Source organism: Schistocerca americana, chromosome X, assembly GCF_021461395.2.
Source record: "Schistocerca americana isolate TAMUIC-IGC-003095 chromosome X, iqSchAmer2.1, whole genome shotgun sequence".
In the NCBI taxonomy this organism is placed as follows: domain Eukaryota; kingdom Metazoa; phylum Arthropoda; class Insecta; order Orthoptera; family Acrididae; genus Schistocerca; species Schistocerca americana.
Genome location: NC_060130.1, coordinates 909,625,480 through 909,769,658, shown reverse-complemented (window position 1 = coordinate 909,769,658; position 144,179 = coordinate 909,625,480). Strand labels below are relative to the sequence as shown.

Here is a 144,179-nt window from a genome sequence, read left to right as displayed (position 1 = left end):
ATTAAAGTAGGAAGGGAAACAAATAATACTGATATAAGCTGTAAAGTACCCTTCACATAGAAGTAGAAACTATACAACTTTATCTACATGATCTGCTCTTCCTACATTACAATGAACCCAGTCTCAGCACTGCTATAAATTGAATTATATTAGACATACCCTAAGACTGCACTAGTCCCTTTGGAGTGCTGCAGATGGTATATAACATGTAGCAGGTGGTCATGTGACCCACCACGGTTGATGCACATCGTGGCAGAAATGTGGTGTTTATGCAATAGGATTTTATGTTTGTTGTTGTTGTGGTCTTCAGTCCTGAGACTGGTTTGATGCAGCTCTCTATGCTACTCTATCCTGTGCAAGCTTCTTCATCTCCCAGTACCTACTGCAAGCTACATCCTTCTGAATCTGCTTAGTGTATTCATCTCTTGGTCTCCCTCTACAATTTTTACCCTCCACACTGCCCTCCAATACTAAATTGGTGATCCCTTTATGCCTCAGAAAAATGTCCTACCACCCGATACCTTCTTCTAGTCAAGTTGTGCCACAAACTTCTCTTCTCCCCAATCCTATTCAATACCTCCTCATTAGTTATATGATCTACCCATCTAATCTTCAGCATTCTTCTGTAGCACCACATTTTGAAAGCTTCTATTCTCTTCTTGTCCAAACTAGTTATCATCCATGTTTCACTTCCATACATGGCTACACTCCATACAAATACTTTCAGAAACGACTTCCTGACACTTAACTCTATACTCGATGGTAACAAATTTCTCTTCTTCAGAAACGCTTTCCTTGCCATTGCCAGTCTACATTTTATATCCTCTCTACTTTGACCATCATCAGTTATTTTCTTCCCTCTAGTACCTTCCGCCACGGAAGTCGAACACGTGGCAGAACAAATGGACGTCGTCAACCCATAGAGGGCTCCGCCTCTGCAGCGCCCATTCATGCAGCAGCTCTCGCGCAGCGAGGGCGCCACCGCTAAGCCACGTGCAGACAGCGGCCAATAGCCGCACCCTCCGGTTTCGTATATAGGGACCCGCTCTGCCCTAGTCCAGTCAGTCTGGTACTCGCTCTGGATTTCGTTTCTATCTCGGCGGTACTGCATTCTGGTCGTTGCTCTTTGTTGACATTTGCCTGGCTCTGGTTCCGAGTGGATTTACGTTTGGTGTTTGGTGTTGTGGTTTCCACAAGCCTCCGTTGTTTATGTCTTCCTTGTTGTGTTGCTCATAGTCGGTCGTGGTCGGTTGTTGTCAGTTGTCGTTGGTCTGTCGTCCAACTCATCCTGTGTTTACCCGGTGTTGCGTGCTCCACCACTGGTGGCTTCCCCGTCTGGCGGCTCCGATCCGCAGCCCAAGGCGTTCCCGCTGTTTGTTGTGGTTACTACACTCCCCAAATAGCAAAACTCCTTTACTACTTTAAGTGTCTCATTTCCTAATCTGATTCCCTCAGCATCACCTGAATTAATTCGACTACATTCCATTATCCTCACTTTGCTTTTGTTGATGTTCATCTTATATCCTCCTTTCAAGACACTATCCATTCTGTTCAACTGCTCTTCTAAGTCCTTTGCTGTCTCTGACAGAATTACAATGTCATCAGCGAACCTCAAATTTTTATTTCTTCTCCATGGATTTTAATACCTACTCCGAATTTTTCTTTTGTTTCCTTTGCAGTTTCTTCAGTTTTAATCTACAGTTCATAACCAATAGATTGTGGTCAGAGTCCAGATCTGCCCCTGGAAATGTCTTACAATTTAAACCTGGTTCCTAAATCTCTGTCTTACCATTATATAATGTACCTGAAACCTGTCAGTATCTCCAGGCTTCTTCCATGTATACAACCTTCTTTTATGATTCTTGAACCAAATGTTAGCTATGATTAAGTTATGCTCTGTGCAAAATCCTACCAGGCGGCTTCCTCTTTTATTTCTTAGCCCCAATCCATATTCACCTACTACGTTTCCTTCTCTCCCTTTTCCTACTACCGAATTCCAGTCACCCATGACTATTAAATTTTCATCTCCCTTTACTATCTGAATAATTTCTTTTATTTCATCATACATTTCTTCAATTTCTTCGTCGTCTGCAGAGCTGATTGGCATATAAACTTGTACTAATGTAGTAGGTGTGGGCTTCGTGTCTATCTTGGCCACAATAATGCGTTCACTATGCTGTTTGTAGTAGCTCACCCGCACTCCTATTTTTTTAATTCATTATTAAACCGACTTCTGCATTACCCCTTTTTGATTTTGTATTTATAACCCTGTATTCGCCTGACCAAAAGTCTTGTTCCTCCTGCCAGCGAACTTCACTAATTCCTACTATATCTAACGTTAACCTATCCATTTCCCTTTTTAAATTTTCTAACCTACCTGCTTGATGATGGATCTGACATTCCACGCTCCGATCCGTAGAATGCCAGTTTTCTTTCTCCTGGTATAACAACGTCCTCCTGAGTAGTCCCCGGCCAGAGATCTGAATGGGGGACTATTTTACCTCCAGTAAAATATTATGGTATCACCACAATAAGATGGGCAGACATGGAGATGAGACAGAATGGCAAGAAGGAGCTTTCATGTTTGGACTATTGTTTTGTCCTGCATGCTTATTAAAAACAAGAACATTTTTGACCAAGAGTGTGGGGGAGGATAGGGGAATGGATGGGGGGGGGGAGTAGTTGATTTTTGCTTGCCATTTTTTTTAGTCGATATCTGTTTTTAAAATATCACTGTTAAGAAAGGTTACCTTAGGGGCAGATATCTGTTCAATGGAATAGGTAGAAAAAAAGCCTCTGTGAGCATGTTTCATCCAAATATGAGATAGAGTCAAAGATAATGAACTGCTGACAGATATCACACACACACACACACACACACACACACACACACAGACACACACACACACACACACACACACACACACACACACACAGGTGGGGGGTGGGGGGTGGGGGGTGGGGGGGGGATGAGACAGAGAGAGAGAGAGAGAAAGAGAGAGAGAGAGAGATTTGTGATTGGGGGAAAAAAAGAAAAATCATTAATGGAGTTCCATCTGGCTTAATATTGGTTCCTCTGTTGTTTGTCATATATGTTAATGATCTTCCATTTAATGCATATAAAGCAGAAATATTTCTGTTTTTAGGTGAAATAAGTATTATAATCAATCAAAATACATGTAAAGCAGTGCAGGAAATGGTAAATAATGTGTTTAAAGAATCATTGATCAGTTTTCTGCAAAACGGCTCGTCTTGTTTTAAGAAAGTGTAGCATATTCAGTAATGCACATCAAAGTGTACTAGTACACCTGTGATAAAGTTATAGCATGAGCAGTACTCAATCTACATGACAGAATGTTTAAAAATTTTGATTGTAAATATTGATGAGAATTAAAAAAAACGAATCCACACACAATAACATTTTAGAGGGATGCGTGGTTGATTTGTGGGAGAATACCAAACAGTGAGGTCATGACAGAATGTTTAAAAATTTTGGTTGTAAATATTGATGAGAATTTAAAAAAACGAATCCACACACAACAACATTTTAGAGTGATGTGTGGGTGATTTGGGGGAGAGTACCAAACAGTGAGGTCATCAGTCTGATTGGATTAGAGAAGGATGGGGTAGGTAATCGGTCGTGCCCTTTCAAAGGAGCCATCCCAGGAGGACAAAATTCTCAAGCAATAAACTTACCCAAGAGGACAGTGCAAAAGTTTGAAGAAGCCGCAAATGAGGTGGCAGGAAAGAAGAGAGATCTACTTGCAAAAAGAAGAACAGCAAATCAAGCTCAAGGGATGAGAATACCAACACGTGGAGTACGGCAGTCAACCCGAAAAAAGAAACCACAACCGAGGGACCAGGATTTTTGGTGGGATCAGCAGTGGTTTCACAGATGAAAGCAGTTAACAAAGTGAGTCATCAAGTGGATGAACAGGTATGTGACTATCATAACTCATATGATCACAGTGCATCAAGATTAAAGACATTAACGGAACCTACAACCTCAAATATAAAGTCAAATTGCTCTCAGAGGAATACAGACAGAGACAAACTACTTACTTTTCTACAAGTTAACATATGTTGCATTAGAAATAAAATTTTAGAATTCGAACATTTATGTAACACTGAGCGTGTAGATGTTATATGTGTATCTGAGCACTGGTTAACACAAGAACAAGTAAATATGTTCATTCCCCAAGGGTATGTTGTGGGAGACATGATATGTAGAAAACAGAGAAAGAATGGTGGGGTGGGAATTTTTGTCAAAGAAGGAATAGTGTTTTCCAGAATTGATGTATCTACATACTCCTCAGAGCTAGATGGGGAGTTCAGTTGTGTAAAACTAATGAATGAAAATATAGTGGTAGTTAGTCTATATAGGTCGCCAGATGGTGATGTAAATTTGTTTATTGAAAAATGTGAATTAATAATTTAAAAAATATTGAAGAGTAAAACGAGAATTGCTATATGTGGTGATTTCAACATAGAAATGGTAAACACACAGAGACCAGTTGCTAGGACATTTTTGAATATGCTAAGATCATTAGACCTCTATTGTACAAATAACTGTGCCACACGTAAGAATGCCTGTATAGAAAATATTATTGTGAATTTCCGTAGGGAGGATTTTACAGTTAGACTTGCAGGAAGTGGACTTGCAGATCATGAGCCACTACTCCTTACACTCTGTAAGAGGCAGCCAGTTAAAACTGAAGAATCTAAAGTAGTAGTGGTACGAAGACAGAAGGAAGAGTACATAAATATGTTTGTTGATAGACTAGGAAGTGCAGATTGGGAGTTTATGTATAATTGTCAATCCGGAAAAAGGGAAGCTGAAATTAGCTTTGGTAACTTCTTTAAAAAGTACACAGATTTATGGTATTCTTGCTCACCAGTAAAAAAAATTAGATATCCAAATGAAATGAAAAAGAAAAGTCTGAACTGGTTCGCACAAGAGCTAGTAGAAATTAGAGGAAACTTGCATATGCGGTACCAGATGCATAAACAAGCCTCTGACCAAGGGGCAGAACAGAGTGTGAACATTCATAGGTCATATCTGAAATGCAAAAAATACTATAAAGCTAAACTTCTTCTGGCAAAAAAGTAAGCAGTGGAGAACTATATAGAAAGAGCTCCCAATAAATGCAAGGCAGCCTGGCAAATAATAAAACAAGAGAATACACCGAAATGCACAAAAACAGCTCTGCTTGATCCTGAAGAATTAAATGAGTACTTTTTAAACTCAGTTAAAGAAATAAGTAACAGTATCAAAGCAACAAATTCATCTGCAATGAACCTTGTTGGAACACCACTGCCTGTTAACCTGGCATTTCAATGGAGGGCTGTCACACTTGCTGATGTTATAAAAGCTGTATCCAAATTTTCAGGTTCTACAAGTATGGACTGTTATTGGTTATCAAATAACATAATTAAAAAGACAATACACTCAATCGCCAAACCATTAGCTTATATTTTTAATAAATGTGTAGAATTTGGAGTTTTTCCGGATGCACTCAAGGTATCAAAAGTTGTCCCAGTTTTTAAAAAAGGAGACAAACATCTCCCCCAAAGCTACAGACCAGTCTCCATTGTTCCAATATTCTCAAAGGTATTTGAGGTGCTAATACACACACAAATAAGCAACTTCTTTGAAAAACACAATATCCTATGTAACAATCAGTTTGGCTTTCGAAAGGGGAAGAACACAACAGGGGCCATCTTGGAAATCATTGACCAAACCTTAACAGCTTTTGAATATAATAACATGGTATCACTGGTATTATGTGACCTAAGCAAAGCTTTTGATTGCATTCCTGTTGACATACTACTGAGGAAACTAGAGTTTTATGGGGTGAGAGGGAGCACTTTATCTGTGATAAATTCTTATTTAAGTAACCGAAAACAATTCGTTTCAGCCAGAAATTTAAATTCTTCCATCATGGAAATCAGCACAGGTGTACCACAAGGGTCTATCCTTGGACCCTTCTTCTTCATTGTCGCTATTAATGATTTACCTAAAAATATAGCTCACCCTGTTGTGTGTTATGCTGACAATACAACACTACTTACCACACATCAGAACATTTCAGATCTGAATAACCTAACAAAAGAAACACAAGATAAGGCCCTGGACTGGTTTGCAGCCAAAAAGCTCCTATGCAACCCTGACAAAACACAACTACTTCTAATGGGAACATCAAATGAAGTAGGCAATAAGTCGGTAAAACTCTTAGGTATTCACATTGACTCAAAACTATATTGGGAGGAACATGTCAATCATGTATGCGAGAAAATATCTCGGGTGGCATACCTTCTCTTGAAACTAAGGGAGGTAGTGAGCTTGGAGTACCTCAGGGTGACATACTTTGGGCTACTCCAGTCACATATTTCATATGGTCTGATTATATGGGGGCACTCCCCTCACATCAAAAATGTATTGAAATTACAAAAAAAAAGTCATACGTATAATATGTAAAAGAGGTCATAGGGAGCACTGTCGTCCTCTTTTTTCCAGACTCAGAATACTTACAATTATATATCTATACATCTATGTGTCTGTACTCTATATTAAAAATAATATTTCAGAATTTATTGCCAGAAGGGAAATACACGAACACAACACCAGGACTAACGGTAATTTAGACATACTGCGCCACAGATTAGCGAGAACAGGAAATTCCCACAAAGTTAACCCACTCAAAATGTTCAATAAACTGCCAGTTCATGTTCAGTCTATGGATACAAATTCTTTTAAAATTAAGTGGTACAGCTGACTATCAGATCATCCATTCTATGACATTAAAGAATTCTTTGAGATGCCTGAGGAGAATATAAGCATTTAAAAGTTGTCTGTAGTTAAACATATTATTTTGTGCTGTGGTTAATCATGTGTAATTACAAAGTTTATACTATAAACAGTAAAATACCATATTATATTAGATTATAAGATAGCTTGTTGCGTTAACTTTTAAAAGCTATCCTTTGTAATTTGGTACACTGCCATGCTTCAATTGTATTCTATAATGTATTGACAGAAGTTTATTTTATTATTCTGTATGTACTAGTACATCTTGTATGACGAAGCCAATATCATTGTAAAATGATCTACAGTGAATAAAATTCTTGATTCTTGAGTCTTGATTTGCCTGAACCAATTTAGGGAACTCACGGAAAACTTAAATCATGATGGCTGGATGTGGGTTTCAACCGTTATCCTCCCAAACGCGAGTCCAATGTGCTAACTACTGTATGACCTTGCCCAATAAACCATTGTAGAGCTTCTCAAATAACACATTTCAACTATTTTTGCACTTCTTGTTATTGTGAGCCTTAGACAGAGAGAAATCATTAAGTAATGTCATATGGACTTGTATTCTGGAGAAACTCTTAAAGTTTTCATTGCATAAGCCATGTTGGTGTTCACTCTGAATCACCTTGTAGACAAATGTTTAAAGGAGTTAGATATTTTAACTACAGTATCACAGAACGTATTTGCTCCCATGAAATTTGTTGTTAATTATCCATTAGAGTTTAGAAGAAATAATAACACCTGGAATTACAATCCTAGAACGAAAAATGATCTTACTTAAAATTGACATTAGCTCAGAACAGCTATTACAATTTTTGATCATTCAGTCACTGATATTAAATACCTGACAGATAACAAAGTTGCATTTTAAAGTAAGCTGAGAAAGTTTGTTCTGGGAGAATCTTCCTGTTCCATACAAATTTTTAATCCAGAAATTGGTAGGTTATTTAGTAAAAAAGTGGTACAAACTTACTTGCATTATTAAAGTAAATATTGTTCCATGTTATGTGAGCTCATCTGAAAATAGTATACAGTCGTAATTAAATACCAATTAAGTTAAACTGGCTCATTCCATGTCACCGCAATACATCAGAATGACCCATGGGACATGTTGCTAACTTACTGACACAATCAAATAATCAGTGAAATTGAAAATTTTAAATTTTTGAGATTGAAAACAGATTGGAAAGCTTTCTTTTTAAGTTTTAAAATTAAAACCATATGCAGAAATTAAGTGCTACTGTCTTCATTGTTATCATACTCACCACTGTCACTGATTGGAAGAACTTGTTTACTTTACTCACTAGCACCCAATTACACTATGTGATCAAAAGTATCCAGACACCCCCAAAAACATACGTTTTTCATGTTAGGTGCATTATGCTGCCACCTGTTGTAACCAAAACCAACAACGGGAACGCCTTGGGCTGCGGATCGGAGCCGCCAGGCGGGGAAGCCACCGGCAGTGGATCACGCAGCACTGGGTAAACACAGGATGAGTCGGACGACAGACCAACAACAACTGACAACAACCAACCACGACCAACACAACAAGGAAGAGATAAACAACGGAGTCGTGTGGAAACCACAACACCAAACACCAACAGTAAATCCACTCGGAACCAGAGCCAGGCAAATGTCAACAAAGAGCAACGACCAGAACGCAGTACCGCCGAGATAGAAATGAAATCCAGAGTGAGTACCAGACTGACTGGACTACGACAGAGCGGGTCCCTATATACAAAACCGGAGAGAGCGGCTATTGGTCACTGTCCGCACGTGGCGTAGCGGTGGCACCCTCGCTGCGCGAGAGCCGCTGCACGGAATAGCCGCCACGGAGGCGGAGCCCTCTATGGGCTGACCATGTCCATTTGTTCTGGCGCGTGTTCAACTTCCGTGGCGGAAGGTACTAGATCCCTCCCCCTCGAAATTGGTGCATAGGGGCGGAAATGCCCCAGACGATGCCGAGGCGGGTGGAACGAGGGCACGTGTTGTGAGACGCACAGAGGGACCAATGGGGAAGGGGAGGGCAGACTGTCTGTGGCATCCATCAAAGTGTCACCAGAGGGCAGGGGGTCAGAGGGCGTCTCTATGCCCTGGCGAGGCGGAAGGGGTGTCTGCACAGCCAGCGAGGAGATGGAGGTTGAAGGGAAGGACTCCACCTCGAGGGACGTGTCCGCACCAGGAAGCAGGGAAGGCAGTGTGGGAGGACTCGAGGCAGGGGCCCGAGGGCGGAGTTGGTAATGGTGGCGACGCTCGAGCCCCCTGTGTGTCGGTACGGTCGTCACTCGCCGCCCATGAGCTGCCGTCACCGTAGCGGGCGTCCATGCAGGTGTGCTGCCATAGGAGTGGGCCCACACGGCCATGCTCGGGGCGTAGCCGCCACCACCAAGGGATTATCCGGAGAGAAAGGCGTAAGGCAAGGGGCAGATTTTAGCATCATCTTCAGGCGGGTGAAAGCCTGATCGCAGGCAGAAGTCCACGTGTAAGGTACCCCTTTGTGACGCAAGCAATTTAGGGGATGCGCGACGTGGGCGGCTTGGGGTAAGAACTTTAAGTAATAATTGACTTTCCCCAAAAATACCTGGAGTTCGGATAAGTTTTGTGGACGGGGAAGGGCATTGATGCCTGCAATATTGCGGTCCGAAGGGCGAATGCCATCTTTACTGAGCCAATGTCCTAAGTACTCCACTTCCGGTTGAAAAAAACTGCACTCCTCCAGCCGACAACGTAAACCCGCAGCCTGCAGGGCGTGAAATAAGGTACTGAGGTTGCCCAGATGTTCCTGGAGCGTGCGCCCCGTGACTAAGATATCATTGAGGTAATTGACACAAGCCGGTATTGGTTGCGTAAGTTGCTCGAGATACCGCTGGAAAATTGCAGGGGCAGAGGAAATGCCAAACAGAAGACGCTTGTATTTATAGAGACTGAAAGGTGTGTTGATGACGACGATGGCCTGCGATTCCTCATCCAACAGCAATTGGTGATAGGCTTCTGCCAGATAAATCTTAGAAAAGTACTCACCACCTGCCGGTTTAGCGAGAAGTTCTTCCTGTCGAGGAATGGGATAAGTTTCGACCAAAGACTGAACGTTGACCGTAGCCCCAAAATCCCCACAAAGATGAAGCGATCCACTGGGTTTCTTGATGACCACTAAGGGCGTTGCCCAGGCACATGATTATACTGGCTCGATAACCCCCGCAGCCTGGAACCGATCGAGTTCCTGCTTGATGGCCGTACGCAAAGCTACCGGAATAGGCCAAGCCTGACGAAAGCAAGGCCGTGCGTTCGGCAGTAAAGTGATGTGTGCCTGGAAATCGGAAGCGCAGCCCAGGTCTGCCGAAAACAGGGAGGAAAAGGACGCACACAGATCGTCTAGGTCCTGAAATGGAACCGTAGTTGAAACGAACTGCACTTCGTCTTGAATGGAAAAGCCAAACCATGTAAACGCACCTAGTCCAAAAATGTCCGAAGCCAACGGGTGGTCCACCACAAATAGGGTAAGGGGCCGGGGAACGTTTTTGTAGATGGCCATAACACAAAACTGCCCACGGAGAGGGATGGAACCGTCGCCGTAGGCGACCAACCTCCGAGAGGGTGGGGACAATTCTGGAGACCCGAGACGTGCATACGTCGTCAGATTGACCAAAGAAACTGTGGCCCCAGTATCGACCTGGAAACGGACGTCCTCGTTAAAGATGCGTAGGGTGAGGAATAACTTTTGGGCCAATGTGTCGGTCCAAGGGGAAACTGCGTGTAAAGCATGGACGGCTTCCTGTTAGCCCACAGGGGCAGGACGGGGGCGGGTCGAGCGGCTACGACAGACTGATCGAAGGTGGCCTTCTTTCTCACAGAGCGAACAGGTCTTCCAGCGATGGGGACAGTCAGCTCGAGTGTGGGCCGAGAAGCACTGGGGGCACGACGGGAGGGGGCCACGCGGCCGAAGTCGAGGGGCGACCAGCGGTTCCTACGCCATAGAGACGTCAGACAGCGAGGAATCTCGACGGCGGTGCCCTCTGGAGACCGCACCCCGTCGACGGCGGGAAGGAGTGGATCGGGAAGTGGACTCGACCACTGCCACCTGGGGCCGCGCCATGAGACGTTCGTTCGCCGCCTGAGCAATTTCGAAGGAATGGGCAATACGCAGAATGTCTGCCAATGAGAGGTTGTCCAACTTTAACGCCGCAGTGTGGACCTCTGGATCGGGCGCCAGTTGAACGACCACATCCCGAATTAACGAATCTGCATATAACGCCTTGCACTGCTGATTGGTGCACGTGAAGTTGCATTTGCGGCTGAGGCCTTGCAAATCAGTCACCCAGGAAACGTAGGACTGACCCAGCTGCTTGTGGTATTGATGGAATTCCAAGCGAGACGCAACCACGTGGTATCGCTGGGAATAATAGTTAGTTAGCAACACACAGATCTTGTGAAAGGAGAGAGCCACGGGGTCGGCCAACGGTGCCAACTTACGGAGCAAGAAAAACGTGTCCGGTGAGGCCCACGACAAGAATAACGACCGCTGGAGAGAGCCATCTGACACCTAAAAGGCCGTGAAGTGTTGCTTCAGACGATGCAGGTACGTTTCCCAATCCTCTTTTGCGTCGTTGAACGGTGGGAACGACGGCGGACATGGGAACGTGTCTGATAGTGGGGCACCTGGTAGAAGAGGTGGGTGGGAATCCCGCTTATTGACCCTGTCCGAGAGCAACTACAGTGACGTCTGTAAGACCTCCAACTGCTGCTGCTGCTGTCGCATGAGCTGTTGCTGTTGCTCTAAGAGAGTGAGCAATTTCTCTTCCATACTCCTATGTTCCGTTTAGCTCGTCGCCAATGTTGAAACCAAAACCAACAACGGGAATGCCTTGGGCTGCGGATCAGAGCCGCCAGGCGAGGAAGCCGCCGGCGGTTGTGCACGCACCACCGGGTAGACACAGGACGAATCGGATGACAGACTAATGACAACTGACAACAACCGACCACGAACGACTAGGACTGACACAACAAGAAAGAGATAAACAACGGAGTCTTGGGGAAACCACAACAGCAAACACCAACAGTAAATCCACTCACAACCAGAGCCAGGCAAATGTTAACAACGAACAACGACCAGAATGCAGTACCACCGAGATAGAAATGAAATCCAGAGTGAGTACCAGACTGACTGGACTAGGGCAGAGTGGGTCCCTATATACGAAACCGGAGGGAGCGGCTATTGGCCGCTATCCACATATGGCGTAGCGGTGGCGCCCACGCTGCGCGAGAGCCGCTGCGCGAATAGCCGCCACGGAGGCGGAGCCCTCTATGGGCTGACCACATCCATTCGTTCAGGCGCGTGTTCGGCTTCTGCAGCGGAAGGTACTAAACCACCTACTGCCAGGTACTCCATATCAGCAACTTCAGCAGTCATTACATATTGTGAGACTGGAATGGGGTGCTCCACAGAACTCATGGACTTTGAATGTTGTCAGGTGATTACGTGTCACTTGTGTCATACGTCTGTACATGAGATTTCCACACTCATAAACATCCCTAGGTCCACTGTTTCTGATGTGATAGTGAAGTGGAAACATGAAGAAACATGTAAAGCATGAAAGTGTACAGTCTGGCCTTGTCTCTTGACTGACAGAGACTGCTGACAGTTGAAGAGGGTCATAATGTATAATAAGCAGACATCTATCCAGACCATCACACAGGAATTCCAAACTACATCAGGATCCACTGCAGGTACTATGAAAATTAGATGGGAGGTGAGAAAACTTGGATTTCATGATCGAGCGGCTGCTCAAAAGCCACTCATCATGCCGGTAACTGCAAACAATGCCTAGCTTGGTGTAAGGAGCATATTGACAATTGAACACTGGAAAAATGTTATGTGGAGTGACAAATCATGATACACAATGTGGTGATCTGATGGCAGGGTGTGGGTCTGGTGAATGCCTGGTGAACGTCATCTGCCAACATGTGTAGTGCCAACAGTAAAATTCGGAAGAGGTGGTTTTATGGTTTGGTCATGTTTTTCATGGAGGGGGCTTGCATCCCTTGTTGTTTTGTATGGCACTATCACAGCACAGGCTTACATTGATGTTTTAACTGCCTTCTTGTTTCTCACTGTTGAAGAGCATTTCAGGGATGGCAATTGCATCTTTCAACACGATCGAGCACCTGTTCATAATGCGCAGCCTGTGGTGGAGTGGTTACATGACAATAATATCCCTGTAATGGACTTTCCTGCACAGAGTCCTGATCTCAATCCTATAGAACACCTTTGGGATGTTTTGGAACACTGACTTCATGCCAGCCCTCACCGACCAAAATCCAGGCCTCACCGACCAACATCGATACCTGTCCTCAGTGCAGCACTCCATGAAGAATGGACTGCCATTCCCCAAGAAACCTTCCAGCACCTGATTGAAGGTATGCCTGCAAGAGTGGAAGCTGTCATCAAGGCTATGTGTGGGTCAATACCGTACTGAATTCCAGCATTATCGATGGAGGTTGCCATGAACTTTTAAGTCACTTCCAGCCAGGTGTCTGGATACTTTTGATCACATAGTGTATGTTTAATACAGGATGTCCAAAATTAAAGCTCCAGTTCCAAAATGCTATAGAAAAAGAATCACTCTTCAGAATGATGTCAAATTTGAACAGAATATTACTGACATAGGGGGAAATGTCAGGGAACAAAAAAGAAAATAAATAAAAAAAATTTAGCCACAGATGGCACTGAAAGCATATTAATGTAAATAGGTTGGGTACAAATGACAGATGAATCGCATTATGATGGCTATGGTTTGAGTTGCACTTTACACCATCTGTACTGTTAAGTGTGCATGATTGCACAAGTTTGGCAGTTGGTAGTTGTGGGACTGTTCATTAGGAAAGCTCATCCATCAAGGGAAGGTCATACCACATCAGATGGGAAAAATCAGATTTTAACTCTCCTGAGTTTAAAAACTGCATAAAAAAATGACATTGGTCTCTAATCATCATGAGACTGCCCAAGACTTGTTCAATATGCTGTCCACCATTATCAACCCCACATTGAAATCAAGGATCAGCATGTTCCACAACAGATCAGAGTGTCTCATGTGTCATGTTCAAAATGAGTTGACAAGGCATGCCTTCAGTTTAGCTACATTCATAATTGGATCACTAAACACATCTTTCAGATAACCCCACAGCCAGAAATCACACAAATTAACATCAGGCGATGCAGACAATGAGGCTGTGGGGAAATTATAGCTGATACTTCTAGCATTTCCAAAACTTTTCTAAAGTAACCACTTCACTGGCTCTGAAATGCATGGAGGAGCGCCATCTTGCATAAAAATGATCCCACCCACACCTCCATGCTGTGTAGGGTTGGAGTGATGTTGCTGCGCAAAAGGCTCTCATAGCATTTACCAGTGACAGAACAGGTAGCAGGACCCATATGACTCATCTCCTTGAAAAATATGGCCCTATAATAAACAATGCTGTGAACCCACACCAAACAGTCACCTCTGCAGAATGAAGTGCTACCAGTTGACTTGCATGTGGATTATCCATTATCCATATTCTGCAATTCCACATATTGATGTGTCTTTGGAGATGAGAATGTACTTAATCTATCCACAGAATGTTCTGTGGCCATTCATTGTCCACTTCCATGTGAGGAACAAATTCCAGAGTGAACATTTGCCTTGCTGGCAGCTGAGAAGAAAGCAGCTCCTGAACATGGGTGATTCTTTATGGATAGCACTGCAGGATGTTTCATAGGATTGTATATGCCATACTCGTAGGCATATCCAGAATTTGGGAGTTCCCCATACACTGCATGTTTTCACAACTCTGCTCAGACCTTCCTGCAATACTGTAGCCACATCTCTGACAGACGTTGAATCAACTACCTTACTCTCTCTGCCACAGTGCAATTCTAAAGAACCAATCTGCTCATTTTTGCTAATGATTTTCTCCAGACCCTTAGCAGACATTGGACCAATGTCTTTTTTCATACCCTTCAGTGTCCGGGATTTCTGAAAAGGTTCAAATTTGACACTGTTCTGAGGAGGGTTCTCTTCCTACAGTATTTCGAATCTAGGATATTAATTATGGACACCCTGTAGTATGATAATCTGAGTTAACTTGGAGCTTTTCTAAGAGATTTGCTCAGCTCATAACATGCTGTTGAAATGATTTCTGATAACAACTTGCAAACTTCGTGTAGGTAACAATCAAGATCTATGAATTCTAGTATTATCATTTGAGTACATAAATTACTTAACAGGTTGTTTAGCTCATAATCAAGTCATTTTTAAGGAAAAGTAACTTACTCACTGACCATAAAGATAGAAAAAACAATTTAAAGTCGGGGAACACTTTTTAATCACTGTAGAAAAATGCATGCATTATGTAGCACTTTCCCTGCCAACAGAAATGAAAAAGTTACAAACCTGACATTTTAAAATCTAAGTGGAAAGGCTTCCTGAAGAGACTTTCCCCCTAATTTGTGTATAACATTCTTGCTGTGGTTTAGAAAAAACAGCCTTTCGGGAATTCTGTATATATGTAATGACTCATTCCATGATCAAATAGCTTTGGCACCTACAGTTCTGAGTCATGCATGGACAAATCATATTTCCTCACACTTACATTATTAATGGCATTGTTATTCAGCCAGAGTTATGTATTTGCAAAATTTCATCCAAAGACAATCTTGGCAGGAATGTTAAGAGGCATATTCAATTTATAAGCTGGCTATCATTAAAAGGGGGCAAGTCCCTACCTTTAACCAGTTTTCACAACCAATGGAAGAAAAGGCAATAACTTGCTGTAAAATCAGGGCAAATACAGATTGGCATGCTTTATGTATGCTAAACTTAATGGAGGGAATTTTCACACAAACTATAAAGACCTTTAGCACTACAGATTGCTTCTAATGTCTTAAAAAGGTGTACTTTTCAATGTACCCATCACAAAAACTTTCACAGGTCCAATATAAGCTCTAAGACATGCAAGGAAAACATTTGCTTCCCATATTGGCTTGCATTGACTGCTCTGGGCTTTATATAACTCAGATAACACTACAAAACAACAAATTTGTTGTGACTGCAATAATTAACATCCAAAACTTTACATATTTATTATATCACACAAACCACCATGCAAACCCAGAACGATGCATAACTTTAATTCCATTCAAACTTCTATTGCCAAAGCACTTGTCAACAGCAAACAGAAGAGGCTGAAGGAAAAATTGTACTAATACACTAAATATCCTCTGCCACACACAGTGACTCTTAGACTACATGGAAGCCATATGCATGCTGAAATATTGTGGAATTGTGGTGTACTCATCTCAATCCATTTGTCAAAAATGTCAAAAATTTATAATACAGTTACAGTCATTTTTAAACTAATAAATGATAACATTGAAATAAATAATAACACCATAATGATATTTCTTAGGTGATGTAACACATTGCATTCAGCTCAAATTTCCAGTTTGCCCTGCCTGAATTCATCTTGTGAGTAATAATGTTTCAGTGTCAGTGCCTTATATAGCTTTTAACGAACCTAAATTCGTCTGCATTACCTTGTTCCCTTTTAATTTATTATTAATTTTCATTTCCTGTTTACTGAGGTCCCTGGGCATGCAGATTGAGAAAGTGGGTGGGGAGCATAAAATTTTCATTTCTTGTATCATGTGAATGAACAAAATGGTTTCCGTCAAGTAATTCATGCCTGGTGTACAAAAATATAATAATCTAAGTTTTATAAATAATAGACAACATGGTTCTTTATGATTTACTGTGCACATATTTCAAACAATTTTTTTCAAATGATTCCACTTGCTAAATTGGGTATGTGAAAATGGCATTAAGAAAAGTCAAGGAATGTGTAAATGATGGTAAGAGGTACTTATGAATTTGTCTTCACTTGGAATCATTTTTTTTTTTTTTTCCATTTCCAAAGTAAAAATATTATTCTGCTGGGTTACCTGATCATTTTGGGGACACATGAACTAAAACTAAAGAAACTAAACTCCGCCCGCACAGGTCATCAAGGCCCAGTGGTACTGACTGGCCTTGCCAGCCTTTGTAGACTCACTGCTACAGGGTGCGAGGCAGGAAGATCCTGTTCCACAAAATCTACAGAGGCATTGGCATTCTCCCTGAGTCAGCCTGCAAACTCCAGGGCACAAAAAGGCAATATGCACTGGCGAAATGGGAGTCAACCGGTTGAGGGCATCATGCGACAACACCGTTGAAGAGGATCTCCAAGTCAGGGAGGGAGAAGACCATTTGCATTTGTTTGATTTCTTCACACTTTTACGATTGGGAGATGAAGATTCAGATGTTTGCTGGCTGGAGGGACATAAAACGTTGTCACAGGAGTTTTCCTTTTGTACTTTCCGGTCTGATAGTTGTGTAGCAGGTGATTTCACCACCAGGAGTGAAGATTTGGTGGCTTGTTGGGCAGCTGTAGGAGAAGGAGACAGGGATGCTACTGAGATACTGGGCCATTTCACAACTGCAATAATGAACCGGAGGTTGCAAGTCTGTATGGTATTGTTCTTTGTGGAGTGAGGCATAGCAAGAATAGTACTATAAGTGACGGATGGTAAAATGAATGGCTTCCGACTTGCCAACAACATGCAAGCGATGGAGTAGGGTACTTTTTCCTTCACCTGGATCTTATAAATGGCTCACTCATTGAGATACTTGGGACCGCAATGTCTCAAAGAAGAACTTGTCACTTTTCTGCAGGTCTGCAGCTAGTTGGCTTGACCACCACTTAGTGCTGGGCAAGGAATGTTTCAGTATATGTCCTAGTTGGATCTCAAGCAATTTTAAATTGCTGTATTTGATTAGATTAAGACAAGATACATGAACTATGCCTTCTGCGTTGAAAATGTAAAATGTTGACATGCTTTAAGGCAATTATGAAACATTGGTTCATGTATAACAAGCAGATAAAATATATAGTATACACAATAAGGGCATATATAACATATATTCTCCAATAGAATATAATGGGTGTCCTTCCAAGTCCTGTGCAATTGTCCTTTTGAACAGTCCTAGTGGCAGAGACTGCTGTACAGTGGAGACGGATACTGAATGGATTTAATTGTATAAAATTTGATTTTTATTTTTCACTTGATGTCCGTCAGTGCCTTCTGCCTGGCGGCTAGTTTCAGCAGATCAGTCTCGTTGCAAAACTGGACAGAACCACTTTGAAACTCACGTGTTGAACTATCAGCAGCTAAACTCACATGTTGCTGATGAGGTAATGCTACCAAACTGTGCGTCTACAATTTGGTCGAGCAATAGGGAGGTTTGGAGGTAGTCACGTGGGGGTGGAACCACAGCCAGCCGCCCGGAGCGGACTCGCCGTCCGCTCTCTTCTGCTGGCAGCTTCCCTCTCCTCTCCTGCTCTCTTGGGCAGCAGCCCATTCAGTTTCAGTGGCTGCTCTAGGCCTGCCTTTTCTTTTTACAGTATTAAACATCCATGCATTTAAAATATGTTTGATATTTCACCTTAACGGGTGCCCACTGCTTTCCGTTCCTCGCCAATCCTGACATGTTAACATCTGGTGTCAGAAGTGGGATAGCTCACCGTTAGGCCTGCCTTATTGATATAACTGGCGTACCCAATGAAGCTGCCAGTAGTACTTCACGCTTGATGCACAAGTTGCGATGCACATTGTGATTCACCATGCAGCCTTCCGCTGTTTTGGCATTCTTTCCAAACAGATGCCACGGTGAATGCCAGGTTGCTTGCGTGGCCAAGCACTTCACTGCACCACACAGCCAGCCATATCGATGCCGCTTCCAGGCAGTCTAGTGCTACGCCGTGCTGTTGGTAGTCGTCCTCCACGCCGCTCCGATGTAGCGTGGAGGCATGTTCCGGCCGTGTGCCGCCATCAAGGAAACGCACATGTTCCAGCTGACTAGCTAAGGTACATCGCACAGCCATCAGCACCCCTGACATCATCTTCACCACCATTTCCAACCGCCATCGTCCAATAAGATGCAGCTGTCAACAACTTACCAGAGGCATGTTCCGGCCGTGTGCCGCCATCAAGGAAATGCACATGTTCCAGCCGACCAGCTGAGGTACATCGCACAGCCATCGACACCCCCGACATCATCTTCACCACCATTTCCCACCGCCATCATCCAACAAGATGCAGCCATCAACAACTTACCACTGCTGCAACTACGGCTCGTGTAAGTTCGTTGCTCAGGTTTTCTTCGCTGCCGTCTCCTTGCTGTCGAGTATAGGCCTGTTTCTTTGTGCTCTCATTGTGAAGTTTTCGGCAAGTACTAGGTGTCCCAAAATTGTAACCATGCCTCAAACCCATAGTACCGCCACTAGCAAAGGGAACTCCCCAGCGATGGAAAAACCAGACCCAGTAGCTACCCTCCAAGCAGAAATTGATAGGTTAATGTTAAGGAAGATAGGCTTGAAAGAAGAATGCCAAAAATTGTCTCAAATCCAGTCTGCCAATCCATGTGCATCAGAAATACACCCTGCTGCACCGCAAATGATGGCTGCAAGCACCTTAAGTAGCACAGTACCTCAAGAACCATTGCAACTTTGGCTAACAGTTTCCCTTCAATCGATTTCATTCCAACATTTTCTGGAAAACCTAGTGAGCAAATAAATTCCTTTCTACAAACTGTCTGAGATATAGGTTGCACTTGTGCTTGGCCAAAAGATTTCCTATTAACTGTACTCTGCTTTAAACTGTCAGGTGATGCCTGTACCTATATCGAATCAGTTCACACCCTTAGGGACACCAACTCTTTTGCCAGGTTAGAAGCTGGGTTGAAAGAGAGATATTCAGACAGACATGATGCCCACTATTACAGGGACAAGTTATCCACCCTGCACCAGAAGCAAGGGGAGGATATAGAGGCATCTGCTGACTGAATCTGCACTGTGACTTGCCGCACTTACACGCTGGGTTCGGACCCCGTCAATAACGAGGTGTTAATTGAGCAGGCAGAAGCCCATTCGATTGATGTATTTATACGTAGAATCGACCTGTATGTTGGAAGAGAGGTAAAAATAGCATTTCTCACCTTGTTGCATGATGCCACATGACACACGATGTTGTGAGAGGAGGTGGCACATTTTATTGCCAGTTCCGTGTGTCCGAATGAACAATGATGTTCAATTTTTAAATATGAGCCAGCATGCCAATGCTACCTAAAGGCAGGCCATGCTGCTGTGCACCTTATTGCTCTCCACATCCCCTATGAAATTCATGCACCCAGTCCATGACGGTGTTGTAAATGAGGCAGTGAATATCCTCCTCAACAGCAAAGTTCTAGAAAAGAACGTAAGAGTGCTTGTCGACACGGGAGCGCAAACCAGCATATTAGTCGTAGGATGTGGGAATAGACAAGTGTTAAAACCATCCCATCACCACATTAATGGTCTGAGTGATGAGATATCATACCCGCTGGGTGTTTCCAATTTAAGTTGAAAATCAGAGCCAGCCACTACCTTTTCGACATGGACATAATTCAAAAACAAAGGCGAGATTTTGACATCATCCTGGGGAGTGATTTCCTCCACCACTATCAGAATGTAGTATATTACAGAACGCGACTGTCTGTCTCGGTGAAGAAACCCACCATTTCGGCGGCCCCCACGTCGTTCTGTCGCAAGGTACTTGTGAAACGTGGCTGCTTCCACAGGTTCCTTCCGTGCAAACGTGGGCATTATGCACAACTACCTCTGTTAGAATCAGCATTCTCTGGCTTGGGGTCAAACCCTGTGAACTGCCAAGAACAGCCATATTGGTCGACCCTCTCTGTCAAAATGATGTTCTTGATAGATTATGGGTCCATATGAAACGTGGCTTAACGACAGCAGAAGTGCAGGGGAAGAAATTTTATGTTCCCGTCTGTTTGGACAATTTTGGAACAAAAGAGGTAGAGATTCCTAGTGGCACCATTATAGCGAGCAGCCACAAGATTGAAGAAAACCACCGTATACAAGAGAAGCCAAAACCTAACCGAAAACAATGGCTTCCGGAATGCAGCAAATGTTATATTGCTCCCATTCTCAGAGACAAATTCAAAGATAAGTTAGCTCATGTGCCTGTGACTGACCAAAACAAATTGTACTCCTTCTTGGAAGAACACTCCTGGTTATTCGAGGAAAGGCATTATTTGCCAACTACTGGCCTTGTTTACTATGAAATTCCCACCAGAGATGCGAGGCCCATTCCGCAGAAACCATATAGAATACCATATCACCTCCAGCCTGTTGTGGAGGAAACTATACAACAGCAGCTAAAGGCAGGGAGGCAGGGATAATACAACCCTCTGCCAGTCCCTGGTTGCCCCCAGTCATCATGGTCCCAAAGAAATCAATCAATGGAGAGAGGACCTACCATCTTTGATTCGATATGAGAGCAGTAAATAAGGTAACCTCCCTGATACTTACCATCTCCCCCATATCAATGAAACATTGGACAGGTTAGGAAATTGAAAATACTTCACTACCCTTGATATGAAGAGTGGGCAACACCAAATACTCATTGCACCACAGGACAGGCCAAAAACAGCATTTGTAGTTCCCTCCGGTCTATATGAATTTCTGAGAATGCCATTCGGGCTGCGCAACATGCTAGCCACTTTCCAACGCTTTGTTGACTTACTGCTACAAGGACTGAAACCCACAATGTGTTTAGTTTATCTAGATGATATCATTTTCTTTTCCAGAACCATAGGTGAGCATGTTACTAGGTTAAGAAATGCCATGTCTAGATTAAAAAGTGCCAATTTAAGATTGAAAATAGAAAAATGTTCCTTTGCTGAGAGTCAAGTACAGTATCTGGCGCATATTATTAGTGCTGATGGAGTGAAGTCAGACCCCCATCTAATTGAAGCAGTTATAACATTTTCTTCCCCTAACAATATAAAGGAATTGCAAAGCTTTATGGGACTCAGCAATTATTATTTGTCTTGTAAAGGACTATGCCACAATAGCTAAACCCCTTACCCACCTGCTGAAAAAAAATGTACCCTATCAATGGACCCGCGAGTGTGAAGCTGCTGTGCAGCATGTCAGAGGTGCTGTGACTATTTCCCCCTTATTGATCTATCTCAATTTTGAAAAACCATTCATTCCCTCCTGTATCGCTCCCACTTGGATTTTGTTACAGGGGATGAAATTCTATACCGCAAGACCCCCCCTAGCTAAACATATAGTAATACCTAAAGACACAATCCAGAATTATTGCCCAGTGCCATAACAGCATCCAAGCTTGCCATAGTGGACGAAGAGCCACAAACACCCGCATTGACAAGAAGTATTGGTGGGACAAAATATGGTGAAATGTTGCCAAGTATACAAAAAATTGCCTACCATGTGCCCAAAGAGCACCATCCCCATGAATCAAAATTCCCTTACCATCTCTTCCCAATGTGTCAAAACCCTTTCAGTTTGTAGCATTGGACGTAGACGGGCCTCTTCCCATAAGTACACAAGGAAGTAAATATATCCTACCCATTATTGATTACCTTTCCCGATACCTTATTTTGGTACCCATCGCTGACATGTCAGCTGAAAGAGTAGAATGAGCTTTTGTAGATCATCTTGTCCTTCCTTTCAGAAGCCCTGAAGCCATTATAACCAATCAAGGAACCAATTTTATGTCCGTCTTATTTTTCCAAGTTTGCAAATTGCTGAGAATTAAAAATGGAGAACCACCCCTTTTCACCTTCAGGCAAATGGCTGCATTGGACGTGTCCATCACACTGTGAAATGAATGATTTCCTATTACATCAATTCGGCCCATAGTGATTGGCAAAGATACATTCCGTATGTGGCAAGTGCATACAATAGCCATTTCCCCGAAGCCACTGAACATACCCCTTATGAGATAGGGTTTGGCCGCCCTATGGAATCTCCCTTTGAGATCAATTAATTACCTCCAAGAATCAATCACACAGCCATTAAGGGGCTAGCCCACTGCCTGAAGGCCATTTGGAAGAAGGTACAAGGGAAAAACTGCAAGGCAACCAGGAAGCAGATGGGAAGAAGAAATAAAAATGCCATCCTCCACCCCTATAAACCTGGTGATTTGGTCTTCCTAAAAAATCCTAGTGTAAAGAAAGAAAGAGTGAAGAAACTAACCCCCTTTTTGATGGATCATATTCAATCATTCAGCTCACTTCTCCTGTTAATGCAGAATTACAACGGCCCGACCGCAAACTGATCCTATTCAGGAACTATGCCTCTCCCACTGCCTTCTGAGACGATCGCCAGACCTTCAGCAGGTTTTGCTCCCCCTGTGAAGCAGAGAAAATGGAAAGTTCCACCACCCCCAGCTTGCCCTAGATATGCTCTGAGATCAACACCCATATGCCCTTAGATCCGGAATTAAACACTAAGAGATTCCCAGTTATATCAACCAAAAGAAAAAGTAACAAGGCTTAAGCAACCACCTTATTACTTTCCTTTGCAAATGAACGTTCTACCCATACAATATGTGTTTTATGCTCCCATGCTATGATAACTAAGACGTCGCCCTAGCCTCCCTCTCTGAAGAAGTTATCAGAGCTTTACCCGGCCACCCTGTTCTGTAATGCCGGCCTAGCCTAATTAATCCCTAGTTTAACCAGTATTTTATTTATGTTATTTACATGTCATGACACGCCTAGTGGTCAGACAGTAGCTCTATTTTCAGTACCAATACAGTTAATTCTACATAAGATTATTGTCTGAAGAAGTGATTGCATTACATCTCTACCTTTTTATTCTAAGGATTTTTTCCCTGAAATGCCACCATGTTTCACTAAGTAATTTTCCCGTTTGAACACCTAGAGTGCTACTTAATAACACGCAGTACTAGCTGAGAAATTTCCTTCCAATGAAGATACATAATCTGTCACTTTGGCACCAAAAGAATTGTTAGATAACTCAATGATTATTCCTGTACCGCGGATGCATGGCCTGCACACCCAACAGTGACCCTCTAAACTTCCTCTACCGTTCCTCACATATGCCCATTCTTTTTCAGGGTATCTCAAGTACGTTTATCCACTCGGCAGTACTACGAAGTTGTTAACACGTGTGCTCCACCTGTCAGAATCAGATGGACCTGTCAATGAGGAGCCGCACGTGCGTCAGCCATAATGCGAGGGGTGGAGTCACTTCAAACACCTGACACTACTACTACTTCCGTGCCCTTCCCCAACCCGTGACGTCCCACTACTCGTGCCGGCTGTCCCTACCTGATCGCCCCCCCCTCCCCCCCCCCCCCCCCCCCGCTTCCACTCTTTCTGCGCACCGACCGTGCATCTCCCTGCCACTGTTACAGGGACCTTATGCATATTTAAACATACTATCTTCGCTATCAACCAATGAATAGCAACTTATCACAGAATGGTACCATCTTCTTACGTAATAGCTATTGCAAACATGATTTCTCCCATCCTTCCTTCTCAAAAATCAAGTAACTTCAACAACTTGAGATCCCAACCATAAATTTATTTGCACACCTAAGCCCTTAACATGTCCGCTGACCAGACTATAACTCCAAGAGGACTTTGTAAGCAAGTGACCTCCAACTGATGGAACATGAAGCGGAAACGCATCACAATAACGTAGCCGGCCATTATGGGGTGTCTTCCCATGTACCGCTATTTAGTTTGGTGGCGCTTTGCATTTCCGAGCCTCCTCCGAAGTATAGTACCGCCGTATCACCTTCTGCCTAGCCTGATGCATCTTAAGTACCAACTACCTACTTCTTTTCCAAATTCTCAAATGGTTTCACCATTACGTCCCCGACACAGCCAATTCAACCCATATATACTCATTCATTCGAGAAAGGAGTTAGAATACTATTTGCAACAATCACTAATTCCACTCTAATATTACTAATTTACATGAACTGCATTCTGTAAATGGTTAATTCAAACGCTCCAAGGAGTCGTTCACTCAGGACACGCCGGGGCTGTTACCATGGCGCACTACATGCACAGCTGTTCCACAATCTCAGCACTAATCTGCAACCTACCTCCGCCGCAGCATGCCTGCCTCTTGCCAGTTTTATAACGCTACCTGCTTCACCAAGTACCAAGTTTGATAAATTGTCTTACCACTCAGTATTAGGTGCACTTTGTATGATTAGAGGTGTTGAGCAATGTCCAACCCACTATGCGCGCCAGCTGCTAGCTGATTAATGATTGATACCCACTAACTTGTATTTTTTCCCCCCTTATGATTTTGTGTTACATTTAAGCATTTCACAATCATTTCACTGTGCAGCAAAGCCCTTGCTATACCTTGTATGTTATATCATGGATGTATTCTTATAATTTATGCCTTTGTTTTGTTCAATATGCACTTGTATTTTATATTTATGACCCCTGTATATAAAGGCCCACCACAGCCCTGAATTCTGTATATGTTGCACTATAGCAACACTCCCATTACGTAAGATTCCCCTTCAGTTGTGATACACGATTTTGTGAGTTAGCGATTCCGGAATCCCATTATGTGCCATGTTCATGCCCAGAGCCAGACTGGTATGTTTAGAAGAAAGTGAAGCACCCTAGTTATCTAAGATACTCAACAGAGGAGAGTTGAATACGCCCCTGAAGTTGAGAAGACGTGCGCTACCCTCTATCTGCAGAGCAGTAAGGGAAATAGATTTTATGGTAGGATAAAAGTAATTAAGTTTCACCCAAGTAAGTGAAGAATAGTAGTTCACACCCCATGTGCGTTTTGCACATTTAACAGTTCACCCAGATGAACAGAAGTTTCGTTATTGTTCACCCTACTTCTTACAAAGTAATTTAATAAGAGGTTACTAGCGAGCACGGAAATCGGCACTGCTACCATTTGCCAACAGTGCTCTGCCGTGTGAGTGAGAGACACCCAGTTGTTTATTCCAACAATCACACCCATGACATAATGTGATTGAAGCACCCACTGAAATAAGCACTAGATTGCTGATGATTAGCACCCATGATGTGACGTCATCACCCAAGTGCAGTAATGCGTTATCTTGTTGGATATATAGTTAGCAAGAGACTTCCACCTAAATGAGTAAAAGTTTTCATTGTACAATATCACAGTAGTTTGCCGCCCCCCCCCCCCCTTTTCGTAGCTCACCCTGTTACTCCATGGATTATGGGAATTTTGTAGTAGTTAACCCCCACGAGACATAACCGCCCCTATGGAGACAGCACAGTTCCTCCCTTCCTCACGCATTGCACTGGGTTACTAAGATTACTCTGAGTTGCTCCTCTATTCATTCCAATCTCAACCATTACTTTGTGTCTCTCTCCTCCAGGGCCGTGTGCCTTACATGATGCAGTTAGCGCCCACAGAGAGCCCAACTGATTGGTTTAATCTTTCAGTTTCAGTTTCCGTTTTCATAAATTGGTCGCCTACCTATCTCTTTCATCTATACTTCATTGACACATCACGATGAGGCTCACCTTTGTCTGCACCCTGGTCGGTAGCCAGTGCTACTAAGACACATTCCCTCTCCCCAGAGGGAGGGGGAAGAAAAACCCTGCGACTAGTGGATATATCACAACTGAATCATTCTTATTCTGAAACCCGTTACCTGAACTTATTCCCAATTATACCCAATTCCTTATTCTTTAACGTGAGCACCCTTACGGTTCGCCACGAGTGGGCCGCTCGGCATAGATGGCCAAAATGTCGAGCTACCCTGGCGTTGTGATCGTGGACGGCTGTCCATGAATATACCCAGAAAAAAACCTGCATTAACCGCAACATAATTTTCTCATTGGTCAATCTCTTTTCCTCCTAAGCCTCAACATCCATTATTTAAGCTTCCGGTTCAGCAAATCACTTACGAAACCACTAAATACTGCGAACTTTGCCAACGCATCAATTGCAGGCATGGATTAATGCTACCCCATATTTTTGCACTCGTGCTCATCAGGATGACGAGCAAGCCTTTTTTTCAGCACGACCATGCCGGGAGGGTGGGGTGGTATGTACACTTATCTTATGCACAAAACGTGCAACTTCCCACTCTCATGTGGTATTTACCAAAGCAACCGATGGTACTACCATCACCTAACAATTGAACAATTGGCTATCTATCCCCAATCACTCACATTCCCAGCTGGTATAATCTTTAACCGATCTGGTGAACAAAGAGTCAGGGTAGATTATGCTAGACCGTGCCACTGCGCATATCACAGACTGGCACCACCACCAGTATCTCAGTCGTATAGTTATTCCTAGTTCAGTATGTACCCCTTTAATAATTATCCTAATTGTTTTATACCTATGGGTGGCCTTTTAGAAAAGGACTTTTTGCATGACTTTGTTTGCCACTCCTGCTGTCCCTGAACAGCAGTCCCCTGGGGAATATCATGCTTAAGTTTTGAAATAGGAGCAAGAATGTTCCCTGTTGCCCCATACTGTAGCAGTCCAGTGGAAAACAGTAGTGAATAGAAAGGAGTAGTAAATAAGTAAAATACCCCCAAAAGAAAAGGCATGGCCCTCCTTTAGGTGTAAGTAACAAAGTATGCGTGTGAAGTGAGTCAAAAGTGTCAACCCCCTTTTGTGACCCGTGCATCGCCTCATCCAAAAACCCCCACTTATGCACGCCGGTGAAAGTTGTAGTGCACCACAGCGCGCCGCTACCCACCGTGGCCAGCGACCTCCGCCACTACCAGCACCAACAGCTGATTGCAGTGCCTTGCGCCACCATTTGCAGTGCCTCACACCACTGCCGCACCATCCGCCATCGTCCAGATTTTGTCACGCAAGATTTCATTACCACATTATTTTCATTTTTTCAATGAAAATTAAAAAAAATCCAAAATGTATGGTTAATATTATGTAAGGCCATTCTTTCAGAGTATGCAGACACAACAGCACCTTTCTTATCAATCATATACCACTGCTCGCTTGACGAAAGGTCTGTTCCTAAGGACTGGAATGTAGCACAGGTCACACCAATATTCAAGAAAGGAAATAGGAGTAACCCACTGAATTACAGACCCATATCACTGACCTCAATTTGCAGTAGGATTTTGGAGCATATACTGTACTCGAACATTATGAATCACTTCGAAGAAAATGAATTATTGATACATAACCAACACGGATTCAGAAAATATCATTCTTGTGCAACACAGCTAGCTCTTTATTTCCATGAAGCAATGAGTGCTGTCGACAAGGGATCTCACATCAATTCCGTATTCCCAGATTCCCAGAAGGCTTTTGATACTGTTCCTCACAAGCAACTATTAATCAAATTGCATGCATATGGAGTATCGTCTCAGTCGTGTGACTGGATTCATGATTTTCTCTCAGAGAGGTCACAGTTCGTAGTGATAGATGGTAAATCATTGAGTAGAACAGAAGTGATATCTGGTGTTCCACAAGGTAGTGTCATAGGCCCTCTGCTGTTCCTGATTTATATAAACAATGTAGGTGATAATCTGAGCAGCCCCCTTAGATTCTTTGCAGATCATGCTGCAATTTACCGTCTAGTAAAATCATCAGATGATCAATTCCAATTACAAAATGATCTCAACAGAATTTCTATATGGTACGAAAAGTGGCAATTAACACTAAACAATGAAATGTGCGGGGTCATCCACATGGGTACTAAAAGAAAACCGATAAATTTTGGGTATACGATAAATCGCACAAATCTAAGGGCTGTCAATTTGACTAAATACCTAGGAATTACAATTACGAGCAACTTAAACTGGAAAGACCACATAGATAATATTGTGGGGAAGGCGAAACAAAGACTGCACTTTGTTGGCAGAACACTTAGAAGATGCGACAAACCCACTAAAGAGACAGCCTATTTTACACTTGTCCCTCCTCTGCTGGAATATTGCTGCGTGGTATGGGATCCTTACCAGGTAGGACTGACAGAGGACATCAAAAAAGTGCAAAGAAGGGCAGCTCATTACGTGTTATCGCGCAATAGGGGTGAGAGTGTCACTGAGATGATATGCGAGTTGGGGTGGCAGTCACTGAAACAAAGGCGGTTTTCTTTGCGGCGATATCTATTTATGAAATTTCAATCACCAACTTTCTCTTCCGAATGTGAAAATATTTTGTTGACACCCACCTATGTAGGGAGGAATGATCATCATCATAAAATAAGAGAAATCAGAGCTCGAACAGAAAGATTTAGATGTCCCTTTTTCCCATGCGCCATTCGAGATTGGAATGGTAGAGAAGTAGTATGAAAATGGTTCGATGAACCCTCTGCCAGGCACTTAAGGGTGAATTGCAGAGTAACCCTGTAGATGTAGACGGAGCCCCATAGTAACTGTCAATTCTCCCCCCCCTCCCCCCCCCCCCCCCCTGCTTCTCTCCTGCAGAGGGGAGAAGGGTGTACAGTAGAGGCCGATACTGAATGGATTCAGTAGTATAAAATTAGATTTTTATTTTTCACTTGATGTCCGTCAGTGCCTTCTGCCTGGCAGCTAGTTGCAGCAGATCAGTCTTGTTGCAAAACCGAACAGAACCACTTTGAAACTCACATGGTGAACCATCAGCAGCTAAACTCACGTGTTGCTGACGAGGTAACGCTACCAAACTGTGCGTCTGCGATTTGGCCAACCAATAGCGGGGGTATGGAAGTAGTCAGGTGGGGGTGGAACCATGGCCAGCCACCGGGAGCAGACATGTCGTTCACTCCCTTCTTCTGGCACCTTCTGACCTGACCAGACGCTCTTTCCTCCTGCTCTCTTGGGCAGCAGCCCATTCAGTTTTGGCGGCTTCTCTAGGTCTGCCTTTCCTTTTACAGCATTAAACATGCATGCATTTAAAATATGTTTGATTTTTCATCTCAACAGGTGCCCACTGCTTTCCCTTCCTCGCCAATCCTGACACATTAACACTGCACTTCTCGGTCCAGTGTATTGAACATTTTTAGGGCTACCGCTGGAAAATTGTCTTGCGTTTCAGTCACTCGACAACTTGGTACTTCAATTTTCCTCTTGTTGCGGGTGTCATGATTGTAAATGTCTTGCCTCAGGCTGAAATCACCTTGGTTTTCTTTTACACTAGTGAGGCATAGAAACACATATTGGCTGAATACTGTCGTTATCGTTAACCTGGTAAATATATGTTTGCAATGCACCTGTTTTTTACATGATGTAATGATCCTGACAGTTTTTTTTAGCATTAACACCTCCTTACAACCTACACTGTCTTCCCATAACAGCAGACCATAATTAATATGGCTATGAAAGAGTGCACAATAAATTGTTAATTGGTACTGGTCAATACTGTGGAGTGGTACTTAAGATAAGTAAATAAATTAGTGAAATCAAAGTGAAGTAGAAATTAGAAAATAAATGAAAAACTTGGTTTAGTTTAGAGAGTTACATACTGGCAAACAGCAGGCAGAGCAGAAGAGACAATGACCATGAAGTCAGCAAGTTCCACATAAGCGGACGCTGTCGATTCAGCCGTCAGGGCATCGCCTGACCGGCTCACGTGTTTCTCAGTTGTCACATGTGAGCAAAGGCCCAATGACCGGCGTTAAGAAGATTCTTTGAGAAGCTTTTCAACGTGACAGAAGAGGCAATGTCCGTGAAGTCGTTCACCTCCAATGAACTGAAGTGAATAAATACGCGAGACGCAGTGGGCCCAAAATGAAGAGTAGCAGTAGTTTTCAGTCAGTTTCGGTGCCGAAGACCGTCATGCAAGAAGAGACTACATCATACACAGACGCACCAAGCCCACTGCTGTAATGGAATAGCAAGCAGCAGCCTCGGCACCAGAAGACAGAAGTTAAAAGGTATTTGAAGACTGATTTTTACATACCCGGGTGACTTGTGAGGACGGGAAGGAGACGGCCTCACATCAGCAGTCATCTGTGAGCTAGGATGAAGATCAGACAGCCCAAGGCTGGCAAGCTGGAGTCCGTTGTTTGAGTCCGGGACACTGGCCTTCCCCTGCCGCGCCGCTCCACTGGCCGACGCACAACACTGACACACGAGGCCGCTTAGAGAAGAGAAACACTGGGACGCCACATCCAAGGTATCACCATCCGATGCATGAGTTCGCTCTCAGTAATTAAATGAGCCACCGCACGAGGCGCCTCTCCAGTCAACTGGGCGAGACGGCGACACAAGATACACACTGCCAGGTGTAATCAGACGCCGACGCCGACGCTGCCGCAGCAGGCTTCGCAAGAGACATACCTGCCGCTCTCCGAGCCAGAACAGCCAGTAAGAAACAGTTGTACAAAACTTTGAATAAAAGTTATCTTATGTAAAAATGCTGTTTTATTCTACCTCACACCCGAGCCAAGGAAGAACCCACCCTGCCCACATGCTGTTAAGAGAGAAAAATTAATTTATTTAGGATTTTCACCCTGACATAATGCTTTAGAATTAAATGCCCATTGCAGTAATGCTCATCCTGACAACTGACTAGCATCAAAAGAGAAAACTCAGTTACATTTAGTGACAGAAGTGTTACATTTAGTGTCAGAACCGTTACATTTGGTGTAAGAGAAAAAACCCTTGGCTCAATATGAGCAGCGGCGTCTGATTACGCCTGGTGGTGTGTATCTTGTGTCGCCGTCTCACCCAGTTGACTGGAGATGCGCCTCGTGCGGTGGCCCGTTTAATTATTGAGAGCAAAGTCGTGCATCAGATGGTGATACCTTGGATGTGGCGTCCCAGTGTTTCTCTTCTCTAAGCGGCCTCGTGTGTCAGTGTTGTGCGTCGGCCAGCGGAGCAGTGCGGCAGGGGAAGGCCAGTGTCCCGGACTCGAACAACGGACTCCAGCTTGCCAGCCTTGGGCTGTCTGATCTTCATCCCAGCTCACAGGTGACTGCTGATGTGAGGCCGTCTCCTTCCCGTCCTCACAAGTCACCCGGGTATGTAAAAATCAGTCTTCAAATACCTTTTAACTTCTGTCTTCTGGCGCCGAGGCTGCTGCTTGCTATTCCATTACAGTGGCGGACTTGGTGCGACTGTGTATGGTGTAGTCTCTTCTTGCATGACGGTCTTCGGCACCGAAACTGACTGAAAACTACTGCTACTCTTCTTTTTGGGCCCACTGCATCTTGCGTATTTATTCACTTCAGTTCACTGGAGGTGAACGACTTCACGGTCATTGTCTCTTCTGTCACGTTGAAAAGCTTCTCGAAGAATCTTCTTAACGTCGGTCATTGGCTCTTGGAATGTAGGCGAGGGCCTTTGCTCACATGTGACAACTGAGAAACACGTGAGCCGGTCGGGCGATGCCCTGATGGCTGAATCGACAGCGTCCGCTTATGTGGAACTTGCTGACTTCACGGTCATTGTCTTTTCTGCTCTGCCTGCTGTTTGCCAGTATGTAACTCTACAAACTAAACCAAGTTTTTTATTTATTTTCTTATTTCTACTTCACTTTGATTTCACTTATTTATTTAATTATCTTAAGTACCACTCAACAATACACCTATTATTTTTTTAGCAGGTATGTAACACAGGAGAGCTTGGAACACACATACTCTGTGTGCTTGTTCATTGTCAGTTAGCTGTCTACCATGAAGCCTAGTGGATTGACAGCCTCCATGTTGTCCTGGTAGCCAACATTGCTGAGACTGCATATCATGTGTTGTATTTTTTCTTGATTCATTTTCATTTTATTTTCGATGGACCACTCTTTAATGCTTTCAAAGAGTACATCTGCTGCCAACAGAGCTTGTTCAGCCTTTTTCCCCTTGGCAAAGAGCGTAGTATCAGCAGCAAACTGTAGAATGTCATAGATACCATTTATTAACATAGATAAGGAACAGGAGAGGTCCTATGATGGATCCCTGGCGTACACCATGCTCTAATTTTTGCTCTTGGGAGGTTGCTCCATGGACTGATACAATTTGTCTTTAGTTTCAAGATAGGATTGAATAGTAGCTTGGACAGCCACACCTTCAATACCATAACACTTCAGCTTATTAATCAGTATCTTGTGTGAGATGCACTCAAATGCCTTGCTCAGGTCACAGTGTGTCAATGCCACAAACTATTTATCTTCAAACCCTCCCTTATCTTCGTTATTAAGTCCAGTACCACTGTAACTGTTGTCTTTTCCTTGCAAAAACCATTGTGTGTGTCCTGGAAGAGAGTATTGTTTTCAAAGTAATTTTGTATCTGATGTTCCATTACAGACTATGACTTTAGCAGGAATGGGTATTGTTGAAATAGGTCTGAAGCTAGACACTTTGCGTGGGTCGCCTCATTTGTAGACTGTTACTGTCCGTGCTACCTTCAGGAAATCTGGGACGACACCAGAAGATAAACACTTGTTAATTACTGTGGCTAGTGGCTGAACAAGCTCTGGTATTATTTCCTTCCGTACTGTGCAGGGCATACAACAGATATCTTGACTCTGAATGCATATAGGACTTCACTATTTTTACAAGGTCCTCAGAGTGTATTTCCTCCCAGTTTTTAAATGGGTAGCTTACACTTTTTGTATTGGCAGTGGGATCTTAGACTGAAAATGGAATTTCATTTATTGTACTTTCCACTACGCTAACAAAGTACTGGTTGAAGGCATCATGACTACTGGAATTTAAGACCAAGATGAAAATACAGCTTAACATGCAAAAATCATCTATAGGGGCACGTACCAATCAATAATACAGAGTAAAACATAAGAGATGTGAGGACGGCTATGCAAGAGGCATTCAACGAATTCGAAACTTAAGTCCTATGAACTGACTTGGCAGAAAATCCTAAAAAATTTTGGTCTTATGTCAAAGCGGTAGGTGGATCAAAACAAAATGTCCAGACACTCTGTGACCAAAATGGTACTGAAACAGAGGATGACAGACTAAAGCCGAAATACTAAATGTCTTTTTTTCCAAAGCTGTTTCACAGAGGAAGACTGTACTGTAGTTCCTTCTCTAAATTGCCGTACAGATGACAAAATGGTCGATATCGAAACAGATGACAGAGGGATAGAAAAACAATTAAAATTGTTTAAAAGAGGAAAGGCCGCTGGACCTGATGGGATACCAGTTCAATCTTACACAGAGTATGCGAAGGAACTTGCCAGCCTTCTTGCAGCAGTGTATCGTATGTCCCTAGAAGAGTGTAGCATTCCAAAAGATTGGAAAAGGGCACACATCATCCCCGTTTTCAAGAAGGGACATCGAACAGACGTCCAGAACTATAGACCTATATCTTTAACGTCGATCAGTTGTAGGATTTTGGAACACGTATTATGTTCGAGTATAATGATTTTTCTGGAGACTAGAAATCTACTCTGAAGGAATCAGCATGGGTTTCGAAAAAGACGGTCATGTGAAACCCAGCTCGCGCTATTCGTCCACGAGACTAAGAGGGCCATAGACATGGGTTCCCAGGTAGATGCCATTTCTTGACTTCCGCAAGGTGTTTGATACAGACCCCACGGTCATTTAATGAACAAAGTAAGAGCATATGGACTACAAGACCAATTGTGTGATTGGATTGAAGACTTCCTAGATAACAGAATGCAGCATGTTATTCTCAATGGAGAGAAGGCTTCCAAAGTAAGAGTTATTTCAGGTGTGCTGCAGGGGAGTGTTGTAAGACCATTACTATTCACAATATATATAAATGACCTTGTGGACAATATCGGAAGTTCACTGAGGCTTTTTGTGGATGAAGCAGTAGTATATCGAGAGGTTGTAACAATGGAAAATTGTACTGAAATGCAGGAGGATCTGCAATGAATTGACGCATGGTGCAGGGAATGGCAATTGAATCTCAATGTAGACAAGTGTAATGGGCTGCGAATACACAGAAAGAAAGAAAGAAGCTTTAACATTTAGCTACAATATAGCACATCAGCAACTGGAAGCAGTTAATCCCATAAATTATCTGGGAGTAGGCATTAGGAGTGATTTAAAATGGAATGACCATATAAAATTAATCGTCAGTAAAGCAGATGCCAGACAGATTCATTGGAAGAATCCTAAGGAAATGCTATTCGAAAACAAAGGACGTAGGTTACAGTGCATTTGTTTGCCCACTGCTTGAATACTGCTCACCGGTGTGGGATCTGTACCAGATAGGGTTGATAGAAGAGATAGAGAAGATCCAATGGAGAGCAGCGCGCTTTGTTTCAGGATCATTCAGTAATTGCGAAAGTGTTACAGAGATGATAGATAAACTCCAGTGGAAGACTCTGCAAGAGAGACGCTCAGTAGCTCAGTACGGGCTTTGGTTTAAGTTTCGAGAACTTAACTTCACCGAGGAGTCAAGCAGTATATTGCTCCCTCCTATGGATATCTCGTGAAGAGACCATGAGGACAAAATCAGAGAGATTGGAGCCCACACAGAGGTATACTGAGAATCTTTCTTTCCACGAACGATACGAGACTGGGATAGAAGAGAGAACCAATAGAGGTACTCAAGGTACTCTCCACCACACACCGTCAGGTGGCTTGAGGATTATGGATGTGGATGTAGATGTAGATGAAAGATAATATAAATTTAACCATATAATTTGTAGCTGTTTGTTGTCAGAAAATTTGGAAAGCTTGCATGATGACTTCGCAGTCTTCGCTGACAAGAGCTTTTCGCTGATTTCTTTTATGCTTAAGAAAAAGTAACACTTCACGAAATGGAAAATTAATTTATAGGCAAGATCGAGTTTATGTTGCACAAAACATCCTATACCACCTGTTCATAAAACAGTTTCGTCAGTACTGTCTAAACACACAAAATATATTATCCCATAGGCTTGAGATGGAAGATAGTGTCTTTTCAAGGCTACTTCAACCTGTAAACGAATGCTGAAAACACTTTCGGATGGGTAAGTCAAATAAGAAAGATAATTTACTGAATCAAAGTCCTTCATGGTAGTGAAAGTTGCAGCTACTGTGTCAGACGCCATTTCATTCATAAGGGTTTGAGCACACTTCACACAGCTGCTCTGTTTACTAAGCTTTCCGACAATGTAACCTGCTATGTGATAAACTGAACATTGTTTTGGAATGTTGTCTTCATACGGAATAGGGAGATCATTTTCCCAGTCCGCTATCATCATTTTGCCCTTAATTTTGTCCTCAACAGATAAGTTAATGCGTTTGTTTCATACTTCCATTTCTTTAGCACATACATACATTTGATTAACAAAGGATGTAAGATGTGGTTCTGAAATCTGTTCACAGTTCCCAGATGCAGATATAGCCATCTTAACAGTAACAAACGCACTCTTTAACATATGTAATTACACAAAATCTACAATTGATGGATGGTCGTCCCAACTTATAGACCTAAAAATTGCAAAATGACATTCCAGAGGGTCTTGGTTGAATTCTTCTATCATTACGTACTTAAAACCTTTGGATCATAATTACTGAGAAACTTTAGCATGACTCAGAAAAATTCCATGAGTTTGTTTGAGAGTGCTTTCAGCAAAGTGCATCATGATGCACACTTATCAAAGCTTAAAATTGGTGATGTCACTGGCGAAAAAAAAACTAGAAACACATTTAGGAGACAGACAAAAATTTACAGGAATTATATACGATGGAGAGGTACCAGGAGAGAGAGTCAGTAAGAAATATAAATTAATATATCTCTCCACTTTAGGACCATTTCTGTTCATATCTCATTTGAACAATCTTCTGCTTAAGATAAGCATCCAATTATAATGTATGCCAGTGGCATGTTTATTGTGCAGTTAGTTTTCCATGCCGTAGTGATGATGTTCAAAACCTTATTGTACAGGCAAGAACTAGGAGTAATAACTTCAAGGTTAACAGATAAAAACAAATACACACATCCAACAGATTGGTCCAAACAGACCTGTTTGGGATGCAAGTGTTTTGGTTCATAAAGGGTGTTTCAAAAATGACCGGTATATTTGAAACGGCAATAAAAACTAAACGAGCAGCGATAGAAATACACCGTTTGTTGCAATATGCTTGGGACAACAGTACATTTTCAGGCGGACAAACTTTCTAAATTACAGTAGTTACAATTTTCACCAACAGATGGCGCTGCAAGTGATGTGAAAGATATAGAAGACAACGCAGTCTGTTGATGCGCCATTCTGTACGTCGTCTTTCTGCTGTAAGCGTGTGCTGTTCACAACGTGCAAGTGTGCTGTAGACAACATGGTTTATTCCTTGGAACAGAGGATTTTTCTGGTGTTGGAATTCCACCGCCTAGAACACAGTGTTGTTGCAACAACACGAAGTTTTCAACGGAGGTTTAATGTAACCAAAGGACCGAAAAGAGATACAATAAAGGATCTGTTTGAAAAATTTCAACGGACTGGGAACGTGACAGATGAACGTGCTGGAAAGGTAGGGCGACCGCGTACGGAAACCACAGAGGGCAACGCGCAGCTAGTGCAGCAGGTGATCCAACAGCGGCCTCGGGTTTCCGTTCGCCGTGTTGCAGCTGCGGTCCAAATGATGCCAACGTCCACGTATCGTCTCATGCGCCAGAGTTTACACCTCTATCCATACAAAATTCAAACGCGGCAACCCCTCAGCGCCGCTACCATTGCTGCACGAGAGACATTCGCTAACGATATAGTGTACAGGATTGATGACGGCGATATGCATGTGGGCAGCATTTGGTTTACTGACGAAGCTTATTTTTACCTGGACAGCTTCGTCAATAAACAGAACTGGCGCATACGGGGAACCGAAAAGCCCCATGTTGCAGTCCCATCGTCCCTGCATCCTCAAAAAGTACTGGTCTGGGCCGCCATTTCTTCCAAAGGAATCATTGACCCATTTTTCAGATCCGAAACAATTACTGCATCACGCTATCTGGACATTCTTCGTGAATTTGTGGCGGTACAAACTGCCTTAGACGACACTGCGAACACCTCGTGGTTTATGCAAGATGGTGCCCGGCCACATTGCACGGCCGACGTCTTTAATTTCCTGAATGAATATTTCGATGATCGTGTGATTGCTTTGGGCTATCCGAAACATACAGGAGGCGACGTGGATTGGCCTCCCTATTCGCCAGACATGAACCCCTGTGACTTCTTTCTGTGGGGACACTTGAAAGACCAGGTGTACCGCCAGAATCCAGAAACAATTGAACAGCTGAAGCAGTACATCTCATCTGCATGTGGAGCCATTCCGCCAGACACGTTGTCAAAGGTTTCGGGTAATTTCATTCAGAGACTACGCCATATTATCGTACTATAGAGTTTCCCAGACCGCAGCGCCATCTGTTGTTGAAAATTGTAACTACTGTAATTTCGAAAGTTTGTCTGCCAGAAAATGTACTGTTGTCCCAAGCATATTGCAACAAACGGTGTATTTCTATCGCTGCTCGTTTAGTTTTTATTGCCGTTTCAAATATACCGGTCATTTTTGAAACACCCTGTACATAGACAGCACACTTTCATGGAAATAACAAATTAATCATGTCTGCAACGAAACTGCATCCATTCTATATGCATTAACACTTTCGCTGCGGCATCGGTGCAGATGCGCAACTCTCCAGTGGGGTCCAGCAACGTGCGAGTGCGGGCTGGTAACGCTCGAGTACGGGCCGGTAACACACTAAAACGGCAGGCACCGCTTGGAGACTATGCTCCTAGGCACACCTGAGCTACAGGCTGACGTCAAGACCTTGTAAGATCTGTAGGATTATATTCTGTACTGACTTAATGATGACATCTTAGATGCATTACTTCAAATAAGCTTCAACTGTATTGTGGTCATGTTTTAAAGTATGTTTGCTGTCTGACACCTATAGGGGTCACAGGCATCATTCAAATGTTCGTGATTTGTTGATAATGTAACAAAAAATACAGTTCAAACAAGTAACAAATCCACTGCATTCAGGAAAAATTTGGATTCCAAAACGCAAATTCTTAAGAAGTAAAAAAAGGAAACAAGAAACTGGATTCATTTGAAATTATATTTACTTCAAATTCGCATTTTTAAGATTGACTCTGATAGAGGTCTTCTATTTAGTAGCATGTTTGCTCCTGGTACGAGAGAATTAGCCGCCTACATTTACGATAGACACCCAGGGGACACCGGGATGTGTAGAGATTAGTAAGTGAAACACACCCTATGTGGAGGCTTTTCTCGTGTCTCCCATCACTTCAATTGTGGTGCTATTAAAACAAATTTAGCACAACAAATTCTTTCGCAAAAAACTGAAGTGTACGCTTTACAACACAATAAGAAATAAGTCAACTTAAAAGAGAACCTCATTTTCTGAGTACTCGTGAAAAAAAGTTCTAACCTTTCACGCCATTAAAAGAAATCATGCAATGTGAAAAGAAATAAAAGAAGTTGTCTTTGATAATCAGAATTTCCCCGATATCACGTTTTTGCTACTTATGGGAAATTATACAGCAGTTCGAGCAGTATCCAGGTTTGTCTGGGCAGGTTGTACACTCGTATGGCATATCAGTGTGCTTGCCTTGTTCCGCACACTTCTTATACCGCTTCTTCATAACTTGCTTCTTCCCTGCAGTAGCTTCCTGCTTTTGCACAACGTGTGTTCGTGATGATTATTGCTCTCATTTCGTGGAATGCCCAATGGTCGAAGGAAGCCCTTTATAATGTTCATTCTGTAAACGTACAAGGTCATTTTAATTCCTGAGTATTTGTTGTACAGATATTGAGAATTGAAATCGAGCATGTCAATGACATGAAAGAATAGTTTTTTCAGCCAGCGGATAGTCTTTTGTTCACATAAATAATACAAAGAATAATCCAAAGAATCATTGATTCATCTATTGATAAGTCTCTTCCCGGGTAATACACCTGAGACATTCTCATGTTAAAATAATCCGATGTAGATCTTATCTTATATCAATGATAACATATGATCTTGTTTATCAGTCCCAGACATACACGCATTGTACCTAATCATAGGCAAAGGTTTTGTGATTATTTGCTGGCACGCTTTCGTCACTTGCTCCATAACATTTAGATGTTCTGTGGAAATGTGGGAAACCTCTCGTTGATCCTTCCATTTTCCAATCATAACCCCATTAGAATACTGCACAATTGTCTCTCCTCCCCCAAATTTTGCCGATACGACATCTTCGGGGGTATATTTCCTATTCAATTTCAGAGTTCCTGTGGAAAGTGTAAAAATCGTAGAGGGAGACCAAGAGATGAATACACTAAGCAGATTCAGAAGGATGTAGGTTGCAGTAAGTACTGGGAGATGAAGAAGCTTGTACATGATACAGTAGCATGGACAGCTGCATCAAACCAGTCTCAGGACTGAAGACGACGACAGCAATAATTGTCCAAATAAATGTGATGACCAACATGCAGCTTTTCTGCCATCAAATGCAAAATGACATTTTCAGTGTGACCTTTTCTCCGCATATCTCTACCACCTCCCGCATACACAGCGCACTTATTTATTAAACCATCTGGATTGTTAAGCATGTGCATCTTAATGCCATATTTATTAGGTACGTTTGCTTTTTATGTATTGTCTAAATAACAATCTTCCACCCAAAGAATCATTGATTCACCTATTGATAAATCTCTTCCCGGGTAACACACTTTAAACTTTCTTGTGTGAAAATAATCAGATGTAGATCGTATCTTATAGCAACGATCGTCTGGTTTCGGGTTTCCTGGAAGTGGATTTTTTGCAAAATGCAGAGAGCGTAATATGATCAAATACCGGTCTCTGCTGATACTCATCGCTGTTCCCCCATTCTCAAACAGCGGTTCTTTCTTCCAGTAGTCTTGAAATCGCGGATATTTAACATTACACATATGTAACGAAACTCCCAGGAAAACTAGTAATCGCGCTGCAACTCTACAGTAATCAGACAGTGAGCGCGGACGCTTATAATCGTCAGCCGCACTGGCTCGTAACTTGTTTTGACGCTTATAAGTGTCAGCTGCAGCGAAAGTGTTAAGGATTAAGGATATCTCCAAACCACAACTGAAATAACTGAAACAACTGTAGTTTGGATCAGTATATGCTTTCTTGAACCACGGAATAACATTGTGGGAGCAGGACCTGACAAATTAATATGAAAAAGGGTTTTATACTGCAGGAGGGCCTTGATGATCATAGTGAAAGTAAAACTAGAAACATCTTGCAAAATCCTTTTCACTAGCTTTAATATTCTCAGAGTTTATGACATGTATATGCTATATATTATAATGTTAGTGGATAGAGACACTGAGGTAACAAACACAAACACAAATTCACAGCTAAGATAGGTGGAAATTAGGTTTTCATGTGGTTAAAACAAGATTGACATTAGCGGCAAAAATTCCTTATGCTAAAGGAGTGTTTCTACATACTTTGCTATGAGTGTTGACTGGAGATAGTTAAATGGCAACTTAAACTGTAACTTATCCTTGAACGTCCACATAACTTTGAACGTCCACATAACTTTGAACGTCCACATAACTTTGAACGTCCACATAACTTTGAACGTCCACATAACTTTGAACGTCCACATAACTTTGAACGTCCACATAACTTTGAACGTCCACATAACTTTGAACGTCCACATAACTTTGAACGTCCACATAACTTTGAACGTCCACATAACTTTGAACGTCCACATAACTTTGAACGTCCACATAACTTTGAACGTCCACATAACTTTGAACGTCCACATAACTTTGAACGTCCACATAACTTTGAACGTCCACATAACTTTGAACGTCCACATAACTTTGAACGTCCACATAACTTTGAACGTCCACATAACTTTGAACGTCCACATAACTTTGAACGTCCACATAACTTTGAACGTCCACATAACTTTGAACGTCCACATAACTTTGAACGTCCACATAACTTTGAACGTCCACATAACTTTGAACGTCCACATAACTTTGAACGTCCACATAACTTTGAACGTCCACATAACTTTGAACGTCCACATAACTTTGAACGTCCACATAACTTTGAACGTCCACATAACTTTGAACGTCCACATAACTTTGAACGTCCACATAACTTTGAACGTCCACATAACTTTGAACGTCCACATAACTTTGAACGTCCACATAACTTTGAACGTCCACATAACTTTGAACGTCCACATAACTTTGAACGTCCACATAACTTTGAACGTCCACATAACTTTGAACGTCCACATAACTTTGAACGTCCACATAACTTTGAACGTCCACATAACTTTGAACGTCCACATAACTTTGAACGTCCACATAACTTTGAACGTCCACATAACTTTGAACGTCCACATAACTTTGAACGTCCACATAACTTTGAACGTCCACATAACTTTGAACGTCCACATAACTTTGAACGTCCACATAACTTTGAACGTCCACATAACTTTGAACGTCCACATAACTTTGAACGTCCACATAACTTTGAACGTCCACATAACTTTGAACGTCCACATAACTTTGAACGTCCACATAACTTTGAACGTCCACATAACTTTGAACGTCCACATAACTTTGAACGTCCACATAACTTTGAACGTCCACATAACTTTGAACGTCCACATAACTTTGAACGTCCACATAACTTTGAACGTCCACATAACTTTGAACGTCCACATAACTTTGAACGTCCACATAACTTTGAATTAACATGAATAATATACATTTTATAACCATCCTGTCATCGTAATAAATTTAGTACTAACTTGCATATAAAAACTGCATATAAAAACTGTTACAGAATTGAGTGATTTTTTGTCATTCAAATTACATTACAGCACAAAACAGAGAGAGAGAGAGAGAGAGAGAGAGAGAGAGAGAGAGAGAGAGAGAGCGCATTGACCATTAAGGTCCAGAAACCAAGTTAATTATTCAGTGGACTATATCCGAGTCCCAGTTATCAATACACTTTGTACAGGTCATTTTGAGAATGCACACTTAGTTTTTAAAGTTCATCTTTCTATCTAACTCTTCAGGTAAAAGTTTAAACTTCTGAGTTCACCAAAGCCTTAACAGCATTATAATACTATAATGGCGTTGTACACAGCAATACTACAGTGCTGTATCAAAAAATTTCTAAGTAGATATTTATTTTCATATCTTTCAATGACACAGCACAGTGGTTGACAGGAAACAAGCTAATCATTAATCTGATAAAGGTAGTGTATAGCATGTAGTACATCTTAGAAACTTGTGCATTATAAATATTTGTGTGTAAACTTTATATATTTTCTAGCTCAAACATGGTCTGTCCTACAGTACAAGTACACAAATATGATCAAAATGCAATTTACAGACCTATAAAATCATAACAGCTGCTTTTTCACTGTGTTTCATGTTTCAAACAATCACAAGATGCTTTCCTATTATTAATTTTTTAGAATGTTTCTCGTGGAGAAAAATCACTGGTCTTTATAACATTTTCAAAATTGAATTAAGAATAGTCTTGACTGTCAAGACCGTTTTTAATTCAGTTTTAAAACTTATCTATTAGCTGATGGATTTACAGTCAGAAAATATAACTGAAGTCCAAGGAGCATCCCATATTTTCAATAACTTTCTTGTATTAAGAAAACACCCAAAAATAACTGCGTTTATAAAAACTTCATGCAAAAAGTGATATACATAACTATCTAGCACTCTTTTTACAGGTTATTATAAAATACAGATGATCATTTGTAGATAACTGCACTTAACATACTACAGACTATCGAAGAGGGGGGGGGGGGGGGGGGGGGGGAAACCTGGCTCATGCCTATAGAACTAGATTTAGATACTTACAATATCAACTGTGGATTAAGGTAGTATTCACAGTGCTTTCAATAAAATGACACTTTTGGCAACATGCAAGACAGAAATATATTTATTTATTGTATAATATTTGTAACATTTTTACAAGTTGGTCCACTTATGAAAGCCCATCAATTTAATATATTGCAATTACGAAGACTGCAAGCTTCAATACTTTATATATTTTAACTGTAATACTCTTTTGAAAAGCTGGAGACAGACAGCAACTTTTCTTAAACTTTAGTATTTTGAAACAGTAACTCTTAAATTTTCAAATACATATAGTAACTTGTCAAAACCATTTGTTCCGAGTTTCTCTCAGCAAATGGTGAGATTAGAATCTTATGAAATTTATCCTTTGAATTAAAATCACACTAGTATCTGTGAGATACTTATACCACTGGCATCAAAACAATAAATATAATATAAAAAGTAAGTTGCTCTTGCAAAGTAATGCATAGAAAACATCTTTATATAACACAGCAAATAGTCCTTAACAATATTTTTTCTCACAGCCCAAGCATTCTCTGTAGTTACAAACAGAAGTAGTAACTGCAGAACAATGAACACAGACTATTTCCTGAGCAAAATGATAAATTGTGCAACATAAAGCTTAAATTTTCATCTTTTACCTTCATTATTTTTGGTAAGGAAAATAGTGAGGCAAAAGTTCACATTTCTTCTCTAGATAAATAACAGACATCACAAGTACAATAAAGGAACTTTCACCAAATGCAGTGCAGGTACAGATATACACAACAGTAAAAATATCATTCCACAGAAAACAATCATTTTCATTCCCAGTGGCCAATTAACAAATACTGCAAAATATACTAAGGAAGAGAGATTCATTACGTGCAGTGACTAAACTGCAAAATGAGTTACAGTGCAACAATTACAAAAAATTCTGTGATTCTTTTAAAAAACTACCCACACCCAAGCATGTATGACAGTCATGCCAGGCGTAGATCCTAGTTAGTGATGTTGCAGTACTGCATGATGTGGCCATGGCTACAAGATGCTGCCGAATGGAAGTTTGTTATCAGAGATGCAAATCCTGCAACAGCACATAATGTTCCCGCAAGTGCTAAAGCTATAGCAGGAGCTTTTTCATAAGCAAGACATCCACCTTCTTCTAGCTTCAGGTATATTATTGCTGGCAACACATATGCCATTGGTACAGCAGCCAAAATACCCTATGGAGAGAAAAAATAGAAATATTAATGGTATAGTCACAATGTTTCTAATAACAACGTAAACAATGATTTGTTACTTTTCTATTAACACATTGGGCTTGAAAAAAAATTATATCCACTTAGTCTTCGAATTGATAGAATTATTCTCATGTTTGTTGAAATTCATCCAGAAACAATTTTATAATCTGTCATTTGCAGACATTTTATAAAGACCAGCAAAAGTTTTGCATCAGTTGTCATAAAGGGATGAAATCACCAAAAACATCTATACGTACAGAAGCAATTTCAGCTAGGAAATTTATGCATATTGCAGAGAGTAAGCCTTGCCTTCTTGGAACCCACCAAACACTTGTGCCATATTTAACCTGTCCATTTTTGCACGGGCAACAGCTGATCCACATATATATTTTAATTTCTTGAACTTCGTATTACTGGCTGCTTCCTAGCAACATAATAGACTCTTCCCAAGACAAGCAGTAAATAAAAACAAAAGACATCATTTCTTTAGCTGTACTTGTCAGTGCTACAAGAAGCAGATGAACCTCTAGGTCCTCTGTGGCTTAATATCATGCAGGTTATTCCCACTATCAGCCAAAGGAACTGAAATGGGATTACTACCATGCAATTGTTATTTGTATTTGGTTTCAAGTTAGTTCTCCAGGGCCTTACTAAAGTCTTCATGTAAAAAGGTTTTTTCAAACAAACAATACACTATTGTCTAAACCAAGAACAACCAGGCTTAACTTCTAGCTGTCTCTCACCATGTGTGTGTGTGTGAGGTTCAAATCCAGAGGGCCAGATTGATACTCAATGATTTAACTTGTGAAGAAATGTTGGTAAGGTATTTTCACCCAGGGACAAAATGGCACTCATGTATTTACATCATAGCTGAAGACAATTTGGTAAACAGTGGGCTGCCGATGTTACTGCAAGTGGACACACTATCATAGTCACACTCCAAAAAATTTTGTAGTAACCACAGGTGAGATGGTTAAGTATGCCTTACTATGCTTACAAAAACAATCTAGGAGCCACAGACACCCTTGGATTTTTGCCATCGTGCAATTCTCTTGCTCATAGGATGACAATGAGTCCACAGAAGGAGATCTGTATGCGTAAACAATACTCCTGAGCAACCTATCCAAGTGAGGATACAGGGGAGCCTCCTGTGCTAAGGTTCTAAAGAATATATAATTTTCAATGTGATAGGGTCTACAGCTGTGATGAATCATTTGAAAAAATTTTGTGATGCCTTTCTGAAGAATACTTTTAAGATGACATTTAACCAAATTTCTGGGTAGAAAAACATTTAAGTTCTTAAGCTTTCAATACCCCTTACAATGAACAGAATCTAATGAAGTGTACTTAAACTAACCAAGTTATTTCTGAATATAATTTACAGTTAAACACTTTTACACACACACAGACACACACACACACACACAGACACACACACACACACACAGACACACACACACACACACACAGACACACAGACACACACACACACACACAGACACACACACACACAGACACACACACACACACACACACAGACACACACACACACACACACAGACACACACACACACACACACAGACACACACACACACAGACACACACACACACAGACACACACACACACACACACACACACACACAGACACACACACACACACACACACACACACACACACAGACACACACACAGACACACACACAGACACACTTACTGGACAAATTGCAGGGAGGGCATTAGATGGCTGGAAGCAATGTCATTAACTGTTCACCAACCTCTTTCATACACTGCAGCAACAAGTTTTTTTTTACCTATTTGTTCGACCAAAGACACAGAAAAGAGACATGCACTGATGAACAATATTTGCTATTATGTATAAAAAGAGTAAGTACTTTAACACCATCTGAACTGAGGTCTACTCAAGCTACAGTGACCAAAATTATGACTGAACACTGGTCAGAAGGAAGCACAAAAAATGTATGCACGAAAGTCAAATTAGTCGTGTATGTTTAGTTCAAAATAGAAGGAGATCCTTGCAGCAGGCACACCAACATGTATACTGGACCGTCTATTAATGGACAACAAGTCTCATTATGGATTAAATCCAATTCTGCCATGTCAGGAGAAGTAACAGTTTATGATAATGATAAGCGGCTACACTGGTAGCGAGGGCTGTGTGGAAGGGACTGGGTAGTTTTTTTAGGTTAGAGGGCCTCAGGGAAACACAGAAAGGGCATCCGTCTAAAAGGGGACAGGTAAAACACAGTTAGTTGTAGAAATGATCAGTATTATAGTTGTAAATTGTCGTAGCTGTGTTAGGGAAGAACCAGAGCTCCAAGCCCTAATGGAAGGCACTGAAGTTCAAACACTTGTAGGTACAGAAAGCTGGCTAAAGCCAGAAGTAAGTTCAGCCGAAATTTTTCCAAACGATCTAACAGTGTTCAGAAAGGATAGCTTAAATACAGTTGGTAGTGGAGTATTTATTGCTGTCAGAAGTAGTTTGCCTTGTAGTGAAATTTAAGTAGATAGTTCCTACAAAGTAGTATATGTAGAGGTTATACTTGACAATTGTATTAAACTATTAATTGGATGGTTTTACTGGCCCCCAACTCAGATGATATAGTTACTGAACAGTTCAAAGAAAACTTGAGTCTCATTTCAAATAGGTACGCCACTCCTACAGTTATAGTCGGTGGTGACTTCAATCTGCCCTCAATATACTGGAAAAATTATAAATTTAAAGCTGGCAGCAGGCATAAAACGTCATCTGAAATTTTACTGAATGCTTTCTCAGAAAATGATTTTGAACAATTAGTTCATGAGCCCACTCTAAGCGTAAATGGTTACTAAAGCATAATTGAGCTCTTAGCAACAAATAATGTGGGACAAATAGTGAGTATCTTGACAAATTCAGGGATTAGCGACCAAAAGGCAGTTGCTGCTAGGCTGAATACCATAAGACCCACAACCATAAAAAAGAAACGCAAGGTATATCTATTTAGAAAAGCTCATAAAAATGCTCTTAACGCCTTTTTAAGAGTGTCCATTCCTTCCAATCTGATCATGTAAGTGCAGAAAAGATGTGGAATGATTTCAAAGAGATAGTATTGACAGCAATTGAGAGATATATACCACATAAATTAATAAGTATTGGTACTGATCCCCCACGGTACACGAAACTGGTCAGATTGCTGTTGCAGAAGCAGTGAAAACAGCATGCCAAATTTAAAAGGAAGCAAAATCCCCAAGACTGGCAAAGTTTTATAGAAGTTCAAAATATAGCGCATACTTCAATGTGAGATGCTCTTAATAATTTCCGTCTTGAAACACTGTCTCGAAACCTGGCAGAAAACTCAGATTCTGGTCATTCATATAGCACACCAGTGGCAAGTCACAATCAATACCTTCACTGCATGATAACGACAGTGAAGTCACTGATGACAGTGCTACTAAAGCAGAGTTGTTAAACACTGTTTTCCGAAACTCCTTCACCAAAGATGATCAAGTAAATATTCCTAAATTCCAATCAAGAACAACTGCCAAGATGAGAAACATAGTAGTAGATATCATCGGTGTCAAGAAGCAGCTTAAATCACTTAATAAAGGAAGGCTTCCAGTCGAGATTGTATACCAGTCATGTTCCTCTCAGAGTATGCTGATACAATAGCTCCATATTCAGCAATTATATACAACCACCCACTCACAGAAAGATCCGTACCTAAAGACTGGAAAATTGCTCGAGTCACACCAATACCCAAAAATCCATTGAGTTATAGGCCCTTATCACTAACATTGGTTTGGAGTAGGGTTTTGGAACATATTCTATATTTGAATCTTATGAAGTACCTCAAAGGAAACGATTTATTGACACACAGTCAGCAGAGATTCAGAAAATATCGTTGTTGCGAAACACAACTAGCTCTTTATACTCATGAATTAGTGAGTGCTATGGACAGGGGATGCCAAATTGATTCCATATTTTTAGATTTCCAGAAGGCTTTCCAAACCGTTCCTCACAAGCGTCTTCTAACCAAACTGCGTGCCTATGGAATATCGCCTCTGTTGTGTGACTGGATTCTTGATTTCCTGTCAGAAAGGTCACAGTTTATAGTAATAGACAAGAAGTCAGAGTACAACTGAAGTAATATCTGGTGTTTCCCAAGGAAGTGATATAGGCCCTCTATTGTTCCTGATCTATATTAACGACATAGGAGACAATCTGAGTAGCCATCTTAGATTGTTTGCAGATGATGCTGTCATTTACCGCCTTATAAAGTCATCAGATGACACAAACAAATTGCAAAATGATTTATATAAGATATCTGTATGGTGCGGGAAGTGGCAAACTGACCCTGAATAAAGGAAAGTGTGAAGTTGTTTACATGAGTACTAAAAGAAACCCGCTAAATTTTGATTACGCAATAAGTCACACAAATCTGAAGGCTGGTTGGTTGGTTGGGGAAGGAGACCAGACAGCGTGGTCATGGGTCACATCGGCTTAGGGAAAGAAGTCGGCCGTGCCCTTTCAGAGGAACCATCCCGGCATTTGCCTGGAATGATTTAGGGAAATCACAGAAAACCTAAATCAGGATGGCCGGACGCGGGATTGAACCGTCGTCCTCCCGAATGCGAATCCAGTGTCTAACCACTGCGTCACCTCGCTCGGTCTGAAGGCTGTAAATTCAACTAAATACTTAGGGATTACAAATACAAAGAACCTAAATTGGAATGATCACATAGATAATATTGTAGGTAGAGCAAACCAAAGACTGAGTCATTGGCAGAACACTTACAAGGTGCAACACGCCTACTAAAGAGACTGCTTACACCATGCTTGTCCGCCCTATTTTAGTGTATTGCTGTGCGGTGTGGGATCCGCATCACGTGAGACTGATGGATGACATCGAAAATGTACAAAGAAGGGCAGCTCGTTTTGTATTATCGTGAAATAGGGGAGATAGTGCAACAGACATGATATGTGAATTGGAGTGGCAATCATTAAAACAAAGGTGTTTTTCTTTGCGACAGGATCTTCTCACGAAATTTCAATCACCAGTTTTCTCCTCAGATTGGGAAAACATTCTGTTGGGAGCCACCTACATAAGGAGAAATGATCGTGATGAAATAAGCGAAATCAGGGCTCACTCGGAAAAATTTAAGTGCTCATTTTTCCTGTGTGCTGTTCAAGAGTGGAACAGTAGAGAGGCAGCTTGAAAGTGGTTCACTGAACCACCTGCCAGGCACTTCACTGTGAATAGCAGAGTGATGATGTACGAGGTGCATTCAAGTTCTAAGGCCTCCGATTTTTTTCTCCGGACTGGAAAGAGATAGAGACATGCGCATTGTTTTAAAATGAGGCCGCGTTCATTGTCAATACGTCCCAGAGATGGCAGCACCATACGGCAGATGTAATTTTACCGCCAGCAGTGAGAATGAGAACTGTTTTAAATACTTAAAATGGCGACGTTTTCCTTACTTGAACAGCGTGCAATCATTCGTTTTCTGAATTTGCGTGGTGTGAAACCAATTTAAATTCATCGACAGTTAAAGGAGACATGTGGTGATGGAGTTATGGATGTGTCGAAAGTGTGTTCGTGGGTGCGACAGTTCAATGAAGGCAGAACATCGTGTGACAACAAACCGAAACAACCTCGGGCTCACACAAGCCGGTCTGACGACATGATCGAGAAAATGGTGAGAATTGTTTTGGGGGATCGCCGAATGGCTGTTGAACAGATCGCCTCCAGAGTTGGCATTTATGTGGGTCTGTGCACACAATCCTGCATGACGACCTGAAAATGTGAAAAGTGTCATCCAGGTGGGTGCCATGAATGCTGACGGACGACCACGTGGCTGCCCGTGTGGCATGTTGCCAAGCAATGTTGACGCGCAACGACAGCATGAATGGGACTTTCTTTTCATCGGTTGTGACAATGGATGAGACGTGGATGCCATTTTTCAATCCAGAAACAAAGCGCCAGTCAGCTCAATCGAAGCACACAGATTCACCACCAACAAAAAAATTTCGGGTAACCGCCAGTGCCCAAAAAATGATGGTGCCCATGTTCTGGGACAGCGAGGGCGTAATCCTTACCCATTGCGTTCCAAAGGGCACTACGGTAACAGGTGCATCCTACGAAAATGTTTTGAAGAACAAATTCCTTCCTGCACTGCAACGAAAACGTCCAGGAAGGGCTGCGCGTGTGCTGTTTCACCAAGACAATGCACCCGCTCATCGAGCTAATGTTACGCAACAGTTTCTTCATGATAACAACTTTGAAGTGATTCCTCATGCTCCCTACTCACCTGACCTGGCTCTTAGTGACTTTTAGCTTTTTCCAACAATGAAAGACACTCTCCGTGGCCGCACATTCACCAGCCATGCTGCTATTGCCTCAGCGATTTTCCTGTGACTCCTACAGAAGCCTTCGCCGCTGCCATGGAATCATGGCATCAGCGTTGTGAAAAATGTGTACGTCTGCAGGGCGATTACGTCGAGAAGTAACACCAGTTTCATCGATTTTGGGTGAGTAGTTAATTAGCAAAAAAATCGGAGGCCTTAGAACTTGAATGCACCTCGTAGATGTAGACGTAGATCACTGAAATAGGTAACTTCACATGTTGTTCTTTAATTTTTATTTAACTGTATCTCACACATTCTGGAATAAAATTACTGGTTTTAGCTATGCAATAGCTATCTTCAGACACTATTGTAAAAGAAAGTACATTACTATAATCCTTTCATCACAAGAATAAACCTGATGTAAACACTGCACTGCATGTTCTTCCACGCTAGAACCTCAATGGATTTCCGTTTCATGAGGGACAAAAGCCCAGCTTTCTTGAGTACTGTCAAGTATGATAATACGTTTACGTTTTGTGCTGTGGGTTACGTGCACATAGACTTAGCAATAATGTGGGACAACAGCTTCACCAGCGCATTTAACTAGGACACCACTGGCCAGTCAGCTGGTACAGCTAGCCTGTCGTAACGTCGCCAGCTGCAGTTCATACGGAAAAAAAGAGAAGCAGAGGAGCAATACAGCTTTGAATGTCATTGAATTTTTAAGCAGAATGAAATAATACACTGATCTCCCAGAACATGCTCCTTAGACGACTAGACGAAAAAAGGGGGAGGGGGCGGCGCGAAGGAGGGAGAGACGGAGGGGGGCGCGAAGGAGGGAGAGACGGAGGGGGGCGCGAAGGAGGGAGAGACGGAGGGGGGCGCGAAGGAGGGAGAGACGGAGGGGGGCGCGAAGGAGGGAGAGACGGAGGGGGGTGCGAAGGAGGGAGAGACGGAGGGGGGCGCGAAGGAGGGAGAGACGGAGGGGGGCGCGAAGGAGGGAGAGGCAGCGGGGGTGCGAAGGAGGGAGAGGCAGCGGGGGCGCGAAGGAGGGAGAGGGAGGGGGGTGCGAAGGAGGGAGAGGGAGGGGGGTGCGAAGGAGGGAGAGGGAGGGGGGTGAAGGAGGTAGCTATGTAATGTTCACAAATGTCATCAATGTGGAGGGGGGTGCGAAGGAGGGAGAGGGAGGAGGGTGAAGGAGGTAGGTATGTAATGTTCACAAATGTCATCAATGTGGAACACTGCCACACATCTTTGCACAAGATAATGCCTGCCCACACAGAACTGTTGGTGTGTCAGACACTGGAAAGTGGAGATAGTGAACATATATAATCACCTGCATACTCTCCAGACCTAAACCTTAAAGAACATGCCTGGCATGATCTTGGCAGACTTTTTTCTCAATGAACATTCACTATTCGAACTGTACAAGAACTGGAAACAATCTTGAGAGAGGAGTGAGGTAATATTCTGAAGGCATCAACAGCTTGGTAGCCAGCATGAACAACAGGTGCAAAATGTGTTTTAGTGTTCAAGGGGGGCATATACCTTACTGAGCATCTAATGTCAACCTTTATATTGGGGGTCTGAACTGTGTCAAACATGAATGATGTCTATTATCCTGTTATCACCACATGTTTAAATCTGCACCATTTTCATTACAAAGATACCACTCCACCTCTTATTACACACGTACTGTTTTCAAGTCACTCATTATTGCCTGCGATTACTGCTGTCCAACACACACACACACACACACACACACACACACACACACACACACACACACAGACAGACAGAGAGAGAGAGAGAGAGAGAGAGAGAGAGAGAGAGAGAGAGAGAGAGAGAGAGAGAGAGGGGGGGGGGGGGCGGTGTTTAACAGTTGTCAAGCAGGGTACTTCAGTTCCACTCATTTCAGTATCATGACCTGTTTTATAATTTCCACATTTACTCATCTATAACTCATTGCTCATACATTCTGTCATCTTTTCAGTCTGCAGTGTCACCACTTTCTCCTTCTCATTGACGATTTTAATGTTAATAGCATGCCGCCATGTCTGACTGCAAAGGTATTGTCTTCAATCACTTTTAATGCTTGCACTGTCTGGTAATAATGGGCAATATTTTAAGCTGGAGTGTGACTGTATTTAGTCATGTGACTAAATCAGTTGCTGTTACTGCCAGACCTTCAGTCTGCTTTGCTGGGCAAGACCAAATTTTTTTGAGGTGGTAAATGAAATATTTTGATTGAAATATTTGGTATTTGTGCAATACTTTGTAAACAGCCTTCAAAGATCTGGGAATGTTAAGTTTCATAGTGCACATGTATCTAGTGAAGTTTATAGTAAAAATAGAAATCCACTGGTCAAAAATGAATAATGATGCTCATTATCATACTGGATGAAAACAACAATTATTCTTAATCAAAATTTGTTAACTTGAGAAATGGCAAGCTATGCAACAACATACATTTAATACAATGATAGAAAAAATACGTTCTCACAAACTTATAAAAAATAAACTTACTAATGTTATTATCTTTAAGTAATTTTTGTTGCAGTACATGGTTGGCACGTCCCCATGTGCAGAACTTAATTATGTTAAATTGTGTGCAAACTGACTATCCCATAAAATTACAATGATTCAGGTAGATGATCTGCAAAAACATGAACATAACAGACTTAGTTGTTGGCTGGTTGGCTCTGAGCACTATGCGACTTAACTTCTGAGGTCATCAGTCGCCTGAGACTTAGTTGTTCTAAACGATTCAGATTACCGTAATTCATTGAATTGTTACCCAGCATATCACATACACATTCTCAACTCTCTGCACTGAATACATTGTAAAAATGTTGGATTGCCAATTTAATTTCTTCAAGCCTTAACCCAATCCCTTTGTGCCATGTGAATTTTCTTATATTTACTGGAGAGCTTTCTTCCAAAAAATATTTAAAAATTTATAACAAAGTTTGCTTTGGAAAAATGTTATGAGTACTTCAATGAAAACTGCATATAAAATAAAAGACCAGAACATATTTATGGCTTTGGCCTGTATTTTCACGTTACACATTTTATGTTTAAAGGGCCCTGTTGACACTAACAAAGATGTATTTTCTTCCATGCTGCACCAAAGAAGTTATCCTACAAATCATTCCTCACCAAAACATACATAAATTGGAAATGGTAAAATAATTCGAGTAGTTACAAAATTTCTTTGCTATTACTAATATTACAGCAAGATAGTTTTAACGTTTTTAAATTCCTTCAGAGAGCGGAGGAAGTTCCAGTTCTTTGGAAGACGGTCAAGAAGAGGAGAGATATATGGATGGGACACATTCTGAGACATGAAAGTCTTCTCCACACTATAACGGAAGGCCTTGTGGAGGGCAAAAGGGCAAGAGGCAGACCTAGAAGAAAGTACATAAGCCAGATAATGCAGGACCTAGGATGTGGAAGTTTCACGGAATTGAAGAGGCTGGCCGACAATCACACTGAATGGAGAGCTGCTGCAAATCAATCTTAGGATTGGCAACTTAAGAAGAAGAAATTCCTCCAGACAGAAGTACACTTTCCAGATGCACGTAACCAACATCCACAGTGACATTTCTCCAGTTACAGTGGATTTGCACATCCATATTCGCCATTTTAAAACAAACTCTTGTCAAAAGCACACTTGACCTGTCCAAGTAAATATTAAATATTTCAGGTCAAGCAGCCCACAGTGGATGCAAATAGGCTACTGCTCATATGCAACACATTCAATTTGAATTTACACTAGGCTTCGCACTGCTCTTTGTTATGGCACCATGACGGACTAAGTCAATTGTACCAGCAGTATGTTAACTGTAGTACTGTGCAATTAACTATCTATTGTATTGTACAGTAACAGTCTTTCTTCGTAAATATAAATGTATGTGACAGGAATAATTGTTTGCAGAATCTGGAGGGCAGATAGTAGGGACTGGAGACTGTCCACCTCTTCACATACTTCAGTCCCCCCTTTTGTTTCTGTCAAACTCCATGTGGTTAAATATATGTGGTGGAAGCAGCAAAGAATGTGCAAAATTGTACATTCTGACTGACATAAATGTGGTATTTTTCTTCCAATGGCTTTGCCTTGCATTACAAAAGGATTCTGTAACACCCTCACAGTGCTCTCCAATAGTGATACTGAAATTGTTACTGAATTTCATCTTGTTTCTCAAACAAACCAGCAATTCTAATTGAAGTGAGCCATGTCAAATCTGCAAATATGGAGCATGGCATTTCTCCACATAGTTAATTACATTACACTAAATTTATATGCCTATTCTTTATCATTATTCTGCAGTAAAGCCTTTAATAACAACTTCTGGTTGTACAAGGTTGTTGACAAACATTCTCATAGGACCAATGAATTTTTCCATGAGATCATTGTGTATGTTTTTAATAATAGTTACCATACTGCCTTGAAATCAAGAATTTATTTAACACTAAGATTACTGGGTTCTACACATTACACACTACAAAATATAGCACACCTAGTGTAAGCACAAATTCTCTAAGAGACATCATATTCAATGCCAAACGAAAGTAGTATTCATTGATCTCAAAGCACTACTATTCCCAATGATTTTAAATATGCACTTTAATTCAGTTCTTTAATGCCAACTTCTAAAAAACATTTTAAAAGTGATGTTTAAAAGCCTAGTTGCTTGATGCCTACATCTAATGCTGCTCACGGGTCTCAGTATCTGACAAAAGCATTAATCAAATCCTGTATTTGTTTCTTCTGTTTAATGGTCTTCACACTTTGCTCTTCAACAAACTGCCAACTTATGAAGTAGTTGCTAAGACAGAAGCAGGTCACACTGGCTCACAAATATTATCAGTAAATTATACTGCTTCAGATTCCTTAGCCATCCTACACTATCATTTGAGTTTCAGTTTCTCCCTCTGATATAATTCATATTATGGTACTACACTTGACAGTCATCCTAAGGTAGAGTTATTAGACATGGAGACCACAGGTCATGTTTGAGAATCAGTATTGGTTGGTAAACCATATCACATTTACAAATTTTCAGTTTGGAACAACATGATCAACAAAACTAAAGTGGTGCACTGATTCTAATGATAAATGCTTTAATCAAAGAATTATTTGGCCTGTTTGAACCCCTAACACAGTATCTGTCCACACCCTTACAGGCCATGTCACACCAATTATGTTTCACACAATACCAAAAAGAATATTTGCAGCTGAGAATCAAACATTTAAGTTAAAGTATAACAACATAATATTTTATTCACAAATAATTTTTTTCATACTTACATTAAGTTCCAAGACAATGCCCAAACAATCAGTTGTCAAAGACAGTAGATATGTAGAAAAAATAAGGCTGATTGTTAAGCCATAGTGTACTGCTTTTGGATAATCTAGGCACAAACTGTATGCTGACATTATGTTTTGAATGACATCTCTTGTTACGAGAAATTCTATTGGGTATGTAAGAAGGATGGTGAAACAGAACATAACTCTTGCAACATTTATTAATGCATCATCCCAGCAGTAATTTTCAAGCAAATCACCTAAAAAAAAGTTGAATGTTGTTCAGCATTTTGAGTCATCAGGAGTTTAAAAATCTAACTTCAGAATATACACACACAGACATTTTTTAACAGTGATTACCTTGTGAAAACTGTTTAAATGTTGCATATCCAGCAATTCCAAACAACAGTGTGACTATGTAGGATGTTGTAACAGATATGTGAGTTACTTTGTTCCAAAGCTGCTGGTTACCATCCTTAATTGAACTATACACCAAGAAAGTGTTGTGGTGGCACATGAATGCTGCAAAGAAACGTTTCTGTACATACTATGTTAAAAGTTTTTAGCTACTTGTAAAGGGCATTAAATCAGAAACTCTTCATAAGAAAATTTAAACACAAGCAAATTTTACTCAGTGTGCTATTACAACTTGTGTTCCACATGTACTACCAAAACTACAAAAAGACAAATTATAAACTCAGTGTTAGTAATTAACTTAAACAGTCTTGCAAAGTACCAAAAATATTTTCCTATAATAGCTTCAAATAACTCCCACCACCATATGGGCACACACATGCACAGGACCATTTATTGTTTATCTGACCTTAATATCCATAGTCATGAACTGTATTTTTGCTGTTTCAGGAAAGTATAAAATTAGAAGAGGGTGAAATCCTCTCACAACGCATTTATGCAATTCATTTTACTGTTATCCAGCACAAAAACGCGTTTAGGCCTTATTGATGCACTTGTTCCAGACAACACTGAAGAGATATAGGACTAACCTAGGATGTTTGACCACTATACAGGGTATTCAGAAATTCCCATTATAAAGTAAACTCTTCCGGGCTAAGTTGCCGTGGTCGATCTGTAGAACTTCTTCTCCCTGACGTTTCGTTCTCAACTGCGGAGAACATCTTCCGAGGTGAGTCGACGACTGGCTGCTAGGAGCTGGGGCCGCCGCTTATATAGAGATCGTAGGGGGCGCCACCACACGTCACATGGCGTCGATGTGCAGCTATCTCTGGCTATCGTCTGTTCTCTCGATTGCAGGCAATCGATTGTCACGTGATTGATGCAACGTCGACCGCCATATCTTATCCAATTTTAATCCTTCTTCTTTACGATTAAAATTGTATTGATGTTTGTGGATTTCAATTGCCTCTCTATACATACGTGTATAATAGTGCGACGTCCTCGCTAGCGCGCTTGTTTCACCAAATTTTATGTCGTGATCTCCATCCTTAAAAACATGTTCCGCTACTGCCGATTTGTCGATATGTCCCAAGCGACAGTTTCTTTTGTGCTCCGTCAACCGTGTATTGATGCTTCTTTTGGTAGTTCCTATGTAAACCCTGCCGCAACTACACGGAATTTTATATACCCCTGGGGTGGCTAGGGGGTGACGAGCATCTTTTGTTGATCTTAGGCATTCACTAATTTTCTTAGTAGGCCTAAAAATGGTCTCTACCTGAAACTTGGCTAGTACTTTTCCAATGCGATCCGTGATATTATGGATGAACGGAAGAAATACTTTTCCAGCTGATGGTTGTTGCTGTCTCCCATTTTTAGGCATTTTTCTATTTGGGTGAAGTGCTCGATTAATCTCGTTTTTTGTATAACCATTTTTCGCAAAGGCCATTCGTAAATGATTTAGTTCTTCTTGTAAGTAGCCTGGTTCACAAATATTATTGGCCCTATCCACTAGTGTTTTTATGACCCCCCTCTTTTGCCTAGGGTGGTGGTTTGAGTTCTTATGGAGGTAGCGATCGGTATGTGTACCTTTCCTGTAGACCTTATGGCCTAGGGTCCCATCCGCCCGTTTGATAACTGATACATCCAAGAAGTTAAGTTGTCCATTCTTCTCCTTCTCCATAGTAAATTTAATCTTTGGGTTGATGCTATTTAAGTGTACCAGAAAATCATTCAAGTCTTCTTCCTCATGATTCCATATTACAAAGGTATCATCCACATACCGATACCACTTCGAGGGGCTTTTTTTGGCCGACTGCAATGCTTGATGTTCAAAATATTCCATGAATAAATTCGCAATTGCGGGACTTAGGGGGCTTCCCATGGCTACCCCATCGATCTGTTCATAAAATTCACCATTATACTGAAAATAGGTTGAGGATAGACAGTGTTGGAACAAGGCTACTATATCAGTAGGGAACATATTGGCTATATGGGAGAGAGCTTCATCAACTGGAACCATCGTGAACAAAGACACTATATCAAAACTGACAAGTATGTCATGAGGACCGACAGTAATTTCCCTCAATTTCTCAATGAAGTGTAGAGAGTTTTTAATATGACTCTCAGTTTTGCCTATGTGAGGTTGTAACAAAGAGGCAAGGTGTCTGGCTAGTTCTTGGGTAGGAGCTCCAATTGTGCTGACTATTGGTCTCAAAGGAACATCAGGTTTATGTATCTTTGGTAATCCATATAATCTCGGAGGATAAGCCTCCGTTTCACAAAGATACTTTTTAACTTCTGTAGGAATTGAAGACTGTTTTATCAGACGCTTGGTGGCATTCAGCACATTCGTTGTGGGATCCTTTTTCAACTTCTTGTATGTGCTGGGTTCCAGGAGATCACTGATCTTCTTGTGATAATCCTCAGTATTCATTAAAACAGTAACATTTCCCTTGTCAGCGGCAACTATAACAACATTCTTGTCTGCATTGATCTCCCGCAATGCCTTACTTTCCCCTTGAGACAGATTGCTGCTGGGTGGCTTAGCTTTGCGTAATATCCTGGAGGTTTCCATTCTAATTTCATCAGCAGAATATGATGGTAACTGACGAATTCCTATATTGCTAATATAGAGGCAGGAATTCGTCAGTTACCATCATATTCTGCTGATGAAATTAGAATGGAAACCTCCAGGATATTACGCAAAGCTAAGCCACCCAGCAGCAATCTGTCTCAAGGGGAAAGTAAGGCATTGCGGGAGATCAATGCAGACAAGAATGTTGTTATAGTTGCCGCTGACAAGGGAAATGTTACTGTTTTAATGAATACTGAGGATTATCACAAGAAGATCAGTGATCTCCTGGAACCCAGCACATACAAGAAGTTGAAAAAGGATCCCACAACGAATGTGCTGAATGCCACCAAGCGTCTGATAAAACAGTCTTCAATTCCTACAGAAGTTAAAAAGTATCTTTGTGAAACGGAGGCTTATCCTCCGAGATTATATGGATTACCAAAGATACATAAACCTGATGTTCCTTTGAGACCAATAGTCAGCACAATTGGAGCTCCTACCCAAGAACTAGCCAGACACCTTGCCTCTTTGTTACAACCTCACATAGGCAAAACTGAGAGTCATATTAAAAACTCTCTACACTTCATTGAGAAATTGAGGGAAATTACTGTCGGTCCTCATGACATACTTGTCAGTTTTGATATAGTGTCTTTGTTCACGATGGTTCCAGTTGATGAAGCTCTCTCCCATATAGCCAATATGTTCCCTACTGATATAGTAGCCTTGTTCCAACACTGTCTATCCTCAACCTATTTTCAGTATAATGGTGAATTTTATGAACAGATCGATGGGGTAGCCATGGGAAGCCCCCTAAGTCCCGCAATTGCGAATTTATTCATGGAATATTTTGAACATCAAGCATTGCAGTCGGCCAAAAAAAGCCCCTCGAAGTGGTATCGGTATGTGGATGATACCTTTGTAATATGGAATCATGAGGAAGAAGACTTGAATGATTTTCTGGTACACTTAAATAGCATCAACCCAAAGATTAAATTTACTATGGAGAAGGAGAAGAATGGACAACTTAACTTCTTGGATGTATCAGTTATCAAACGGGCGGATGGGACCCTAGGCCATAAGGTCTACAGGAAAGGTACACATACCGATCGCTACCTCCATAAGAACTCAAACCACCACCCTAGGCAAAAGAGGGGGGTCATAAAAACACTAGTGGATAGGGCCAATAATATTTGTGAACCAGGCTACTTACAAGAAGAACTAAATCATTTACGAATGGCCTTTGCGAAAAATGGTTATACAAAAAACGAGATTAATCGAGCACTTCACCCAAATAGAAAAATGCCTAAAAATGGGAGACAGCAACAACCATCAGCTGGAAAAGTATTTCTTCCGTTCATCCATAATATCACGGATCGCATTGGAAAAGTACTAGCCAAGTTTCAGGTAGAGACCATTTTTAGGCCTACTAAGAAAATTAGTGAATGCCTAAGATCAACAAAAGATGCTCGTCACCCCCTAGCCACCCCAGGGGTATATAAAATTCCGTGTAGTTGCGGCAGGGTTTACATAGGAACTACCAAAAGAAGCATCAATACACGGTTGACGGAGCACAAAAGAAACTGTCGCTTGGGACATATCGACAAATCGGCAGTAGCGGAACATGTTTTTAAGGATGGAGATCACGACATAAAATTTGGTGAAACAAGCGTGCTAGCGAGGACATCGCACTATTATACACGTAAGTATAGAGAGGCAATTGAAATCCACAAACATCAATACAATTTTAATCGTAAAGAAGAAGGATTAAAATTGGATAAGATATGGTGGTCGACGTTGCATCAATCACGTGACAATCGATTGCCTGCAATCGAGAGAACAGACGATAGCCAGAGATAGCTGCACATCGACGCCATGTGACGTGTGGTGGCGCCCCCTACGATCTCTATATAAGCGGCGGCCCCAGCTCCTAGCAGCCAGTCGTCGACTCACCTCGGAAGATGTTCTCCGCAGTTGAGAACGAAACGTCAGGGAGAAGAAGTTCTACAGATCGACCACGGCAACTTAGCCCGGAAGAGTTTACTGATAAGGACGCCGGCCGTGAAAGCCTACATGGAATGATCCCATTATAAACTTCTAAGACTTTTTGAGGGGAGTGAGCACATAATATTTTGAATTAGAACCCATGTCTCTAAATGTACAGTTCCGGTTCTACAACGGTTTCCATTCAGATGTTTAGCGTGTCCACATCTGCTGAGGGAAAAAGAAAAGTCTCAGAATTGCTTGTCCTGGTATGCAATAGGATAGACAAGATGAAGTCCTATGGACTACTACTTGTGGGGTCATATGCAAAGTTTAATTTATGAGAATCTTACAGAGACAGAGAAAGATCTGCTGGCATGAGTTATGGCTACTGTATTAGAAACTGAAGAGACACCAGGTGGCAGGTGGGATGGTGGGATAGAGAGAGAGAGAGAGAGAGAGAGAGAGAGAGAGAGAGAGAGAGAGAGTGTGTACCAGAACATGCTTCGTAGGTATAATGTCTGTAACAACATTGGCGGTCATCACATCAAGCCACTAAGCCACTGCTGTAATGCATCAATACTGTTCTGTACAAGTAAACATGTAATGCTTAAGTTGTTCTGTTATGTTTCCTTTTGAACTGTTATGTAATAATTTTACTGGGTCACACCTAATTGAACTCCACAAGCAGAAGTGGACGATTTAAACTTCTGAACTGAAACTGTTATAAAACGGGAATGGTACATTTCTGGACATGGGCTCCTATTGAAAATATTATGTACTCACTCCCTCTACATGTCCTGGAAGTTTGTCCTACACTGTTTTGCTAATTTTAATGACCATGATTATTCTTTTCTGTTCAAATGTCAGCATACAACTGACCAAGCAAAAAATGCTTCTACACTACTGATTAGATCATCTCTGTATTTATTACATTAATTGAGAGAGAATATTACGACAGCGTTTAAGCAATTAAACTAAACAGGCTGTTGTTTTTATGCTACCGGCTACACAGCAAGAAGTAAACACTGCCGAAAGCTGAGACAACTACAACTACACCTCCACTACTAAAGACACAAACTGTAATATTTTTATTTATTTATTTCTTCATTGTAATACGTATTTCATAGATCCATTTTTGCATGGTAACGCATGGATGTGGAATGAGTCAAAACATTTAATTCATGATACAGTGATTTCCATCAGGACAATAAACAAAGATTAAGAATAAAACCTGAAAATAATAACAACAAAGTAGCAAACAGTAAGTTCTAATTACACTCACACAGGTTAAGATACAATTTTCAGATATTATCTAAACAATTTTTTACCAAGTAAAAGTGACCATCTTCTGGAGTTACAGATCACCCATTAATCTAATTAAAGCAGCAAGATATATTGACTCAGGAATACACAGTAACACATGACAAATCTTAGCTATCGCAGCTAAAGAATTCTTCTAGAGAATACAAACTTTTTTCAAGAAATAACTCTTTTAGCCTGCTTTTAAATAGTACACTATTACCTCGTAGACAATATTACTACCTTTTTGTACCAGAGACAAAGTTTTCAGGTCACAGTGTATGTCACATTTCCTTCTTGTGTTAAGATGATGGCATGTTTCATTCATTCATTTCATATTGAGAAGGATTGTGAGGCATGAATGTCATAATTGAAAACAGATATTGTGAAGTAGTGGTTAGTATTCCTATTTGCTTAAAAAGGTTGAGGTCACGTTCTTTGAGGCACTCCACACAAAATTCGGACAGCCTTTCTGTGACTTGTAAAGAGTTTTTTCGACAGTGGTGAATCGCCTCTGAAGATTATTCCTTAACACGTAACCGAATGGAAGTAGCCAAAGTAAGCAGATTTTGAGACAGTGATGTCTCAAATTTTGGTTATTATCCATATGGCAAATGTTGCTGAACTAAGCCTTTTCAGAGTTTAATGGATATAGTGTTCCCAGTTAAGCTTGTTAGCTATATGTATGACCAAGGATTTCATAATCTACCCTCTGTATCTGCTAGCTCCCGTGTGCAATGTTTATCTCCTGTGGGCTTTTGTGACCAGAATGGAAATGAATGGAATTGGCGTTGCTGAGATTTACTGATATAGACTATTGTGAACCAATTCAGAACATCCTCAGGTAATTGGCTGGCACTTAATTCTAGGTCAGGTGTCTTATTGTCAATCACAATACTTGCATCGCTGCAAACATCGTGAAGTTGCTTGCTTTGTTGGAGGACAAAGGTAGGTCACTGATTATACACACACAGGGTGTTACAAAAAGGTACGGCCAAACTTTCAGGAAACATTCCTCACACACAAAGAAAGAAAATATGTTATGTGGACATGTGTCCGGAAACGCTTACTTTCCACGTTGGAGCTCATTTTATCACTTCTCTTCAAATCACATTAATCATGGAATGGAAACACACAGCAACAGAACATACCAGCGTGACTTCAAACACTGTTACAGGAAATGTTCAAAATGTCCTCCGTTAGCGAGGATACACGCATCCACCCTGTCGCATGGAATCCCTGATGCGCTGATGCAGCCCTGGAGAATGGTGTATTGTATCACAGCTATCCACAATACGAGCACGAAGAGTCTCTACATTTGGTACCGGGGTTGCGTAGACAAGAGCTTTCAAATGCCCCCATAAATGAAACTCAAGAGAGTTGAGGTTAGGAGAGCGTGGAGGCCATGGAATTGCTTCGCCTCTACCAATCCATCGGTCACCGAATATGTTGTTGAGAAGCGTACGAACACTTTGACTGAAATGTACAGGAGCTCCATCGTGCATGAACCACATGTGTCGTACTTGTAAATGCACATGTTTTAGCAGCACAGGTAGAGTATCCGAAATCATGATAATGTGCTCCATTGAGCATAGGTGCAACGAAACTAAAATGAGCTCTAACATGGAAAAGCGTTTCTGGACACATGTCCACATAACATCTCTTCTTTATTAGTGTGTGAGGAATGTTTCCTGGAAGTACAGGACCAAGGACAGAACCTTGGGGAACTCCATAATTTACTGTTCCCACTGAGTTTACCCCTCCTACCTGCATATTGTTACCATCTAACACCATTTTCTGTTGTCTGCCTTTTATGCAAGATTTCAGCCAGTTGCCCATTCGTCGTCTGAGTCCATAGTGGCACACTGACACTATATGTATTCTACGACTGACAGTCAACGACCTTAGACAGATCGAAAAATGTGTCCATAGGCAGTGTCTCCTTGTCAAGGCATTCCAAAACATTATTGGTGAATTAAAATATAGCTCTGGTTGTGGAGAAACTCTCTCTGAATCCAGCTGGTTTTTACGAATTACTGCAAAGTTCTATAGAAGATCAACTATCCTGACATACACTCCTGGAAATTGAAATAAGAACACCGTGAATTCATTGTCCCAGGAAGGGGAAACTTTATTGACACATTCCTGGGGTCAGATACATCACATGATCACACTGACAGAACCACAGGCACATAGACACAGGCAACAGAGCATGCACAATGTCGGCACTAGTACAGTGTATATCCACCTTTCGCAGCAATGCTGGCTGCTATTCTCCCATGGAGACGATCGTAGAGATGCTGGATGTAGTCTTGTGGAACGGCTTGCCATGCCATTTCCACCTGGCGCCTCAGTTGGACCAGCGTTCGTGCTGGACGTGCAGACCGCGTGAGACGACGCTTCATCCAGTCCCAAACATGCTCAATGGGGGACAGATCCGGAGATCTTGCTGGCCAGGGTAGTTGACTTACACCTTCTAGAGCACATTGGGTGGCACGGGATACATGCGGACGTGCATTGTCCTGTTGGAACAGCAAGTTCCCTTGCCGGTCTAGGAATGGTAGAACGATGGGTTCGATGACGGTTTGGATGTACCGTGCACTATTCAGTGTCCCCTCGACGATCACCAGTGGTGTACGGCCAGTGTAGGAGATCGCTCCCCACACCATGATGCCGGGTGTTGGCCCTGTGTGCCTCGGTCGTATGCAGTCCTGATTGTGGCGCTCACCTGCACGGCGCCAAACACGCATACGACCATCATTGGCACCAAGGCAGAAGCGACTCTCATCGCTGAAGACGACACGTCTCCATTCGTCCCTCCATTCACGCCTGTCGCGACACCACTGGAGGCGGGCTGCAAGATGTTGGGGCATGAGCGGAAGACGGCCTAACGGTGTGCGGGACCGTAGCCCAGCTTCATGGAGACGGTTGCGAATGGTCCTCGCCGATACCCCAGGAGCAACAGTGTCCCTAATTTGCTGGGAAGTGGCGGTGCGGTCCCCTACGGCACTGCGTAGGATCCTACGGTCTTGGCGTGCATCCGTGCGTCGCTGCGGTCCGGTCCCAGGTCGACGGGCACGTGCACCTTCCGCCGACCACTGGCGACAACATCAATGTACTGTGGAGACCTCACGCCCCACGTGTTGAGCAATTCGGCGGTACGTCCACCCGGCCTCCCGCATGCCCACTATACGCCCTCGCTCAAAGTCCGTCAACTGCACATACGGTTCACGTCCACGCTGCCGCGGCATGCTACCAGTGTTAAAGACTGCGATGGAGCTCCGTATGCCGCGGCAAACTGGCTGACACTGACGGCGGCGGTGCACAAATGCTGCGCAGCTAGCGCCATTCGACGGCCAACACCGCGGTTCCTGGTGTGTCCGCTGTGCCGTGCGTGTGATCATTGCTTGTACAGCCCTCTCGCAGTGTCCGGAGCAAGTATGGTGGGTCTGACACACCGGTGTCAATGTGTTCTATTTTCCATTTCCAGGAGTGTATATTAATTTTTTGAGGACTTTAAAAAAATGTAATCAACTGAGAGAGGACAATAGTTTGTCACATCTGAGGCATCGTCTTTTTTGTAGAGGGGTTTTACAATAGCATACTTCATCCTGTCAGGGAAGATATTTTGTTTCAGACAGACATTGAATATGTGAGCTAGGACTTCACTGAACTGATTGCAGCAGGTTTTTAGCAGTTTGCTGGAGATGTTGACACCAGTTTATTTATTTATTTTTTTTTAAGAAAATGGTTTTTCTTACTTCCTGTACTGTTATTGGGGCTATAGCTATCTGCTCTATGGAATTTGGGAAATGAACTTTCAGTATTTTGAAGGCCTCTTGTAAGGGACCCATTGTGTCCCGTTTTCTTGGCAACACTTAAAAAGTGCTCATTAAAGATTTTTGCCACAGCCCCTCTATTTTGTACTTGTCTACCATCATTCGATTTTGTTACTAGATTTATTAATTTTGGGGCATAGATACAAACTTTTTGAATTTTAAATAATTTTACATTATTTTTATATTGATTTAGCTGGTTGTGGTTGGCTGAATTTTTTTTTTTGTGGCTATGTACAGTTCTCGTTTCCCTTCACATGAAATCTTAGCCAGTGGTTATCCATGGCTTTTTCGTATGTTTTGTGGTTTGGGTTTTAGGTGATTTTTTTTTTTTTGGAGGGGGGAGGGGGGGGGGGAGGAGAGGGAAGGTGTTTTCAAATATCAGTGCCCCCTCATTACTGAAAATGATTGTACTTGGAATTGGCATTTTCTAAATTATACACAGGTATCAAATCTGTTGTTTGGAGATGTGATTTAAAACTCTGGATAGTTTCATCATTAGTTGTCCTAGCTATTTTCCAACAGGGGGCCACTATCACTGTCATAGATACTTGCACTATTTATAATGAGTCTTTGTCCATCATGGTCAGAGAGACCATTCAGGACTTGTCTGGTAGTTACCCCCTATTTCGGTTTGGTCTACAAGTATATTATCAGTGTGCTTGAACATGAAGTTATCCTAGTAGGGAAGCTAATCACAGAAACAATATTATATGTGTACATCAGATTTTATAGGTCTGACATTTCTCTGGAATTTGTTATGAAGTTTACACTGAACTCTTTTCCACCCCCGGTAGCTGAGTGGTCAGTGTGACAGACTGTCATTCCTAAGGGCCCGGGTTTGATTCCCGGCTGGGTCGGAGATTTTCTCCGCTCAGGGACTGGGTGTTGTCCTAATCATCATCATTTCATGCTCATCGACGCGCAAGTCGCCGAAGTGGCGTCAAATCGAAAGACTTGCACCATACGAGCGGTCTACCCGACAGGAGGCCCTCGTCACACGACATTTCATTTCATTCCACTGAACTCTTCAAGCAATATCACATCCCTTGTGTGTTTGAATAAGTATATTATGACAGCTTCTACCTTCTTCAAAAAGAGACTTAAGTTCCCTGAAGGTTCTCTGTGCACTGTTAATCACTGATATATGGGAGTTACCCAAAAACAATTCTATGGCACGCACTTCCAAATGATGTTCCAAACAATAATTCTGACATCAATTGCCGTCACACTGTTTTTAACATAAATGACAACACTGACTCTTTCTTTACACTTTCTACAAAACGATGTTGCTAATTAATAATTATTTATCACAAGTTTTTCTATAACAGAATAAATATGATGCTCACTAACGTACAGAACATGGGCGTACTCTATCTCTCATGGCTCATGGATATTGGTAAGTTCATTGATCTTACTGTACGTGCTTCTAATGTTTTGGTGACAAATTGCCACTTTTTGTTTAGCAGTAGCAGTTACATTGTTTTCTCTAAAAAGAAGTTTCAGTTGAAGGTCTGGGCAAGGTATTTTTCACTACCCATTTCTCTAATTTGGTCTGTTCCGCACACTGAGATTGGGAAGAAGCACTTTTACCTTGTTCTTTCAGCAGCCAGTTGTCCAATGTAGTATATCTACAGCCAGTCCTAAAATTATCTAGTGTAGTGGTACACTCTTCATTCAAACTTGTCTTGGGTTAACATTGTTTATTGCATTTGCAATTGTGTTATAAATTGTAGTCTAAATGAACTTTCGTAGGCCAGCTGATATGAAAGCCACGAGTGGCGCAAAGTTCTCTACCAGATTTGTGAGCTTCAGTCCTATGAACATTCGCAATACTGCTGCAGATTTCTGCATAATGTCTATTTGTAGACATTACTGCCTTGTTTACACATTAGTTACAATTTATGCCTCCTTTAGTGTTGGAAATGTACTGTTTTTACTTTCAAATGTTTATTTCGGCTGGAGCAATTCACAGGTTGCATAATTTTTGTGATTTTTTCCCTCTTGGCTTATGATTTGATGGTTTTCTGATTAAGTACTTTGATGCAGCACATGAGAGAGGGTGGTTTTCTTTTTTTTTCCTCCAGTAGATGAAGCAGCATATACGCTATGATTTGTGTAGCAATGATGTTATTAAAATTATCTTCAGCCACTGTGTGCACTTCTCCTTTGTTACATTCGCTTTTGGTCTGCTTGGCTGTCTTCAGTTTATTACATTCACTTTCAATATTTTTCACCCTATCACCAAGCACTCTGTTCTCCTCGACTGATCTGTGCACAGTTTCTTGCAGTGAGTTAATAGTTTCAACTAGTTTGGATTCGTTAGGGTGCACGTTACACACTTATATTTTGTATTGGATGGTTTTTCGCTGTAGTATTTCTGCATAGCATGACTTTGGACTTTGTTGATCACTGCTGCTTTATTTCGTTTTATTCTTGACACCTGGTAACTTATGAGAATTCACAAAAGTGGAGATACAACTTCATTAACTATTTACTCTGTTTTTAAAACCATGAAACAGCAACCTCATCTTTATTACCAAAGTCTGGTATGTGCTGTGACAATCATGAACTATACTACTGTATTTCCAGTTATATTTCTGAACAAAGTTTATGACCAAAGGCTCTCAGCTAATGTGGCACACTTTATTTGCACCGGCATGCAGCTATAAAAACCCTGTTACCATATTTTCTTACAGAATACAGTGTATCACCATAAGGTTATTGAAACCACCGAACCACATCTTTATTAACATTCCACTATTGGACCAACCTACCAACTAACAAATTATATACCTAACTTGCCTCCAACTGCAATACGGAATATTAAGGAATTTCATAACACCACCACCAAATAGTACTGCCCACCACCAATTATTAAGAGCCTTTAACTTTGTGTCACTAATTTACCTCTTAACATCAACAGTCCTTTCCAGATTATGAAAGCAGGTAGCATATAGCTCTACAATCAAAACTGCATGCCTTGGTGTCCTCAGTACTTAAGTCCATGCTGCTCAGAATACTATGCAATAGCTGTAAAAAGATAACAGGAATTCCTTTCGACTCAGAGTAAAAGCATATCATCTAAATATGCATGACCGATACAAACTTCTCAGCTCTACTAAACCTGAAGCAGCAAATAGTACTTTCTCAGGTGTGCCAACAGAAATTACTATTTTGTCATTTCAGCCAGAAACTCTTCTGAATATTAAACATTATGAATGCCTTAACTGATACTGTAATGGAACACTAAAATGTTTAAAATTATCCTTACATACTGCACTGCATAAAAAAGTCTTAAAATTACTTACCAAATGCCATTATTGCAATAGCTGGTAGCATGTCCTTATTCACAACTGTCCATTCACCTGGTGGACTGAAAATTGATAAAACAACTTCAGAGCATCATGTATTAAACACACAATCTTTACAAATACATGGGTAATAGACCATTTTAAATTCACAGCATATGCAATGCAACTCTAAGTATCCGGACATTACCAGATACTAAATTTTGTTGGACTAGAGAACTCCGCCCCATATAACATGTAAGACAATATCTGTGTTAAAGAATGTATGTGAGAGCCATTCAGTAAGTACTGAAACAGTTTTTTCTAGGCCACTTTCAGTTGAAAAAATGTGGAATTTGTTGTGGAACATTGTAGAATATTCACACTTCAGCCCCTTTAGATTTATGACATTCCAATACATGGCGGCACTGTACATAATCTTCAAAATGGCATTTTTAATGGAGCTGCATTCCAAGCAGACCTGTCATTTAGTTTCTTTTGGCAGAAAACCAGAGTATCAGAGATATTCGTAGCCACTTGCAGAATGTCTACAGAGACCTGACAGTGGGGGGGAAAAAAAAAAGAGCATGGCAAGTTGTTGGACAAAGTGTCTGTCAACACTACAACGAGGGCACGCAAAAGTGTCCGACCTATGTGCTGGTCAGTTACACACAGCTGCGACTACTGCAATGCTGGAACATGCGAAAACTCATTCGAGGTGATCAACAAATCACATCAAACACCTTGCTGCATAACTGAATGTCTGCTGTTAGCGAAGGACCATCTGTGCAGAATTGCTTTCACATTACGAGGTTGGCCATGACATTTTTTTGTCGAACACTGTTAAAGATGATGAGACAAAGGTTAATCACTTCATCAGAAACAAAATGGCAATCCATTAAGTGATGCCAAGACACCTCTCCTCTGAAGAAGTTCAAAGCTGTGATCTCCACTGTTACTCTGTTTGCTGTCCTCTCTCATGGTGCATCAACCAACTCTGAAGTTTACTGTACTGTACTACCCTCAGAAGAGTTAAGAAACAAATCCAACACATTTGTTGATGGGGAAGAAAGAAAGAAAGAAAGAAAGAAAGAAAGAAAGAAAGAAAAAGCAGCAGCAGCTAACGAACTTCTCCTTTTCCATGATAGCACAAGGCCTCAAGCATGTCTGCACACCCAAAAGCAGCTCGCAAAACTTCATTGGAATGTTCTTCATTATCCACCCTACAGCCCAGATCTAGCACCTTCTCACTTCCATCTGTTTGGCCCAATGAAGGATGCAATCCATGGGAAGTTGTATGTGGGTGATGGGGAGGTTACAGATGCAGCAAGATGTTGACTCTGATTTTTGATCAGTGGAGTGGTACCATTCTGGCAGACGGTCAACCGTCCAGGAACTGTCCTAATCATGGTGATTCTGCAATGTTATCCACTGTAAAAATATCACAAATAATACCAGAAAAGACTTCCGGAAATTTGTTTTCCCTGCAAATGTAGAAAAGTGGTACACAGTAATGGTGCAACATATCATGTAAGAAACTTAAGACTTATGTATCATACAATCCTTCCGATAAATCAAAGTACATGGACTACACAAAAAATAATGCACACAGAAAAGCATCTGGAAGTAGTTGTACTGATGTTTACACTTTCGATGGAAAAAGGCAGACTAGATGATATTTTGAAGATGTGTGGTACTGTCCAAGTTGTGCTCGTATTTTATTTTCTGTTAGGAAGGTTGGGGAAAAAGGTAGTATAAAAAGCAACACTAAAATGTGAATTTTATACAGACGGTATTAGTTACTGTAAATGAACTATCTTTTGGCATGGAAAGTAATTCAGCAAGAATAAAGCTACTGATGCTCTTCAAATGTGACATGAAAAATTTGGGCACCAGAATAAACACAATGTACAATCATTCTTGACAGCTCATGGCATCAATGTAAAGGTTGATGGTGAACTGTGGATGTTGTATGCTGGGTAAACATCATCGGTTAGTTTTTGCTAACTGTGTCAATCGACTAGCCCACAATAATCATTCTTCACCAATGTCTATGGTACACTGTGAGAAAAGGTTTTAACTGATTCTCAATATCTTCTTGTTTTTAAAGATGAGTTTTCTTGTTTCAAGATGATATCTCTGCAGCACAAAGATTAAACATCAGTTGCCAATATTTATCAAGATTGTGTTTGCACAATCTCAACTGAATGTTAAAGAACTGAATGATGGCAAGCAGTTTGATAGCTGATTTAAGACCCTACGGTGAGTCAATTGCATTGAAAATCTCAGACTGTGCAACACACATCACAGCACAATGGAGTTACTGAACACGAGAACATGTACATTTGTGGCTTCCATCAGCATGGCATATTTCAAAAGCTTTGTGGGGTGAAGCTGTAGTTGCTGCAACTCTTACTCTGGACCAATTTGGACCAACAAAGGTTAAAGGAAAAAACCAAAGGAATTATTTTTGAGAAAGGAGTAAGTTTCATCATTTAATGTATTATGGACAATGCTTTGTTTCTAATCCAGCACAGAACCTGCAGTCAGCCATTGTTAGCCGACAAACTTCAAGGCTGAAATATTACAACAACTGAAGAGTGATACTACAAAGTTACTTGATGTCACAACTGGATAACTTTAAACCTTTAACAATATCTAATTTCTACATATGCATGAATATTCCACAAGCCACCATACAGTGAATGGCCAAGAATACCTTGTACAATCACTAGCCATTACCTTCCCCATTCAAATCTCAAATGGAGTGAGGTGAAAACAACTGTTTGTATGCCTCTTTCAAAGTCCTAATTTTGCTTGTCTTGTCTTCTCTTCATGTTCCTTATGTGAACTGGACACTGTTTGAGTAGAATCATTCATGCTCTAAATTTTCTCAATATTGTTTCATGAAAAGATCATCTTCCTCCCTCCACAGATTCCAATTTGAGTTCAATGAACATTTCCATAATATACACTTGCTGACCCAACACACTGATAACGAATGTCGCAGCACGCTGCCGAATTGCTTCGAGGTCATCCTTTAATCCAACCTAGTGAGGATCTCAACATTAACAGCATTCTAGAACAAATGAGTTGCATTTGTGTTCTATACCTGGCGTCCTTTATAAACAAGCTACACATTCCTAGAATTCTCCTGATGAACCAAAGTCTAGCATTCACATTTCCTATTACCTACCTTACATGCTCATTCCATTTCATATTGGTTTGTCACATTATGCCTGGATATCTCAGTGATGTGACTGCACTAAGCAAAAAACCACTAATAATGTATTCGAACATTAGAGGGTAGTTTCTCCTACTCATCTACATTAACTTCCATTTTTCTAAATTTAGAGCAAACTGTCATTCATTACATCAAATATAAATTCTCTCCAAGCCACCACATATCCTTCTACAATGATTATACTTTCCTGTATACCACAGCATTATCAGCAAACAGTTACAGATTGCTGATCACCCTGTGTCAGGTTGTTTACTTATTTGGAGAACAAAAGTGGCCATCTCACACTTCCCTGACTCACTCCTGACAACCTTGTCTCTGATAACACTTGCCAGCCAAGACAACATACTCTGTTCTATTATTGATTATAAAGCCGCCTCAATTGCAAATTGGAACTGGATGTTGATCTAGGTTTCACTGCGGATAACCACGCCTTCTTTGGAAGAAGGCGTGGTTATCCGCAGCGAAACCTAGATCAACATACAGTTTCAATTTGAAATCGAGGCAGATTCTTTATAATCATTAAATTATTCACGATTGCTGACACATGCAACATTAAAAGTTCTGTGTTCTATTGCTTACGAAGTCTTCAAGTGGCTCATCTTGGATACTATTTTGTATACTCTGACCTTAATTAGAAGTCTGCAGTGAGGCACCATGTCAAACACTTTCCAGAAATATAGGAATATGGAATCTGTTCTTCATTCATGGCTCGCAGGATACTGCGAGAAAAGGGCAAGGCAAGTTTGTACAAGAGATGCTTTCAAAATATTTTCTGATTTGTGAACAAACAGAAGCTACTTTGCCTAAAAGAAATTTATTATATTTGAACTTATAATATGATCATGAACATTAAGGATGTTGGTCTGTAATTTTGCAGTGTCCATACTTTTACCCTTCTCATATACTGAAGTCACCTGCAGCTTTTTCCAGTTTCTTCAGACTTTTCACTGTGCAAGAGATTCACAGTAAATGCAAGCTAACTAAGGGCGATTATGAAAGAATACACTCTGTAAAACTGAATAGAGACTCCATCCCAATCTGGTGGCATTCAGTTTCCACTCTTTCAATTGCTTTTCAATGCTAGGAATGCTTATATCTATGATCTACATATGGACACATGTGCGACTAATGATGTGTACCATTACAATCCTCTTGCAAAAAAAAAAATTTTTTTTTAATGCAATATTTATACTTGCTTTTCTGTTGCTATCTTATAGTGCCACATCAAACTGGTAAACAAGTGACTGAATAGAAGCCTTTGACCTGCTTATAGGTGTTGTGTAGGACCAGAATTTCCCTGGGTTCTTGACAAGATCATTTGCTAATGTATAAAGATGGAAGATTAAGTATGCTTTGTGCAACAATCTTTATGTAGTCTCTCAAATGTCTAACTAGCCTGCAGACATTTCCCTCCCTCTCTCTCTCTCTCTCTCTCTCTCTCTCTCTCTCTCTCTCTCTCTCTCTCTCCCCCTTTTTAACTGATAATGCAACAATTTGTTTCCTCAGTATTTTCTGAACATTGTTACTAGACCATGGTGGAACTTTCCTTATTCCACTTGCTCAGTACACACACTACCTCATCAAAAGTATCCAGACACCAATTAATGACCATTAATAAGGGGTGTTGGTTGGTTGGTTGTTTGGGGAAGGAGACCAGACAGCGTGGTCATCGGTCTCATCGGATTAGGGAAGGATGGGGAAGGAAGTCGGCCGTGCCCTTTCAGAGGAACCATCCCGGCATTTGCCTGGAGTGATTTAGGGAAATCACGGAAAACCTAAATCAGGATGGCCGGACGCGGGATTGAACCGTCGTCCTCCCGAATGCGAGTCCAGTGTCTAACCACTGCGCCACCTCGCTCGGTAATAAGGGGTGTCTCCACCCTTCACCTTTCTGATGGTTTTTAACTCTCCTGGGGACATTTTCAATTATGTTTCAATGTTGGAAGGAATGCCAGCCCTTTACTACTGAACAGCCACAGCCAGAGGCCACAGTCATGTTTGACACTTTGATCTGAAGCAAAGTTAAAATTCCAGCTCATCCCGAAGGTATTCCATAGGGCTGAGGTCAGGACTTTGGATGGGCCAGACCATTTCAGGAAGTTTATTGTCCACAAACCATCTTAGAGATGCTGCTTTATGGCAGGGTGCATTGTCATGGTGACACTTATGATCATTGCCTCCAAACTGTTCCTCTACTGTATCCAAGTACACAATACTATAATAGCATACATATCCTTCCACATTTAGCACTTTCTTAACCCCTTGCTGTACCATTTAGTTCAAAGAAATCAGTGCCCAAGTACTTTGAGATGACATGCGGTAAATGGGACAGCACAATATATGAAACATTCCTAATATTTGTTTCAAATGATTCTGCTCTGTATTATTACATATATATTTACAATATTTCAAACAATACTTCAAATTGTAACTAAATATAAATCTTTATGTATAAAAAATACTTTAATAGAAATTATAACCTCCTTGGGCATCTTCAGGTGTGACTTCTGAGGGAGTGTAATAAGACACCTAAAGGTTGATATTGTCCACAAAAAATTTAATTACAAGATGACATGCTCCCCTTCAACAAGTTTCTAGTAGGAAAATATCTACAATTCTAAAAATTAGTAGTCCTGCATGGTACAGTAGTTTCTGAAGCTTTGTGGTATATGTAAAATCACTTTACAAACTGTGCATTCCTGCATCATTTTGCTTCGTGCTTTGTGCAAACTCTGCACACCTTTTTTTCTTTAATCTTTTCTCGTTTCATGGGTAGTGAATGCATTGAGCAGAGCCCTATCTGACACACACACACACACACACACACACACACACACACACACACACACACACAATGTATTCGAGGATGCATTTGGGCTTCACTGTTTTTCTGAACTGTGTGTGTTCAGCCGTGTCTGAATTTTCATGTTTAATTGATATCACATTTAAATCACATGTCTTTCCATCTCCAAGTCAACAAATTGTTACAACTTCTACTGATTTCAAGGGATGTTTTACAACCAGCTTTTACAATGTTCAACAGTCCTTGTCCATCAGTATATGAGGTCTGCCTGGTCTCAGTTTAGTTGTGGTTGTTTGCATTCCCACTTCACAATCAAAAGTTGGCTTGAGCAACTTCAACTTCATAGGATTCAAATGTCCCTGATGGATTTGTTGCTCAGGTGACATCACACATTCAAAGTCAGAGTTCTCCTGATCAGCCCATTCTGCTGGCACCACTTCTCTACTAACAACATAATACTTTCCCCCTGCCTCCTTTGTACAAGTGGGTCCACCCATCAAGACATCTAGTGGTCAATTGCACATTACGTAGTATATCCCAATATTTCTTATCGGGCTGTGTACTTTTGCAGATCATGACTTGCAATCAGTTTTAACTTTGCCCATTATTCCATCTACACCCACTATATTGGAACTAAATTATGTCCATCCATTGTCTACGGAATATGCTAGAATTGCTGATTGTTCTTTTCAGGACAAAAGCTCTTAGCATTCTCGATGGATTTATTACCTTTAGTAAACATCACAGAAAGTATTGCATGACTATCATCAAAATCAGGCTGCAATGACATGTGTAAAACATCTCTTTAAACGGGATTGAAAATGCAGATGGCCGTGGAGTTTCAAAGAATAGAAAATGATTAGAAGGCCAGTAACTTATGAAAATAAACCCAGGCAACAAAAGATGATGCCAAAAGAAGTGTCAAAGGACTAGGATGAAACAGTCAAGTTTCTAGATGCAGAAAATTATGAAGTTGCAATGAATGAAACAATGCACTCACATCAAAATATGTACCCTGACACTACAGTATACCTTCGTTATTTAAGGCTCTGTAAAGTAGTATTTTCATGTCATTTGAATGGCTGAATTGAAATACCACTACAAAAAATTATGGGCAACCTATTGGTAATTTTCATACATTGATTGTCTGTCTTAACTCACAACAGTTGAAAAATGGGTAAGTGAATTATACAAAACCACACTTATCTTTAAGATCATGAGCAAACTGAATATCCATAAGCAATTTACTGGTAAGATTTTTATTCTGCACAGTAATGTCAAAGATCACCATAAATTGAGTATTTACACCTCAATTCACAAATACGAACACATTTGTTTTAAGATGTAGGCAAGTATTACCATATATTTTGATAATTTGTGTCATTTGACCAGGCCAATTCCACTAGTGTATATTACCAGCAACTTATTTGCAATAAAATAGGAAAAAGTAATACAGAATATTTTCTGATTAAACTGATGAGTGATCAGTAATGATCACTATAAAATACTTAGACCATAAAATGCAGATGAATGCAACACTGTTGATTATCTGTTGTAAATGTCCTTATCTTAATTACTGTATAGTACAAAAATCAAAGTTTTCAAACATGAAGGTTGTGCTGCACTATATAAAGCAGGTATACAGTCAGGCTACGATCCAACTAATGTCTTAGCTTTAGAAGAGCCAAACCCTGCCTCTTCAGTTTTTTTTTAGATAGGGCAGTTGAGGATAAATGAATTAAGCTCTCTTCCTTTTAAATCATATGCAGCAGCCAAGTCAATTTGTCATAAAGGAAATAAAACCAGAGAGCTTCAAGTATTTTAAACTGAGGACCCTTACCAAACGAAGATGGCAGCCAAGTGACAAGTAAGATTGTAGTGCTCGTAAAAAGTTTTTATCATAATTTTTTTGACTGTAACTATGTTCTTTTCTGTCTGTCTTCACATTTTGAATACCTTTCATAGTACATTTAGTGTAAATTATATTGCAGGTTTGTCTGTCCAGTGGCTTTTTGATAAATGTTTTATACGTCTGACTTGTTTACATACTGAACTTAATGCTTTTAATGAACCATGTATATCTGCAGACATTTTATGAATACTTTTTGTAGTGAATAGGCGCACTATTATCTTTTCTATCACACAAGGGAAGGTTCGGCATCTCTGTTCGGTGTAGGAAGTATAGTGAGCTGGTTTAAATTGCTGTTACGTGCGACTTGACAAATGTTTGTTTACATACACTTGACCTATACGAATAGCCTTGCAGTAGTAACGAACTTTACACACTAGCAAATGTTGCATTCTTTTTATGGTGAAAAACTGAATACATTTCATAATACTCCTTTAGTGTTTCAGATTTCAGCTTTTTCCTTTCTTTGTTACACACATTATTTGACTGCAAATGGACTCGCTGGGAGATGTTATAGGAAAGTGGGTAGTGGGAGCGATTGTGGGAACTCTGGTAAGTTGTTTCAGGTGTTGGGAAGACTGTACTGTGACTGCTGAGGCCCTTTTACATCTAAATCTGTGTGGCTACACTGCAAAATCATACTTAAGTGCCTGACAAAGGTTTCAATGAACCACTTTTGTGATAATTCTGTTATTCCACTAACAGTCTGTGGAAAAAACACCTCTACCTTTCCATTTGAGCTCCAATTTTTCTCATTTTATTGATGATGATCGTTTCTCCCTATGTAGGTGGGCGTCAACAAAATATTTTTACATTCAGAGGAGAAAGTTGATTGAAATTTCATGTACAGATCTTGCAGTAACTAGAGACACCCATTTTAATGAAGTCCACACCAAATCCTGTATCATGTCCATGACTCTCTTCCCGATTTCTTGATAATACAAAATGTGATGTCCTCCTTTGAACTTTCTTGATGTACTCCGTTGATACTATCTGGTACAGATCCCACACAGTGCAGCAGTGCTAAAGAAGATGACGAACAAGCACAGTGTATGCAGAAGATCTGTTACATCTTCTAAGTGTCCTGCCAATAAAATACAGTCTTTGGATCACCTTCCCACAATGTTTTCTGAATGTTTTCAATTTAAGTTGTTCATAATTGTAACCCCTACGCATTTAGTTGAATTTACAGGCTTTACATTTGATTGATGCATCATGTAACTGAAGTTTAATGGATTCTTTTTCGCTCCCAAGTGGATGACCCTCACTTTTGCCAACTATCGCACAATATACACTCCTGGAAACTGAAATAAGAACACCGTGAATTCATTGCCCCAGGAAGGGGAAACTTTATTGACACATTCCTGGGGTCAGATACATCACATGATCACACTGACAGAACCACAGGCACATAGACAAAGGCAACAGAGCATGCACAATGTCGGCACTAGTACAGTGTATATCCACCTTTCGCAGCAATGCAGGCTGCTATTCTCCCATGGAGACGATCGTAGAGATGCTGGATGTAGTCCTGTGGAACGGCTTGCCATGCCATTTCCACCTGGCGCCTCAGTTGGACCAGCGTTCGTGCTGGACGTGCAGACCGCGTGAGACGACGCTTCATCCAGTCCCAAACATGCTCACTGGGGGACAGATCCGGAGATCTTGCTGGCCAGGGTAGTTGACTTACACCTTCTAGAGCACGTTGGGTGGCACGGGATACATGCGGACGTGCATTGTCCTGTTGGAACAGCAAGTTCCCTTGCCGGTCTAGGAATGGTAGAACGATGGGTTCGATGACGGTTTGGATGTACCGTGCACTATTCAGTGTCCCCTCGACGATCACCAGTGGTGTACGGCCAGTGTAGGAGATCGCTCCCCACACCATGATGCCGGGTGTTGGCCCTGTGTGCCTCGGTCGTATGCAGTCCTGATTGTGGCGCTCACCTGCACGGCGCCAAACACGCATACGACCATCATTGGCACCAAGGCAGAAGCGACTCTCATCGCTGAAGACGATACGTCTCTATTCGTCCCTCCATTCACGCCTGTCGCGACACCACTCGAGGCGGGCTGCACGATGTTGGGGCGTGAGCGGAAGACGGCCTAACGGTGTGCGGGACCGTAGCCCAGCTTCATGGAGACGGTTGCGAATGGTCCTCGCCGATACCCCAGGAGCAACAGTGTCCCTAATTTGCTGGGAAGTGGCGGTGCGGTCCCCTACGGCACTGCGTAGGATCCTATGGTCTTGGCGTGCATCTGTGCGTCGCTGCGGTCCGGTCCCAGGTCGACGGGCACGTGCACCTTCCGCCAACCACTGGCGACAACATCGATGTACTGTGGAGACCTCACGCCCCACGTGTTGAGCAATTCGGCGGTACGTCCACCCGGCCTCCCGCATGCCCACTATACGCCCTCGCTCAAAGTCCGTCAACTGCACATACGGTTCACGTCCACGCTGTCGCGGCATGCTACCAGTGTTAAAGACTGCGATGGAGCTCCGTATGCCACGGCAAACTGGCTGACACTGACGGCGGCGGTGCACAAATGCTGCGCAGCTAGCGCCATTCGACGGCCAACACCGCGGTTCCTGGTGTGTCCGCTGTGCCGTGCGTGTGATCATTGCTTGTACAGCCCTCTCGCAGTGTCCGGAGCAAGTATGGTGGGTCTGACACACCGGTGTCAATGTGTTCTTTTTTCCATTTCCAGGAGTGTAGATATCTTACCTAAATCTTTTTGCAATTTGTTTTGATCTTCTGATGACTTTACTAGACAATAGACACAGCTCCATCTGCAAATAGCCTAAGGCAAGTGCTCAGATTGTTTCCTAAATAGATTCCATAGATATGGAACAACAGAGGGCCTACCTTGAGGAACACCAAAAAATCACTTTTGTTTTAGTTGATGACTTTCCATCAGTTACTACGAATTGTGACCTCTCTAACAGGAAATCATGAATCTAGTCACATAACAGATGATACTCCGTAAGTACGCAATTTCACTACAAGCTGCTTGTGTGGAACAGCATCAAAAGCCTTCTGAAAATCTATAAATATGAGAGCCACTTGAAATACTCTGTTGATAGCACTCAGGACATAGTTTGAGTAAACAGCTAGTTGTGTTTCACAAAAATGATGTTTTCTAAATCCGTACTGGCTCGTGTTAATACATCATTATCTTCGAGGTAATTCATAATGTTTGAACACAATGTATGTTCCAAAATCCTGCTGCATATTGACAATGATTGAGCCTGTAATTAAGGACGTTACTCCTACTGCCTTTCTTGAATACTGGTGTGACCTGTGCAACTTTCCAATCTCTGGGTACGGACCTTTCGTTGAGCGAGTGGTTGTATATGATTGTTAAGTATGGAGCTATTGCTTTCAGCATACTCTGAAAGGGACCTCATTGGTATACAATCTGGACGAGAAGACTTGCTTTTATTAAGTGATTTAAGTTGCTTCAGTACTCCCAGGATATCTACTACTTAAATTACTCATGTTGGCAGTTGTTCTTGATCTGAATTCTGGAACATTTACTTCATCTTTGGTGAAGCTATTTCAGAAGATTGTATTTAGCAACTCTGCTTTAGCAGAACTGTCATCGATAGTATTTCCATTGCTATCACATGGAGAAGGCACTGACTGTGCCTTGTGGCTAGCATACTTTACTTACAACCAAAACACCTGTTGATTTTCTGCTAGTTCCGAGACAATGTTTCATTGTGCAAACTGTTATAATGATCTCACATTTAAGTCTGCACTAAATTATGAGCTGCTGTAAAAGATCACCAATCTTTGGGATTTTGCATTCCTTTAAATTTGGCATGCCTTTTGTTATCTCTGTAACAGTTTTCTGATCTGTTGTGTCTACCACACGGGATCAGGTCTGTCTTGTTAATTTATTTGGTATAAATCTCTCAACTGCTTCCAATACTATTTCTCTGAATTCAAGCCACATTTAGTCTACACTTACAGTGTTAGTTTGCAAGGAGTGGAGATTGTCTCTCAGGAAAGCATCAAGTGAATTTTTGTCTGCTTTTTTCAACAGACATACTGTTCTTTTATTTTTGGAGGATTTGGGAGTTAACAGTACTCAATTTCACTACAACAACCCTATGTTGACTAATCCCTGTATCCATTTTGATGCTCATTACTAGCTCAGGATTCTTTGTTGCTAGGAGTTCAAGTGTGTTTTCACAACCTTTTGCTATTCGGGTGAGCTCATGAACTAACTGCTTGAAATAATTTTCAGTGATGCATTTAGCACAATTTCAGATGATGTTTTATGCATACCTTTGGATTTAAGCCTGTATTTTCACCAACAAATTGAGGGTAAATTGAAGTTGCCACCAACTACAACTGTAGCAGTTGGGTATCTACTAGAAATTAGACTTTTTCTTTGAACTGTTCTGCAATTTTATCATCTGAGTTGGGAAGTCAGTAAAAGGATCCAGTTATTTTATTCTGGTTGCTAAGAATGATCTCTGCCCATACTAACTCACAGGAACCATCCACTTCAATTTCGCTACAAGATTACTTCTAACAGCAACACAAATGCCACTGCCAACGATATTTAGCCTATCCTTTCTCAATACTATTAGGTCCTTCGCAAAAACTTCAGCTCAACTTGCCTCTGTCTTTATGGCCAGCTTTAAGTGCCTATAACAATTTCAGGATCAGTGCTTTCTGTTAGTGGTTGGAGCTCAGGTACTTTCCCCAACACAGTTACGACAATTCTACACACACACACACACACACACACACACACACACACACACACACACACACACACCACTACCCGAGTAGCTGCCTCCTGCATGTAATGGACTACTGACCTATTTAGCGGAACCTGGACCCCCACCACCCTGCAGTGCAAGTCAAGGAATCTGCAGCCTACATGGTCACAAAACTTTTTGCTTCCCATTCAGACCTTCCACTCAGCTCTGTACCAGAGGTCCACACTCGGTCCTGTTGACTATGCTGCAAATGGTCAGCTCTGCTTTCCTCTCACAAGAAAGACTTTCTGTCTTTACCACTTCTGACAGCTGCTCGAAATCAGAATCTCTTCGGATCCAAAGTGACACACATTGCTACTGACGAGCCACCATCTGCAGTTAGCTGCACCCTGTGTTCTTCATGACATGCGGAAGGACCCGTTTCACATCTGGAATGATTCCACCCGGTATGCACACTGAGTGCACACTGGTTTTCTTTGCCTCCTGTGTAGCCATGTCCCTCAGGGGCCCCAGAATGCACCTAATATTGGAGCTCCCACCTACCTATAACCCTACACTCTGTAACAGCCTGGATCTTGCAGGCTGAGAGGTTTCCTCTGAAACAGGCAAAGTGACTGCAACTTGCTGAGGGGCATCGTCAGCCACAGTAGCACCTGGAACCTATTTGTCAGACTAAGTTCGGTCCTTCGGAAAGTCTTTTGCAGCCCGCCACACCCTGAGACAACCTCCCACTCTACCACACGTGAGCAGTCAACCTCAATGTTGGCAGTAACTGGGCTGGCCACTGATACTGACTGATCGGCAGGCTTGTGAGTTTACGTTGGATCCCATGGCCAGTCCACAACAGTGATGCCCATCCACTGCAGCCTCAAGTTGTCTAACCAAAGCCAACAAAGCCTGGAGCTGCAAGCAAAGTCTCAACAACTTAGCTCACACCTGCACACAGCAATCATAGTCCCTATACACTCTAAAGACAATAGAAAATTGCACTACACAGACAAACAAATGACTATTGACATGCACTACGAAACTTTACTGTAGACACTGACAAAAATTTGAGAACTGTGTCTAGTAAATTAGATTATCATGCAGGGATTCAGAAACTAAACTTCCAAAGCACACAGGTGAAACTAAGTAATTCACTCCTAGTTAGGAACTCAGAAAATATTACAAAATCTGTTCCTTCCCTGTTTCTGCTCTGTTGTAGACAGTGCCTGTTGACTGAATGAAACTGCAAAATTTGCAGCAGGAATAAATTAATAGAGGAGCATGGGTGGAAGATGTGTGCCCTTCAGGCACAGTTGGATCAAGCTAGGAGAGCTTGTGAGGATGAGGGAAGGTAGTGGTTGGCAACTGGCAGTTGGTAGAAGGGTTAGCAGGAGGAGGATGTGGTCTGATAGTTTTGTTGTTACTTCCAGCAATCAGCTGCTAGAGTTGAGGGGAGAGGAGCCTCAAGGTAATGTAGGGGTAAGATATTTGCAGCAGACTCTGCTCATGATTAGAAAGCTGAGGAATAACACTAATGTTAATAAGAGAAGACTGCTACTAAGTAGCAGTCATGCCAGAGGTGTAAGTTCTCTGTTGCAGGAGAAGTTAAGGGAAGAGTAGCAGGTCACCAGCATTTTCAAGTCGAGTGCTGTGCTGGATCAGATGATTAAGGGTTTAGACCCTCCATGTAAGGATTTCACAACAGATATTCAAGTAGTTATGGTGAGTGGAACAGGGTATAGCCTATATAAGGACAGGGCATACAACGTCAGTGGTGACCTGAATAAGATAGCTTCCCTAACTGGAACACCAATGTGAGCACGACAGGGCTGTTACAGCAGCATTATTGGCCTCGTCTTCACAGTGCTGTACGGTATGTCAGTGGTAAGCTGGAGATGGCACTGATGACTACTAGACGAGGGCACATTGCAGTGGTGCCGGGAGATGGTGTTACTCTATGCATTGACTGCATCTCAATAGGTTTCAGAAAGGAAGGCTGGTGGATTTGATTAGTGAGAATATAGTGGGTGGTTATGGGGCCACACATGGTGAAATACCTGTCATGAGTACGAGATCTATAGCATTTTATTATAAACCATGACAACAGGTTCCCTTCTCTTAAAAGGATTTCAACTATCTTAGGGACTTCTGTACCGTATATGCAGGAAGAAGAATGTGTCACACTTGAGTGTGCAAGTACCACAGATATTTCCCCAAAATTATCTATTACTTGTCAAAAAGTGTAGTACATTAATTCAAACTTCAAGCTGTTTTACTTTATTTTTACACTCTTTGAGTAGCATGGTAGTACACATTACAGAGCACTGGGGTAGAGATGATTATTTGCAGCATATAGTGCTATCATAATATTGATGTGCAAGATGCTACTGCAGGTCTACCTTAAAGGGTGGGGGATGTTTCATCTTTATCAGCGGTGGCACACAATTCAAAGCTAGAGAAGATCTGACCACAATTACTGTAGATAAACATCTTGAATCATCAGCCATTGCAATTACAAAGATAAGATACCTATGAGAAGTTAATCATTCTGTGTGTTTACTGTTCACCTAGTGGTGATGTGGAAATTTTCTTCACAAAATTAACTGAAGTCCTGGAAAGGGTCTTAGCCCCAAAACTAGCATAATAATATGTAGACACATTAATACTAACATAGGTCATGAGGGTGACATTAGTAATAAGCCCCTAAACGTTTTGAGCACTTTCAGCGTGGCACAAATGATAAACACTGCTACGAGGGTTTCAAAAAGTTCAGATTCAATTTTAGACCATGTATTTATGGACACTGACAGAGAAAATTGTGAACTATTTATAAGTGATACTGGCATTTCGGATCATCACTGTCAGCTAATAAAGCTGAAGACAGGCTCAGTGAAACCTGCAAAACTGCAAGCCTACAAAAGGATTTCCTCAGATCATAAGATCCACACTTTTTCAAAGGCACTGGAAAATCTGACTTGGGATGAAGTGTATATGGAAAGCAATATACATGCTACGTTCTCTAAACCACACATTGTTTAATTTAATTTTGAGGTGAAATTTCCAAATGTAGTCATTTCTACTGCTGCAGTTAAGGAAAACTGTTTAATAACTGTGGGTATTAGGAAGTCGTCGTCCTTTGCAAAAGCAAAGGACTAATCCTCAGTTCCTTGCATACTGTCATAAGGGTAAAAACAAACATTCAATGAAAAATTAAAATATAATGCAAACAATAAAAGCAAAGTGATATGGGAGGCTAAAAAAACTAGAAACTGGTAAAGGCAGACAAGGATAACATACAAATCAAAGATTAGGATAGAATAATAGAAACTCCTCAAGAATTAGCAGATTTTGTAAATGATTATTTCTCTGGTATCATGGAGAAGCAGCAGCAAAATTTTCCTAAAACACAAATTATCACCCACACTGACAGACACAGTAAGCATAACAACGTTTCCCCATGAAAGGGCTTGAAGTTAGAAAGACAGTACAACAATTAAAAAATAAGAAGTCAGCAGGCATAGATGAGGTTCCAGTTTCTCTTCTGAAGGTATGCACAGATAGCATAGAAGCCTCATTAACAAACATAATAAATGAATCTTTTAGTTTACGTTTTCAACTGAACATGTAAAGCAAGCACAAGTGGGTGCCCTTGCTAAGGAAGGGTAATGCAGAAAGTATTGAAAACAACAGGCAAGTTTCACTGCTGTCTTCATTCCAACAAATAATTGAAACAATCACTAAAGAGGCTATTAAGTTTCATGAGTTTCAAAGCACAGCTTGGTTTCAGAAGTGAAAGAAGTACAACATCGACTACTGGAGAGGTAAAAAAAGTGGTACTTTAAGCTCTTGATAGGGATGATTGTGTTTCAGGCATTTTCTTAGACTTGTCGAAGTCTTGATAGTGTTTACGATAAAATACTATTTAACAAGCTAGAAGCACAAGGTATAAGGGGAATAATTAATGAGTGGTTTCAGTGCTACTTGGAAAACATGGTGCAAAAAGTGCAGATTGTTCATACATCTGCTGACAAATTTTTAGTAAAAACAATTTTAAAATGAGAAATATATAAACATAAGTTGTACTCAGAGTAGTGTATTAGGTCCAGCTCTGTTCTTAACATATATCAATGATTTTCTAGTTAATGTAATACATGGAGGAAAGTTCTCTTTGCCCATGACTGCAACGTAAGTTACTGATAAAAAATCTGAACTATTATTAGAGAAAGCAAATGAAACCCTCAAAAATACATACAACTAGTAATATGTAAAAATTAACAATGAACATACAGAAAACTGACAGTATGCATTCCAGCATAAAGAGAGAAGCAACTGACTAAGCACAGATGATAAATCTATAGATTTTGTAGCAAACACGAAGGTTTTAGGGATGTAATGACAGCCTATGTCTTGTGGTGACATTATGCCTCAATCACTCAATTCTTAGCTATGGCATTATTTTTGGGAATCACAGGAACAAAACATGGACAATGCTTTTAATGCAGAAAAGGGCCACAAGAATAATAAAGTAGTGTTAGGCTCACTGTAAAGAGCTATTTCAAACATTAGGCAGCCTTACTGCACCAGGCGAGTAAATTATACAAATTTGTGGTGTGTATCAAGGGGAAAGTACTAAGTACTCCACTAACTGTTTTACTTATAATTATGAAACAAGAGACAGTTTAGAGCTACATTTACCCACCAGGAAAAACAAATAAAATACAAAAAAACAGTTTTATATCACAGGATAAGACCGTGTAGCAATTTGCCAAAGGAAGTGAAAAATATTACTAAAAATATTTTAGGATTAAAGGAGACCACTCGCCAAAAATCAGAAGCATTGTTTTGACAATAGGCACACACAACAGAAAGAAAGCTTTCTAGTTTCTGGTGTTATCTTTTGATGAGCCAGAGTAGCTCATCAAAGGATCAGAAAGCTAGCAAGTTATCTTCCTTTCATGTGTGTGCATCGACAATCTAACGCTTCTGCTTTTCGGTGAGTGGTCTCCTTTAATCCTAAAATATTTACATCCTACAAGAACTTTCCTAGAACAGATTACTAAAAGACATTGTTCAAAAAGACAGCTAAAATATTCTTCACAAGTAATGTGTATTACACAACTAAATATTACTTAGAGGACTTCGAGTAGTGGATAGTAATGAAAGGGGATTAATACAGTACCTTGTCACATTTCAATACATGGTTATTGTTTACTGCTTTCACAAGCATCATGTGTCAAAATGTATAATGCATGACAGTAACATCCATTGGCTAAGGTTTTCAGGTGGACAGTTGAATGTGGAGTCCGGAATTGAGGCAAGGGGCACAGCAGCATTTTCTCAGTCCACTAGTCACTAATGGGTGTCTTAGTGTAAGTGGCAATGAAAAGCGGAACAACGTTTTCCACTGTAAGTGACCATACGAATTCCAAGAGTCATTAGCAGGTGTCTTCAGTGTGTGGGAAATGAAGAGTGAACCTACGTTATATTCAGCAAGTTACCTGAAACAATTTGTCCATAAATGAAGAAGCATTATACAACAGAATTACCAAAAAAGGTAGTGCAACTGTTAGAACACTGACCTCATCTGAGACAATGGAGTTGTTCTGTCTGGTCATCCGCAATTTTTTTATTATTATAAAACTGGAGGGAACATTTGCATCAAATTTTGTGTGAAAAATGGAATCAAGTGCTCTAAAACACCTGAAATGTTGACAGTGGTATACAGTGAGTCTGCTCTGAGTAGAAAAAGTGTTTATAAGTGGTACAAGCTCTTCCAAGACTGCCGAGAAAATGCTAATGATGAACCTGGCTCTGGACATCCCAGCACATCAACAGATGATAATGTGGAAGCTGTGAAGAAAATTGTTTTGGAAAACTGTTGAATTACTGTAAGAGAAGTTGCTGAGGATGTTGGCATATCGGTTGGCTCGTGTCATGTAATTTTTGTTTTGGGGATGAGATGTGTGTCAGCATAGTTTGTTCCAAAACTTCTCAATTTTGATCACAAGAACTGTCACATGAGCATCGCTCAGGGTTCTTGAATGACATCAATGATGATCTCGATCTGCTCAAAAGGGTCATAACTGGTGTCGAAACGTGGGTTTATGTTTATGAGTTGAAACCAAAGCCCAATCTTCACAATGGAAACATCCCTGAGGGCCAAGACCGAAAAAGGCATGTCAAAGTTTCACTCACTGTTTTTTTCAATTACAGTGGCACAGTGCACCATGAATTTTTGCCTCTAGATCATATAATCAATAAAGATTATTACCCTGAGATTATGCACCATTTGTGAGAAGCAATATGCAAAAAACTTTTGGAAGTGTGGAAAAACAGTTCATGGCTTTTGCATCACAACAATGCACCTGCTCATTCAATATTTGTTATGAGAGATTTTGTTGCCAAAAACATGACAATCATGCCTGAGTCACCATATTCACCGGATTTGGCCCCCTGCGACTTTTTCCTGTTCCAAAACTGAAGAGACCTATGAAAGGCCGAAGATTTTCAACAATTGAGGAAATAAAAACTGCATCGCTGGAAGGACTCAAGGCTGTACCAAAAAGTGCTTATAAGAAGTGCTTTGAGGATGGGAAGAAGCACTGGCACAGGTATACTGTATCTGAGGGGGGTTACTTTGAAGGGGACAACATGGATACTGATGAATAAATATTTTTTCATAAAAATATAAAGTCACCTTACCTTTTGAACACACCTTGTATGTAAGAGGGAGTACTGTACTGCTTTCTGGAAAACGCGCTGCCGGAATTTTAACAATAAAGCTCTACATGATGGACAACATGTGCTGTCACAAGAAAGAAGTTGCACAATGATCTATATGGTGTTCTCTCACCTACTAAATGACTTTCTGATACACATTGCTGTTCTACAGATTTTTGTCTTTTCATAAATCTTATATAGTGAAGGTAACAAATGTACTGGCAACTACTTTACTGATGGGCTTTCCTCCATTGGACCAATGTGAAGACCCTATTATAAACAGACTACTTTCAGAGCTAGATTTCTTTTATTGTTCAATTAAAATTGCTTTACTGTGCTCCACACCATACAGTTGCTCGAAAAACTTACACTCATTTGAAAAATGTGGCTTCCACCATTTTCTTCCATGCAACATTTTTCATTATGTTCTGCATATTTCACACAAGACTTTCCCAACATTTTTCCTACAAGACAACTGTCCCAATTCAGAATGAATTTTTACACCGCACCAAAACATGCACCCATTTGAAATTTTCTGGCAAATAGGAACTGTTTGCTAGACCAGAACTCAAATCCAGAACCTTTGCCTTTTGTGGGCAAATGCTTTAATGATTGGGTTACCTGGGCATAACTCACCTGCACAGCTGTACTTCTGCCAGTACCTCTCTCCTACCTTTCAAACATAACAGAAGTTGTTCTACAAGCCTTCTAGCACTAACTTATGGCAGAAAGGATACCCTACGATTCAGGCAAGCCATTTCTCAAAAATATCACTTATTGCAGGAGAGCTAGTCCCTTAAGGTATGGAGGAGAATTTATCTGATGCTCTGACTGTGCGAGAGAGGTATTGGCAGATGTAAAACTTTGGGGGTGGGCTGTGAGTTGTACTTGAATAGCTCAGTCAGTAGAGCATTTGCTTAGGAAAGACCAAGTTCGGTACCCAATCTGCCAAGATCTTTACAACTGTCCCTATATTTTATTGGCCTTTGGACAATTCAACACCCTTCATGAAGCACATTTTTGTGTAATTTAATAGTAAATGAATATTCTAAGTTTTTCATTTTTCGAAGGGTTCACTGTCTTGGAGTGGCTCTTTCCACAAGGAATATCCCATTATGTAAAACATTTTACAGAAACCAAAATCTGTTTTAACTCTTCCCTGACCCTTCAAATTTGTACTACAATTTTATGACAACACATTGACACTTTATTTGTACATTTTACTTGTTACAGTATTCAAAGCAACTCCACCAGAGCTATCTCTCTGTAGGTTAGGTGTTTGTACTCCAACACAATCCACCCCAACAACTGGCAGTCTAATCATTTTGGTCAAACAAGAAAAGGGACACATTATCCATGCTAAATACTACACATGAGTAAGCTCTAAACTAGACTTTTATCCCTGCAAGGCCCTTTACTATAAGATCATCTATTTACCATACCAATTAATTTTCACTTTTAGGATGAGGGCTTTTCTAGACAAGTTATCCTGATGGCTCAGGAAGTTCAAACAGTAATCCCACTTTATGGAGTTCACAACATTCCACTTGTTGAGTATTTCTGCAAATCTCAGCTCAGGATCCTAGGATTCAACAGATCTGAATGTATTTAATGCTGCTTGAGCTTCGACAGATGCTTGTTTCCTTATATCAGGGAATGACGTGAGAACAGCACGTATCACCTTCCCAAAACAAATTCAAAATACCTCCACCAAAGACATTGCAATCATATTTTGTGATCACAAGGGAAGTGAATTTCTTCAATAAAAATGGCACCTCATCTCCATGTCATAACTTACAAAAAAGAAGGTACACTCCTGAAAGCAAATTGATAACATTTAAAGGCCATATTTTCAATGATAATTTCTACAATATTTTACTGTTACACCTACATTTATAAGTTTTGTGTGTGTGTGTGTGTGTGTGTGTGTGTGTGTGTGTGTGTGTGTGTGTGTGTGTGTTTTTCAGCACTACCATCTACTGCTAGAAGCAAATAGGAATTCTAAATGTTACTTACACTACCTCCAACAAAGGCTCTATCCTTGCAGTAACAGCAATCAGGATAAATCCAACACACACAAGAGATGCAAATGAAATTTTGCTCAATTTCTCTAATTCCCGGTACAAACAAAGTGGTGCTGTTACGAAGATGTTTGCCATTCCAATGACAAATGGACGACTCGCAAATACAGACTCTTGGTGATACACATTAATCACTACTTTGGTTAGCGTATCTCCAACAACCACATTATAACTTATCATGGCTGAAACAAAATCATTGTTCAATGTGTGCATAAAATTTTCAGTGGCAGATTATGTAATTCTTATACAAAGTCTTTTTGCATACCAATGAAAGGGTACAGAAACTGCAGGGCTGACAAAACAAAATAACCAGGTTTTCCAAATGCAGCCTGCATTATTCCTTGGTAAGTAAAACTTCCACTTAAATGTCCACTTCGTACCATTAAGACCAAAGAATAGTCAGTCATCAAAGCAACTACAGTAAGAAGAACAAGTCCAATTCCAAATCCTGATTCACTAAAGGCATATGGTATACCTGTAGGCAAAACATTACTTTATCACAGAAATGCAGTTACAAATTTGTACGTAGTATGAAAATAATGCACAAATAGATCTTTGAATTCATCTTGACAAATTATTGATATTTTGCACACAGTCTGGCTGGTAGCCATGGGATATATTTTGTTAATAATTCCAAATTAGTGTCATCTCACATACCTACATTAAACACTTACGAAACCATTTTAAAAACCATTTCTGAAGTGTTGCCAACAGTAAGTGACACTTGCTTCACAGAAGGGAAGTATTTAGAAGGAAAATACTAAATTTAAATTTTTGTACACTGATGACAACTTGCAAAATTTCTTTAATCTTGCAAGGTACTTTGCAATAGATTTTCTATCTGCCATCCTCAAATACTTAAATGTTATTCAATACACAAATTTTTTGGATATGAAAAATTTAGCATCTTTCTTAATGCACTTTGAATGAATCGGGAATGGCGTTTGTTTGCATCACCAAATCATAGGTTTTACTCACTAAAATTACTGTTTCTCAGTTACTAGATCTACACACAACTCAAAATGACTTTGCTACAGTGCCTAAAGCTGCTTACTTATCTCATATGTTAGAAAGTACAAGCTTCTTGCCACTCTTACAAATGACAAAAAAAACTGCATTTATTTGTAATGATTTGTGATTATTAATCACTGCCATAATATTTATTTTCAACAAGTATTATGAACACACTGGCAAGGCCACATGGAAGAACATTTTGTTGTTTTCAGGACAGTAGACAAAATTAGTTTTCAAAAAAATTGATATTAGTCAAATTTCTGTCTCAATGTGCAGAGAATTGTCTAGGCAGGTGCTATGCGACTAAAAGCATCTTCTGTGTTGCCAGAAAACAAAACATCCCTTTCACACATTTCTATTTTTGCTCGACAGCTGATATGAACGACATGCACCAACAGGTAGTATGGAGTATCAAAGAATCTAAATAAGTCGTCACTTATTGTTCAATGTTTATGAAGCCAAACTACAGAGCACAGTAATTTCACAGTGCTCTCTAACACACTAAGTATCTACATTTTATTACAGCAGTTCATGCTCCCACAGAGTGCAATAAATTCATGTGTAAGCTTCAACAGAACTACACACGCATACTCATTTACTTTCTTTTCTGCTTTTTCTCTTTCTTTCTTCATAGGGTCTATGAGAAATGAAAAGTGCTGCTGTCCATTGGAAATTGAGCAATGTATCATTCTCCCTATGATGCTCCAAATTGTATCAACTCCATTTCAGCCTCTAAACACACACAAGCATAAAAAGTATTATGAAATATCTCATTTCCACTTATATAATTATTGAAATGGAACAGCTAACACTTCACAGCTTTTGAAACATACAGAATCCCTATTAAATGAAAACTATCCCATGTACAGGTTATCTTAAGCTGTAGCTAGTTACTAATATACGAATACAACAGTGGAAATATTGACATCTGATCAACAGTATAAAAAATAAAGTACAGTTAATTTTTCTGAAACAGAAATACACACATAAAAACAGCTCTCGCTTCAGTGTTGGACTGCAAAAACTTATTTCACTGTGAGACACCAAAATGTGTTCACTAGTAGTAAACTGCTCGATAAATATTGAGTATTAGGAGCTACAAGGTGCATGTGTGACAATCGTATCAGAGTAAACTAAAGACTGTTTTATTGGCAGGACACTTAAATGTAACAGATCTACAAAAGAGACTGGCTACGCCATACCTGTCTGTGGGCATTTGCAGTACTACTCCGTGGTCTGGGATCCTTACCAGATAAGATTAACAGAGTACATTGAGAATGTTCAAAGAAGAGCAGCACATTTTGTATTACCGAAAACAGGGGGAGGGGGGGGAGGGGGGGGAGGTCACAGACACGATACAGGATTTGCAATGGACACAAAACAAAGGCATATTTCGTCACATCAGAATCTTCTCATAAAATTTCAATCACCAACTTTCTTCTCCGAATGAGAAGATATTTTGGTAACACCAACCTACATAGTGAGAAATTATCGTCATAATAAAATAGGGGAATTTAGAGCTCGCCCAGGAAGATATAGGTGTTCTCTTTTTCCGCACGCTGTTCGAGAGTGGAATCGTTGGATTAAAAGAGGGGGAATGGGACCAAACTAAAAGGTCATCAGTTCCTTGCTCCAAATAAAACAATGTCATAAGTGTGAGAATAAAAGAAACGAGACTGACAACTCAAAACAGAATTAAAGGAAAAATCTCTAACAATTAAGGGCAACAAACATGTTAATGGACAAAACGGAACAAGAAAACCACAGAAATGCAAGAAACGAGATGAAGAGATTAAAACAACAAAGCAGATTACCATGGCTGGCTGACCATGAGAATAAAAAAGGAGAAGCCAGCCAATATGCAACACATTAAAACCTCCACCCTAGAAGCACTAGGGTGGAGGACACAGAGGGACAAAGGACATGCACTAAAATGTAAAACTAAATCAGTCAATGGGGTGTTATCAGATAAAATTAGTTGCAACAAGTCCGGTAACCCAAGATTTCGTCACTGAGCAGTCAAAATGGGACAGTGCACCAGAATATGGGCCACTGTCAACCTGGTGCCGCATCGACACTCAGGAGGGTCTGCACGGCACAGGAGGTAACCGTGGGTCATCCAAGTGTGGCCAATGTGGAGCCCTGCAAGAGGCCTGCATAGAAGTCTTCCACTCATTTGTAGTCTCCTTAATGACACACAATTTGTTGTGTGTACTGTTATGCCAATCCTTCTCTCAAAGCCAAAAAACAAAGGCACAAGTCAGAATGCAGGTCAGGTTCAGAGAGTCCCATCTCCAGAAGCGGTTTCCGCGTAGCCTGTTTGGCCAGCCTACCGGCAACTTCATTGCCTGGGATGCCAACATGTCCTGGTGTCCACACAAACACCACTTAATGATGGGACCAGTCCTGGGCATAGATGCACTCCTGCATGGATGCTACCAAAGGATGGCGAGGGTAGCACAGGTTGATAGCTTGTAGGCTGCACAAGGCGTCAGTACAAAGAAGAAACGGATTTCCCGGGGCACGAACGAATATACTGAAGCGAACGAGAGATGGCCACCAGCTCTGCAGTTAATACACTGCGGCCATCGGGCAAGGCATGCTGTTCAAAACAGCCTCTGTGGACGTAGGTGAAGCCAACATGACCATCAGCCATAGAGCATCGGTGTAAACCACTTCAGAGCCCCAGAACACGTCAAGAATCGAGAGGAAGTGACAGCGGAGAGTGTCAGGAGTAACTGAGTCCTTAGGGTCATGCGAAAGGTCCAGACGAATCTGTGGCCTAGGTGTACAACATGGAGGTGTATGCAGATGGACATGAATGGCAGGTGGTAAAGAGAAGGACTCCACACAGAAGGTATCTCACACGAACCATACTTGTTAGCCCTGACCTGAGCCACCAATGTGGGAGATGAACTGCCACAGGTGGAAAAAGGAGACTGTAATTTGGATGCTCAGGAGAACTACAAATGGGTGCAACATAGCTGGCGAGCAGTTGTGCATGTCTGATTCGCAATGTAGGGACTCTAGCCTCCACCAGGACACTGGTCACTGGACTCTTTCTAAAAGCTCCCATCGCTAGGTGAACGCCACAGTGATGCACTGGGTTGAGTACACACAATGCTGAGGGTGCCGCCGAGCCATAAATCAGACTCCCATAGTCAAGGTGCGATTGAACAAGGGCTTTGTAGAGTTGCAGCAGAGTAGAGCGATCTGCACCCCAGTTGCTGTTGCTCAGGCAGTGGCGGGCATCGAGTTGCTGCCAGCGCTTCCGCTTAAGCTGACGAAGGTGAGGTAGCCAAGACAACTGGGTGTCAAAAACCAGTCCTAAGAATCAATACGTCTCCACTACAGTAAGTGGATCATCATGAAGCTAAATTTCTGGTTCCAGATGAACGGTAAGACGCCAACAGAAGTGTAGGACTCATGACTTAGCAGCCGAAAACTGGAAGCCGTGGGAGAGAGCCCATGACTGCACCTTGTGGATGGCTCCCTGTTGGTGCTGCTCAGCAACACCAGTGCTGATGGAGCAGTAAGAAATTCTGAAGTCATCTGCATACAGAGAGGGTGAGACAGACGGCACTACAGCTGCTGCTAGACCATTCGAGACGCCCACCCGTATAATGTGGCAAGGATATGTAGTCACCAGGTGGTGTCATATGCTTTGCGTAGATGAAAAAAGACAGCAACAAGGTGTTGGCTTCTGGAAAAGGCTGTTCGGATGGCAGATTCGAGGGACACAAGGTTATCAGGGGTACAGTGCACCTGGCAGAAGCCGCCCTGACATGGAGCCAATAGGTCACGTGACTCCAGGACCCAACCCAACCACCGACACACCATACGTTCCAGCAGCTTACAAACAATGTTGGTGACTGATGGGCCGATAGCTATCCACATCAAGCGGGTTTTTGCCGGGTTTGAGCACCGGAACGATGGTGCTCTCCTGCCATTGCGATAGATGCCATCACAGCAGATCTGGTTGAAGATGACGAGGAGATGGTGCTTGTAAACAGACGAGAGATGTTTAATTATCAGACTGTGGATCCGATCTGGCCCATGAGCTGGGTTGGGGCAATGTCCAAGTGCACAGAGGAGCTCCCACTCCATAAATTTGGCATTATATGGTTCACTGTGGCGTTTAGTGAATGAGAGGACTTTCCATCCGCTGTCTGTAGGTGCGAAAGGCTGGAGGGTAGTTCTCCAATGCAGAGGCTCAAGCATAGTGCTCAGCAAAGTGCTCTGCAATCGCATTTGCATCAGTACATAGCCCGCCATTTATGGTAATGCCAGGGAAACCTGTTGGGGTCTGGTACCCAAAAAGATGTCGGATCTTCGTCTAGATTTGTGAAGGCGACTTAAGGCACCCAATGGTTGACACGTACCTCTATCAACACTCTTGTTTCTGTCGTTTTATAAGGTGGCATACACGGGCATGGAGCCACTTAAAGGCAATCAGATGCTCTAGGGAAGTGTGACTTATGTTTCTGTAGAGCTCACCGACACACTATAATAGCCTCAGCAACTTCCAGTGACCACCAAGGGACTGTCTTTCACCAGAGGCAACCTGAAGAGCGAGGGATCGCATTTTCTGCCACACAAGCAATTAAGGTAGTCACCCGCTCAACAATCACATCGCTGTTACCATGTGGGGCAGAGTCAACGGTGACATCAGAGGTGAAAGTTTCCCAGTCTGCCTTGTTTAAATCCCATCTGGACAGGCGTCCATGGGCCTGACGCCAGGGCAGTAACAGGAAGATTTGGAAGTGGTCACTGTTGTGTCTAGACAAGACAGCCTAGACACAATGAGAGGAAGCCGAAAGGCACGCGCTAAGCCAAAGCAGGGTGCATGAGGTCTGAAACAGGATACGTTATGAAGGCTATAAAAAAAAGTACGTAGCTTCTGGAATACTTAACTTTAATCCATCCTTTTGGTACATCTGGAGATTGTGGCGATACAAGTGAGACTCTTTAGATACATGCAATGTTACTAATGGCGCCTTGCTAGGTCGTAGCCATTGACTTAGCTGAAGGCTATTCTAACTATTGGCTCGGCTAATGAGCAAGGCTTCCTCAGTGTGCATCGCTAGCTACGTCGTCCGTACAACTGGGGCGAGTGCTAGTCCGTATCTCAAGACCTGCCTTGTGGTGGCGCTCGGTCAGCGATCACACAGTGGCGACACGCGGGTCCGACATGTACTAATGGACCGCGGCCGATTTAAAGCTACCACCTAGCAAGTGTGGTGTCTGGCGGTGACACCACAGTCACTACCACACAGGTACTCATGTGCTCTCCAGTGGATAGATGGGAGAAGTCCCGGGCTGCAAGCTGATAAATCAATGGCCGAGTAACTACCATGAGCCACACTGAAATGTGTGATGGCCCCAGTATTTAAGAGGCAGAGGTCGAACCGAGACAGTAAAGTTTCGACATATTTGCCTCTGTCCGTAAGCATGGCGTCACCCCACGAGGGGTTATGGGAGTTAAAATCTCCCAAAAGTAGGAAAGGTTTAGAGAGTTGATCAATCACTGCAGCTAATACATTCAGGGGTACTGCACCATCTGGAGGAAGATATACGTTGCAGACAGTTATTTCCTGCATCGTCTGTATTTAAGAGCCACAGCTTCAAGAGGAGTTTGAAGGGCACAGGTTCACTACAGACTGATATTAGCACATAAACACAAACTCCACCTGACACTTTATTATAGTCACTACAGTTCCTGTAGTATCCCTTACAGCCACAGAGGGCAGGGGTCCACACTGCCGGGAACCAGTTTCCCTGGAGGGCAATGCAGAAAGCAGGTGTAAAGCTTAGCAGTTGCCGTAGTTCAGCCAGTTAGTGGAAAAAACCACCGCAATTCCACTGGAGGATGACATCATTGTGAGACTGGGAAGGCATGGAACAGTCAATGAGGTAGATTACACCTCAGGGTCCTCTGCTGCCAACAACTTTTTGCCGAAGCAGTCTATATCCGTTATGTCTGAGGGTCCAGCAAGATCCAGGTCCTCAGCAGATGCCAGAATGCCCACCCCATCCTCAGACACAGAGCTTGTAGGTAGCGGTGGTGTGGGTGCCACTGATGTTCCTTGTTATTAGGGGTCTTCTTTTTCGATTTCTCGTACTGTTCCTTGGGTTTCCCTGGCTGGGAGGACTTCACTGAATCAGTCTCCGAGACTGAGGATGAGCATGAAGCCCTACAACCAGCTGCTTTTGGGCTCTTCAGCTGCTGGCAGGTGTCGTCTTTCCCAATAGCAGAAACCTGGAAAGGGAACAACACAAGGGACCCCTTCCTAGTGAGAGGAGCCGAAGACGACTTACACTTCTCCGGCGCATAAGTGGGGACTGAAATCCCCAATGGATGGGGGAGGGGGTGGGAGGGTGGGGGTGTTGCTCCCGAAGTAGGTGGTGTGGAAGCAACAGGGAGGGAAGTGCTGCCCTCCCCCCCCCCCCCCCCCCATCAAGGGGGCAGGTGTAGTCTCCTGATTCTGAAAGGCAACAGGAATTCAAGGAACTGATGGAGCGAGAACTGTTCTCGTTGCGGCGGAGTATGAGGTTGTCATAGCCACATGATGTAGGCACTCAAATTTCCTCTTAACATCAGTGTAGGTCAGTTGGTCCAGGGTCTTATATTCCATCATTTTCCTCTCTTTCTGTAAAATCCTGCAGTCTGGCGAGCAAGGTGAATGATGCTCTCCACAGTTGACACAGATTGGAGGCGGGACGCATGGAGTATTGGAATGCAATACACGTCCACAATCTCGACATGTGACGCTGGAAGTACAGCGGGAAGACATACGGCCAAACTTCCAGCACCACATTGGGGGAGAGTTATATTGCTTGACGTCACAGCAGGAGACCACCAATTTGACCTTCTCGGGTAATGTATTACCCTTAAGACCAAGATGAAGGCACCGGTGGTAATCTGGTTATCCCTTGGACCCCAATGAATGCGCCAGATGAAATGAGCATCTCACCATTCTAAATTGGCATGCAGCTCATCATCAGACAGCAAAAGAAGGTCCCGCGAAATATAATACCCTGGGCCATGTTTAAGCTGTTATGAGGCATCATGGTAGCACGCCCAACTTGCCTCAAGCGTGTAATGCTCATTACTGGGTAGAGGATGCTGTTTTAATCAAAATTGACCCAGTGCGCATTTTGGACAACCCTCTACCTCCCCAAACTTGTACTCCAATTGCTCCACAAAAAACTGAGTCTTCACGGACATGAAAGATTCCTCTCACACATATGAGGTACCGGGGCGAATAAGCTTCACTGCCATCCTTAGCCTGGTGTTCCTACCATGGTGTGACCATGGAGGGGACCAACTCGGGGTCATATTTCTTAACATTAAAGTTGAACTTTGCCCACTTAGAGAATGCTGGCAGCAGACCACCAGAAAGAGATGATGTACTATGCTTCATGGCGTGTCATCATTGGCACAGAAAGTTACACTGCATAGTGCATGGTGGAAAACACACCCAGGAAGGTGTCCTTGCCCAAGAGATGGAGAATGGGTGGGACTGCAATGCGACGATGAGAAAGTGGGCTAAAGATCTCAATGCACAATGGACACGATGCCCATGTAAGGCGCCCTCCTCCAATTGGCTCACTCTTTGGGAAAATTTAAAAAAAAAAAAAAATGGAGTTCAAACCCTTCAGGGGACCATCACATAAAGGCCAAAACGTGAGAGACTTGTTTTAGTCGCTTCTTATGACAGGCAGGAATACCTCAGGCCTATTCTAACCCCCAGACCCACAGGGGGTGAGAGAACTATTGTGAAGGTGGTTTGATGAACCAACTGCCACGCACTTAAGTGTGATTTGCAGAGTATCCATGTAGATGTAGATGAAACAGCATTGGAATATGCTCAGTGATGTATAAGAGGTATCATTCACAATGCTTTATGAGAGTACATCAGAAGCTGTACTGTGTCCTTGTGGAACAAAGTTGAATGGTCATTTAGCCACAATTGAAACGTGCCATGAAAATCATTAACTTAGAATACTAGAAACATTACAGAAATAACAAATCCATAAGAGAACATGTATTGCTGTTGAAAAAACATGGTTAAAAGCATATCTGAACCACCACATACAGAACTGTCGATAATTTCATACATACTGTAAATCAAAGAAATGTGCAAAACCTAAACTTGTTTAAAACAAATACAAGTTTCCTTTAAGAGAACAGTTCCAACATCATATGGATGGTGAACTTAAATGAGAACAATAAGAGTGCAGCCTGCTAGAGCAAGATATCCATTGTCAAGAAGCTGGGATTTTTACTGGCCACATTAAGACAGCACCACCACAGTGCAGTCTAGAAGTACTCTTCAGATGAGAGTGAAAAGAAAGCACACACAAAAAGGTAAGTGACTAATCAAATATGCCAAACAGGAGTCACAAGATTAGTGGTCTTTCAAAATGTCCAGTTACTATAAAACAAAATCAATGAGCTAGAATTATTGATGTCAGATAAATTAAAAGAAGTACTTGTTACATGCTTAGTGAATATTAGCTAGCTTATGGGATGTTAGCAATTACAAATATACAGGATTTTGTTTCGTCACTGCATTTATGAAGAAAAATTGTTACTCAAAGAGGAACATGTATATACGAAAACATAAAAATATTCTTTAACAAACTTGAATGTAGTCTTGGCAGTACCAGGACCGGAATAAAACATTTATGTGTAGAGAATTTAACACTGACTTCAACAAAGTTTCAGAAGATAGAGATGATCTTATGGCTATATTTGCAACATACAATTGCAATTTTTTTTTTTGTGGGGTTTTAGTGCACTCAGCAACTGAGGTCATTAGCACCCAGTCACAAATGTAAGTGCACATATAATCTGGTAAAACTCAAGGGGGGAAGGGGGGAAGGGGGGGGGGACACCAGAAAGTTCTTACAAAGACGCAAATAAAATAATTAAAAGAGTTAGATGTCTTTGGACAAGTCCATCAAAGTAATAAAACTTTGAACATGACCAGCTGCTCGAGCGTCATCAGCTAAAATTTCCTGTAAAGTAGATGGCAGAGACAGGATAACACGAGATTGACTGAAACGGGGACACGACAATAAAACATGGCGCACTGTTAATGCATGACCACAAGGGCACTGCGGGGCTGGGTCACCGGAGAGCAGGTAGCGGTGGCTAAACCGGCAATGCCCAATCCGCAACTTGGTCAGAAGGACCTCTTCTCGCTGAGATGGTTGGGAGGAGGTTGTCCAAGCAGTTGGGAACGGTTTTACTGCCCGGAGCTAGTTTCCTTGAAGTGATGACCAAGTATCCCACCACAAAGACACAAGCCTCCTACAAACAACCCCACTAATGTCAGATGACGGGACACAATGGGAGGCTGGCCGAGGCAGGAGGACTGCAGCCTTGGCTGCAGCATCAGCAGCCTCATTCCCAGGCACTCCTACATGGCCGGGAACCCACAGAAAGCTGACAGGAGAGCCACCAACAGCAGAAGAATGGAGGGACTGCTGGATCCGTTGCACCAAGGGATGGACCGGATATGGAGCTCCAAGGCTATGAAGAGCACTGAGTGATTCAGAGCAGAGTACATACGATGAGTGGCGGTGGCGGCGGGCATACTGAACGGCCTGATGGAGAGCAAAAAGCTCAGCCGTAAAGCTGGAACACTGGTCAAGGAGCCGGGATTTAAAGGCGACGTCCCCGACGACAAAGGCACAGCTGACACCATCGTCAGTTTCGGAGCCATCAGTGTAAATAAAGGTGTTACTGGCAAGTCGCACACGAAGTTCGACAAACCGTGAGCAATACACAGCATCTGGAGTACCCTCCTTCGGGAGCGAGCTGAGGTCAAGATGAATGTGAACCGGAGCCTGGAGCCAAGGTGGTGTCGGGCTCTCACCCTCTCTGAAGGTGGTAGGGATGGCAAAATCCAATTGTTGAAGCAGGTGACGAAAGCTGACTCCAGGGGGCAGCAGGGCAGACACATAAAACCCATACTGATGGTCGAGAGAATCGGCGAAGAAGGACTGATAAGATGGGTGGTCGGGCATTGACAACAGCCGGCAGGCATACCGACAAAGCAGTATGTCGCGCCGGTAGGTTAATGGTAATTCGGCAGCTTCAGCATAAAGACTCTCGATGGGACTAGTGTAGAATGCTCCAGTCGCAAGACGTAACCCCCGATGATGGAGTTGAGACGGCGTAAGAGGGATGGCCGAGCAGATGAGGGTCCCATAATCCAGCTTTGATCGGACTATGGACCGATCTAAGCGAAGCAAGACAGTGCAATCCGCTACCCAAGATGAACCACTAAGAACACGGAGGACATTAAGGGAATGTGTACAATGGGCAGCCAAATAAGAGACATGTGAAGAGACCAACAAAGTTTCTTGTCCAGTGTGAGCCCTAAAAACTTTGTTGTCTCCACGAATGGGAGAACAACGGGACCGAGATGTAAGGATGGTGGAAGGAATGCTTTATATCGCCAAAAGTTGATGCAAACCGTCTTCTCTTCAGAGAACCGGAAGCCATTAGCCACACTCCATGAGTATAGGCTGTCAAGACAACGCTGAAGGCAGTGCTCCAGGAGGCATGTTCTCTGGGCACTGCAGTAGATCGTGAAGTCATCAACAAAAAGAGAGCCTGAGACGTTAGGTGGAATGCAATCCATAATTGGATTGATTGCTATGGCAAAAAGGGCTATGCTCAAAACAGAGCCCTGAGGCACTCCGTTCTCCTGGAGGAAGACGTCGGACAACACGGAACCCACACGTACCCTAAACATTCGGTCTATTAAAAAATGAATCAATAAAAAGGGGCAGGCGACCACGTAGGCCCCACCCATGCATAGTGCGGAGGATACCTCCTTTCCGACAGGTATCGTAAGCCTTCTCCAAATCGAAGAACACAGCTACTGTTTGGCGCTTTCGCAAAAAGTCGTTCATGATGAACGTCGACAAGGTCACACGATGGCCAACAGCGGAGCGGTGTCGACGAAAGCCGCATTGAACATTTGTAAGTACCCGTCGAGATTCAAGACTCCAAACCAACCGAGTGTTAACCATGCACTCTATCACCTTACAGACTCAGCTTGTAAGAGAAATGGGGCGGTAACTAGAAGGAAGGTGTCTATCCTTTCCGGGTTTGGATTGCGAATTGTAAATTCTCCCCCAGACAGGATAATGATAAACAAGGATAGTCCTTAATACACAGCCAGAAATGTTAACGCATTTTCAGGCACAGCTCATGGTATCCATACTGTGGAAGGCTGCAACATTTACCAATCTGAACTAACCTAAACCTCGGGCTAGGCTACAGTTTCACCACAAAGATAATTTCGGGAGAGGGGTAGAGGCAATGTCACACACTAGCAACAAGTGTACACAATGTAACTCCTTTTGGTTTCATAATCAACTACTAAATAAAACTGAAACCCATCTTCAAGATAAGATATGTAGGTGGCTAGCATATTTATACGTTGAGATCACATTTCCCAACCATCACAACACATTTCACTCAAAGAAATGTTCTCGGAGAGAGTTTTAATGCAGTGTGTTGCTCTGGTGTGTGCTTAACATTTTTCACATTTTTCAGTTCTTAACTTCAGACATTTAACGTTTTGTGTGCATTCAGTATGTAGAATTTGTGTGTCCTTGAGACTAATGATTGGTGTTTCTGTAATGTCATGACTTTTGTGCTGTGGCTGACTCATAAGCAAACCCAACAGCCTCCATATTAAGTGTCTGTGAAGCTAGCATACCACATTTACTGGTTTTCATATTTACAAATGTGTAAAACAAAAATACAAATGTACTTCACATGACATAACATATTACATATCTCTCCAAAATGCATTGTTTTGTAACGTCTGTTGTGCTGAAGTTTAGAGCAATGTAACTTTACTGTAAAATGTTACCACCCATTTTTAAAAAACTTCATTTAGTAGGTGAAATGGATAGTTACAACAAAGGAATTGTCTTTTATCACTTGTTAATGCACATTTCACTTCAATTCATTCGTTTATAGAAGAAATCCCAAATTTATACAATACACTCACAAAAGCAAACTTGCTAATAACAGTAACAGCACATTTCCCCCACATGTATTTCCTCTATTCATTCATAAATCTCTCGCCAAGTGGTGACACGTTACCATATTGTAGCACACTCCAGCAAGACATTTAAAAATTAATTCCTATGCCAGATAAACTGACAATCCCAGAAAAAGAAAAAAAAGAAAAAACTACCTAAAACACTAATACTAGACCTCATTTAATGACACATCAAAGCATAAGAGATACAGACACCGCTCTGATTGTAAACATTCAGCCACTCTTTCCATTTTCTATTTATGTAAGCAGCAGAACCTGACAATCTTGTGGAAGTTAGTAGGCTTTCCTTAGGCTCTGCTACTCAAGCCTTCGGAAGGCCCGTAAGAGCTGTATTCTGTAGGAGCCAAGTCCCAAAACCAATACTACATTGAGCTACCGCGCATCTCAAGGTGCTTCTTAAGACTAGCTGCTACCTGTTCGAAAAATATTGTTCGATACCAACAATCCCAAAAAACATTCACTGCCATTTTTCATGTGGAAAATACTCCAATGTGATTTCATAATTTAAGTTCTTTAACACATTACTAAAAGACATTACAAGATGGCGGCGACTGAGAAGTTTAGTGAATTTGTGCCTCCAGTTATTTCGAATTTTCAAATGTTATCCGGCATCAATAGCAAGACGATGAACAAAAGTGCTTCGCAAAGTTTCAAGTCTAGTGCCACGCAAAAAAACCTGCAGTGAAAAATCATCCAAATCAAAATGTAAGTGTGTAACATGTGAAGTCCATCCTGACAAAGCAAAACTAGTTGAAACTATAAATTCGTTGCAAGAAATTGTGCGCAGATCGTTGGCAGAACACAGAGTGTTAGCTGATAGACTCAAATGTCTTGAAAATGATCATGGAAAACTAAAAACCGCCGAGCAGGGCGTAAGTGAATTCGACAGAAATAAAGTGTACACAGTAACCGATGATTCCGTCGCCATTTCAAGTTTTCCAACACATTCTGCGTATACCGGTAACACAAACCATAGCGCAATCATTTCGTCGTCTTTAGTAATAAATTCTCCTGCCGTGCTCCACGAAACTGTAGGCCTATCTACAAAAGATCAAATCGTGCACCATCTGAAAGAAAAGCCTGTTATTAAGCAAAATGTGGAACCTACACAACAGAGTCCATGTAAAATAAAGTGTGCAGATATCGTAAATAGTGTTTCTTCTTCAGTAATAGCTCAAAAAAACAAATTCGATATCCTACTACAAAACGATGGTCATTGTGAAAAACAAACTTCTGCTGCATACAATAAATTTGCTCTCAAGACCGCAAAGTTAACACAGGTTCATAGTTATCAAAAAAGGTTACCGAATGTGCAAAAACAGAATATATCTACACAGCAAAAACACGTTTCAAAACCTTCTAGCCCCAAAACTGTGATAAACAAAAAAATTTGTGTGCTTGGTGACAGTCATGGACGTGGAATTTCAGCACTATTGAAAGATAAATGTAATTCAATGGTAACAGGTTTTGTGAAGCCAGGAGCGCAGTTTTGTGAGGTAAATAAACTAACAAACTCTACTGATGTATCTCACTTAAGTAATTGTGAGTTTGCCATGCTTCTAGGTGGTTCAAATGATATATATAGGAATAAAAACAAAAGGGTTTGCAAAAGAAATGAAGGAATGCTTAAACAACCTATTGCATACAAATGTAATCGTTGTTAACATTCCTCATCGTTATGATTTGCCTTCCTGGTCCTGTGTCAACCAAGAAATTTACATTGCAAACAAACTGATATCAGAAATATGTTCTACATTTCATAACGTAGAGATAATTGATACATACAATTTAGGAAGAAGATTTCATACAGCTCATGGACTACATTTAAATATGTTAGGAAAGGACCAAATAGTAGAAAAACTCCGAAATCATATCCTGAAGAAATCAGCCCCAAGTATCAAGATCGCCAAACAACCACAAATTACAAAATGGTTTAGGCCAAAAACAGAAGCTTTGATGGAAGCAGAACTGTGTCAACCACTCAAAACCATCTCTGCTACTGAAAATTGCGTGCAAGAAGCCACACACAAAAATAAAATCTCTGCCAATTTTTTAGGGTAAGTGCTGTGTCAGAAATACCTTTAGAAAAGAAATTAATTAAACCCTTAACTGAAAAGTCACAAAGTTCATCATTTCTTGTATTGCACCATAATGTCCAGTCATTCAGAAATAAGATTCAAATGCTGGAAGTGTTACTTCAGTCTCAAATAAATCCAGATGTAATACGTATTACCGAACACTGGCTGTCTAAAGAAGAAATTCAGTCAACCTCTATTCCAAGGTACTCATTAACAAGCTTTTATTGTAGGAATTTCTCCACACATAGCGGTACTGCTATATTTGTAAAGGACCAGATAAAATTCAGTGAGGTAGGACTAAATGAACAGATTGTATTATCTGAAGATAAGGAATTTGAGCTTTCTATGGTTAAGCTGCCTGAACTAAACTATATAATTATAAATGTAAACAGAGCACCAAGTAGTAATATTCCAAATTTTATGACCAAATTAGAAGTTCTGCTGAATAGTGTCAGCTCATTAAATATGAGAATAATACTTTGTGGCGATTTTAACATTGATTTATCAAAAAACAGTAATGCTAAACTTGATTTGTTAAACATGACCAAATCCTTTAATATGATCCCCACAATACACTCTCCAACAAGATCAACAGAGCATACCGATTCAATAATTGATCAAATCTTCATAACTGATACTGGTTACAAATTCACTGGCGAAGTACTGAGCATGGGATACAGTGACCATGATGCTCAGCTACTGAGCGTCGACATGGAAAATAGTAAAATCAGCCCCAAAAAAGTATTTCAAAGAAGAAACTTTTCAGATGGCAATATTAGGATTTTTAACTTCCTATTAGCTAAGGAAAATTGGGACAGTGTTTACATGCAAACAACTGTTGATAATATGTTCTTAAGCTTCCATAACACCTTCCTTTATTACTTTAATACAGCATTTCCTTTTGAAACAAAAACTTCAAGCAATCAAAATAGAAAGTCGTGGGTAACAAAAGGAATCAAAATTTCTAGTGAGAGAAACATTTCTCCAATATTGCTCCAAAAAATACATAGTCCCTGAAGAATTTTCTGACTATTGTAAAGCCTACAAAAAAAAAACTTATCTTAGAGTAATTAGACAGGCAAAACTTTTATGGAATGACAATTTCATAAGAAACTCTTCAAACAAAATGAAAGCTATGTGGAAAGTTATTAAAAAAGAAACCTGTAGTTCAACACCTAAAAAGGAAAACATTTCTCTAACACTTAATGACTAAGGTCACAGATCCATACACAGTTGTAAACAAGTTCAATGAATATTTCACCTCACTAGCAGAAGATCTCATTCAGGCAAACTGCAAGGTATCGTTCTTCAATTCCACCAATACGTGAAACAGCACTAATGCTACAATGTTTGTTTATGAAACAAACCCTGATGAAATTAGGAACATGATAAAATTGTTACCCAATAAAATCTCTAGTGGCTATGATGAAGTACCTGACCTCATATTAAAGGTGTGTGCTCCCCATATACTAAAGCCATTATCAACCATCTACAACCAATCATTAAAAACTGGCATTTTTCCAGATGCTCTCAAAATAGCTAAAGTCTCACCATTACTAAAGAAAGGTTCCCCTGATTTAGTATCCAATTATAGACCATTATCCATATTAAGCATCTTTTCAAAAATCCTGGAAAAACTTTTTTATGACAGGCTTATAAATTTCATAAAAAACCATGCACCAATCAGCATTCAACAACATGGTTTTCGTAAATCTTTATCCACCCAGACAGCAATTTTTGAACTGTTGGACCACATACTGAAATCAATTGACCAACATAATATAGCTGCAGGTATCTTCTTAGATCTCTCTAAAGCCTTTGAAGTACTAGATCATAAAATACTGCTTGCTAAATTGGAAAGAAGAGGAATAAGAGGTGTGGCTCACAACTGGCTATGCTCTTACCTACAAAACCACAGACAGAAGGTATCACTTCAATACAATATTAATGTACAGAATAAAATAAATAACACAGTTTTCCTCTCGGAGGAAAGAACAATAAGATATGGTGTTCCCCAGGGTTCTGTTCTAGGGCCATTACTTTTCCTCATTTACATAGATGATCTTGTTGAACATATGAGCCCACAAAAAACTATCCTGTTTGCTGATGATACAAGCATAGTGTTGACTGGATCTAGCCCTGAATCCCTTCAGACAATATCTGATAACTCTATGAAAAAACTGAGTGGTTTAACAAAAATGGCCTAATTGTTAATAGTGGGAAAACTGTACGTATCAACTTCCATCTAATTCCCACATCCAGTCAAAAAACTATCCAAGTAAAGTTAAATAATGATAAAATTGAAAATGTAAATGCAACAAAATTTTTGGGTCTATGGGTCCAACAAAATTTAAAATGGGACATACATATAAACAACTTATCAAAGAAACTCTTATCATTGTGCTATGGACTAAGAATACTAAAATCTACTACAAGTAAATCCACACTAATGCAAGCATACCATGCGCAGTTCCACTCATTGCTCCGCTATGGAATCATCTTTTGGGGAAATTCAACTCACAGCACAAATATATTTAAACTACAAAAAAGAGCACTGAGGATAATCTGTGGCCTCAAAAAGCTGGAATTCTGTAAATGTCAATTTATGAAACTTAATGTTCTAAGCATCCCATCCCTATTCATTTAAGAAACAATCCTATTCACCAGGGAATACCTCTCAAGAACAGGCAAATTAATCCAAAACAATGATATACACACTCATTATACCAGAGGGCAATCTAATATCCATCAAACTTTTTCAAGGACATCATCATACCAAAAATATATAACTCATCTGGGTGTCGTATTACACAATAAAATTCCAGAACAAATAAAAACTGCTCCAGATCCAATATTTAAAAATAAACTAAAGGCATTTCTGACAAAGCACTGTTTCTATTCAGTACAAGAATTCCTGGAAATGAAAAATTATAAAGTTCCTTTGTAAAATACTGTGATTAGGGTAAAACATTCTTTAGGCAAAATAATAACCTAACTTCTACTATACACAACTATGTTTCAGTTTCACTTCCCAAAATTTTTTAACTCGCTTTTTGAATGTACAAGTACACATTCTATTAGTATTAAAACTTAATTGTCTGTGAAATCTCAATGTTAATTTCATGTTTAATGTAGTTTTTAAATGACATTGTCCTTCTGTTGTGTTTCCAGTTGATATTTTCACTATTCTGTAGTCTCAATGATTATTTGTGTAAATTTAAAGTAGCACTACACTGCCTACATGTTTCTTAGTTCCCCATGTAAATTGTTTGTATTCTCTGTATGTGAAGTTACTATATTCATCAATGAACAATTTTGTTTACATTTTTTAAATGGCAGTACATTGCCTATTTTTTTTCTCCAAACTACATATTTGTTAAGAAAAATGACTTGTCCTATATCATGTGTACTTTGTACAATATGCGATCCACAGGATAAATAAATAAATACAAATAATATATTTTTTGGGACAGCTCCACCTCAGCAACACCTGCATGTTCCAGACACCACTACGTAAATATCTTCTGACTACTACAGGGTGATTATAATTAAGTTAAACTTTCAAACCGCTGTAGAAATAACACCACTGATCAGAATGACATCAAACTGCAATGGAATATTATCGAGGAAGGGAGAAAACATATGCCATAAGAAAAATAAGTAGACAAAAATTTAGCAATAGATGGCGTTGTAAGCACCATAATTTAATAGTGGTCAGCTATGAATGACAAATGAATCATACAACAATGCCTAAGGTGTATGTTTGGTGTTAAACTGTACTACTCAGTGCACATGGCTGTGATACTATTAGTTACGTAAGCCCATCCACCACGGCAAGGTCATATCACATTGAATGGGAAAAAATCTGTTTTTAATTGTCCTGAGGCCAAAAACCGCATAAAAAGCATCACTCACATCAGTTTTTAATTGTCCTGAAGCCAAAAGCCACATAAACACCATCAATCAAAATCAAATCTGATTATTAATTTCCACATGACTGGCGCAAAACCTGTTCAGTATGCTGTCCACCATTTTCTGCAAGTTTCCGGAGTCATGTTCAGAATGTGTTTCACAACGCAAGCCTTCAATGCAACTAAGTTCGCAATCTGAACACTGAACACAACATCTTTCTGATAGCCCCACAGCCAGAAGTCACACAGGTTAAGATCAGATGATTGGGATGGCCAGGCTGTACAGAAATGGTGGCTGATAATTCTAGCATTTCCGAAATAGCACTTCAGCAGCTGCTTATCTGGATTTTCAATGTGCATAAAAATGATCGCATCCACACAAGGTAACAGGACCAGAAGTACCTGTCTCTTTGAAAAAATGTGGCCATATGATAAATGATGCCATAAACTCTTACCACACAGTGACCTTTTCAAGATGAAACGGTACTGGTTGGTGTGTGTATGGATATTCCGTTGTCCATATTCGACAATTCTGTGTATTGACATAGCTTGTCAGATGGAAGTGAGCTTCGTCTGTCCACGAAATCTTCCACAGCCAATCATTGTCCACTTCCATGTGAGCAAGAAATTCTAAAATAAAGGTCTCTTGCTGACAGGTACAACAGGAAGCAACTCTTGCACATGGGTAATTTTGGATGGATAGCAAACAAGTATGTTCCGTAGGATTTTAAGCACTGTGCTCACGGGTATGTCCAATATTCGGGCAATTCGCCGTGCACTACACGTTTACCACCACCACTCATCTCCTCCTACATTGCTGTGGCCACTGCTTCCACTGACATCTAATCAATTCGTTTCCTCCCCCTATCAGGTTGCACACAAAAAGAACCAGTCTTTTTGGATTTCCAAATCATTTTCTCCAGACCCACAACAGTCATTGGACCAATGCCTTTTTTCAATCCTTTCAGTGTCCGGAACTTCTGCAGAGTGATGTGTGCAGGGGCATCATTCTTGTAATACAACTTTAAAAGCAGAGCGTGATCCCGCATTAAAACAGGCATAGCGAGTGTCGCAGATGACAAAGCAGGAAAAGCCATGTATCCGGCGTGTTTATACCAACTTCAATGGGTCATGCACATGACTTTTTTTACGTATTCTGAAACATAGTGACCCCCCCCCCTTCTCCGATAATATTCCATTGCAATTTGACATCATTCTGACCAGTGGTGTTATTTATACTTCATTTTGAACGTTTAATTATAATCATCTTGTATCTAAATATCTTCAAGATTGGGCTTTAACTATACAAACAAACAGTGAAAATACGAAGGCTCCCCCCTGCCCCCCTCCCAGCCATCAGTACACTGATCACTTGAGGTATTTGTTAAGGAAGGAAACTAACTGAAGTATACAGCTGTAAAAGTACAGATAAAATGAATGTATCTATGTACATCCTCTCACATTTTAACATATCATTTCTATTTAAAACACAGACGACCAAACCTGGTTGGTTTAATAGAAGAAATCTGTTTGACAACAGTTACAAGAAATCCACATGTTGAGAAATGAAGATTATATGAGGTCTCTACATCTTCCATATTATCTAATGGATACCTTGCATATCTCACAAAATATAAAATATTTAGAAAGTGATCAAAGAAGCCAAAGTAATGGCAAATGACTGCTATGCAGTTCCAACAACATAGATAAAAAACTTCCTGGCAGATTAAAACTGTGTGCCCGACCGAGACTCGAATTCGGGACCTTTGCCTTTCGCGGGCAAGTGCTCTACCACCTGAGCTACAGAAGCACGACTCACGCCCGGTACTCACAGCTTTACTTCTGCCAGGCAAAGGTCCCGAGTTCGAGTCTCAGTCGGGCACACAGTTTTAATCTGCTAGGAAGTTTCACATCAGCGCATACTCCGCTGCAGAGTGAAAATCTCATTCTGGAACATAATTAAAGTTTTATAGAATGAATTGAAACAACAGCAAACTGGTGATTCTCTCCAAAATTCCAATATCAAATTGAACTGTAATGGTAAAGAAATTACTGATCCTGAAGAAACAGAACATGCTTCCAATATTTAGTTTAGGAACATAAGTATGGAACTGGTCACTTAAACCAAACCTTGCACTAAGAACTGTCCAGTATCATCTTTAAATACTTACATAAATCAGCTTCACTATATCTTTCCACCAATTCAGAAAGAAGTTCTGTCCTGTATGAAAACTAACAACCACCCCACTGTATAGATGGCATCTCAGACAGTTTCATTAAAAAATTTAGTGATCCCATTGCTCAACATTAGCTCACCTTCACCTTCATAGCAGTCCCTCTCAAACTAGAATTCCTCCCATCATGCCTAAATAGTTCAAAGTTCATACAACTATTCCAGAAAGATACAAAGAATGATGTGCTAATTGCTCTACTATCCGAATTCTCAAAAATCATAGATTTTCCCCAAAGAGGAGTAGTAGATTTCATGGTGAAGCACAGGATACTATCTACAGCACAACAGTTTCAGGGAAGTCCAATCAACTGATACAGTAGTTTTTATACTTTTAAGGGAAGTACTTTAAAAATTAGATAATGGTGTAAATGTCATTGAAATACGTCTATATCTCTCTACAGCTTTTGATATCTTCGATCACACAAAACTAGTGCCTAAGCTTGACAACTTGGGAAGTAGAGGAACATCTAACAACTGGATAAAATACCTATGTGGATGAAAGCAAGTACTGTGTGTAACACCACATTATTCAAAGTATGAATTCAATAAATATAGAGTGCCGCAAGGCTCAATACTGAAGCATCCGATTCCACCTGTCAGCTTTGACCTGTGACGTAAGGCTGTTGTGGTGTCTGATATCACGACAGCACGGAGTTTAGTTAACGATTTTGGTTTTGTCATGTCGATGCTATTTTAGTTTTTTTTTCTGTTCATTGTGTGTGAATTTTGATAAGTTGCTTTATGTCTTTGGTGGATATGGATATGACTGACAAGGTCGTCAGCAATGATGGGGGACAGTGCATTGTCTCTAACAAAATTTCTTGACTTGTTGCAACCCTTGTTCACTAAAGTACGAGCAGCCCTTAGCAGCTCGCCATCTTTCTTACAACTATTCATGACGTCACCTTTCTGGCTTAGATCTTTTTTAATATGTTACTTGTAAGTACTGCATCTTTTTCCAGTCAGTGCAAACTTTAATTTTATTAATGTATTATATACTTAATATGTTTTAGAACAGTTACTCTAAATCTGAATACGACACTCGTAGTAGCGTCGGAACCGAGGGCTTATTTGTTCTAATATAATGCACATTTCATGTAAAAATAGCGAAATGTAAATTTAAAACATGTAATTTTTTGTTATACACTGACTTATCCTAGGTTAGAATTTACCTGAAGCAATGAAGATATTTGTTTACCATAAATAAAGAAAGAAAGGTTAAACAACTTACCAATGACACCACTTCCAATGATTGAATTAATGTAGTTAAAACTGGCATAAGCAAGGCTAGACTTCTTTTGTCCTCGACTGTCATCCTAAAACAGAAAGTTACAAATTTTGACCACAATTTAGATAATGAAGACATTACCAAACAGGAGAAAAACTTCCACCAACAAAGCCTACAGGCAGCAATCAATGTAGGTACTGTTTTCTCATAGCACAATCCAAGTCTCATCCCTTGGTGAGAAATCTCTTATGTGTAACGTACAGTAACTCATGTAAGTGATTTCATGAACAAGTGAAAGAAAATGTTTTGAGATCTGCAGAATCCAGTTTCCCACTACAATTGGTTTTTCCTTGGCATTTAATTTCTATTACTCTTTATTCGTTCAAGGATTAGCTCACAAAGATATAGGTTTTATAGAGGTAATGCAATGCAAATCAACAGACCAAAATACACATGAGGGTATAACAGGTACCCTATGGGAATACGGCACATGGTCAGCCATGGCCTTTATTAAGGAACCATCCCAGCATTTGCCTTGGCTATCTAGTAAAACCAAAGAAAACTCAAATCACAATGGCCAGTCAGAGCAGCTCCTTCCTCCCAAATATACAGCACTGCCTTATTTGGTAATCCCTATTATAGCACAAATACGCTTATTAAGGGGTGCAAGAGCATTGCAAACTATTCCTAGTACAAAAATAGATTCTACACAACAAATCTGTGCCATAAAACTAGTCTGAAACCACCATTTCCAAAATCCTTTTTTTCCCCCTTAGATTATCCTGTAATGAAAGTGAAAAAATATTACATTGTTTCATTCTACTTTTTGCTTTGTTAAGCTGAGAATTTTATTTCACTGCACCACTGAAGTTCGATGCACCTTTGTAGAGTAAAATTACATAATGTGTTTAAATTACTTCACTACATACTTAGACCTATTTGAAAACAGATGGTCTACAAAATTATTTATCGCAGTGCCTTCAAAATAAGAATTCTTCGACATCTTACAATTCTATATAGTTTTCTTCCTTGAGATCATTGATAATCCTCTGCAACCCTATCACGTTGGATTTGAAGTCAGTTTTACTGCAACTGTAATTTAGTAATAAGAGTATGAACATGTGTGTATAGCCATTCACACAGGACAAGGAGCAACCACTTATACAAACCTCCAAAAGTTGCTCTGTGTCATTGTGCACTGTAGAATCTTCCACCTGTAAGCCAAGAAATACACACATTACAACTCTTTAAACAGTTCACATTAAGACAAGGAAATGAAAAGGTGTCAGTACACTACTTTACACAGTGTTCACTGTAAGGTAACCACAGATCCAGTGGACCACAGAGGAACGTTTAAAACTATAAACAGAACTCTAAACAATTACAATAAAAGTTACTTTTTAAAGGATTAGCTATGGTTTTGGTAAACCATATATATTTAATTACTTTTATTGGTTGGATTTCTTATGTTGTTTAATTTCTTAATCGACTATGCACCCTTACGATGGAAAATGCTGAAAGAAATAGCACAATCTAAAATTTTCCACGAAACATATGCACCAATGTACTTCACATTTTTGTGACATAATTTTAAACTATTATTAAATTATACGCATTTAACGTTACGTAATAATTACAACAGCGAAATATTATTACATATATGTACATGTGAACATATTACCGATTGCTGCCCTTCTAGAATATATGTCGATTCATTTGGAGGTTTTGTTGCCACAGGCGTACTTTCCATTTTAAATATTTCTTTCAATTCGATGTTTACCTTATTTACGAGCAGAAAACGTTTGCTTTTGGTGCTGAAAAGTAAATAGTGGAAAAACAGTCAAAATACTGATCAAACAGCCTAACTAAACTTCCTACCCCCACATTCAGCTCGCTTCTGACATTTGCTGTCAAACTTCAAATGACCGGTCTGTATTCCACAGACAGAGAAAGGATAATTAATGTACATCTTTAAGCATCTGTGACGAATGAAATCGGCTTTCCAAAGCCACCAGAAGAGCTTCTCTAGATTCCACGTTAAGTCACACATTAATACGAACGCGTTTGTCATTTAAAAACAAAAAATGTGTACATTAATAATTTAAAAGAAAACAAATGTCTCCGTATGTTTCGAGCTATGAGTAATCTGGGAAAGAATATACAATTTGAAATATCTTGGACATGAAAATTTTGATGGAAAGTCGCCCCATAACATTTATACGGTGAGACATTAGTACATCAGATCTTCATATGGCGGTATGTAATATACCTCAAAAAATTAGGAAAATATATTCATTTATTCATTAGCTCTCGGTAATGACTTCACGGATATAAAACTTATATTTCACGTGGGGCCATCAAAACTTTGCCTCGATTAAGAGATAAAAAATTAAATCAACACCTTGCCGAAAACAGGTTAGTCATGTATCCAGCACTAGCAGCATAGCAAATGGCAAATGGCTATTGCGGTGGTGTATCACCGGAAAAGAAACATCAAACGTAGCATCGTACTCAAAATCCATACAATGTAGCTTGTAAGGTGAGATAGAAATGGCCTGATCCGAAATCTTTAGTCTGAATTGCAAATCAGTGGTGGGAAAATGTGAATAATCTATGTAAAAATCGCATGATGGTAAAGGTGGAGCAGTTCAGCCTTGAACAACACGAACAAAAATCTGTAACAATGTGCTCTCAAGACTTTTTTAAAGTATTTGTCATTTCTTGTGTTCCTTCTTTCGTACAGCTCAGTAATTCGTCGCTTTTCTTGCTGGATCTTCTCGAGTTCCTGTGACTAGATAGCTCCCGTTTTCTTTGAACATGCTCGATTTTTTAATCCCTCCATTTCGTTACTGGTATTTCTATAATATATTCTGTTGTTTTCTGACTTCTCTTTGAAGGGATGTTGTAAGTTTTTCAGTTTTGACAGAACGTTCCTTATTTGGTCGTAAATTTTATTCTTGTCTTCACGTTCCCTACATTCTGCCTTGCAATTTTTTCTACCGTACTTGTTTATTAGTTTTCTGGCAGCCTCTTTGGTTTAGTCACTGAGTTCTGGTTACTTATTTTTGTGTTTATTGTGACATTTTTTGTTGTCGACAAATCGACATGATTGATATGTCTACCGTTTTAGGTCTCTCGTGCAATACAATAGTTGGTAGATCTATTACTGTAATCTATTCCATCGAGGTATTCGAATTTCTGAGATCCGTTAATTATTTCATATTTGATCATTAATTTGTGTTATTTGTGTATTGTTCTGTACTGTAGGTTACGTTTTGCCATGAAAGATTTGTAATCGTGTATTTCCAGTGTTCTCGTGAGCTATATATAGTATACAGATCCCAGAATATGAAGTTTTATTTTAGACCTTCCTTAAATCATTACAATTTTCTCCGGTTAGTGTCATCTTCCTTCTCCATCCCTGACCGTAGATTCAACACATTTTCCATTTACGGTTAATAAATGCAACACTTTTTTTTCTCGGCCAATTTCGGTTCAAAAATGCGGAATTTGTCGTGGGACATCGTGTAATATTCCAGCTTCAGCCCCTATAGCTTCATGAAGTTCCGACAGGCGATGGCCCTATATGTAGCCTTCAAAACGGCATCTGTAACATAGATGAATTTCAAGTAGAGAGCTGTCCCTGAGTTTTTTTTGCCAGAAAATCCGAGAATCATAGACATTCATAAGCGATTGCAGAATGTGTAACTATACATGGCCTTGAACAAAACCACAGCGAGTCGTTGGGCGAGGCGTCTCTCATCATCACAGCAAGGTGGTGCTGACCTATCCGATGTTCCGTGTGCCGGCTGGCCGCACACAGGTACGACTCCAAAAATATTGGCCTTCAGCAGATTCGTCAGCATAAAAATGCAAATGATCGACTCTTTCTCCATGACAACTCAGTGCCTCACACAAGTCTGTGCGCACAGGAGGAGCTCACAAAACTTCTATGGACTGTTCTTTGTCATTCATCCTACAGCCCAGATCTCGCACCTTTCATCATCCATATGTTTGGCCCAATGAAAGATGCACTCTGTAGAAAGCGGTAAGTGGATAATGCAGCAAGGCGTTGGCTCCAACGTAGACCAGTATAGTGGTACCATATGGGCATAGATGTACTCCTACTAAACTGGTGTAAGTCAATAACATTGAATGGAGACTATGTTGACAAATAGGGTTTTGTATCCCACAGAGTGGGGAATAATATCGCCATTCCAGAAGAACAATGACATACCAGTCAAAATGAATAGTTTACAGGAGAGGCAGAAAACCAAATGACATTTTTAAAAAACTTCATAAAACAACAGTAAAACTATCTATGGAATTAAAAGTTAGCCTAATTGTGACACTAAGTGTTCTCTACAAAACACAAAAATTATTTCCTTCAAACAGAATCCCATTCACCCCCTTGCAACCCTTTAAGTAAATGTGTCACTGTTCTTCCGGCATTGTTATCGAAATTAGCAAATACAACTAAAGAAGGTGTGTGGGAAAAATATATCTCTAAACCATAATTTTTTGTTCACTCTTACAGCTTCATTGTTTTATTATGTAACTGTAACAGTTGAGCCACGTCTTAAAAAGGCAGATGTTTGTCCTGTTGTTACTGGTAAGACATTTTGTGAATCATAAACAGCTAATTGCACCTTCTTATTTTGAGCCAACTCCTTATCCAGGTTTTTTTTCTATGCAACTCAGTTCTTTTACTTCCTGATGTTCTTGAAATGCTTCTTGCAGCTTTGTCTTGTCTTCATCTGTGTCGTTTTTGTAAGCTTCACATTGGTCGCACTGATTTTTCTTTGGAACAAAAAATCCGACGTTAAATTCGGTATTTAATATATGCAGGTAGGCGTCATAATTCGCAGCTGGCATGTTAGTGAAAGACCACTCTGAAGAATAATTTCTGTACATTTCTGCGGTAGATAAGCCAACATCAATGAATACTCTTGTTGTGTAACTTCTTGCATAGTGACTCTCAATATGGGGAATTGAGTTTATGTGACTCCAAGATTTCTGGATCAGTCTTACAGTGTTTCCCATGTTGTCCCCTTTCGTCCACAGGTGCCATCACAGTCCCAGCCCTTTTCACTTCGATAACAGTACGGATTTGCCTGTCCGTTATTCGCAAAGTGGTTATCAGAAATGTTTTTCACACACGAATCTTCTGTTCATCTTTCACCAAGTAGGAAACGCAAGTAGGCTTTCTAGGTTCTTCGGCAGTAATGCGACGATATTTGAGAACGAACGTTTCAATGCATTTATTTAGAAAATCCCCGTTGTCTTTGTAGCGATCCCAGTGTCTAATAATTCGTGAACAGCTGACATCTATAGTCTTCTGTTACTTTCCTTGTACAAGAGAAAATACATTTATTAGTACACAGAGTACCTATTTTTCGAGCCTTGTCAATTTTACCCATATGTGATGTACAGCATTTCTCACTGTTTCTCAACATTTTGGCTTTTACTCTGCCCCAGTTGCTAACATTTCCAATTTTTTTAGGTTGTTTAATGGGAGATTTTTCTTTATGGACGACTGATTTTTCACTTGAATTAGACAATTCATCGCTGTTTGACGGATGATAATGTCACTTGAGACAGAGGATAAATCTGAACTGCTATCAGAAGTGCTGCTCGGCAAAGGGGATGTTATTGGCACCGTTTTCAAAACTGATTTTGTCGTGCTTGCCCTTTCAACCACATACTCATTTGAAGCTTCCAGTAATTGTGTTGCCTTGGATTTTTGTTTTGATGATGATGCCTGTGGCTTCACCTTGCTCACTTGCTTGTCTGTTATTTCACAGTGTGGGCTTAATAGTTCTTGCTCTATACTGCTCACCCGTACTTGTGGTTCACCTATCATGCAACAGTTCACTTCCATTGTCCCTTTGATATCCTCCACTAGCCCTTGAAGAGCAACTCGCATGATCTTCTTTGCTTGATCACTTATTTTTACTCCTATAAAACGGAAAAGAAAATGACCTAAATGTATCAAAAAGCCATTTTGTTCAAATCAACAATAACGCAACGAACAGTTATGACAAAAATTTATTTCAAAATTGAGGAAACAATGACGCCATGAACAATTACGATGCAGAAGCTACTCAAATATCAGGCAAACAGTGACACAATGTACACTTACATCGTTATTGCACCAAGGATTTTAGTTGAAATGATTCTCAGTCCGCATTATTGATAACTCGTGTCGTCATTTCACTGAATACGTTACTACGCACACCAAACTGAAACACGCAACTCACAATCACGACAATGTTCTTCCCAACCAAAGTCACAACAATCGATATTCCCACAAAGACGCAAGTAACCTCTAGCAGCACTATGTATAACTACAGTTCTGACGATCTTTCGCGGCGTGCGCTATCTTTTTCTAAGATGACTGGTGCAATAACCTCGAGTTGGTGAATTTTGCAATTGTGTCATTGTTTTTCCGGAACAGCGATTATGGTGTATAGGAATCCTGAATAAAACAAATCTGTTTTCCGAAAAAAATGTGTTGCATTACTTATTGAATTCCCCTTGTATTTAACTCCATGGTTATAACAGTCCACCCGGGAATTTGACTTGTGACTTCGTGGCAGTTATTTTTGGTCAAAACTCTTGGTCTTGTTACTAATCTAAAATTTATCAACACATTAATTAAGAATGGTCTAGTATTTGAGTCATATGTCTGTTTAAAAAAAAATCATCAAAAGGAATTACTTTCTTGTGCCTAGTAGCAGAGAAGTTCCCCTGTACGTGTCAGCATACCTCTTGTTACTGTTTTTGTGCAATTGCTGAATCAACTTTGACTATCCTTCGTCTTGGAGCTAACAAACAGTGCCTGTAATTTATTTAAAAGTTGTTACCCTACATAATTCAGTACCATAGGCCTGCAAGTCTTTACTTGATACTTCATTGTTATTATGATCGCTTCTCTGTTTTGGTTATTGATAACTTGATACGAGTGTCTGAGTTTAATGTGTACAGCACCGAAGATGATCACTATGTGATCGAAAATCGATTCTGCTATCAATAAAACATCAATATTACGACCATCGCTGACCTTCCTTTTAATTTAATCTTCCATGTTTGCTAAGTTTTAGATTCATGCCCGAGGTCGAACAGAAATGTGTATTTGCACTGAAGGTTATGGATTTATTGCCCATTGCGGCGAATCAGTTGTATGATTTCGTGCTGTCTGTTCTTTCGGACATGTCTGAAATAGTAGACACCATGTGTTTATATTACATACACTGATGGAAAAAAAATCGCAATGCCAAGAAGGAGTTGTGCGACCTAAACGAAAACCATTAGGTATGTTTCTACATCTGATGGATGATGTCTATTCACATTTCGCGCCAGTCACATAAGAGAGGCGCTAGTAGCCCCAGTATGAGGATGCAGATCAGGTTTGCTTTAAACAGACACTGTAATGATTGTGAGTACTAGTCACCTTTGAGATTGGACATTGTGAATTGATGTTAGTCAACAATGCCTTAAAGCTGGCAAATATTCCATTATCAACCTTTCATTGAGTTTGAACAAGGTCGTGTAATTGGGCTACGAGAAGTTGGATGTTCCTTCTGTGATATTGCAGAATAACATGGCAGGAATGTAGCCACCGTACATGATTACTGGCAGCTGTGGTCATGAGGATATATGGTCGCAAGAAGACTAGGCTCTGGATGACCACACGGCACTACTTAAAACATTTTCTGTCCTTGTGCTACCTGAACACGAAAGTTAATAAGTTATGCGATACTGAAAGAATGCAGTAATACTTCAGCCTCATTCATAATATCAGACTTTTTAAGAAAATTTACATTGCAGTCCCCACAAATAAAAATAATTTGCTTCCCTTTGTCTGACAGATAGCACAACAAAGAATCAAAGTTTTCCAGCAACAGCTCTGAAAATTTCCAAATGGAAATCTACACACAGTTGCAATTATGAAAGTACAATTATTTAGTTTAAGCTCATTAGCACAAACTTCTATATGTTTCTCTGCACAAAATTTTTAATTTCTACATTTTTCACACTATGATAACTTTTAATGTATATGCCAATTCCTCCTTTTTCCAGGTAAATGTTACATGTGCTGAAAGCTTATATCCACTTACGTCTACCTTTTCCATATTTGCGATCATTGATGTGCAGACAGGTATAGTAGATTTGCTACATCTCAGTTTCTAAATCTTCCAAACAAACAAACAAGAATCTCATCTACTTTGTTCTTTAATCTCCTGATATTTTGATGCAATGTACTAACATTATTTTTTACTGTACTTTTATGTCACTCTTGTAATATCTTAACATCTTTAGTATCAGTGTATCTGGGCTTCACATTTAGCTCTATTACTTTCAATGCTGAATCACTGGACACTGATATTAGCCTAAAAAGGAGGTAGTCCTATGAGTTTCATTGCCCCCCTTAAGGACTTTGCTAGCAACGAAGCCCTTCCTTTTCCTACTGAGTTGCAGGCCATTCCTTGTGAAATCACACTTACCAATAGCATCAATAGGAACCAAATAAATATCTGATCCAGCAGTGATCCAAGCAGCCAATCTTACTCCATGTTGACCCTTATGAGAAAGGTGCTAGGTTGGGGCCGATGATACCACACGAAAGTAGGCATCATTCCTACATATGTATGGTTCGTTATAGAAGCTATTTTTACTAGTTCACTCTCAGTTTTGTTGTCTTGATCCCTATCAATACTGTTTCCTGCTCCACCCAATATCACCACAAGACCTTCATTTGTAATGCCCTTGCTGAAGGATCCTACATCCTATGGGCTTGGAAAAGTTTGTGACCTAGTACCTCTCACCTGGAGTGAAAGAAAATTAGTGTTTAAATCATTTCCAAAAAAAATCAGACCTTATTTATGAATTATTTGAATGAAATTTAAGTGCCCCTGGAAACTGATGGCACAGCAGAACTAAGTTGAAATGATCTTTTCCTGCTTTCTACCACTGCTACTGTTATAATATTCATGTCATTGCAATAAATGTGGTATACACATAATATGAAATGCTAATAATTCAGCTTCAGAGTTCATTATTAACGATTGTTCAACAGTAGTGGTGGCTTTAGACCAGATATCTGTTGCAATAAATGAAGCATGTGCATGGTATCTGTGTCGTTGCCTTTCTCTAAAAATAAACCCCTGTATGCTACTGTAGTCATGTAGCATTCAATGTGAGTGGAAGGACAAAACATTCTCTTCACAGCGACATCGCTGTAACTTACTGGTCTGACAATATTTCAGAAAAACCGACTAACAAGAATGGGTCACTACTGCTGGGCAGTATCTAGTTGGCCCACCTGACTGTCGGAAGACAAAAGTTGTCATATCACTGATAATGCATCCAGGTGGAGTTTGCCTTCAGAATGTACATGTATTTTCAGAAACACTGCTCCCACCCAAGTACCAGTACTTAAGGAAATACGTTCAGTTATTGATGGTTTAAGTATAAGACTTTCACCGAATCTAATGATGTCCCACCAGCTGAAGGAACTATTGAAACTACATAAATATTGATCACTTCTACTTGCAAAATTGTTTCACACACAGTCCAAAGAGCTACTTAACAATAAATAAGTCTACTGCAGTCACATATTTAAACAAACAACTCTAATGCATTAATTGATGTATACTCCAGAAAAAGCACTGTGCTACTGTTGCAGTGTCCAAAGGTCTCAGTCCATTTCTTTATGAAACACTACAAATGCCTGACAGCATACAAATAAATTCCACTTACTAATCAATCTGATTCTACACACAGTACTATTTTTCATTTCAGTTAACAGCAATATTGTAGCCAAAATCATTGTAAAATATTAAATATAATACTGGTACATATGAAAATCCAATTTATAAATGTAGTTGATGGCAGGTAATAAGGTGTACTCATGTTATACAATTCAGACTGCTGCTTCACTGCTTCAATCAATTTTTCTTCCTTTATTTAAATTTTAAGGAAAGAAATACGAAACGAAGCACTTTATAACAAATAATGAACAATAAACAACTGATATAATCCACAAAAACCACGACAAAACAAAATATGTAGATGTGCATGTGGTCATGAATCAGGAGAAAATTAGCTTGGGGGTCACGTGATCAACAACAGATGGATGACATCAGCCATCAAAACTTTCTTCCCAAGAAATCCTGATGGAGCTGTGATGTGAGATGACAGGACAGGATGGCCAGTGTGGATGCCACAATCTGAAATGCATTGCAGAATGTTTTGACAGGACATGCCATAATGTGATGTGATGGCTAGTGTGAACTGGTCTTTAAAAATGTCAGATATACACAAATTTAATGTAGGTACTTTCGTACATATTTCAAAACACAATACAGCATTTGAGAAATCGACCCTCTCAAACTGGTGAACTGAGATATTTACAGTTTATGAGGTGCAATGAGTAAACCCCAGAAATTAATCTTACAGGATAGTATCAACAGTAAAAGTGCTGGTAGTTTTAGACAGACGAATGGTAAAGAAGCAGTGAACGACATGTATTTCCCATAGAACGTGTTATAAAGCAATGCTGGAACAAGGCTATTGTTAAATGGCTCAGATTCCCTTCATTGAATAAAAGTTGGATGAACAATGATGATTTTCAATATAGCAATACAGCCTAACCTCATTCAGCACAGTAGCACAACATTAATGATAGGAGCCGGCCGCAGTGGCTGTGCGGTTATAGGCGCTGCAGTCTGGAACCGCAAGACCGCTACGGTCGCAGGTTCGAATCCTGCCTCGGGCATGGATGTTTGTGATGTCCTTAGGTTAGTTAGGTTTAACTAGTTCTAAGTTCTAGGGGACTAATGACCTCAGCAGTTAAGTCCCATAGTGCTCAGAGCCATTAATGATAGGAAGTGCGGGTAGTTGTATTCTTCGAAAACTGCCAGTAGTTCATATCCCTACATATGACTACCATTGACCTGGAACCAAGCTTGAGAAACAACTCGTGCATGTTGACAAGGGAATCAATGTTTTAGACGAAGCCTGCAGACATCATGATATCATGTAAGCAGCAAATAAGGATCTCACATGATATCACGTCAAAGACGGAACACCAGCAAATGGAACCAATCATATATGTTCAGAGGAAGGATATCTGTATTGGTCGGTGTATAACTGGACTTTTAGTAGATAAAGAAGCGCGTGCAAGGTTTAAACAGGGAATGGGGATAAATTTCAGTCGAGTTATGAATGCCACTCATAGCCAACTAAGGAATAAGAAGAGCAAGCAGCAGAAGGGTACGTCAGGGTGTTTAAAATGCGTTCAGTTATCATTGGTTGCAGATAAAAATAGCCTCACAAGGAAAAATGATTAAAACGTCTAGAATCCTACCACAGAGAAACATATCAGGTGGAATCTTTCCATTTCTTAATTCCAACCTTGGCCGTGCTTTCAGCAGTTGGTTCCCTAGTCAGAACAGCGAAAAATGCGGAAAACACACTGCAGCAGCTTAATGAAGCCGAAAGGCATAATACATTCATGAAATTTGTGGCTGTTGGAAAAAGATTATATTCAAACCACACAGGAAAGGGCTTGGATTGTTCATTAAAAATATCGATCTACTTAAATTTGTCAAACAGTTCTCTATCCCAAGATTTCACAAAGTTTTCATGTGGAATACACTATCTGAGACCAGCGGGATATCGAATTCTCAGACTTTGAACATTCTTATCAGCCGAGAACTGGGGAAAGTACATCGAGAAACAGCGGCTCAAGGGTGCAACAGTTTTGTCTATATAAGTAATCAATCTGGTAAGAAGGCGTCAGTCTTCGTGCAGCCACGTGGGCAATTAATATAGTAATAAGCTTTATTTCAAAAGAGTTCGAAATAAAATCATTATAATAAATATGATTCCAACCACCAAAATTTAATATTCAAGCAATAGAAATTAAAATAGCAACATCACCAGCATTGGACCACTCACACAGAAGATGCCACGATATTATAGGAGAAGAAGGCGTACTCAGTTCATAAAGCAATAGACAATATTGCTATTAACACTGAGAACTATGTAGGTGCACAAGTCGTCCTTCATGGTCCATCAGTGTTCTGTGGTGGATTTCTGAACTTTACTATTAGCAACAGTGATACCTTGCAGCATGGTAATGGCTGGGTAACCGTAGCCCTCGTCCGTGGACCTAAAGTCGACAAAGTTCCAGGGCTATAAAGTTTTAACAACCGGGACGTCATCACTTATCGCACATATCACATCACAGAGGTCTACAATAGAGATATGGGCAAATCATATTAACTGTCAACCATGCCTTTCGTTCCAAGGACCACGAATGATCGTAAATAAATGAATCTAAACCTGTGTCAGTGTGAGTTAAAGGTGTTGAAAACTCTAACAAAATTAAACTCGTAGATGATCTCATCTATTATTATAGAAATTAAATAAAATATTTCCTCTCCCTTATCCTTAACAATCAAAATATATTAAACAATTAAAAAAAATTAATATCCTATTCCATCAGCCACATGGGATATACTCCGTGTGAGTGTTGACCTTGTTCATTACACAATCGCTTACCTTGCCGTGTTTTCAAACATGACAAACCAAACTTCCTGGCAGATTAAAACTGTGTGCCCGACCGAGACTCGAACTCGGGACCTTTGCCTCTCGCGCACACTCCGCTGCAGAGTGAAAATCTCATTCTGGAAACATCCCCCAGGCTGTGGCTAAGCCATGTCTCCACAGTATCCTTTCTTTCAGGAGTGCTTGTTCTGCAAGGTTCGCAGAAGAGCTTCTGTAAAGTCTGGAAGGTAGGAGACGAGATACTGGCAGAAGTAAAGCTGTGAGTACCGGGCGTGAGTCGTGCTTTGGTAGCTCAGATGGTAGAGCACTTGCCCGCGAAAGGCAAAGGTCCCAAGTTCGATTTTCGGTCGGGCACACAGTTTTAATCTGCCAGGAAGTTTCATATCAGCGCACACTCCGCTGCAGAGTGAAAATCTCATTCTGATGACAAACCAAATCCGACGTGTGCTGCTAATGAATGAATGAGTAATTTTAAGTTTTGACATTGTAACATTACCTGTAACCTCCTGGGTAGCGTATTTTAGAAAACAAACCCAAAATGGAGTCTATTACTTCGACTAATTACAGCCTCCTGAAGAAGTATGCTGCTACTTTACCGATCACCATATATTTTACTATTTCCAACACTATCAAATGTTCAAACTATATCTCTACAGACACCTATGAAGAGATAAAAACAGAGATAAACACACACTCCATTTCATAAGCTCAGTTTGAGGAGTGATGTCTTACACTTTTACTTTAAATGGTTGATTATCAGTGCTAAGCATGAATAACTTCCCACCAATCAAACTAAGCAAATGGGATTGGAATATTGTCCTGAAGGGCTTAGAGACAACTACATATCTGTAGTCACAGCATCTAACTGCAGCCCATATCTGGGAAGTGATAAAATTTTTCAGGTACCTCATGCCACATATTACATTGATGATATAAATTAATATTTAAAACAAATGGTACCAGGTTTCGAGTTACATGCAAGCATCAAGACATTTAAAACTGAAACAAGAGCTACATAGCACATAATAGTATTTGTAAAGAAAAATTCGATAATATCACTACTAAGTTTCTCCTGCAAACCGATATGAATAAATTTTACAAGTTAGCTCATTCAGTTGATATACTACCAGATAGCACAGTTCAAGTCGACTGCAAGTGCAGTATTACGATGAATTTATTTCTCAACAACAAACTGATCCACACTATCAATGGATTCATTCCTGCAGTCAACACAGGATACGAAATTCTGGAGATGCCAAGCAACGCGATTTACCTCCTAGTGACTGTCCAGATATTAGTGCATTTTTAGTTGAGGACCTTAGACCAGAGTGACCACCTCGTCGGTTTTTGTGGTGGAGAGGTTGTGATACACCTTCATCTGAAGCACAAAGGGTGTATGGTATATCGCCGTCACACACAGTCTGTATCACTTCAATTTCGAACCGAAACACAACGTGTTAACACCAAAGAGGCATTCCAAGAACGTCATCACTCAACATAACCACTCCAGTCAAGTATGGTTAACGAGTCATTCATCCAGAATACTTCTCACACAAACCTTTTTCTTTAGCAATTTTTGAGAAATGTGAAGAGGTCCTCATTGTAATCCAACACCAAGATATTTTGACCATTCCAAGCAGGAGTTTCCTATACTTGGAGAGTAAATTCATGAAAGAGGATGGAAGTCCCATAGCAGAATCCCATCTTACATGTAAGGCATTCGACTTCCTATTTTAGGAAATAAGATAAGTTGAATGGTGTTGAATTTGGCTGCAGTGGGAAGTGGGTATCACATCACTCTTGCAAACATACATTTCAGCACCGAAATTGTACTTGAACAGTTTAGAAGATGGATAAATCACCAAAAGGAAACGAGTATGAGCGTTTTAGTGCATGCAACCTCTCAAAATTCTTATGGAATACTTTGATGATATGAGGAATATTCTCGTTAATGTGAAGCAGGAACTTATATTATTAAGAAATAGGACAGACAGTAATGCTTATATCGAAATTGTCTATGGTGAAGGCAAAAACATCATGCTTGAGAAATTAATTTGGAAGTTACCTCATGTCACAGTAACTGATGAAGAAAGCTTGAAACTTTTGCAGATATTTGGATCTGGAATTCAGCCACCTTTAAATTTCAGATCATGGGAGCAGCTCGAGTATCCTCTACTTCCAAGCTCATCTAGACAATCATGGACTGTTAACACATCAGTCCAATTAGAAACATACCAATTCATTCTTGTATTTCAAACCAACTGGAAATAGAAACTCAAATGTGATTCGAGTGGGTTTTTCTTTTATTTACTTCTAAACAATTTTTTTCACCATATCTAGTACTTAAATATCCACAGCTAGTAATATTATATAACAAATTTAATTCAAACTCACAAATTTTTTATAACATGTTAAAATTGTTTATATTAGTGAACATCTTCACAAATGGTTCCATTTATATAAGGAAATATTATGTCAAAATGTGAGAACAGAATATAATGACAATTATTTTAATATACTTGATTCACTTCTAAATGAACTGTTATAGTAGCACCATTAAAATCTATCAATTAATGTGTTCATCAGCAATGTTTCTTTCTAAATCCTTAACTCGCTCTCTATACAATTCGAACAAACAAAGCATACTTTGGTTCATAAATTATAGGAATTCCACATTCTAAATTACAACTAAAAGAAACAATAATATTAGTTTCTTGATGAAAATATTTATCTTTTTCTACAAACATTCCATCAGCTGAATTAAAATTTATTTATTAATTCAAAAGGTATAATTATGGCAAATTATTACCAACAGTTTTTGGATCAGCTTCAATAATGTTGACATTAAAACCTAAATTTTAACATAACTGATGGAATGTTTGTAGATGAAGATCAATATTTTCATTAAGAAATCTGGTCATCAAAACCTAATTTTTTTTAATGCTATATTTTACATCCATATCCATTTTAACATAACTCTCTACGATAACTTTATTTATCTTTTGGATCTACTTTAATGTCAGTATTTGGTTTTTTTGAATGAATAAACTTTTCTAAACTTTTGAATCTATGTTGAGCAATAAGATTTTTGTAGTTTGTTCATCATAATAAAATTTATTGTCCTTTTGAAGTGATACTTTGAGTTTTAATTAATATTTGTAAAAACCAACTGCTACAATATATTTATAACCATCTCTTGTAGAAGCACATAACCTTTTTTTGAGAACTGACTAATTACTTTTTAATTAAAATCAGCGACTTATTTAATATTAATAAAAAATTCATTAAATGAGAATGGACTGGAAACGAAAAATAAGAAATCCAGAAAAGAAATTAATAACAAAAATGGTATGCTTTTACCGAATTCTATCCATGTCCAATAACAGGAAAAAGTGCACATGAAAAGACGGAATTCATGATCGATAATAATCTCCAAATTGTGACAAAATTGATGATTTATTTATTGCTGTCCGAAGTTTAGACCAGAGCACTCAGAATGTATAAAAAGGTGGAAAAAATTTAAATTAAGATTAATGAAAAATTGCAAATTTTATTGAAAAGAATTATTAAACTATTCCATCAGATGAGTGTGAGGATAATTCAGCTGATTAATATGATGATTTTGTCCTTGAAAATCAATTTATAGTTAAAGAATATAATGCTAGACAAAGTCATAATGGAATAAATTGTTTGTATTTAGCTCAAACATATTGAAAAGAGTCGAACAGTTAGTTAGAGAAAATTTAATTACTTTAAACTTTTTTGGACAAGATAATAGAAATTTAAATCATATATATAATGAATTAGTCAGGGGAGTTTTTAAATTTGATGTTTTATGAAGATGTGTACTGAATGTTGGATGAATGATGGAACTGGATTTATTACAATAGATGTAACTAGACAAAATAATGAAGAAAGATACAGATATGAAACAAAAGATTTTTACCAATGTAAACAAAATAACAATGTTAAGGATTTTTTAAACTACATAATCGTTAACAACGTTTTTAACAAAACAATGAAAACCAAAAAGTTAAAGATTTTTTAAAGAACTTATTTGTTACACCTAAAAGTTAAGAAAATAAATCATTAATGTTTATATATATCTATTAAATGCTTAATAGATTATGACTCAGAGGTTGTCAGAAAACTAAACGAAATCGAAAGATAATGGAATAATTAGGAGAAAAATTTATATAAAGGGTTAAAAACTACCTAGAACTGAAGATGAAAAACATAAAAAACCATTGTTAATGTATCTAAAAATACGTGTTTATGTATTATGAGCAAAGAGGAAAAAAAGGAGCTGAATAAGAAATTGTTCCTTATCATCAATAATAACGTTATTTCGAAGAATTTAATGACATATCAACCATTTAATGATCTACAAACTTAACCTTCCGTCGGGCGCAGCTGTTCAAATTGATACACCTCGAAGTTTATTGGAAATTATTTGTCAACGAGTGGTAGCACTGGCGCCTACTCGCTAGTAGCTAGCCTTTTCCGAACGCTTGTCATTATTGTGTGCTTCAGTATCGATACGATTGTTCTGTTGTCGATATATGTGCTGATTGATCAGTTTGATACACTGTGCCCGTTCGTGTTGCATTTCAATAATTCATTTCTATGGTTATCAAATAACTTAGTAAGCAGTACAATGTTAATATACAATGTGTAATGCACTCAATTTCTTTTTGGACCGTTTAATCGTCAGTTAAGAATGCGCTATTTTATAGGAATTTTATAATTTTAGGTGTGAGACACTTGACCATGGCAGGCTACAGTAAGATGTACAACCTCCTCGACCCAAATCACGTTGCAGAAATGTTGTTCGAAGAGGATAATGATGAAGTTCAAGAGGATTTTGAAGATGAAGTAGACACAGTTTGTGATGACACAGATGAAGTTCGGCAGGAAGATTCAGAAACAGAGGAAAACGACAGTGAAAACGACGAGGAAGTACTTGACGAAAGCCAGCATTATTATACTGGAAGGGGCAAAGAGACAAAATGGAATAAAGTTCCACCATCGGAGAGAGTACATTTCAGGGCCCACAATATATTCGAAAGTTACCTGGTCCTATAGGTGCGGCGAAAGCATTGAGAAAGCCTTTGGAATGTTGGAATTGCCTCACAGGTGACATTTTGTCGATTATAGTTCTGTATACCAATCAGTATACGGAGAGTATCAAAGCTTCTTTTCAGCGAGACAGACTTGAAACCTATAAATATTATTGAATTAAAAGCTTTCATTGGTCTTCTGTTGTTGGCTGGTGTTGACAAAAGTAACAGACAAAGCTTAGAAGATCTGTGGGGAAGTGATGGGGATCGAATTGAAGAATTTCGTCTCGTTATGAACATAAAACGTTTCAAATTCATCATGCATTTCCTTAGATTTGACAATCGTGTGACTCACGATGAAAGGAGAAAATTAGATAAGAAAACAGCGATTCGGGAGATATTTTCACTGTTTGTACAGAATTGCCAGAAATCCTACACCCTCGCAGAAAATGTTACAGTAGATGAGAAACTTGAAGGATTCCGTGGAAGGTGCAGTTTTCGCCAATACATACCAGCAAACCGAACAAATATGGAATTAAGATATATGCTCTTGTGGATTCCCAAGTATTTTATCTCTATAATCTGGAAATATACGCTGGGCTGCAGCTAGAACGATTGTACCACGTTAGCAATAAACCTTCAGATGTTGTTCTGCGACTATGTGAACCAATTTATCAGTCAGGTCGAAATGTGACAGCAGACAATTGGTTTACTAGTATTGGTATGATAGAAGAGCTAAGAAGAAAAAATCTTTCGTTTGTTGGGACGATGAAGAAAAACAAGCATCAGATTCCTCTGGAGTTTGCTACCAGTAAAGGCAGGGTTGTCCATAGTTCACTTTTTGGCTTCAAGAAAGGCTGTACTCTAGTTTCCTACGTTTCTGAAAAGGGGAAGTGTGTTATCTTGGCATGAACTTTGCATGAAGATAATTCAGTAGATGCCGACACAGGAGATCAACAGAAGCCATCCATTGTAACATTTTACAATAGCACCAAAGGTGGAGTCGACACTACAGATAAGTTGACCGCTTCATACAATGTAGCAAGAAATGTGTGCCGTTGGCCCATGGTCATATTTTGTGCAATGATCAATATGAGTGGAATCAATTCACAAGTAATTTACTATGGCAACAATGAGAATTTTATCCGAAGAAAAGGATTCCTGATGCAACTCTCACATGTGTTAGTTCTACCTCACTTGGTTCGTAGATGCTTGGACACCTCAGGAATTCACAGAGATCTTCAACTGCGGCTACAACAATATAGGACAACGTGTGGAGAAGAAGCAGAAGACACAAGCAGAAACGAAGAACAACGGACTGGGATCAACAGGAAAAGGTGTAATACCTGCACAGAAAAAAAAGACTGACAAAATATTGTTGCAAAACGTGTCAGAAGCCCATCTGTTTGATACACATTGAACCTTTTTGCTCTGAATGCAGAAAAATTCCGCATTTGATACTATAGTCAAAAAGTGACGATGAAACAAATGAATGAGTTGTAATATCATTGTTCTGATCCAGTGTCATAATGGCCTTTCTGTAAAGATAATTGTCATTTGAAATGTATTTTATTAGTGAAATATAATAAAGAAGCAAATGAAAAAGCGACGTTTTTATCATTTGTTACTAAAGCCCAATATTGACAATAAGAAATCTGAATGATGAATATTTCTACTGCAGTTGTGATCGTATGTCATCTTTGTGTTTCTTTAAATATATTTGGCACTCATAATATGTTTTGTGAACAGAATTTAATACACGATCACGTGAATAAACGGTGTGATCAATTTGATACACCGCGCCCGATCTCGCTGCGACAAACACCGTGCCCGACAAAAGGTTAAAAGACTATGAACACGCAACAAATATTTTTATAAAAGTAAGTAAAAGAACGTTAGAATATATGATCTATTGTGACGATACAGAATTTTGATTCAAACCTCCAGGTACATTTAAATTAGTAGTTAGATTGCCAGTAAAGTTTGGTGGTGGTAAATTTACAGCTGGTGTTAAAACAATAAAGGTACAAATGCATTAATGATTCTTTTAACTAAAAAACAAGCACAAAAGGAATAAATAATTTGATTCTGATGATTCATGAAATCATGCAGATATATTACACCATTCAGATGAACTATATTCTGCCAAGACTACAAATAAAACAAAATCAAGTACAGGTAATAAACATGAATATTTTTTAAAGTAAATTGTCGAAAATTTTTCCAAAAAAATATCAGTAGATTTGGATTCAGCTTCACTTTGGTATGGCAAAATTGGTCACGCTTTATTAAAAATGTTAGAGAAAACCAATCGAAAATATTTAAGTGAATAATTTCTGCCATCTAATTGGTAGATTGGAGTAATTCATGGAGAAAAATTGGTTGGAAATAAAAATTATTATATTTAAAAAAGTTGTAATAACAAAAATAAATTTAATGCTTTTATTATGAATAATTGAAAAAATTATTTATTTACGTAGTTCTGGAATAATTTGCCACAAATATAATAGGAATCATAAAAAATTTTTAAATCCACCTTCCTTGTAATAATTGTTGTGTTCCTGGACCAAAATTGGAAAAAAGATTAGTTATAGCTGATAACAGAATAAATCCATTAGATGTAGCTTGTAAAAAAGTCATTTTTATTATAGAGATAACCACTGTATAGAAAAAAGATGTGGAAGAATACAAAGTATTTCATTTAATAGCAAATAAATTATTGTATTCCGAAGATGCTACATTTGGCGAAGAATTAGCAGCAAGAGCAATGATTGAAATAACATTTAAAAAAGGAAAATTAGAAATGGGCCTTTACGATAATCGTTGGGGATTATAAATAATCAATTAAAATCAATAAAATATTTTTATATTTTTTTCAAAATTTGTTAAATTATATTTATTTTCAATAAAATGATTTTATAAACATATCAAGCAAAATTTGAAAAATATTAATTATCTTGTATATAATGTTTTTTGAATAAATTTTTAATAAAAATCTTATAAAACTGTACAACAAATGTATTTATAATTTTTTAACCGAAATTTAATAAAACTGTAATCTAATTAAATACAGAATTATACAATTGTTTATAGTCTTCTGCCAACTGGTAAGACTGAATTTAAGGATATTAGAATTAAACTACATGTTGATCCATTAAATATTGTTTATTTAACAGATGCACAAAAGAAAATACGAGATAAAAAACTGGTGGTCATTTACTAATAACGTTAGACAATCCAATTGTGAAATAATAATTATAAAAAGTGGAGAAACCGGTTTTGAATTAACAAATTATGCATCTTGAATTTTACCATATTTAGTGTCTCTTTTACTATATTTAGCTCCTTCTAGTAAAGTAGCCAATATATCAGCAAACACAAAATGAATAAAAACCCAAAAGACAAAGAATTAGAAGGTTGTCCTACCTGATTTTGATGTAGAATGTCATGTTAAGCAATTAAAAAGTACATATTTCAGATGCGTTTTTTGGATGATGGAATACCGAATCAATCAAAAAATTGAAATTGGTATAGTAAATTTTGATATAACTGAAAATGTTTCACTCATTGCATTTGTTATTATAAAACACACAATAAAAATTGTGTTTGTTTCATTTGGTTGAAATATACAAAAAGAATGGTTTATTTGGGCAAAATTATTTATAGTATAATGCAGAAAGAATACAAAATTTTGATGGATTTATTTGCAGTCATCTACGTTTATTTGTGTTAAAACTTTTATCAGATAATTGTAAATTTTTAGATTTTTGAATGTATTAAATAGACTCATCTGGAAATAAAATGAAAGTAATATATGAAGAATTAGATAAATTTTAGAACCAAAAATTAATACAATAATTAACGAAAAAAAAAGAAAAAATATCAGATGAAATACATCGACAAATACAAAATTTAATCATACAATTTCAGAGTGAATAAAATAATTTTTTCAAATAAACATGAACTTTATTACTCTTAGAAACAGAAGGCTAGTGGAAGGCATTGATGCAATTAGTGGTCATGATGCTTTTACTAAATAGTACTTATAAAAAGAATTTAAAAAAGAAATTCTATTGACATTATGGTATAGAAGATTAGAATAAAAAGATAAGTAATATCACCTGAACCCTTAATTATGCTGTAGATGTATTTAGTGGATTGAAAAATTAGAGCTATTTTAAACAAGTAACTGAATTTTCTGTTATAGCTGCAGATGGACAAAAAGTCATTTAGAATTTACCCTAAAGATTTGTTGTTACTGGCAACAATATAAATAAGAATTTATCATTGAATGGTTTTAATATTTCGTTATGTATATTTGATATTCTTTACGAAATAATTATTAATAAGGATCGCTAAAAAATTGTACAAACAAAATTTTCCAACTCTAAAATTAAAAGATAAATTTAAAACTGTTCCAGTAGATCCTCAAATTCACACCTAAGCTTATATAAATGAATATCATTAATCACCATTAAGTCAATCGTATTTGGTTTCTAAAATGGAATGATTTACTGATACATGTCATTGAAATAGAATAACAACATAACACAGAAGTCAGAGAATTGTCGGAATTTTTAAATTTTGAAAACTAAAGAAAGTACATTTGTTAAACAAAATTCTTGGTAATGGTTTGGATCACTATAATTATCTTGAAGAATTAATTATTGATTCACTTAAATCAATTAGAAAAAATTCCAAAATAAGGAATATTATTTCTTCTGCTGAAGACGTTTTATGGCAAATGGATTTAGTAAAAATAGATTCTGGTAAATTAAAAGGAATTTCAGTAACAAATAAATGAGAAAGATATTTATTAAGATTAATTTAAGGTTTTTCGAAATATTCTCGGAATGTTGTAATTAAAGAAAAATTTGTATTAATATTTCAGAAACTTTTAAAAAATTTTAAGGCACAAATAACTGAGATATTTAGACAGTAAATTATAATGAATTTTACAATAAAGATTTTCAACAGCTTATGAAAAATATAATATTAACCATTATTCAACTTTTACTGAATAATAACTGTCTGTTGTTGCAAGATTTGATAGTTCATAAAAAGGAAAATGTGAAAGTATTTAACGTACAAGGAAATTACAAATATAATGATTTAGTTTCGAAATTAGTTGATGAATAGAGTAATATGAAACATTCAACAGTAAAAATAAAGCTAAAAAGTGAACAACCAAAATGAAAATAGATATTGCCAACTGTTTGTGCAAGTAATTTCGAAGATGCTAAGCTGAAATTTAAAATAGGTGATAAATTAAGATAAATAAAATTAAAACGAATTTTTGGAAAAGACTATACAGATAATTGGTTAACAGAAAATTTTTGAAATTGAAAAAGTTTTCTATTCGAAGCCAATCACATCCAAATTCAGAGATTTTAATGGACAAGAAGTCAAAGAAAATTTTTATGAACAAGAACTACAAAAAGATGTTATTATATACCAAGTCGAAAAAAATTCCAAAAATAAAATAGATAATACATTTTTTGTTAGATGGTTTTGTTTTTTCTAGTTCTCATAATAGTTTGTCCTATAAACATAGTCATAACACCATTTTTAGTAAATTTTAATCTTTACAAATGAAAAAATTGAAATTATCAGTCTTCTTCTTTTCCATAGAATAACAAACATAGATAGAATTTAAGTATTTTTAATAAATATGAAAAAATTAATATAAACGTTGTTGATGGCTGGGTGCATCCAAATTTTAAAATCGTCGAAGCTGTTGGTTCAGATTACCCTATATATGGTGGACAATCACAAATAAGGAAATTATACTCTATCAAGAACAGAACATCTTTGTCACTTCATCGGTCTTATGAAATTTATTCCATCTCATTCTGATAAAATTTGTATGGAAGCACATATACTTAATAATAATAAAACAAATATTAAAGAAAATTAAGTACATTATCCATTAGAAATACACTCCTGGAAATGGAAAAAAGAGCACATTGACACCGGTGTGTCAGACCCACCATACTTGCTCCGGACACTGCGAGAGGGCTGTACAAGCAATGATCACACGCACGGCTCAGCGGACACACCAGGAACTGCGGTGTTGGCCGTCGAATGGCGCTAGCACCGCCGCCGTCAGTGTCAGCCAGTTTGCCGTGGCATACGGAGCTCCATCGCAGTCTTTAACACTGGTAGCATGCCGCGACAGCGTGGACGTGAACCGTATGTGCAGTTGACGGACTTTGAGCGAGGGCGTATAGTTGGCATGCGGGAAGCCGGGTGGACGTACCGCCGAATTGCTCAACACGTGGGGCGTGAGGTCTCCACAGTACATCGATGACGTCGCCAGTGGTCGGCGGAAGGTGCACGTGCCCGGCGACCTGGGACAGGACCGCAGCGACGCACGGATGCACGCCAAGACCGTAGGATCCTACGCAGTGCCGTAGGGGACCGCACCGCCACTTCCCAGCAAATTAGGGACACTGTTGCTCCTGGGGTATCGGCGAGGACCATTCGCAACCGTCTCCATGAAGCTGGGCTACGGTCCCGCACACCGTTAGGCCGTCTTCCGCTCACGCCCCAACATCGTGCAGCCCGCCTCCAGTGGTGTCGCGACAGGCGTGAATGGAGGGACGAATGGAGACGTGTCGTCTTCAGCGATGAGAGTCGCTTCTGCCTTGGTGCCAATGATGGTCGTATGCGTGTTTGGCGCCGTGCAGGTGAGCGCCACAATCAGGACTGCATACGACCGAGGCACACAGGGCCAACACCCGGCATCATGGTGTGGGGAGCGATCTCCTACACTGGCCGTACACCACTGGTGATCGTCGAGGGGACACTGAATAGTGCACGGTACATCCAAACCGTCATCGAACCCATCGTTCTACCATTCCTAGACCAGCAAGGGAACTTGCTGTTCCAACAGGACAATGCACGTCCGCATGTATCCCGTGCCACCCAACGTGCTCTAGAAGGTGTAAGTCAACTACCCTGGCCAGCAAGATCTCCGGATCTGTCCCCCATTGAGCATGTTTGGGACTGGATGAAGCGTCGTCTCACGCGGTCTGCACGTCCAGCACGAACGCTGGTCCAACTGAGGCGCCAGGTGGAAATGGCATGGCAAGCCGTTCCACAGGACTACATCCAGCATCTCTACGATCGTCTCCATGGGAGAATAGCAGCCTGCATTGCTGCGAAAGGTGGATATACACTGTACTAGTGCTGACATTGTGCATGCTCTGTTGCCTGTGTCTATGTGCCTGTGGTTCTGTCAGTGTGATCATGTGATGTATCTGACCCCAGGAATGTGTCAATAAAGTTTCCCCTTCCTGGGACAATGAATTCACAGTGTTCTTATTTCAATTTCCAGGAGTGTATTTGGTGGATTTTTTGAAGATTATAAAGATGTAATGAGGGAAGAAGATTTAACTGATATTTTTCCTCTTAGCTAAAGTTCAAATGGTGTTATCCTTAGATGGTCTAATAAAAGCAATGCTGGAGTCTAAATAAAAGGTAAATTCCCAAATGAAGGACAAAGTGATCTTGAACGTACTGAAATTAGAATACCTCTTGTGAAATATGATTGTAGTTATGAGCTTGAATTAGAGAAAAGGAGAGTAAAGAATTGTAAAGCAGTAACTCATATCTTTGAACTACAAACTACACATATCGCTGGACTGAGACAAAACTAATTTTGACATAGATACAACAAATCATTATAATTCAGCAAAATTTAGTATATTTTCTTGTGTTTAAACAAAAAGATAATTAATCAAATATGTGATTCTTCATTATCTGACAATTTTAAATTACAGAATATATCTTTAAAAAGGGAGAAATGAAACTTTTCATCATGAAATGTAGAATTTAGATCCACCATATAATTTTTTAAAAGCTTAGTTTTTATTTCCTGATTTTAAACGAGTAACAGAGTTAAAAGGAGATTCTGAAATAAAAAGCAATATAATATCATTACAATTTATCCTATTTACTTTATTAATATGAATCAAAGAAAATACCCTATGGAAATGGAAAAATTCTATGAAATTATGTTCTGATTTTTATGATCAAATTGCTAATGGGACATTAGCTCAGCTTGCGATATTCAAAACAAAACATTGGTTGAAAATTGTTAATTTTTAGTTACATCAAAAAAATTTATAAACACAATGAAGATGAAAAATGTGTTTAAATTTTTAAAATTTAAAGTAAATTATTTTCTTCATTTGTGTGGTTTTTAGGTCTGTTAAAACTTTTGATTAACTGATATGCAATCATTTTCATATTCAGTTTCATTTTTTATTTCTCTGCTGCTTTTATTTATTTTTATATTTGGTTACATTTTATATTTTTATGATGTTTTTATTTATTTTTGTCAACGAGATTCAGTTTTTACATTTGATTTTTGTCGAAATAAAAGTGATGTGATTGAAACTGAATTGGAATTCCGGTACTTGCAGATAGAAAGGGTGCTGCAGAAAAATAAAGTAAAAAAGAATGAAGAAGAAAAGAATAAATTTGAGAAGTATAAAAATTAAAAACGAAAAAAATTGAGAATAGTAAAAATTAAAAAATTAAAATGAAAAAATAAGTAATGAAAGATGTGTTTATATTTTTAAAATTTGATCTCATTTAATTTTTTTCGACGGCATGTGTTCCTGCTCATTTTAATATTAATGATTAAGTGATTTTTCATTCATTTTAATATTCATTTGAAATGTATTATTTACCTGATTATTTAATTTAATTTTATACTCAATTATAATTTTCAATGGTACTGTCGTGTGTAGTTTGAGCTCTGAAGGAAATTGTAATTTGACAGTTTTATTTGTGCTACATGTTTCAAAAGTGTTTCAAAGTGAAGGCATATTTATTCTGGTGTGTTTTTAGAAAGAACAGATATTTTAAGTAATTTTGTGGATGAGAAGAGACATATTGAGCGGATCGTTGACTACAAACTTGAATGAATCAACCACCGATAAACTTTAAAGTATGGTGACCATTTTCATTTAAGAACAATCCATGCTTAATAGCCGTTCAGTTTGCGGGAAATACTTTGCTATAAACTTGCTAATGTGATTGAAAGGGTTTGTGCATGACAGTGTTAAGATTAGCACAGGCTTTACAGTGAACGTTCAAATTATCAAGGCCCAGAATACACTAAGGTTTTGCCAGTACTTCCAACTTTCATTCAAATTAAAGACCTTCTCCAGATTCTTGGAATAGTTACGTTGTATGCAGCCTGATGCGAGTTACAGTACAGTAGGTTTCTTCTCGGCTTTTCTATCGGTGATCCGTTCCGATGAGTTAACAGGTAAGTGCAGGTAACGGACTAAAGTAACCGCGCCGCCGTAGTGTGCTTGAAATTGATTTGGAATACTGTTGATAGTAGATAGAAAAGAGGGCTGTAAATCAAATGTGTGCTGGGAGCCCCATTTGCTATCTACTAATGGATACACTGACATCTTAATAGGTAGACTAAATTTACGTCTATATCCATACTCATACACCGCAAGCTATCATATGGTGTCTGGCGGAGGTTACCCTGTACCATTACTAGTCAAATCCTTTCCTATTCCACTTGCAAATAGAGCAAAGGAGAAAAAGACGTCCACATGAGTGCTAATTTCTTGTATCCTATCTTCATGGTCCATACGCGAAATTTATGTTAAATGCAGTAGAACCCTACTGCAGTCAGCTTCATATGTTGATTCTCACTTGCACTCCTTGAAAAGAACATTGCATTCCCTCTGGGGATTCCAGTTTGAGTTCTTGAAAGAACTGCCCACTAATTTGGCGGAGGCCAAAAGGAGCGATTCTATAGGGCCAAATTCTTAGGGGAATCTAGGTCTGCACACTGGTACACGTTTGGGATGTGGCAGTCAGTAGACAGGTATTTAGCTATTGCTCACCAGGTCAGGCATTCGAAACCACATTTCAGAATAATTCTATACAATACTTCCTCATTAGTTATGTGATCTACCCATCTAATCTTCAGCATCATTCTGTAGCACCACATTTCGAAAGCTTCTATTCTTTTCTTGTCCAAACTATTTATCGTCAATGTTTCACTTCCATACAAATACTTTCAGAAACGACTTCTTGGCACTTAAGTTTATACTTGACGTTAACAAATTTCTCTTCTTCAGAAACGCTTTCCTTGCCATTGCCAGTCTACATTTTATATCCTCTCTACTTCGACCATCATCAGTTATTTTGCTCCCCAAATAGCAAAACTGCTTTACTACTTTAAGTGTCTCATTTCATAATCTAATTCCCTCAGCATCACCTGACTTAATTCGACTACATTCCATTATCCTCGTTTTGCTTTTGTTGACGTTCATCTTATATCCTCCTTTCAAGACACTGTCCATTCTGTTCAACTACTCTTCCAAGTCCTTTGCTGTCTCTGACAGAATTACAATGTCATCGGCGAACCTCAAGTTTTTATTTCTTCTCCATGGATTTTAATACCTACTCCAACTTTTCTTTTGTTTCCTTTACTGCTTGCTCAATATACAGATTGAATAGCATTGGGGAGAGGCTACAACCCTGTCTCACTCCCTCCCCAACCACTGCTTCCCTTTCATGTCCTTCGACACTCATAACAGCCATCTGCTTTCTGTGCAAATTGTAAAGAGCCTTTCGCTCCCTGTAATTTACCCCTGCCACCTTCAGAATTTGAAAGAGAGTATTCCAGTCAACATTGTCAAAAGCTTTCTCTAAGTCTACAAATGCTAGAAACGTAGGTTTGCCTTTCCTTAATCTTTCTTCCAAGACAAGTCGTAGGGCCAGTATTGCCTCACGTGTTCCAACATTTCTACGGAATCTAAACTGATCTTCCCTGACGTTGGCTTCTACGTTTTTCCATTCGTCTGTAAAGAATTCGCGTTAGTATTCTGCTGCTGTGACTTATTAAACTGATAGTTCGGTAATTTTCACATGTGTCAACACTTGCTTTCTTTGGGATTGGAATTATTATATTGTTCTTGAAGTCTGAGGGATTTTCGCCTGTCTCATACATCTTGCTCACCAGATGGTAGAGTTTTGTCAGGACTGGCTCTCCCAAAGCCATCAGTAGTTATAATGGAATGTTGTCTACTCCTGGGGCCTTGTTTTGACTTGGTATTTCAGTGCTGTGTCAAACTCTTCACGCAGCATCATATCTCCCATTGCATCTTCATCTACATCCTCTTCCATTTCCATAATATTGTCCTCAAGAACATCTCCCCTGTAGAGACCCTCTATATACTTCTTCCACCTTTCTGCTTTCCGTTCTTTGCTTAGAACTGGGTTTCCATCTGAGCTCTTGGTATTCTTGCAAGTGGTCTCATTTCTCCAAAAGTCTCTTTAATTTTCATGTAGGCGGTATCTATCTTACCCCTCATGAGATAAGCCTCTACATTCTTACATTTGTCCTCTAGCCATCCCTGCTCAGCCATTTTGCACTTCCTGTCGATCTCATTTTTGAGACGTTTGTATTCCTTTTTGCCTGCTTCACTTGCTGCATTATTATATTTTCTCCTTTCATCAATTAAATTCAGTATCTCTTCTATTACCCAAGGATTTATATTAGCCCTCGTCTTTTTACCTACTTGATCCTCTGCTGCCTTCACTATTTCATTCCTCAAAGCTACCCATTCTTCTTCTACAGTATTTCTTTCCCCCATTCCTGTCAATTGTTCCCTTATGCTCTCCCTGAAACTCTGTACAACCTCTGGTTCTTTCAGTTTATCCAGGTCCCATCTCCTTAAATTCCCACCTTTTTGCAGTTTCTTCAGCTTTAATCTACAGCTCATAATCAGTAGATTGTCGTCAGAGTCCACATCTGCCCCTGGAAATGTCTTACAAATTAAAACCTGGTTCCTAAATCTCTCTCTTACCATTATATAATCTATCTGAAACCTTCTAGTATCTCCAGGGTTCTTCCATGTATACAACCTTCTTTCATGATTCTTTAACCAAGTGTTAGCTATGATTAAGTTATGCTCTGTGCAAAATTCTACCAGGCAACTTCCTCTTTCATTTCTTAGCCCCAATCCATATTCACCTACTACGTTTCCTTCTCTTCCTTTTCCTACTGTCGAATTCCAGTCACCCATGACTATTAAATTTTCGTCTCCCTTCACCACCTGAATAATTTCTTTTATCTCATCATACATTTCATCAATTTCTTCATCATCTGCAGAGCTAGATGGCATATAAACTCGTACTACTGAGGTAGGCGTGGGCTTCGTGTCTATCGTGGCCACAATAATGCGTTCACTATGCTGTTTGTAGTAGCTTACCCGCATTCCTATTTTTTTTATTCATTATTAAACCTACTCCTGCATTACCACTATTTGATTTTGTATTCATAACCCTGTATTCACCTGACCAAAACTCTTGTTCCTCCTGCCACCAGACTTCACTAATTCCCACTATATCTAACTTTAACCTATCCATTTCCCTTTTTAAATTTTCTAACCTAACTGCCCGATTGAAGGATCAGAAATTCCACGCTCCGATCCGTAGAATGCCAGATTTCTTTCTCCTGATAATGACTTTTGCCTGAGTAGTCCCCGCCCAGAGATCCGAATGGGGGACTATTTTACCTCCAGAATATTTTACCCAAGAGGACTCTGTCGTCATTTAATCATACAGTAAAGCTGCATGCCCTCAGGAAAAATTGTGGCTGTAATTTCCCCTTGCTTTCAGCCATTCACAGTACCACAACAGCAAGGCCGTTTTGGTTAGTGTTACAGGGCCAGATCAGTCAATCATCCAGACTGTTGCCCCAGCAACTACTGATAAGGC

General features: G+C 40.0%; 1 protein-coding gene across 1 annotated transcript; it reads right to left on the bottom strand.

Annotated features, from left to right (window-relative positions):
• Positions 1 to 43,558: 43,558 nt before the first annotated feature.
• On the bottom strand, positions 43,559 to 115,914 carry LOC124556545 (putative sodium-coupled neutral amino acid transporter 11). Its single transcript, XM_047130499.1, has 9 exons — positions 115,460 to 115,914; positions 114,948 to 114,992; positions 113,782 to 113,866; positions 91,482 to 91,691; positions 91,152 to 91,398; positions 69,755 to 69,819; positions 56,697 to 56,858; positions 56,340 to 56,596; positions 43,559 to 44,665 (listed from the first exon to the last, which is right to left on the bottom strand). Exons 1-9 carry the CDS (start codon positions 115,526 to 115,528, stop codon positions 44,441 to 44,443), a joined length of 1,365 nt encoding a protein of 454 aa, XP_046986455.1. The 5' UTR covers positions 115,529 to 115,914; the 3' UTR covers positions 43,559 to 44,440.
• Positions 115,915 to 144,179: the final 28,265 nt, after the last annotated feature.

Coding starts and splice junctions, on each gene's coding strand:
- LOC124556545 (XM_047130499.1), bottom strand. CDS start 115,528: ATGGAAAGTACGCCTGTGGCAACAAAACCTCCAAATGAATCGACATAT. Junction 56,859..69,754: donor TATTGCAATAATGGCATTTG/GTAAGTAATTTT, acceptor GTTTCTTTGCAG/CATTCATGTGCCACCACAAC. Junction 56,597..56,696: donor ATTTAAACAGTTTTCACAAG/GTAATCACTGTT, acceptor ACTTTTTTTTAG/GTGATTTGCTTGAAAATTAC.